We start from the raw sequence: 144,179 nt of genomic DNA on the forward strand, positions 1-144,179 counted from the left end.
TCCACGTGGAGGTGGCCATTGAAGACCGCCCATGCAAAATGGAGGTGGATTCCGGATCCTACCTCTCCATGGTCGCATAGCGGGAAATCAAGCGTTTGGTGCCAACCATACATCGGCGTGAACTGGAGAGCCAGAAACTCATCCTCAAGGACTACCAGGGGAACCACATCCCCGTGGTAGGAATCGGACATTTTAAAGTCACATTCAAGGGACACACCGAGATACTCCCCTTAACCGTCATAGAGAAGGACCGCCCTAGCCTCTTGGGACTACAATGGTTCGCGCCACTGGGAATAGAGGTGACCGGCACCAACCACATCGCCGAGACGGACTGGGAGGAGCAGCTCACAAGGGACTTCCAAGAGGTTTGCGACAGCAGCCTAGGTAAGTACCGAGGGGCCCCGATAACCTTCAACCTAGACCCTACCATTGCCCCAATCCACCTCAAACCCCGGCGAGTACCCTTTGCACTCAGGCCCAAGATCGACGAGCAACTAAATAAGCTCATCGAACAAGGAGTACTCGAGCCAACGGACCATGCCAGGTGGGAGACCCCTATAGTCACCCCAGTAAAACCAGATGGGTCAGTGAGAATTTGTGGTGACTATAAGGCCACCCTCAACCACACGCTGCAACAAAGCACTTACCCCGTCCCAGTGGTACAGCACCTTCTGCACTCACTGGGGGGAGGCAAGATTTTCGCCAAACTCGACCTGGCACAAGCTTATCAGCAACTGCTAGTCGACAAGGAAACCGCAGACGCGCAAACCATAGTCACCCACTGTGGGGCGTTCCGCTGCAAGAGGCTCCAGTTCAGAGTCAGCGTAGCCCTGGGGTTTTTCCAAAGTTTAATGGAGAGGCTACTCCAAGGCATCAAAGGGGTAGTGCCCTATTTTGACGACGTGTTGGTGTCAGCGGCCGACCAAAAACAACTGGAAAACCGCCTGAGGGAGCTTCAAAGGTTCAAAGATGCAGGGCTAAAAGTCAAGAAAGAGAAATGCCAGCTGTGCACAGAAAGAGTCGAGTTCCTAGGGTATCTCCTAGACCAACACGGGATCCACCCAACAGAGAAAAAAATCAGAGCCATCAAGGAAGCCCCTAGACCAAGAAATAAAACCAAATTGCAGGTGTTTCTGGGGTTGATTAACTTCTGTAATGTTTTCCTGCCCCAAAAGGCAACCGCAGCGGAACCGTTGCATAGGCTGCTCGACAAGACAGCCACCTGGAGCTGGGGAAGGCGAGAGAAAAACGCATTCAACCGAACAAAAGACCTGCTCACATCGGATGCTGTTCTCATCCAATACAGCGAGACACTACCCCTAACAGTAACATGCGATGCATCACCTTTGGGCGTCGGGGCCATCCTCAGCCACACCCTCGCCGATGAAAAAGAAGCACCCATTGCTTTCTTTTCAAGGACTCTCTCAAAACCGGAAAAGAATTACAGCCAGCTGGACAAGGAGGCCCTGGCAATCGTCGCGGCCGTAAAGAAGTTCCACGAGTACCTTTACGGAAGGACCTTCTCTGTCATCACAGACCACAAACCGCTGCTTGGGATCCTGGCAGGGGACAGGGCTACCTCGAACATCCTATCCCCGAGGATGACAAGGTGGTCCGAATTCCTCGCCGCCTACAATTACCGGCTATAACATCGCCTGGTAAGTCAATCTCGCATGCAGATGCATTGAGCTGCACCCCGTTACCCGACCTGGACGCTGACCCAGCACCCGCCATGTCCACCCTGAGTATAGAGAACTTACCCAACCTCCCCCTAACCGCGTCAGACATTGCCCAGGAAACCAATAAAGACAAACATCTGGCACGGGTTTTAAAATGGGTGGAGAAAGGGTTGCCTGAAAAGGATGATGATGAACAATTCAGAACCTTCTGGAGCCGCCAAACAGAACTCTTCACACAAAAGGGCTGTTTACTGTGGGGAGACAGAGTCATAATCCCAGAAAAACTACAGAAAACAGTCTTGGACATGCTGCATGAAGGGCACCCTGGCATCGTTAGAACAAAAGCCCTGGCCAGAAGTCACGCCTGGTGGCCAGGGATGGACAAAGAAATCGAAGCCTGGGTGGCATCGTGCAAACAATGCCAAGAATCCAGACCGAGCCCTCCCACCGCCCCAATCCTAGAATGGGAAACCCCCAGAGGGCCATGGTCCAGGATTCACATAGATTTCGCTGGACCCACCAAAGGACACACGTTCCTGGTGACGGTAGACGCTTACTCCAACTGGCTGGAGGTAAGCAACATGAGAACAACCACCACAGAAGCCGTCATCAAGGAACTCAGCAAATTATTCGCAACGCACGGCCTCCCAGATGTAATTGTATCTGACAATGGGCCCCAGTTCACCGCGCTACCCTTCGAAAGATTCCTGGTGGAACGGGGGATACGGCACGCGCTGACAGCACCGGCTCACCTGGCGGTGAATGGAAGGGTGGAAAAAATGGTTCAATTTACAAAAAAGACAATTCAAAAAATCGAAACCAGGGAAATACAGGACAAGATCAACAGGATGCTATTCATACAACACATAACCCCGAACACAACAATGAACAAAAGCCCGGCAGAGCTGCTCATGGGAAGAAAGCTACGATCACCACTCGACCGGCTGCACCCCACATACAACCCAGAAAAGCCCTCCGACTCCTCCAGCAAGCACCGGACGTTCACACCAGGCGACGCGGTATATGCGAAGAACTTCATAGGGGACCCACTCTGGATACCGGCAACGATAACCCAGGTAACGGGTCCCCGCTCATACCGGCTACTAACGAACGACGGACGAGCATGGAAACGACACATCAATCAGCTAAGATCGAGAACCACCACGGGAAATACAACCGACACGCAATCACACAGAAACAGAGAACCAGGAGCAGAGGGGGAACACCAAAAGACCAACCAAGAGGGGAGGGAAAACCCCGAGGAACAAAACAGACAACCCCATCAAAAAAGAAACCAGGAATACTCACCAACCGAAGCACCAGGAAACGACCCGCTCGAACCCTCGCCTGGAAGAAGCAGCCGAGCCAGCTCGACCAGCCCAGGAAGCCCGAGTGGGAGCAGCGAAGCCAGCAGCTCAACCAGCCCGGGTAGACCAGGAGGGAGCTGCGGCGAGAGGCCCGACTCACGCTTCCAGGCAGTTCCATCGACGAGGCGGAAAGTGACACAGACCCCGACCAAACCGGCCGGCGGCCAAGAGACAACTAACCTGTGCAGGTCCAATAGGCAAGTACGGAGCCCCACCTACTTACGGGACTACGTCACGTAGGACCAAACCAAGAGGGGAGGGGTGTTCTGTATGGACATTTGCATTCTTGGAAACCTGCACTCCTGATTGGCTAAACGCACAGCAACCGGATTGGTCGAGTGCGCAGCACTGATTGGCCGTCACGAAGCAACCGCGATTGGCCGAGCTGATCGCGGGTGATTCGAACGGATGTCATTGGCCGCGGCACCCGGCACCAGTTCAATATAAGCCGCCGCATGCTCAGCTGGCGGCAGATTCAAACCTGAAATAAAAAGAGCTTAAACTAGTCACTGCCTCACGTCTCTTTGTGATCGATCGGCCGATACAACAGATTGCCTGTTTCTTAAGGCTAAAAGTGACTAGACCAAGACCAAGACAGAACTAGGACTCACAATCTCCAGGTTTTCAGCCTGATGCCTTAATTACTATGCCAATGTCTGTCATATGTATGTTATCATAATATAAAACTTTTGTTAATGATCAGTGCAATTATTGCCATAATGTTTAAAGTTATCTGTTATGCCTGAAATTAGCCTGCTGAAAGTTAAGAATATGAAGTTGATACTAATAGTGGTTATTGCCTTGTGTGAGATAGGAATGGAGATTTTTGATGTATTGCCTAGTTATCAGATGACATGGCAACAGCTATGTTTCCAGACCAAAACCGACAGTGAATATTATCAAGCACAAACATAACTGACATGATTGAACCCACAGCTGAGGCTGGAATCTGTATAAAATCTACCTTGGGTGATGGTTTACCTTTGGGTAGCTATCCAAGGTGTAATCACACATATGATATTGCTACCAGTCATAAAGAATTGTCTAAGAAGATGGAACAACGATATCATCATTGTGTTGAACTGTATGGTAATTATTCACCTTCCTATATGAGATTTAGAGCTTTGGAGGAAGTATTATTTATAGCATAAATTGAATTGAGAAGTACTCCAATAAAGCTTTTGTTTCTGTGTGGCAATATAGCCCTTACAAAACTTCCATTTATATGAAGAGGTAGATGAATACTTTAAAGCTCCTAGAACTTTAAGTAGGGGTGCAAGATATGTTAGAGGAAAACCAATAGAGAAGAACAAGAATGTTTTCCTGGAACTAATGAGAGTGGCTTTGAATAGTTCCTCTTTTTGTCTAAAAGGGGAAACTGGTTTTGATATTATGTCTACTTGTTTTATAGGAATTCCAGAGCCAGGAAAGTTTTTATTTGCAGAGTCAAATGTCACCATATACCCTGACTGTTATACTTCGTATAATTTATCAAAGGTGATTACTTTATTTGGATCTTCAGTGAAGCCAACTAAATGGACAAATTGGAAGAAGCTGGTTATTGAAGTTAAAACAATCTTTCTAGCTTAAGATTGTGTAAAATATAAACACCCAGATAAGAAACAAGAAAAGACAATATATAATTATTTGCCTACTGAGGATGTTTTTCATTGTATAGAAGTAGAAGAAGTAGAGGCATTGGGACAAGTGTTATTTTTACATAGAGGATGGTTTATGTTTGTGGAGTTCATGCTTATGCATTTATACTGCTAATGCAATAGGCATTCCTTGTACAATAGGGCATTTGACTACAGTTATGGCTAAGAATATTAATAAGCAAACAGAATTATATTATGAAATAATGAATTCTAGTCTTGATCATGATAACAGATTTTTTAAAGAACCAATATCACATGATACAATACAAAAAGAAGGAAATGTACACAGAAATGTACAGGAACATGAAGATGCATCTAAATCTAAAGAACCTCACATTATTATATGTACATATTCAACAGTGCATTGGCCTGTAGCTAAGTGGGGTGCATCTGAATATTTTTAATAAACATGAGAAGATCTATAGAGGAAAAAGATCTGCCCTTAGTGATACTTATTCTGCAGATTGTAATGATGAAGTGGCAGTGTTATCTAATGTAAAAGCAGGGCTTTTAGGTATATTTTCTTGGGGGGCTATATATTGTGATAACCTTCAGTTGGAGCACTTAGCTTGTGCCCTGGCAAGAAGCATTAATGAAACTTCATCTGCTATTGCTGCTATGGATGATGAGATGGGTGAAATCTGGAAGTCTGTGTAACAGAACAGGGTTGCTATAGATATATCCTATTATGTTATGGGACACGGATGTGAGGAATTTGATGGTCTTCTTTGTTTCAATGTAACAGATCAAGCTCAATTTTTTGAATCTAAATTAAATAGCTTTACATAATATTACTACACATTTAACATAAGTTGAAGATAGCAGTACACTTAAGAGAATATGGTATGGATTGACTTTCTGGTTGCCCGATCTTACCTGGTTGAAAGATGTATTCATTGGTATCATTATAATCGTTATAATTGGTTTTATTTATTGTATCTGTATTCAATGTATGCCTGTATGTAAGTATTTTAAATATTGTTGTTGTAAGGTGACCAAATCAAAGAAAAAGGATATGGAAGGGAAGAGATTAAACCAACAACAAGTTTGGCTTATGTTAAGAGAGATAAATGATAATTTACAGTTCTAAGATGGTGAAAATAGGAGAGAAAATTGAGATATGTAAAAAATACGTATTAAAATACGTATTAAGGATTATACCTGTGAAAATAAGAAACATAAGTAATGCCATATTTATCCTATTATTGATCTATGGCAATATTGCTAGAATATTATATAATCATAAAAACAAGATTGTTTGTGTTCTGTAAAGATGTCAAACTTTTGGCTTAAACATGAAAATGTCAAACTTCTGGCAAAGAACATGTATAAAATCTTCAGCAGGTCACTTTGACCTGGTGGAATAGTATAATGTGCTATTGTATTGTATGCTAGAATTAAGAAAAGCTGATGTTCATAACAGGAAAAGATCGCCATGAGAAGGGAGTTTCCTAGATGTGAGATAAGTGGGTGGTGCTTAGTGGGAAAATACAAGTAGATCTAGGTGCTTCGCTAAATAAACATGTTTTTATGGTTCCTGGTCTTCTTGTCACTTTTTTGGTATTTATCACACTGAGTTTGTGATTAACAGGCTCCTAGATCTCTATGTTAGTCTTTTAGATAATTTGGATTATTATTGTAGATGGGGATTTAATGGAAGCAGAATATTAAGCTTACCACAAAAATTATATTTATACAAAAATGGTGTAAAATGTTGGAATGTTACTAAAATATTGACAGCTAAAATGGATAATTGCTGGGAAATGTAGTGAACAGCTTAGATAATTCTCTCACAACTGGTGGCAATGTTTTGTCTAGGACAGAATTTTGTTGGAGATGCTGAGACCCACCTCCTCCTATGAGCAAGCCAGCCTGCTGGGATAACATGGGCTGGGCCTATGTTCATGTGCGTCTATCACCTCCTGCACACATGTGTGCCCACCAGGATGGGATCAATGCAGAAACAATGCAGGCTGACCCCTTACCATTTCCAGGATGGCTGCATGGGCCAGATCAAATCAAATCAAATCAAACATTTGTTGTAAATGGACAACTTGTGTACAATGAAATTGAAATAAGCCTCCTTTGGTGCAGCTCCCTCCCAAAACACAAATACATCTCAATAACTCAGTAAATGAAAGAAATAGAATCCCTAAACCCAAATAAGTAATAACTAACACACATTCCCATATACCTATATGTATGTAATATATTATATTACACTGATATGAACATGTTGCACGTTGTGCTGTCCCTGTAAGTCTATTATATTAAACCTAATTGTGGTGTTATGTTGCATTCAGAAGTCTGACAGGCCATGTATAAAAGCTATTTTTCAGTCTATTCATTCGGCTGGCTATGCTTCTATATCTCCTGCCCGATGGTAGGAGGGTAAAGAAGTACTGACCAGGGTGTGAATCATCCCTGAGGATTTTCCTCACTCTGCTCAGACAGTGAGTCCTGGCAATTTCATCCAGTGGTGTCAGGGGACAGCCCATAATTTTTTGTGCTGTGCTCATCACCCTCTGTAATGCCTTTTTGTCCGCAGCTGTCTAGCCAGCATACCATTCCGTAACACAATATGTAAGGGCACTTTCTATTGTAGACCAGTAAAAGGAAGTCATCAGTTGTTGTTCCACCAGATATAGACGCAAGACCCAAAGGAAATGGAGTCTCTGTTGAGCCTTCCTGACCACCTGCATCATATTATTTTTCCAGATGAGATCTTGGCTAAGGTGGACTCCCAGAAATTTAAAAGAGGAGACCCTCTCCACACAGCCCCCCTTGATGTAGAGTGGGGGGTCTCTGCTTCTGGAAGTCTAACACCACCTCCTTTGTCATGTTGGTGTTTAAATGCAAGTTGTTTTCTGAGCACCATGTGGATAACTTTTGGACTTCTTCCCTATGTGCTAATTAACCTCCACCTATAATAAGACCTGGTATGGTGGTATCATCTGCAAACTTTATTATCATGTTAGATAGATCAGAAGATATGCAGTCATATGTATTCAATGAGTACAGGTAGGGACTGAGCACACAGCCCTGAGGACAGCCAGTGCTGAGCTTCAGGGAGGAGGATGTGAAAGACCCAGTTCTTACTGTTTGTGGCCGGTCCGTCAGAAAGTCTTTAATCCGATTACAGGTGAGAGAAGGAAAATTCAAGTCAGTCAACTTTTTTTTTTTAAAAAAAAAAACCAGTTTTATTAGTTTTTAAAGACAAACAAAGCAAACAAAACATAAAAACATCCAGCTTTCTTTCATAGATATACAAACAGTGTATCGGTTGGCTTACCAGTTTTTGTGCATTCATTTCATAGTCTCAATTACAGTTACATTACATAATAACTCATATTATCAATGAAATTATATACCCTAGTAGCACTATTAAACAATTATTTGACTATGATTTTATTCATTCATACTTTACGAGATAACTATAATTTACTTAATTTATTTTATAACAAATCATATAATCATACCAAATCTATCCTGAAAACATTTTATAGATATGATATCAAATAAAAAAGAAAAAAAATCTCTTTATATATTCATTATTATCTAAAATTCTAAATATTCTATTATTGTATATTATCATCCAACCATTGATAGAAAAGGTCCCAAATTTTATAAAATTGTTTATCCTCTTGTTCTCTAATTTCAAATGTCAATCTACTCATTTCAGCACATTCCAATATTTTCTTAATAATTTCTTCCCGCGATAGTATTTTCTCATTTTTCCAGTTTTTAGCAAATACAATCCTAGCTGCTGTTAATACATTTACAATCAGGTATTTCAAATCTTTATTATATGTATCAGGTAAGATTCCCAATAAAAAGATCTCTGGTTTCAAATCTATGTGTTTCTTTGTCATTTTTTCCAACCACATGCGAATTTTAGTCCAGTATTTTCTAGCGTCCTCGCAAGTCCACCACATATGGTAATATGAGCCAGGTATCTGATGACATTTCCAACATTTTTCGGATTTATTCTTGAACATTCTTGCTATTCTTGTCGGGGGAAAGTGCCACCTGTAAAACATCTTATACAAATTTTCTTTATATGCTGTTGACATAGTCATTTTATAATTTTAAGACCACAATTTTTGCCATTTCTCTAAATCAATCCCATATCCAAAATTCTTCCCCCAAGCAATCATAGTTTCTTTGACTTGTTCTTCCTCTAATTTAATTTCCAATAAATAACCGTATAGTTTTTTGATCCCCTTTTCATCAGTACCTGTCAAAATCTTATCTAAATCAGTCAATTTATCATAAAATCCCTCTGTTTTAAAATCTTCATCATACCTTGAATGTATTTGCACATATGAAAACCAATTTTTCTTTATACCTTGTTCCTCCTAGTTTTGCATTGATTTAAGTTCACCCTTTTCATCCAGTATTTCCCCATATCTAACTGTTTGTTCCTTCTTATAAATTATAGGATAGGAAAATGCTTCAATGGTCGATAACCAAACTGGAATTTTCAAATAACATTGTCTTTTGATCTTCTCCCAATTTAACCACAAAGACTCCCGTATATAATGTCTTCTAAAATAGCCCTGTGTTTTAGTTCCCTTATACCAAAGAAAAGCATGCCAGCCCAACAACAAATCATGACCTTCTAATGTCAACAACCTAGTTTTTCTTAGTGTTATCCATTCCTTGGCCCACATCAGATTTGCAGCTTGATAATACAACTCCTATTCAGGCAAACCAAAACCTCCTCTAATTCTGGCATCTTGTAAAAGTTTTAACTTTATTCTTGCTTTCTTACCTTGCCATATATACTTCAACACAATTTTATTTAACTCCTCAAAATAGTCTTTTCCAAGCCTGATTGGTATTGTTTGAAACAAGTATAAGATTCTGGGTGGGATATTCATCTTGATTGTTGAGATTCTCCCTATTAGTGATAATTGTAGATTTTCCCATTTCTTCAAGTCTAACGCTACCTGTTGTTTAAGTTTAATATAATTGTTCTCTTTTAATGAACTACATCTTGGTGTCAAATATATCCCCAAATACTTGACCTTGTTGGTGACTTGAATTTTCAATAGGTCTGCCAGTTCTTCTCTTTGTCTTAGTAACATATTCTTTGTCAAAATCTTTGTTTTATCTTTATTTATTTTCAAACCAGCCACCTCACCATATGTCTCTATCTTTTCCAATAATTTTGGAGCTATTTCTAAAGGGTCTTCCAAAATAAAGGCCAAATCATCCGCAAAGGCTTGTAATTTAAATTCTTCCTTTTTAATTTTCATTCCCTTTATGCTTTTATCATCTCTAATATTTCTATTCAACACTTCCAAAGTTAATACAAATAGCAAAGGTGATAGTGGGCATCCTTGTCTTGTACCTTTTCTTATATTGATGGGATCTGTGAATTCTCCTTCTATCATTACCTTTGCCGTTTGCTTATGGTATATGGCTTCTTTTGCTTGGATAAATTTTCTGGCAAAACCCATCTGTTCCAATAATAGTAACATAAATCTCCAATTCACATTATCAAATGCATTTTGGGCATCTAAGAATATCAAAGCCATTTGCTTTTCGGGATGTGCCTCATAATATTCCAAAGTGTCCAGGATTACTCTCATATTGTCTTTGATTTGTCTCTTTGGCAGAAATCCATTTTAATCTGGATGGATAAAGTTATTTAAGCATTTTTTAAGTCTTTCTGCCAAAATTGAAGCAAAGATTTTATAGTCTGCGTTTAGTAAAGAAATAGGTCTATAATTCTTAATTTGCAATGGATCAGCCTCTTCTTTTGGAATAAGTGTAATATAAGCTTCTGACCATGTTCTAGGTATCATCTTCTTCATTCATGACTTCTAGCAGTGGAATGCTCAATGATTCTTGTAATGTTTTATAAAATTCTGCCAGAAGCCCATCTGGACCTGGTGCTTTCCCATTATTTTGCTTCTTAAGTGCTTCAGTTAATTCCATCATTGTTATATTACTTTCTAACATTTTTTCAGTCTCTTTAGGTATCTTAGGTAGATTAGCATTCTGTAGATACTGTTTGACTTTTTCCTCATCAATACTCTTGCTTATATAGTTGCCCATAGAAGTCTCGAATAATTTCCTTTTTCTCTTTATTACCATAGCAAATCTGGCCTTGATCACCTATTAACCGTGATATTTTCCTTGATTCTTTCTCCTTTCTCAATTTGTATGCTAACCATCTACCTGGTTTATTTGCATCTTCAAAATAGTTCTGTTTAGCACTTCTAATTTTCTGTGCCAGTTCTTCTTTCTCTATTTGGCCCATTTTATGTTTGATTATATCCAATTTTAGTTTAATGTCTTTTTTCTGTGGCATTTTCTGTAGTTCTTTTTCAAGTCTTTTATACTCATCTTCTAAAACTTTAGTGGCTTGCCTTTTCCTGATATTCTTTTTTCTTATATAGTCTATTATCAAGCCTCTAGCATATGCCTTCATTGTGTCCCAGACATTCTGAATTGAAGTATCTTCTTTTTTATTTTCTCTAAAGAAAAAGGCCAATTCTTTCTCCATCCATTGTGTAAAATCTTTTTCCTTTAAAATAGTATTATTTAACGTCCCATCTCGATCTTGTTTTGTCCTTTCCATTTAATTGTCATTGGATTATGGTCTGCCCAAGTACTTATTTCAATGTTTGTTTCTTGAACATTAGATATTAGTTCTGTTGAGATCCATATCATATCTAATCTGGACCATGATAAATGTCTATTTGAATAAAAAGTATATTGCTTGGTTTTAACATTTCTTTCTCTCCATATATCTTTTAAGTTTAATTCATCTGTCATTTTAAAAAAGGATTTAGGGAGAGTCTTTCTGTTTTGCTTTGTTGTTGTTGCTGTATAGTCCAGTTTATTATCTACAATTCCATTAAAATCTCCCATCATAACTATATTGACATAGTCCAGTCCAATTATTTTCATGTGTAATTTTTTGTAGAATTCTTCTTGTTTATCATTCGAAGCATAAATTGCAAACAGGAGTGTTTTCATATTATTATCCATTATTTCCACCATTAATACTCTTCCATCTTCATCAGTATAAATCAATTTTGCTGGGATAGTCTCTTTAATGTATAAAACCACTCCTCTTTTCTTACATTGAGTCAAAGAAGTAAATATTTTCCCTAATTTTGGCTGTACCAGCAATTGTTCATATTGTTTTTTGATATGTACTTCCTGTAAGCAAATTATATCAAATTTTAATTTCTCTAATTTGTGAAAAATTTTCCTTCTTTTAACAGCTGAATTAAGTCCATTTATATTCATTGTAATCAGTTTATTCTCTTCCATGGTTATATCTTGTAATTAGGTTTGGCAGCTCTCATAGATCTTGGTTCATGTTGTTCTTTGATCTCCACCTGTCCACCTACTGAGCCTTCCTCTTTTTCAGTCCCCATTTGGTCCTCTTGGAATTCAATTAGTGAGACCTCTTTTTCTGCCTCTCCCTCTCTTCTTCCAAAAAATTCTGTGTAGAAAAGTTCTGCTTTCTCAATTGAATCAATTCTATGTCTCTGTTCTTGCCATGTAAACATTAGTCCTTCTGGAATCAACCATCTGTAATTCACCTCCTTTTTCAATAACATTTTAGTCAGGAATTGATATTCTCTTCTCATCTCTCTCACTCTTCTAGGTATTTGTTTTAAAACCACAATCTCCTTGCCTTTATATTTCAATGTTTTCTCTCTTGCCACTTGTAATATTTGTTTTAATGGATTTTTTTGTGCATCTGATGTGAACTTCTCTTGGTAAGTTGTTTCTCATCGCATATCTTGTAAAGACTCAGTATACCTCATCTACTCCATCCATCATCTTTTCCTCTGTTATTTCCAAGGCTTCAGCCAGAATTTCTATCATTATCGCAGCTAGGTTTTGTCCTTTTTCTTCCTCTATATTTTGAAATGTGAGATAGAATTCTGACCTGTCCATCTCCCACTTCAGCATCCCACTTTTATCTTGTTCAACCACTGTTAGTCTGCTGTGAATGTTTCCAATCTTCTTCTCTCTTTGTTTATCTTCTTCTTCAATTTTCTGGAATCTCTCATCATATTTCACCATCATTTGTTGAATATTTTCATCAGTCTTGCCTGTTCTTTGTTCAATATTCTCTGTTCTTTGTTCAATATTCTCTATTCCCTTTTCAATGGTATCTGATTTTGTTTTAATGTCTTTAATGGACAAATTAATGTCTTGGATTCCTTGCATAATCATCTGTAGAGTCACTTTTTCTTGTTTTTTATCTTGCTTTAACATTGTCTGAATTAAACGTTGACCTCCAGATGGTGGGGAGGTGGAAGTGGAAGTTGAAGCGCCAGAGGGTATGAGTTTCCTACTCATTTTCAACGTCGAAATCTTCAAATTCAAGTAGCCAATTATAATCCAAAATGGGGGGTAGAGGTGGTAAAAGATAAAAAGCCCAATAAAAGAAAAGGAAAATTCTTCAGGTTCTTCAACACCTTAATCCAATTATAAAATAGTCAGTTGTAATCCAAGATAAAAAATGGAAATAAGAAAAAGAAAAAAGCCCAATAATAATAATAAAAAGAATGAGGGAGAAAATATCTTCAGGTTCTTCACACCTTAATCCAATTGAGAGGTCTCAAAAGTGAAAAATAAAAAACAAAAAAAACCATTAAAATGAACCAAAAATATGAATGGCAAAAAAGAAAATCCCAATGGAAAAAGAAAAAGGAGAGATTCTGAGGCTTTCCCTTTAAAACAGAAGGCAAAAATAAAAGATTTTTTTTTCTTTTAAGGTGGAAAAAAAGGAAAGGAATACAGTAAAACTGGTAAGGAGGGGCGGCACAGCTAAAAATAAAATAAAAAAGAATACACTGCACTTTATTTAATTATCCAAGGCTCTTATTAAAAGTCTCTTCTCCACAAGCTTCAAAGCCAAACTTCAATTGTTGATAGAAGTCCAGAAGAACACCCGTAATAACACTCTCATGTTCTTCCCTCTATCTTATCAAGTTGCAATGTCCTTGAAAGAAGAATCTTTCACAGTTCTCTCAACTTCAAGTAAAATATTTTCAAGCCTCTAGTTGGCAGTGTTACAAAGTTTCTTTGTTCTCACTCCCCCACTCCTTTCCCAGATAGAACGTAATAGAAGTTTAAAAAAGGAAAGAAATATATATATATATTTGTTTTCTGAGGTTCTTGCGGGTATTTGTATGTGGATCTTTGGTTGTTCGGGTTTTCTCCCGCGTAAGATTCGAAGTATCTAGGCAACATTTCGATGAAGTCTCATTCATCATCTTCAGGCTTCTGTCTCCGGCTCTGTGCTTCTCAGAGTAATGTGAGATTGCAGCTGCTTCCTCCTTTTAACTGCCAGTGGGGTGGGACTTGATTGGGTGGGGGCTTGGCTGTGTTCTGATTGGGTGGGGTGTGTTCTCATTGGTAGGGGGTTTGGCTGTGTTCTGATTGGTTGGGGGTTAGCCGTGTTCTGATTGGTTGGAGGCGTGTTCTGTTCAGGTGGGGGCTTGGTTGTGCTCAGGTTAGTCTTAGTTGCTGGGGATTTGAGCTGGTGAGTTGTGATCTTGCTGTTTGGCTTCGAGTTCGTGGTCGTGCTGCATCTTCAGAATATATGTATATATATATATATATGTATATATATATATATATATATATATATATATATATATATATATATATATATAAAAATAAAAGATTACTAAAGGGAGCCTCTTATCTAAAAAATTAAAAATCAAAAAAGAGAAAAAAAATAAATATATATATGAAAAAAACCAGTCCAGTTAACAAAGCTAAATCACGATAGAAGTCCAGTAGAAAAAAAAGTAAAAAGCCAAGCCTCACTTTGACATTTCCATTTAAAAACCACCTCTTACTCAGTTCTGTCAAAACTTTTACAGATTTTCCTTTTTCTTAGGGTGTCCTTTAAGTCTCAGAATAATAGTAAAAAAAAAAGTTCTCACCCAACCAACACACTTTCTCTTTCAGTCTCTTCCATTCCGGAGCTGTCCCAACTTCAGCAGCTTAAAGGCTGCTTCTCCGCTGCTGGCAAAGGGCTTCTCCTGGATCAACCAGGGACTTTGCAATGTCCCTGGGATCCACAGGATGTGCCCTTCACTATCACCGTCTCTATGGGACAGTTTAGGTCCGTTTGGACCGACCAGGGGCTGAGATATCGGCTGCAATCTTGGAGCTTGATTGCAAACCATACCGTCACGACACCAGCTCCACCCACTCTGCTGTCAGTCAACTTTTCAATGACGATGTCTAGCAAAATGGTATTTCTCTAGATGACTCACTACAGAATGTAGGGTAGCTGCAATGGCATTGCCTGTCAACTGATTTCCTCTGTAGATGAACTGATATTGGTCAAAGTTTGATGGAAGGCATGACTTGAGAAGTTGAAGAACCAGTCTCTTGAAGCAATTCATCACTGCAGACATTAGTGCAATGAGTCTATAGTCATTCAGACTTTTATTGTGGTTTTCTTCAAGACTGGAATAATAGTGGTTTCTTTCAGACATGATGGAACACTGGCCATTTGTAGGGAGACATTAAAAATCCTTGTTAGGATCTCTGATAGTTTTAACCACCAGTTTTAACCAGCACAGGTTTTAACCACTATCCCGAGCAGCCCATCTGGATCTTCAGCTTTATTGGAATTCACAGCCTTCAGTATAGCTCTCACTTGGTGTTCATGCAAAGTGATTGGCTGGGAGTTGGAGGGCCAGCGGGCTGGGGCTACAGGGTCACTACATCATGGGCTGAATCCAGCCCATGGGCCTTGAATTTGACACCCTTGATTTATGCTATGCTGACCACAGTTCCTGATATTTAAGCGTTGTTTAAAGCTCAGTATCAATTTTGTTTTGTTTTTTTTAAAAAAATATGTTTCCAGTTATTCACAGTAAGATATGCTGGAAAATTCACTTCTATGACATTTGTAAATCCATTGCTTATTATTTGCATTTTAATTTTGTATTGCTTTGCTTTTTTCCATAATACATAAATATACAAAAATAAATAAAAGAAGGAAATATGTTTGAGGAATATGTCACTTTTAAAAAAATGTTTATGTATGTGATAAAAAGGAAGGAAGACGGAGTTGAGAAGTAATGAGTGATAAATGAGACAGACACAGCTTATAAAATAGACTGTCAACTGAGTATGTCTTACATTTCTCTAAATAAGTTTTAGCCAATTAGCCAGTGGAGATATATTCTTTATTTTTCCATATTTGGATGTTTTTTTTTAATTTTCAAGAATTCATTAAATATTATTTTTAAAATGGGGCTATACTTTGAAAGAAACAGAAACTTTTGTAAACACCCTTCCCTATTCCTATTTGGCACAGTTCTATGAAAAAAATCTCTTCTATAAAAGAAGCCACCTGTCCTTCTTTCCCCAGCAGATATATAGGATGGTAGATCCGTTCAGAAATCTGTCCTTAATAAAATCCAGTTCCACTTATGACCCTGAGAGATGATTAGTAAATTAGACTTTTAATTAGCCTTTTGCATAATTCATGAGAATTATCATGTGCTCATGATGTCAAGATGCAGATGTGCTAACATGCAACTATAATTTTCTCATCTAAATAGCTCCTTTGGTTAAACCTCTAATTTTTCCTCAAATGTATTGTACAGCTCCATTATCCTCTCCTTTAAAGAGGCAAAAGAATTTACATGCAGGGCCAATGCCAACTTGTGTCATTACATCTGTCTGTTTTTTAAAATTTGAATGTTGTCATTAAATCAAATTTCTGAGCAATAGAAGCTAATAGACTCATTTCATTTGAACAGGCTGTACACTGGATATTCTATTGTAGTTCAGATACAAAAAACTCCTATAAACATTTAAATGTTACTATATTTGCAAATCAAAAATATAATATTTTATGGTGCACTGTTATATAGCCTCATGGACACTATAAAAATAAAGAGTAACACTGAAGAAATAGATTCAGAAAAGCAGCAAGGCCTGGAAACAATTGAATATTAGGTATATATATATATATATATATATATATATATATATATAAAAGAGCCTCGGTGGCGCAGTGGTTAGAGTGCAGTACTGCAAGCTGCTCCTACTGCAGTTTGGCAGATCGAATACCACCAGGCTCAAGGTTGAACTCAGCCTTCCATCCTTCCAAGGTAGGTAAAATAAAGACCCAGATTGCTGGGGGCAATATGCTGACTCTGTAAACCACTTTGAGAGGGCTGTAAAGCACTATAAAGCAGTATATAAGTGCTATTGGTATAAATCTCTTTCTGGAGTTTATACCTACCGGGATAAAATTATTAGCATTGGAAATTCTTAAGAAGAGATTGGACAACAATTTGTCTGGAATGGTATAGAGTTTTCTGCTTGAGAGGGGGTTGGGCTAGAAGACCTCTGAAGTTCCTTTCTGTTATTCTGAGAAGTTTAAAACAGCGGTGTATTTTAATACATTTAAATCAAGTGTCAATAACACTGTATAGCTTTACAAATAATTGAATAATTGAGGAAAATGTTCTTAGGCATACATGTATATGAAATTGCTTTCTTTAGCATCAGAAAGACTGGGGTTTTTTAGTGGTAGGAATTCTAAATTTATTAGAATTGGTTAAAAGGCAAAAGACTTCAGCATGTAACTGATTAGAGTCTTGTCAATTTCAGTTAACAACCCACGCTGTCTAGAGGTTACCAATTAAGGTCACAGAGCAGAACCTGTTAACTTGGGGTTAAGCACTTACTAAGGAAGTGTGGTGGAGAAGAGCTGCTCAGGAAGAGATTCTCAAACAGCCAGATGTTAAGGCTATGCTGCTGGACATACCTTCCTTTTGCAGGATGTCTGGTAACCCTAATTTAGGCCAAACTTGTCTTATAACCATCAAATAAATCAAGTACTTGTCAGTGGGATAAAAACCAGACTTCTGAAACAAACCTCAAGGCATAGGATGGTTCATATAGATCCAGAGGGTTCTTTAGATCATTTGCAAAATCTCTGTTATAATTATAAATAAATAAATAATAAATAAATAAATCCATCATCTCGAACATCCTTGAAACACAGACAGTGCAATTGACACAAAAAACTGAGTCACATTTTCTGACCCTAAAAACATCTGAATCAAAGTATTCCAAACCAATTGAGAATTGTTAATCATTTTAAAAGGCAACATCATAGAATGCACCATACTGATGTGGGTATAACCCATTACACAGGTTATTGAAGATGACCTATACTATGCTATTAAAAGGTACTCTTCGCTATTAGTGCCATCTGCAATGTACAAATAATGCTGAGTCTGCAGACTCTAGACATTGCTAATGTATGTCTTCAGGCTAAATGTAACCTTATCCATGTTTGTGACATATTTCCATCCAGATTATCTAGATTAAGTTCCACTTGATTCACACTCTTGCACATTAAAATGCATCCAGACATCCAGAACATTTGAAATTAGTGCTGGGCTGACAAATATGCCTGAATGTATTATTCATGTCATTTGGATTTGCATATCTGTGATTCTTGGAATGATCTGCCATTTTGTGCATGCATATTGTATAAAGTACAAAATCTAGTACATAACCCTCAGGTATCTACAGATCTGTCTCATTTGATAGTTTGAATAAAAGACAGTCCATTATTTATTTATTTATTTATTTTTGTTTATTCATTCTTTAGGTGGAATAAAACAGAACTGAAGACTGAAAAATACAGGGTGGTGACAAGATGCAGTGCAGTACAAGGATTGACTTAATTTTACCTTTGGAGATTTTCTAATGTTCTGCAATATAAATCTTAGTTATGATAGCTCATTGTTGTATTACCTACTTATGTTATCTGCAGTTGAATCATGTGCTAAAACCCCTGTTAAGTATGTTATAGATCCCCTGAGACTTTTAAGTGGAAAAAGGGGATAGAACTGGATGGCATCTGCAATGCATATCATATTTCAGATTAAAATATTTGGGTCAGTACTGGCCAGGCTGGCAATGTTAAATCATAAGCTCCATCTCCTAGGCCTGAGATGAAAAGAACACTGGTAGCCAGTGTTCTGCTAGAAGCTCCAACCAGAGGTTTCTCTCTTGGCAATTAACAATATATTTATGTCATCCAGTAGTATGGCAAAATACTTTTTTCCCCAAAGAAGCAAAGCTGATGTTGTTAACATACTTAACGTTTCTATAATGCAGGAATTGTTCACTTTAAAGCAAGTATTGTTCTGAATATTTAGCTTCTAAATGAGATTAATGTAAGTGTTGTAATCGGCATTTTCTCCTTTCCTCCCACTTTATCTTTTTAAATCCTTCTTGACAGCAAGAAACTGCACAAAATTATCAATAGCACAGTGCATCCACTGTATTGGATTTATTTATTTATTTATGGCTAATACTTGGTGTCTCTTGTCCAGTAGAGCTATATTAGAAAACCTTTTGATGTGGTTATTTTAGCCCTATCATTCTATTGCAGTTTCTGTTCTATTTTGGCTGAAATGATAGGTATTAAATTAAGCTAAGCAATCATAGAGTAAGGGAAGAGTTTGATCATGAGTATTGTTTGACTAAGTAAAAGTTTAAGACTTTCAATTTATACCAATGAACATTCAGTCTATGATTCCTAGTTCAGCTCCAACCATTGTAATAATTTGTATATAAAGAAGCTCTCTAGGTTTATCATAGGTAATCAGGCATAGTGATTAAAACAGTTTTTAGTATTTTTAAAAACAGAAGAGAGAAATATGAAGAAAAGAATAAAACTCAGGTTAAGTAGTTGTGAGTGTGGGCGTGCTGAGCAACTCCTTGTCTTGTCAGCTTAAAAGATTTTCTGTTTGCAAGAGAAGACAGAATCATTAAAGAAGCCTTGAGTCTCTGCTCTCTCTTCTAAGCTCCTGACCTTGCTCTCCATTACAAATGACTTTGAACATTTTTACCAACTCTTAGCTCACTCTACATGAGCTACTGCCGTCCTTTCCATAGATGCAACATATCTACCTCTTGCATAGGAAAGGAGAAAAACAAGCCAGGAGAGAGTACATATTGGAAGAAGAAGGGACTGGAAAATGAAGACAAATAGTTCAAATACAAGTCTCACCCATTTTTATCCAAAAAAAAACGGGGGTGGGGGGGAGAATGTCATTTCTTCTGGTACTCTGATATTTTGCATTTAGTTGCAGACATTTTTTTATTTGTTTGTTTGGATTTTTAAGGCCTCCTGTCATGGCTTAATTCGCAAAGCTGTTCACAGCCAGACAAGAAGCAATGGCGGGAAGGAATGGAGTAGGATGCAAAGGAGAGGATAATGGAATGCAACTCCATGGTGAGACATACCAGTATTCAAAGTCATCAGCTGGGAAGTCCCCACACAAACTGGACACAATTGATTGGGTGGAATAAAGTGACAATAGGAGGCCAGGAAAGGGGGAATCATGACTACTTGCTTCCATCTTGAATAAGCACTGGATAAAATTTTAGATACCCTTCATGAAATAACTATTATATCTGCTTTCCAATACCTTAATAAATGTGAAAGTGATCCTCAGAATATGTTGTCTGATATGATGTAGACCTGTATAGGAGCTCAATGAGATTGCTTTTTCAACTTTAATTCATTAATGGATTGTATTGCTAATCAGGGATTTCTCTTATCCTGCAATTAGCTGCAGAAATTTTTTTAATTTGATTTAACACCCATATCATAGTACTCTTCCTGAATCATAAAGATATAAGAAAATGATTCTGGATCTTAACTACTTTTATCAGGCAGGAATTTCTCAATATAGTAAGACAATATCATTAATATAGCAAGACAAAAGTAAATCACTTCATCAAAACATTGTTGAATCATTGACAATAACCAGAGTACATCAATAATCCTATTTTCTGGAATAAAGGAACATTGTATTCCCAATTTGCGGGGATATAATATTTCAGGCTAAAACTCCAGGACAGCTGCAATATGACTCTTTGATCTGGCCAGTTCAAATGCCTCAAGCCTACTTCACACATACCTAATACAGCACAATTAGAAATTGGGTTGATATGGCTTTTATTGATTAGCATCTGACTTATTCTTTCCTTTAGCATCTCTCATCCATTCAACTGGCATAGAAATGCAAAATCTAAAATGGCTTTATATGGATCTTTACCCAATATCTTATCATCTCTGGAATTTGGTGAATGAATTATCAAGACAACTAAAACTGGCTGGGGAATTCTTGAAGTCCACAAATCTTCCTGCCAAGGAAGAAACACTGAATTAGAATGTGCCAGAAAGTTCAGCTTGATGGATTTTCATATATATTAAAACTCATAACTAAGGATCTGTTGGAGGTAATTTTCTTTTCCAACTTATAATCATACTCATCACAGCAATATTAGCCATCCCAAATGGTGAACAACCACATAGGAAGAATGACCAGGAATGATTAGTTCCCAGGTTTAAGGATTTCTGTTATTGCCTGTGAACAGAGGATCCATTGTAATTTCCAAGTTTGTAATTTCAATCCTTATTAATTATCACACTCTCTATAATGTTCTCCAATGTAGGCTGAATGGAGTTGCAAGGTTCTTCTCTCTGCCTAGCTGTATGACCCTTCACACAGTCCTAGAAAGGCAGGACATTTGATAATGATGCATCATCAAATCTCAGCTATCTCACAATTAATTATCATGAAATGTGTGAATCTCTGAAAGAATTCTTTGCTGTTCCCTAATATAGAGAAAAATGACATTCCTGTATAGTTAAGCTTCCCAGTGGCAAGCAATCTTTTCTTCTGACTTCTTGTCTTGTACCCACAGGGACTCTAATTTTATAACTTTTTAAAATGTATACAGTTTCACTGTAAACAATTGACAATTCTTTAAATCATCAATTTTATTGAATCATCAATTTTAAGATCTGACACATTCCTTCTCTGGATGAATGTAGGCATAGTTGCTGTTTTCACACAACATAATCTGCTACAACCCAGTAGTTTAATTCTAGAATGCCACATGAACCTAACACCAATATAACTTTAATTATTTGATTTGATTAATTTGTGATTGAAGATCAAAAGAAAAGCAATATTTTCATATTGGCTAATAAAACAAGATGAGAAAATGCCATATTAGAAGGCAGAAGGCAGTGATAAACATTAAATACTATAATCTTTTATGTAATCAGTCCATAGTCCAATCATCCAAGCTTGAGTATGAGTAAATTCATTATCTTCTAATAGCAGTTGCAATCTGAACAGGAATTGCCAACTTTCATGGAAATCCAAGTTAGTCTATTCACTGGGGAAAAATGTAGAATCTCAATTTCAAAACTGCATTTACTAAGGTAGAATTGTATTGACATGTAATGCTAAATAAGGGATAGGCAGCAAAACAAGATACACAAATCTGCTTTGATTGCCTTCTCTAAACATGAATTGAGAAGTTTTCATTAAGAGATATTCTTAAACCCTCCTTCCAATATGTTTGATGATAAAATATTAAAGTAACATATACCTTGCTAATATCTTGTAACCCATGGACAACTGAGGGAATGATGGATTTCTACCATGACTTTATTTGGCTCATGTATTAGAAGAGATTAAACTGAGTAGCTATAGTGTGACAAATATATGCTATACCTTTTTTACAAGATGGGGTAATCTCATTGGAAAAACTCCCTGTACTATATGACCTAACAATTCTTTTTAGCCAGTATTTTAGATGACAAATTCTGATGTAGTACTCCTTAGAAATATAGTAAAATTTCAGCTGAGAAAGTACATTCATCATGGCTTGATGAACACAAAGCATAGTCCTAATAAATTTTGACTGAGTTACTTCTAAGAGTTTTTATCTTTGTAAGTGCAAAGTTGCACTCCATAAAGCAGGAGATTCATAACTTAGTTCTAAATAATTTGACTGGCAAAGGAAGAAAACTGTTACTTAGGCACCCAGCATATCTAATTATAGCTGAGCTATAGTTTTTTTTTTTAAGTTTGCTGCTTCCAAGCAATAGTAGACTGAAAATGAATTCCTAGAATTTTAAAACCCTAATCTGATCAATTTAAGTGTCATTACATTGACATTTCCAGTTGTTGTGGCATGCTGTTTAGTACATAACCAACTTACTTTTCAAATAATCACTTTCTATGTTTTTCTGGAAAATTCTGGAAAAATGCTTTTAGGGCCTAAATGGTAGAAAAGAGGCACCATCAAAATAAAGAAGAATGAGTACATGATTATTGTCTAAGATTGGAGGCTGGAATTTAAACATTAAATAATAGGGAATTAAACTTGCTCCCATTTTATTTAAGAAAGGCCACTAATGGCAGCACATTTTATCTTTAAAGAAGTGTTCTGAAACATACTAATAATCCAGAGTAGTTATTTCTGAATGAACATGATAATTTCATTTCTCTGTGGATTAAATCAAAAGTTATCTTTTGGCAGATAAAGATAGATAATTTATTTTGGGTGGGTAAAATATTTTTCTGCCAATAGAATGCAAGATAATCAAAATGTGATTAACCAGGTTTATGTCTGATTTGTTCTTCAGTTAGCACCTCATCTTGAATCATCAGATTAACACATTTCACAAAAAGGTATTTACAGAAGTGGTATTCAGTAGGTTCTGACCAGTTCTGGAGAACCAGTAGCGGAAATTTTGAGTAGTTCAGAGAACCAGCAAATACTACCTCTGACTGGAGATTTTAGAGTATCCTTCCCCTGCCACGCCCACCAAGTCATGCCCACAGAACCAGTAGTAAAAATGTTTGAATCCCACCACTAGGTATTTAACATATGTTTGATGGGTTGGAAGTTAAGTGGATTGAAGACATCATTTTTTTAAATGGAATTTAAAAATTATTGGAATTTTTTTTTAAATAAAGTTTTATTGAGTTTTAACAAAACAAATAAAACATCTTATTTGAGTACAGCATGGTTCTGGGTTATCACATTTCCATACAGACACAATTTCATATGCATATTCATCTTATGTATTCAACTTCTATCTTATTACTCTTTTTCCAACTTCTCACTATTTTTCCCTTTACTTCGCTTAATTTTCTTTTATGGTTATCTCATTTTCTTCTTATTCAATTGTATTTCTTTTACCTAAATTTCTGTATCTTTTTATTCATTATACTTTGGTCTGTCTTGTTTACAATTTCATATGTTCTCTTCCAACATTCTTAAAAAACAAAATTCCCCTTATGATTGCCAATCGGAGTGTAACACCTTTAAGTCTTATTGTTATTATCATATGAAATCTCATTAAACATTGAATTTGTGCATTCCAAAATTATAACATTCAAATTTCTAATATCTATTTTATATCATGTAAATCTCATTATTCAGACTTTGCTTGGTACTTCCCCTTGAAAATATAAAAAGAAAAATTCTAAAAACATAGCAAAAACTATATATATATATATAAACATTAGTAAACAAAATAGTTAATCAAATTCATTCTAGTACTGGTATGAGCCTTGTAAATCTTTCACATTTCTTTTCAATATTTATCAATCTTTGAGAACAATTGAAATGTTTCCCTCCCTTCTTCATTATTACTTAACTGTTAATAAGCATACCATTGGATAGTCATACAGTTTTATCTTATAAATTATTTACTATTAATAAGAAAAATAATTATTCAAATTCATTCTAGTAACTGGTATAAATTTCCTTATAACGCTTTCACATTTCTTTTCAATATTTTATCAATCTTTAGAAACAATTGCAATGTTTCCCTCTCTTCTTTATTATTGCATTAAGACCATTACATAACAATACAGTTTTCTCTCATAGATTATTTACTTATTTCATTTCTAACTCATTACAGCAGGGGTGGGCAAACTACGGCCCAGGGGCCACATCCGGCCCGTTGGTCTTTTTAATCCGGCCCGCCGAAGATTGGTACAGAATTAAGGTTTGATGTGAATGATTGAATGATTGCATTCATTTGATTTTGACTTGTAATGACAGGCATTTCGACACCAGGTGGCGGCCCCTCTGTCAAATTTTAAAAGTCAATGAGGCCCCCGAGCCAAAAAGTTTGCCCACCCCTGCACAGTATTCTACTGTGCCCTTGCAGAATCCTCACTTTTAACTTAATTTAACCATTGTCTGTGTTTTCTAGCTGAGCAACCTTTAATCCTAGCATGTTTCCCCTTTTTATTTATTTCCTGTTTTTGTCCCTCATAAATTCTTTCCCTTTCTATCTTTCCCCCTTTTTTTCTCATCCCTTTTTTTTATACCCTTCTCTCTCTAATTTTCCCTTCTGTAGTTTTCTTTTCTGCTTCTCCTTCCTGTTATACTTCTTTTTCAGACTATTTTTCTTTTTGGCTGTTCCCTTTGATCTCAAACTTTTAACTCCTTTCCCCACTTTCCCCCTTATTACCACACTTTGCGTTATTTGATCATTGAAAATGTCTTCTTCTTTGTCCCACCCTTCTTCTTGCTCTTGAAGCTTTTCCTTTTGCTTTTCATAGTTCAGGATCTCCATTTCAAAAAATTCAAATATGAAGCCAAAGGATCTTCCTCCCCTTTCTGCATCTTCTTTCTGTTTTTTTAAGACTCAACTTCAATTCTTCCAGGAGTGATGGCATTTTAAACACTTTTGAACAACCACCCTATTGACTTTAAGTAAACACAGAAGAAGAAAAAGAAAAAACCAATGCCAAAAACTTTTTTTTAAAATCACCAAATGATCCCAGACTGTTCCTTCTTGTTTGTTTCCTTTACTTTTCCATGGGTTACTGTATCTTTTAATAAGATTTCAGTTTAACCCTCTTTATTTTTCCAGGTGGCACTCCATTTTTCCATTATTCCAAGTCCCACCCTTTTGCCTCCACTCTTCTCCTTTTTAGGGCTTTAAAATGACCAAGAAAAAATCTTTATTCTCCTTTTGACACTTAGATTTCAGCTTAAGGTTGTCTATTAGTGTCAAAATAGATTAATATAAATTTCTTTCCATACCATTTGTAAATTGTCAAAAGATCTTCTTTTGCTTAAAGATCTTCTTTTGCTTAAAGATCTTCTTTCAGAAGTATCCCTCTAGATACTTTTAGATTCAGGGTACCTTGCTTAGATGTTCTCTGTTGTTTAGCCCGGTCTGTCCTGCTTTCCTCTTTGTCTTCCTCTTGAACAATCTTATCCAGTCAGGTTCTTCTTTGAGGTGGCCATTTCTGACCACCGCTGCAACCCCCTTCGGGAAAGGGAGTTTAGACCAGCCAAGGAGGAAAGATGCGGCTCCCCTCCACTCGGCTAGCCATTTCTCCCCTCTTCACCACCTCTTCAGGGTGGCTTCAGCCCCAAATCCAAAGGATCAGGGCGCTCCAGCAGCGAGCACAGATCGAAACTGTACATGATCGCGGATTTCGGTCTGTTGCTGAAGAGACCCAAAACGGAATTGTTGTGGATCAATGTTACATGTTACACATCTGTAAATATGAATAAATAGGGAGGCCCAAATTGAAACCTTCCAATAAGGATTTGATTTGGCAACTTTACTATTGTTTGGCCATAAAATGAATCTAAGGTAGACTCTGAGTTATGGAGAGAAGGATGATCAAGAAGAAAATTATGAATTATTCCTGACAAACTTAGGTCATTTTTTGCAGGATTAAAGAGCTCATGTCAGACTTGTACCAACTTTGTCATTTAAAAAGAAAGAGCATTTTATTGCATTCATAGTGAAAGGAATACTTTTACTAAAGCCAAGTGGTTACAAAATAGGAAAAGCTAAATCTAAGGTTTGAGCATGGTTCACCTTCCCAGGTTCCACCCTCGCTACCACCCATCCCCACCCCAATTATCCAATTAGATTCAAACAATTTTTTTGGTAACAGTCATGATGCTTGGCTGGCTCGGTGATGGCCTGCATTATATTCCCATGGTTGTAAACTTGGGATCGGTTGGATGATGTCTTGCAGGTACTCAAATGGGTTTCAATTTCTTGTCTTCCCTCCCTACTTGCCAGTTCCTCCCTCCTCCCAAGGGTTCGTGGCAGTATGGAATCTGCGAAGCAGTGATGGGGCAACACTGACAACTCATGAAAAATAGTCAGCTTATACTTCAGGTAGAATTCAATTTCTACCCACAGAACCAGACTTTGGCACTGATTGTATAAAAGTGCCAAATATGTCATACCAGTTATTTCAAATTATCCAATTATAAAATCAGTTGCTTCTTTTCTGGAACAGACATCCTATCCTGAAAATAATTTTCATTATTACTCCTAGAGGCTATTTTTTGGTCAAAGATGACTTGGAGAACTTGGGTATGGATTTCTAATAAAATAGGAAACAAAGGTGCAAATATTTTCTAACTTCATCACCATCTCGTCCCCTCCAAAAATCTAGCATTTATAGAAGTGTATAATTCAATGTTATACAAATCCAAACAATTGTATTTACTATAAAACATGATTTATTAAACCTAGATTAGCTTGTTATGCTACTAATTCTTTTCACCCACAAATAAAATAAACAGTTAGTTTACCTCTTGATAATTGATTTGTTCAAAAACTTGAATGAATGAACTGTGAAGCCAAGTTTCATCTTGAAGCTTATTTTGTGGCAGTGATATTGAAACAATATTATGCTTTGCTTTTATGTTACTTGCATATAATTGGTGAATATATTTTATATTATTGGTCAAAGAGTTCTTTAGATTGGTTCCTAAGATGAATCTAGGAAAGGTTTGAGCAAAAGTTAGATTGGTATCAACTGACAGAGTTTCAAATGACTGGTAGTTTGTTAGCAAGGGCTTTAATTTTTGGTGAAACACACGTAAAAACTAGTCTTAATTTATTAAATAAAGCAATCTTTGGAAAAGATGTCTTTCTCAGGTAATGAATACAAATTCTTGAGGGTCTGTTCAAAAATGTTTTGTTTTTAACTTTTCTGAGGCAATGTTTTGAATTTGGCTCCTGCCAGTGAATCTCAGGATTTTAGCGGAAGCAAAGTAGATATCAATAAGCCTAAAAGCTGATCATCCCTTGAGAATACTCAAAAACCTGTTTTGACCTATTTGCTAAACATATAAAGAAGAATAGTATGCATTTTTACCTCAATGTTGGCACAACTTCATATTACTCATTGGAGCGTGTGTCAGGGTTCACCACATAGGTGAGTTCAATCAGTATTGCCTTCATGTAATTTCTCAGGATTTTCCATTTTGTGGAACTCTTCTATAGAATTGTAGCAGGCCCCTGCCCTCAGAAACATGAGAACCTCTAAGATTAGATTGACTCCAACCTATTGGCCTTTCATAAAGAGACTGGGATGTACTCCAGAGTCTTGATGGCCTATTAAGAGGGCTTTGGCAACTGTTTTGTCATTGTAGATGTTTACCTTTTGCTAATGTTATTTTTATTGTTTTAATATGTTGTTAGCTGCACAGATTAACATAGACAAGGTGGGAAGCCATATAAAGCAAATAAATCATTCTCTTTTCTCCCCTCTGAAGTTCATTCAGTATGTGAGGAAAATGTCTAAGGAAGGCTAGTTCATATTCACAATATTTTAGGTGAATTTTTATGGCTTCATTTTCAATGGTAAAGAATGGCCTACAAAGAGTACAGTACATTATTTATCTGCTCTTGTCCATGTGCCTAGTAGCATATCTGTATTTATTTATCGTACTCATTTTGTTTAAATTGCTTTATATAACATCCCATCTCACAAATGCAACTCTTGATGGTTGTCAAGAATTAAAGAATGCATACAAATACAAAACAAGAAATAAATTTTGCAACTAACTAAACATGTAAGAGCTCCTAAAAATGTGATATACCAGCAGCACAGGAGTAATTACCATCCTGGGCACCATGGGCACCTTCAGCCAAGTTTTTTTGAAAGGTTAGCTTTAGCAGAATCAAAGCCAGACAAATCCAAGACAATAAAGTTCCAGATAGCAGGTGCAATTACAAATACACACACACACACACACACACTTCCTAGATCTTGCTAGATAAAAAAACCTTGATTGATGGGACTTAGAGAATGCTCTTGCTGCCCAAGCTAATTGGATAAAAAGAAATAGCAGGAATAAGGGCATCTCTCAATTTTTTAGGAAAAGAGAGTAGATCTGAGTGTATCCAAGAGATAATTGATCCTTCACTAACATGTGAAGATCCTGGCTGACTTGTAAATGACTGTGTAGATTTTTCCAAGAAAGCCAGCTCTAAATCAGCTGCACATTAATCTGGATTTCCTGGAAAGATGGCCAGATGCTGTATTTTCAGAAGTCTTTTATCTATGCATGCTTGTGAGATATGAAGCAAACCAAAATGTCAGACATTGATCTGTTTCCATATTTGTCACTTAAGTGACTTTGATAATTCTGAAGACTATAGTTACCAGAGAAAAGACAAGAAGAAAGTAACGTTCTTCTGATAGTTCTTAATTCGGCAATTACTTATTTCTTATTTTAAATTAAGAAATTTTAAGAACAGGTTCTCCAAGCCACCTCCCAATATCAATGCCACATGATTACTGTTATAGTTGTATTTGCTCTTCAGCCCTACATACACTTTGATTTGAGCTGCCACAGTTAAGATAAAAATATATATTTTGTGATATTTTATTTGTATTTCAGAAAATCTGTATTTTGTATCTGGAGTCATAAACTACTCAAAATCATTTCTGATTGGGCAATATATGTCTCAATAAGTCAATAAGCAACTAAATAAATATTAGAGTAATATTATTTTAAAAAACAATTAAATAGGCATGAGAAGTTGAAATCTGAGTTATATTTCTGAAAATGATTACCTAGTCCTGTTATTCTCTCACAAATCTAACATTCCCATATAGTAAATTAGGAAATATCTGTAACTGGAGATCCAGTAAAATAGAATATCTTACAAATCCTGATAGATTTTATCTTTAAGAATCTCTTTTTTAAAAGCTACTTAATATTTTATTCCTAATTGAAATATTAAAATGTCACTGAAATTACTCTCTTTCATCTAAAAGATTTTTCGAGAAAGTTTCCTGCAGAAAATAGAAGTTGGCAGTGGAGAGGTGGTTGGGGGAATTGTCCTATTCTGCATACGTTTTACTAAGATTTTTTTATTTTTTTATTTGATTTATTTGATTTGATTTGTCAATTGCTTACAAAATAATAGGTATAAGTATAAACATGGTTATGAATACATGGATACAAAGAAGAAAAATAGGACAAGGATGGTAGGCATGTTGGTGCGCTTATGCACATCCCCTACAGACCTCTTAGGTAAGAGGTGAGGTCAATAGTAGCAGTCTAAGGTTAAAGTTTTTGGGGTTTGGGGAAGAAACCACAAAGTCAGGTAGAGTATTCCAGACATTAACCATGAGTTTGTATCTATTGTGTGCTCTAGTATTGTTATGGCTGAAGCTGAAGTATTCATTGACAGGTAGGACATATTGCCATAATGAGCAATATTATATTAGAAACACCTAGATTTTTCAGTTGGGGTGTTAAAATTTTGGAATCTATTTGCTATACCCTTAATTCAACCAAAGTCGTCTGTCCATGCATAACCGTTCACCATAAAATATTTGTAACAGGAAACAGCTATTACTATCTCTCTTCCTTCTGATAATTGATTCAGGGCATCAAAGCTCATATACAAAGAAAAGTACTTCAGGAATACCAATCAAAGAGTATCCTTGCACCTGGAAAAATACAGTCGCTTTTGCTTTCTCTATCCCAAAATTTGACAAGGGAAAATTTTCATTCAGACCCTTTAAAGATTCTGGATTAGCCTTTGGCCTTTGTTGTTTAAATAGAACAAAGACTGTATTAGGGAAGTGATTCTGAGCAAAAAAGCAAGTATTTACTTCCTTTGACATAACTAATTATGGAGAATTATATTCTGTTTTTCAGTGGAATGGCATTTTAATCTGAATTGTTGAGCATTATTTGTATGACTTAAATTTAACCTGTCTTTCATATGGTTGCCTTTACAACAATTAGCTTTCCATGAACATTTCAGAAATGGATGAAAGCATCTCATGAAGAGATTTATATGCCAGAAAGCTATCAAATAAAACCTTGGTGTGAAGAAAGAAAATATCCCAGAGGAGGAAGAACACAATCTTTATGATACTGACATTTTCAAACCTTCTATATTTAAAGATGTGAGCAGTGAAAATAGAATATGGTGGATTTTAATGACATCTTCCCTAATTGTCATGCAAAGTGAGTGCAGAAATTTTATGGCATATTTAAACATATACCAAGAGGAAGATATGCAAATTTAAACTGAATATAAATGACTCAGGATTCAAAGTGAGACATTGTGAAGCATCTTGTGGGGGAGGGGAAAGCAAGCATTTTGAAAACAGCCCTTTTAGAAAGCTGGTAACAGACTAACTTTATCATTAAGCTGGTAACATGTCCCTATGAAGAGATTATGTTGAACAAGTTGTCTTATAATAAATCAGGATGCTTATCATGCATAATTACTGTCAAAGAACTATACATGGCAAAGCTTATGAGTTTCCATCTGCCATAAAAGATTTGTGTTTTTGAACAGTTTGAAATACAAGAAGGTCTTATTGGAAAAAAGAAGGAAAACTTCTCTTCAGTGTAGACATTTGTTCTTTCCTTCTTTTAATGATTTTGCAATACGGAAATGCCATTAAAATAGAGGCGATTATCAGACATCTGGAATATAAGGAGTTAATCTCCTCCCAAAACTTTACTATGATTGTAACAATAGAATTAGTTTCTTGGGCACCCTGAAGCTACTGCAACTATAGAATCATGAAGCTGGAAGGGACCTTGAAGTTCTTCTAGGCCAACCTTTTACTAGCTCCCTATCCAAAGCGGGAGTCTTATACTATCCAAGTCAAATGGTTGCCCCTTCCCCTTTTTTTGAAACCTCCACTGAGGCATTCATAACCCCGAGAGGCAAGCTATTCCATTGATAAATTGTTCTCACTTTCAGAAAATTTCTCTTATGTTGGATCTCTCTTTAACAAGCTTTCACCCTTTACTTCTTGTCCTGCCCTCAGGTGCTTTGGAAAATAAGTCAATCCTCTCTTTGTAATAGCTCTTCAAGTACTGGAAGACAGCTACTGTGTCATCCCCAAACCTACTCTTTTATAGTCTAAACCAGGGGTGTCAAACTGTGGCCCACCAGCCAGACACTGGCCACGCCCATCCCCAGTTTAGCAAAGGGGAAAAAAGCACGATATGTGACACAACGACAATGTGACGCTGCAAGTCTGACACCCTGGTCTAGACATTCCTAGGTTCCTCAACTATTCATTACAGGATACAGCCCATGGATCTTTGGTGCTCTTCTCTGCACACTTTCTAGAGCCAGGTACCACCAACTCTATACCTATGCATTTGATTTTATCTACCTAAATGCAGGGCCTTACTTTTCTTACTACTGAACTGCCTCTTTTTGAAGCAGGCCCAATTCTCAGGTCTACCAAGATCCTTCTGAATCTTGAGTCTATCTTCCAAAGATCCTAAGCAAGGTCTCCCAAAGAGCCTAAGCAAGGTCTTACTGTAAAATAAGTTAGATACGTTATGATTCAGTTTTACTAAGGAGTTTCACTTGCTGAAGCTATAGGATGCAAATAATTATTGCCAAGTTTGTTTATTTATATTTCATATTTCTTATCCACCCATCTCCATTGTTGGAAACATTCCAATCTTGGACAGGGTGTTTGAGAAGCCAATACCTCACTGAGAAGTCACTATTGCATTTTCAGTTCAATTTGAAAAAAAAAACAGAAAAAAAATCATTTGGGAGATTTTATCAGTTCTTTATCCCCTCAGCCATATTTCTCAATATATTGAATTGGATGCTACAAATATTGTGTTGCAACAATTATTCTCTTACATGACTAATTTCAGAAAGACATGCTGCATATATTATAATGACCAATTGCCAGTTCTGCTTTGATGTTTCATTGTCCTCTACTTTCTCCCTTGGGTCTTTTAACTTTAACATGAATGTGTGGGTGAATTTTCCATATCAAATTGCTGGATTCTATGTTTAATGGACTGTAAATCTGTGAGACATATTATAATAATGTTTGCTTTGGTAATTTGAATTAATGCTTTTTATATCTATTATATTAATCTTTCCAAAAAAATGTAAGAGAATATCAAAACACATTTCTATTCTGTCTTTGTTATATGAATAAATCCACTGAAAACTTGTATAACAGCCTCTTTTTTTAGTTTAAAAATGGCCCCTGATATCAAACATCACAATCAAATAACACCCTTCACATATACCCTCAAATATTGTACAGCTACCCATAAAAACTAAAGAGAGAGAGAGAGAAAATGAGGAAATACCCAGAATAAGTAACTGACTATTTTTTGGAACAGTAGACGTTAATGCAAAAAACAAAAATGGTTATTGCAGAGATTGTAGATTGTAGATGTTTGTGTGCAATTTTCTGTTTTACTCCAACTGCCCTCTGTTAGAATTATGATCTGTTTGCATAAAATGATATTGGGAAATGAATTGCGCTGAACATTTGAAAATACTATATAAATATTTGGTGTTACATTTTTTTCTTTTTTTCATATAAATTTTATTGAATTTACAATTAAAAAAATAACATAACAACATTACATAAGAAACAGAGAGAGAAAAAGAAGAAAGAAAGAAGAGAAGAGAGAGAGAAAAAAAAAAAACGCTCGGTCTTGCGACCGAAAAGGAGAAGAAGAAGTATAAAAGAGAGAAAAACAAAAAACAAAAAAAACAAAGAGACGGAAGAAAAAAGAAAATACGTTAAAACCAGACTAATATTCTTTTTGACAGTCTACAAGATCCAATTCTCCTACCTTACTTTAAATATACACATCTTATCGCTATTTATGGATATTTATGCTTATTTATGCTCATTAAACAGTTTATCTCTGATATAACCAATTATACCATGCATTCCAATTATTATCAAATGCTGAAGACTCTTTATTTTTAAGAGCTATGGTTAAATTGTCCATTTCTGCGCAGTCACATATTTTCTGAATGACCAATTGATCTGTAGGTAAACGGGATGATTTCCAGCACTGGGCAAATGCTAATCTGGCCGCAGTTAGAATATGAATTATTATGTATTTCGTCTTTTTAGGAAAATGTTTATCAGAGATCCCTAGTAGGAAGAACTCTGGTTTGTATTCAATTTGATCTTTGGTTATCTCCTCCAGCCATTTTCTAATTTTTTGCCAGTATTTCTGGGCTTCTTTACAGGTCCACCACATATGAAAGTAGGTTCCCTCTATGTTTTTACATTTCCAACATTTTGGACTAGAGTTTGGGTTCATTTTCGCTAACCTCGAAGGGGGTAAGTGCCATCTATATAACATTTTATACATATTTTCTTTGTACGCCGTAGATTTCGTAATCTTAATGATTCTATTCCAGATCTTTTCCCATTCTGTTAATGTAATGCTTCTTCCAATATTCCTACTCCACATTATCATGTTCCCTTTCACTATCTCTTGCTCTAATTCTACCTCCAATAAATATTTATAAAATTTAGAAATATTCTTTTTATCTGATCCTAATAAGATTTTATCTAAGTGTTGTAATTTGCTATAAATTCCAAACTCTTTGATATCTTGTTTGTATCTACTATGGATTTGTATATATAACCACTGATCAATTTTAAATCCCTGTTCCTGTAAGTCCTGTCGAGTTCTTAGTTTCCCTAAAGGATCTAATAAATCTTTATATTTAGTCATTTTTGTTATATCCAAATTGTTGGGATGAACCATTGCCTCCATTGTTGAAAGCCAAATCGGAATTTTTAAATAATGTTTTTTACATATTTTTTTCCAATTAGTTAATAGTGAATCTCTAATAAGATGTCTATGAAAGTACGCCTGTTTAGTTTTCCCACATCCCATAGAAATGCGTGCCATCCTCTCTGAAGGTCGTGCCCTTCCAAGGCTAGAGTTCTTTTATTCCGTAAATTGACCCAGTCTTTTAACCATAGTAAGTTGGCTGCCCAATAATATAATTCCCAGTTTGGAAGCGCTAGCCCACCTCTACTTTTTGCATCTTGTAAGGCCTTAATACTGATTCTAGCTTTTTTCCCTTGCCAAATAAATTTAAGAGTTACCTTATTTATATCATCAAAAAAATTTTTGATAATTTTATTGGGATTGTCTGGAATAAGTAAAGGAGTTTTGGTAAAATGTTCATTTTGATTGTGGCAATCCTGCCCAGTAAAGAAAGCTGCAACTTATTCCAAGATTCTAGATCTTTCTTAATTTGCTGTAACAGTTTATCATAATTATTCTCTTTGAGTGATTTACTATGTGGTGTTAACCATATGCCTAAATATTTGACCTTTTTTGTTGCCTGTATCCCCATGGTTTTTTCTAATTCTTTCCTCTGGTTCTCTGTTAGATTTTTAGTCAGTAATTTCGTCTTATTTCTGTTGATCTTTAGTCCTGCTACTGAACCATATTGTTCTAGTTCTTTTATTAGATTATGTCCCTTCTCCATGGGATCCTCTAGGAAGAAAACCATATCGTCTGCAAACGCCTGTAATTTATATTCCTCTGCCTTGACCCTAACCCCTTGAATTTCAGGATTTTGTCTTATCCGCTTAACAATGATTCTAAAGCAAATATAAATAAGAGGGGTGAGAGAGGGCAACCCTGTCTAACGCCCTTTTCAATGCTTAGTGGGCCTGTTTGTTCACCATTAATTAGTATATTGGCTTGTTGGGTATTGTAAATTGTTGTGATAATATTCTCGAATTTAGTGCCCAGATTCATGTTATAGATTTTTGTATTAAGAAGTGCCAATGTAAGTTATCGAATGCTTTCTCCGCATCTAGAAACAAGAGTGTAAATTGTTTCTCTGGATGAGCTTCATAATATTCTAAGACGTCAATAACGGTTCTTAAATTGTTTTTAATTTGGCGGAATGGAAGGAAACCATTTTGGTCTTCATGAATGTATAAATTTAAAACTTGTTTTACTCTATTCGCAATAATTGAGGTAAATAATTTATAATCGGCATTTAAAAGTGAGATTGGTCTATAATTGTTGATATATCTGGCATCCACATCCTCCTTGGAATTAACGCAATCAACGCCTCCCTCCATGAGTCTGGCATTTTGGCAGCCGAAAGTACTTCATTAAACACTTCCAGCATCAGAGGCCCTACTAAATCTAATGTGGCTTTATATAATTCTACTGGAATCCCATCTGGACCAGGGATTTATTATTACATTGATTTTCCATTGCAGATTTTAACTCAGGCCATGTAATATCCTTATTTAGTAATTCTTTGTCTCCTTCCCCTATTGTTTTATCATTCGTATTCTCCAGATAAGTTCTTATTTTATCCTCATTGATTTCTTCTTTTTATATAATCTTTGGAAATAGTTTAATATAATATCCTTTTTCTTCTCAATCTCATGTTGTGGGATGCCTTTCTCATCTATTAATTGGTGTATCAATCTCTTTTCTTTTTCTTTTTAAGTTTATAAGATAGCCATCTTCCTGGTTTATTGGCGTGTTCAAAATAATTTTGTTTGGACCTTCTCAAGCTAACTTCTAATTTATCTTGTTCAATTAAATTCAGCTTATGTTTGGCTAGTATTAACTGATTTTGTAGTCCTTGGGTCTTAGGGTTTTTTGTAATTGTGTTTCTAAGTCTTGGATTTGTTGTTGTAACGCTGCGTTTTGTTGGGCATAAATTCTCTTGTTTCTCATAGCATTATAGGAAATTGTTGTGCCTCTTATAATTGCTTTCATAGTATCCCAAATGTTCTGTTTTGAAGTTGTTTCATTATTATTATCTTTTAGAAAATAATTTAGCTCCTCTTTCAGTTTATTAATATACTCTTCTTCGTTTACAATTTGGTTATTTAGTGTCCATCTTTTTTTTATTCGTCTCCTATCCCTCCAAATTAGCTGTATTGGGTTATGATCAGCCCATTCATTCGGTAGAATTTTGATTTCTTTTATTTCATTAGCCAAGTCCAAATCCATCCAAGCCATATCTATTCTGGTCCAAGTCTTATGTGGGTTAGAATAATATGTAAATTGTTTTCCTTCAAGATTCCGTTCCCTCCATAGATCTTTTAAATTTAACTCTCTCAACATTTCCTTACATGCTGCAGAGAGTTCCCTTTTCCCCTTCTTGTTTTTCCCCATATTACTATGGTCTTTCTGGTAGTCTGCAATGGAGTTAAAATCGCCAATCAAGCAAATGTTTCTTTTTTCAAAGCCTACTATTTTTGGTGAAGGTGTTTAAAAATTTCCCTGGTCATCATTTGGGGCATAGATTGCTACAAGTAAAAATGTGATGTGGTTTATCCAAACTTGTATAACCAGAGTTCTTCCTTCGGGATCCGACCAGATTAGTTCTGCCTTTACATCTTGTTTTACATAAATTGCAATTCCCTTTTTCTTGTGTTGGTCGGCGGTGCTGTAAAAAGTTTACCTAATTTTGGACAAATTAGATATCTTTCGTCATTCTTCGAAATATGTGTCTCTTGAAGACATATTATATCTGCGTTATGTTGAATAAGTTTTGAGAATATCCTTTTTCTTTTTAATAATGAATTTAATCCGTTTATATTGATGGAAGCAACTTCTTCCCCTCCACCATTTATCTACTTCTGCTTAGATTTTTGCCTAGTAATGATTCGGTTCTCTTGTTGTTGTTGTTGTGGGATTTGCTCTTCTCTCCCATGTTGTGGATTATCACTTCTTGAAATTGAAGAAAGTCGTTCCTTTTGGGTTCTGTGATAATATCGGACCTCCTGTGGTCTTGTTTTAGGTTCTTCTTTGGTTGGTTGACTATTCTTATCTGTGAGCTGTTGATGAAAAACTTGGGCCTGTTCTATCGATTCTATTTTGATTTTCCTCTCTTTCCATGTAATTAACATCCCTTCCGGGATTAACCATTTAAAATGGATTCCTTCTTTATTTAAATCATTAGCTAAAAATTTATAATCTTGTCTTATCATCCTCACTCTCTTTGGAATTTGTTTTAAAATCCTAATTTCTCTGCCCTTATATGATATTGTTTCCTCCTAGACATTTTCAAAATTAAATCCCTCAGACATCTCCTAGAGAAGCGGATATGAATTTCTCTTGGACAGTTGTTCGCCTGGCGTAGCTTGTGCTAACCCTATATACCTCATCAAACTCTTTAATTAGATCATCTTTTTCCTTTCCTAGCCATTCAGCCAATATTTCTGCCATCAAATGTTCCAATTCTTCATTTTTGGCTTCCGCCACATTCTGGAATCTTAAATACGCCATTGCTTTGTCCATCTCGAGGTGGATCAGAGAGTCTTCCGTTTCTCTAAGTACATTTTTAAATTCCTCATCCATCCTTTCAAAGTTAGACTCCATGCGTGTTGTTCTACTCTCTATATCTTTTATTTTCACTTCGTTTCTCTCCATGGCCTGCTGTAGAGACCCTATCTTACCCTCCACCTTCGCTATATCCGCTTTCATTTCAGCCTTCATTTTCCCCATCTCATCTTTCAATTCACTTATATCTGCTCTAGTTTCCTTGTGATTATTAATCATCATTTCTTGCATTTTAGATATAGCTTCCTGCAAGGCTAATATGGAAGTTTGTATATTAATATTGGGGACATTGGGCTGCTTTTCCCTATTAAAGACTCCTCGATAGTTTTTGAGATGTTGGTGGGGTGGCTGTCAACGTAGTCGATAGGGTCGGGATAGCCTTCTTTCCTGTTTTTAAGGCCATAGTTGTTGTGGATGTCATCTCTCTAAGTATTTGTTTTTGTTGATGCACAATATTAAATATATTATCCCAAATCACCATTCAGTATTTGGGTTCTGTATGAAAGACTATTCACGTATTTCAATTTTATATCTCACTCCACAGTCTTTTCCCTATATCATAAATAGAGATCTGCAACAATATTCTAGTCAATGTAATAAGAAAATTGGTCAACAATAGTACATCAATTAACACTTTAAGGAATTAATCTTAAATGTCGTAAGTAGTCTAAATAATTTATAAATAGATTATATCAACAAAGTTTATCCCTTTTTACTATTAATACTTACAACAGTAAACTCTTAACTCTTTGATAATAGTGTATCCTCCTCTTCCCCCAGTAAGTAGAATTATGTAAAGTGTTTAGGAGATACAATAGGGAGGCAAGGGGCAAGATAATAAGAGAAGGGGTAGAAGAGAGATTACCACAGCTTCAGAAAATCAACAAACAAACAACCACAAGGAAGTCATCTTAAAGAGAAAATAGTGCCAACTTAGTAAACTTAAGTAGTACCACGTAATAAAGAGAGCAAATTGGGTGAGCTAAAGTTCCATCTTCCAGCTAGAGGTTTCTTTTCAGCCTTCCAATCAGCAAATGGTGAAAAGTGCTGACTAATCTGCAGTCCCAAAACCGTCTTTACCAGCGTTCTGTTCGCCTCTGGCTTCTTCCTCTTGCTGCTGCTTCTTTCTTTGCTTTCCAACTTTTAAATCCACATACAAATCTTCCAAAGTCCAATATAATGCTCAATTTATCTTCTCCCCAATATTAAGTAGATGTAATAGTAATAGTCATGTTGTGCTCAGACCAGTTCCGGATCTCCAATCTCCAGGTTTTAGCAATCTCTCTTTTTCCCCAAAGCTTCCCCAATTGCTTTTCTGGCCGCTCTCCGCCCGACTTCCAAGAGGTGCTTATCACAACCAGGAGAGAAGAATTTATGCTATCATTCTTCTGTCATTCTACTCCCTTCAGACTTCAAAGAATCCAAGATATAAACCGTTTCTCTGTTCCTCTTACTGGATCTCGCAGGCTGTCACTGCTTTGCTTATTCACTCAAGTGGCAGACCGGATTGGAAGCCGCCATAAAATGACAGCTTACTCTTTAGCGCCGAGCTCGGGAGCTTCCCTCTTCACTGTTGGGGAGTTGCCTTCCCCCCTCTGCAGCTCGAGGATCTCCACGTTGACACGAACCTCTCCGGGGTTCATGTATCCCTGGGGGATCGCTCCTGACGCCAGAAAAGGTGTTCGAAGCCTGCACCAGACTTCTTCACCTCCGATCTCCTGTCCTCCCACTTGATTCTCCGTGTTACATTTTTTTCAATCCCTATCTCTTAAACTAGAGTCCCTAGTATTTAGTATTCATTTGATTTGTCAATTGCTTACAAGATAATAGATATAAGTATAAACATAGTTATGAATACATGGATACATATAAGAAAAATAAAAGAAACAATAGGACAGGGATGGTAGGCATGATTGGTGCGCTTATGCACGCCCCCTACAGACCTCTTAGGAAAGGAGTGAGGTCAATAGTAGACAGTTTAAGGTTAAACTTTTTGGGGTTTGGGGAAGAAACTACAGAGTCAGGTAGAATATTCCAAACATTGACCAGTCTGTTGCTGAAGTCGTATTTTCTGCAGTCAAGTTTGGTGCGGTTAACCTTGAGTTTGTACCTTTTGTGTGTTCTTGTATTGTTATGATTAAAGCTGAAGTATTCATTTGCAAGGTATTGCAATGTATGATTTTATATACTATATTTAGATTAGACCAAAGGTGGCGTAGTTCTAGTTTTCTAGGTCTAGAGTTTCAAGTCTGGTGGTATAAGGTATTCTGCGATGAGTAGAGGAGCAGAGAACTCTTCTTGTGAAATATTTCTGGACTTTCTCAATTGTGTTAATATCAGATACATGATATGGGTTTCAGACTGATGTGCTGTATTCGAGTATAGATCTAGCAAATGTTTTGTATGCTCCAGTTAGTAGTGAGATATTACCAGAGAAGAAGCTACATAGGATTAGATTAACAACTCTTAATGCCTTTTTGGCTATGTAGTTACAGTGGGCTCTAGCACTTAGATCATTAGAGATGAGTACTCCAAGGTCCTTTACAGAGCTTGGATCATCAACAATGTCTTGACTATTTAGCTTGTATTTTATTTTCTGATTTTTTCTGCCAATATGTAAGACAGCATTTATTTGTTGAGATTTGAAGTTGCCATTTGATTGACCATTCTGATACATAGTCAAGGTCTTTTTGGAGGTCAAGGTCTTTTAGTATTGACTGTGGTGTTGAATAGCTTTACATCATCAGCGAAGAGAATGCAGTTGCTCTTAATATGATCACAGAGAACATTTATGTAAAGTATGAAGAGAGTTGGTCCTAAAACAGCTGATATTCTGACAGTTCTGGGAAAGGCAAGTAGTCTGTCTTAATCCTATTTGCAATGTTCATTGAATTGCCCTTTACCGTTGTCACTGAAAGATGCATTCTTAGCTGGGCTGTTTTTCGATAGATATTTCTTTTCTTTCTTATTCAAAACCTACCAATGTCTTTACAATTCTGCTACCTGTAGCACAAGTCTGTTATTCCTCAAGAAACAATTAGATTTCGAGAGCTAGCAAAATAATTGATAGAAAGTGGGAAAATGCCAGAAAGAATTAAAAGTAACTTTAGAAATAGGCAGATAATGGATTTCCGGAACATGAGAATTGCTGGCAAAATTTCTAACCCAATCAACTTCTGAGAATTTAAAGCAGTTAATATGCAATATTTGACATCCTTTGCCAATTATGGTAATTTTACTGAAGTGCTAATCATGATTGTTTCTTTAGCAAGCTTTTTAAAAATATTGACGTTCTTTCCACGGGCGCTTCCTTTTCGGGGGGGGGGGATGTCACTTTTAGAAGAAAATAGCAACCAAGAGCAAAGCTCCTATTATCTACTCTCCCCGACTCCAGTCAAGCCCCTCTGGAACTGAACAGTCACTTTCATAGGCTCCTCTTGAAAGAAAATATGCAGACACTTACACCAACAGCAGTCATCAATATTTCTAAAAATGAGACACAACCCAGCATTTCTATGAGAGGAAAAATAGTATTTCCAAATTCTCTGGGAAAAAATGGCAAAGACTGTTGGTAGGAGAACCAATTCTTTGGGGAATAGAAAATATAGTGTGCAGACCGAACAGTTAATCTAGGGAGTTATGTTCTCTCCCTGGAGCAAAAATCAAAGATGTAACTGGGAACATTACTAAAATAATCAACCCTGTGGATTATTATTTTCTTCTCCTATACGTGGAGACTATTGACACAACAATGAATCCAAAAACAATAACAGGAAATTAGAAACAAGAAATTACAAAATTAGGTTCTAAAGGTCTTGAAGATAGCCTCCCCCCCGCCACTATTTTAGTTTAAAGCCTCTGATACGATGAGCCAGATTTCCTGAATAATTTTTTTTCCAGTTCTTGTGATGTTCACTCCATCCCTTGCCAGTTGCCATTTATGTAAGAAATGCAGAACATGGTCTGGGGAACCAAAGTTCTCTTGACCACACCAGTGTTTAAGCCAGTGGTTCATTTCTAAAATCCTTTGCTCCCACAATCGATGTTGGCCTTTTGTTGGAAGTATAGATGAAAATACCACTTGAGTGTGCTGTCATGGATTGCCTTAACTGTCCTCTTTCTTTCTTTCTCTCTTTCTTTCTCTCCCTTCCTCTTTCTTTCTTGCTCTTTCTTTCTCTCTCTCTCTCACTTTTTCTTTCTTTCTTTCTCTTTCTTTCTCTCCCTCTTTCTTTCTTTCTCTCTCTCTTCTTTCTGTCTTTCTTTCTTTCTTTTTCTTTCTTTTCTTTTCTTCTCTCTCTCTCTCTCTCTCTCTCTCTCTCTCTCTCTCACACACACACACACACACACACACACACACACACACACCTGGTCTGGGATGAACTGAATGATCTGGCAAGCTCCAGTCAGCAGCAGGTGGCAGGAAAAAGAAGAAGGGGAGTGGTGTGCGGCTGAAGTGGGGCATTGCCCTGACCTTCTTAAAGCACCTCCACATGCAATGGCAGCTGGAGCGGAGCATTGACCACCACCACTGCCCCAGTCCTCCCAAAGTTGCATACAGAGGTGGTGGCTGGAGCAGGGCTTTGAGTACACACACCCTGGTCCTCCCAAAGGTAAAGCAGCTCTGCATGCGGCAGCGACGATGGTGGCTGCAGAGAGGCCTAGAGCACACACCCCCCAGGCCTCCCAAAGTACCTCCATGTGCAGCAGCGGCCCTGGCTGCCTCCTGTAACAGTGACATTGCTGCAGTGCCTCCACCCACTTCCTTTCATTTTGCCCCCAGGAGAAGCAGGCAGAGGCAGCGGAGGCACTGCAGAAATGGCCCTGCTTTTGGGAGGCAGCCGGGTCTGCTGCCACCGCTGCATGTGGAGGTACTTTGGGAGGGCCAGGGGGCTGCTCAAAGCCCCATAGCTCACTGTGCTGCAGCTGCCATGTGGTGGGGAGAGGTGAGAGAGCACCGTGTGGTGGCTAAGCCAGCCAGCCGAGTCCAGGGAAGCGGGGGCAGGTAGGTAGTACCCAGCCAGCACCGCCAGCGGGAAGGGGTTGCGCTGGTGGGGAAGCCAGCCAGACAAGCCTGGGGGTGGGGGGCAGTTAAGTACACCGGGCAAGGCCCGGGGAGCCCTGGAAATGGCCGCAGGAGCTCCAGGAAGCCATGGAGATGGCCTCAGGAGCTCCAGGAAGCCCTGGAGATGGCCATAGGTGGACCAGGGAGTCCCAGAGATGGTCTGGGGATGCCTGGGGATCCCCAAAGATGGCTGAGGGAGGCCCAGAGACAAGTGGGGGAGGGGCTAGCATGACTCACAGGCTTATCTGTGAGCAGGCAGGAACCGTTTCCTGAACGGAGGGGGACTTGCAAGCTTTTTGCTCTGCCACAGCAAAGGCAGGCAGCAATGGCTGGCCTGGCGGGTGGGCAAAAGCAGGTTGCAGGCATGTCGCTCGTGTGCATGATGTTGCACATGTGTGATAGGGACTGACTGAGCAGGGAGAAGAGAAGCGGGCAGAGAGGGGTGGGGCCAGCTAGAGGACCGATTTACCGGGTCTCCGAACCACCAGGAACAGTAACAACTGGTTCTACAAAACTGGTGCGAACCGGTAGAATCCCACCCCTGCCCATAGCTTAGTTTTCATAAAGAGATTTAGAGGGAAGAAATGATTAGCAGTTGCAAAAAAAAGTCAGAATAGGCTGCAGGTGAAGAGGGATTAAAGAGTGTCTCCTCCCCCACCCCCAGCCTCCAGCTTTTATTCGGAGGCTGGTAAACACAGGTAAAAATGAACAGTTTGCTTTTAGGGGCAGGCTGCACAGCAGTGGGGTACATTAGCAGATTTTTATAGAAGGAGCTTGCCTGGGATGTCACCTGTTGATTCTAGGGTGACACTTGAGGGTCATGTGAGTTTGTGTGCATGTAGATATATTATTCTTGTGAACATACAGTTCTGCTGGGAGACATAATTTAATTAACTCTGTTTGCAGACCTTATCCTTTTGATATATGGATTAGGTCTCAATAACTTATTTGGGGGTTTAAGGAAGTTTGCTAATTGGATTAATTTAGAGAAACTGAATCTTAGACCATTGTGGAGTCTATTAATATTTTAAGGGAAGATGGAAACAGTATAAACAATAAAATATATTTGGCTAGAAAACTTCTCACAAGATATGCATACACACAGCCATAAAAGGCTTTGTAAGATTTCTAATGACTAGCCAGTACATGGCTTGCTGAGAACTACCAGGAGTTGTAGTTCACAAGTTTTAAAGTTGCCAAGGTTGGGCACCAAAGGTGGGATTCAGCAAGTTCTGACCAGTTCTGGAGAACCAGTAGCCAAAATTTTGATTAGTTCGGAGAACCGGCAAATACCACCTCTGACTGGCCCCGCCCCCATCTATTCTCTGCCTCCCGAGACCCAGCTGTTCTGCTGCATCTTGTTAGGAATTACTAGTCACCTAACAGTTGAGTTGGAAATATATAAACCAGGATAGAAATTTAATACTGTCTCTTTAAGGGAAAGCTAAAATTGCAATTGGGTGTGGTCGTTCAAACGACCATAAGACGGAGCCAGAAACCTGGTTTCCTAGTTGTTAGTTCTGTTGTTGCTAGTTGCTAATTGTTCTTATGTTGATGTTCTTTGGTTCTTGCATTTTCCCTATTGACTGTTGCTGATCGTCATTCTTCTTGGATTGCTGTGAGTCTATTCACTGAATTGTTTATGATACTGGACTTTGATTTTGGATTATCCCTGGATTGAAAACTGACTGCTTTAACTGTGTATGATTTGGACTGTTTGTTGAACTTTGCTTAACCGTTTACTGGAAGTAAAACCTACATTTTACTATTCAGTGTATCTGTGTGCTGGTCATGTGTTATTCAACATCACTCTCACTACGTTTCCCTGTGTGCACTCATTCTCCTAACCGGGAATTACCTCAACAGGTCTTCTTTTGTTTCCCTGCACAGAAGAATGGAGCTGGAAAGCAGGTTAGTGGGAAGGGGAGGGATTGGAGATTTTGTGGTATTCTTCCCCTGGGGTGGAGTGGGAATGGAGATTTTATAGTATCCTTCCACCAAGCCACACCCACCAAGCCACACCATGCCCACCAAGTGACAACCACAGAACTGGTAGTAAAAAATTTGGAATCCCACCACTATTGGGCACCCTGTTGAGCATGATGGTTACATAAGTAGCACAAGGAATACCTCTGAATTCTTGCAAAGCCATTTTTGAAGTGAGTTGCAGTCTACAAATGATCTTCAGGGTTTGACCTGAAGCAGATCAAAACAAATCAAAGGAAATGTTTCAGACTTTTTTAATAGGCTTATTATGTAAACCTAAATATATACAGTACATCTTAAATTAAAATCAATACAGTCTTTAGATCTATATATCTTTCATCAAACCTCAATACATTTTATTCCCATGTCTCATAGTTCTTAGTTGTTTGAGTATAAAAAATAGAATTACTAGAAACAGAATTCCTTCATCTACACATAAACGTAAATACAACAATTGATATAATTGAAAGGAGGGAGTGTCCAAGTGAAGCAGCAGCTATTTAAAATGTACTTAATTTTACATTGGTAAATGGGCATGCATGGAATTGTCATTTAAACAATGTTGATGTGCTTTGGAGGGGAATATGGATTTGTGTTTTGCATTGAATGAAGCAATGGTGACAGCTGGCCTGTCCAGACATGTCATTGTGAAACTTCAAGGACAGCAGCCATTAATTGAATGGCTGATTACAGTAATTATTTTATAGCAGTATACAGTATTTAAGAAGACATACACTGAGGTTAGAACTACTTCCAAAATAAGTATTCCTTGTTAGGTAACCCATTGTCTTCTTATGCCTAAACAAATTTAAATTTTCTCTGTATTTACTTTCTCCCTCCTTCCCTTCCTTCCACTCCCTCCCTCTCTCTGTCTCTCTCCCTCCCTCCCACTCCGTGCATGTGTATATATGTATAGATCTGCATCCATGAAAAAAAAATATTTTCACTGCTATGGGTGTGGTCAATCTGGGATCAGGGTTCTGTCCAGTATTTTAGCCATTCCTAGCACTGCTCTCTTTCTGGATGGAGAACTCTGATGTTGTTCCTGGAATCTGTTGGAGCCAATCTCCCAGTTTAGGAATCATATCCCCAGATGCTCCTATTACCATTGTGGTCAGTTTAGATTTTATAATCCACGTCATCTCTAGTTCTTCCTTAGATACTGCTCCACCTCTTAATTTTCAGAGCAATATTATAAGAATTGGAGATAAGCACAAGCCAAACTAAATGAGAAAGGGACTGGTAATTTGATAAAGCCCACCTCTCAGATCAGAGGACTAGCTAGCAGAACTTAGCTTTTCTAGGATCTTGGAGTTGAACAGCAGAAGGCCAACATTCATAGGTAGTTAAAACATTAGAGAGAAAAAAAATTACACTTGGGATATGTACTGAGAATAAGAATATTTAGGTCAATTCAAGTTTCCCATTTAATTTATTGACCTGTCTTAGGAACATTGTTAACTACACCAAGCAAGAGAAATTTTCATTCTATTTCATTCATTCTCATTACGCTCATATCTAATCCGAAAATAAATGTGAGCTTAATACATATCAGATATATTGAAGAGCTGGTTCATATATTCCACTGTTCATCGTGAGAGTCATTAACTCAGAACTGAACATATTTCTGGTGGCCAGAGAGTTACAGTTTTATTTTCTTCAGTCAAGAGCCTATACTAAGTAAGACCAAGACTAAAAGCAGATAGGACCGAGGAAAAATATGTTTTTAGATCTCACTTTCCTCAAAATCTAAAATAAATATGCACTTCCCAAAATTAAATTATTATATTAATTTTTCAGTCCATTAGCTTTCTAGCATATCAAATTTAAGAATAAATTAACTGCTGCATTAATTTTGATTACATAACAAGAAAGGAATCTAGAATGGCAAACTGATGATGATGATGATGATGATGATGATGATGATACAAAATGAGGTTGCCCATGTGATGATATTTGATCTTTGCTCTGTCAATTCTCTACTATATTTATAAATAATTTCCATTGCATATCCATAAGGCTTGAGCTGATGTGAGCTGATGCAAATTTTCAGTCTGTGATCTTTGATCTGTGACAGTTTATTAGCATATTTATATTGTCATTTGACATTGCAAGGGTGAATGTGCCCAAGGTTATGCTAAGCTAAATGAGGCTAAACTTAATGTATTCATTTGCAATAAACTACAGACTAATGCATGTTTTTATACTTCGAACAAAACCATTCCTTTTTTAAAGTATTACTGATTTTGCATATGATAAACTATTCCTAATATTCTGAGCAAGGACTTGATCATCAAAGAGAAAGGCTGAAGAACTATTGGGCTTAATGAGCATTGCCCTTGTGTTGTGTTTCTAAAATTTAAGGAAGGCTAATACTATGAATCTTCAACATAGCAAAATATTCATACTGAAAGAATATAAAATATCAACCTATCACATTACAATTTTCAAGCTGGGTGATAATTGAGCATACTCTAGTTTTTCTTGGAATGTATCTGCATTAAATTAGAATAGAAGGCATGAAACGAAAGTGCAGATTAAAAACATTTATGATTTCAGTACAGAAAGTAAACTTATAATTTGCAAATTTTTATGTTAACTCTTCTAAAATTGTAATCTTTGAAGAGTAAATGTACAATTAATATCTTAATAGTTAATAATTTAACATTAATAATACATATTTAGAAGTACTGTTAGATGTTGGGGAAGTGCCTTTCAGTCTGTGTTGATTCCTGGTAACTATCTGAATGAGTTTCTGCAATTTTCAGAAGTGATTTGCATTGCCTCCTTCCCCAGACTAAGACAAAAAGATTGGCTGGTTTTGTGCCCAAAGCAGGACTAGAACTTGTGGTGAACAGATTTCTAACCTAATATCTTAATGACTACACCAAACTAGGTCTATTGATGTATTTTAAAGGTACATAAATTAGTCAATGTATTTTTTTCACAGAACAACATTAATTGAAATAGCATTAAAAAAATTCCCCCAGTTACTGTTTTTCTGTTGTTTAAGGAATCAGAATAGAACTGGAATTAGATCCTGCTCAAGAAGGAGGCCCTATATCATTTCAGACAAGTGACTGTCCAGTCTCTTCTTTAAAATCTCTAGTGATGAAGCACCCACAACTTCTGAGGGGAAGCTGTTCCACTGGTCAATTATCCTCACTGTTAAGAAGTTTCTCTTTAATTCTAGATTGCTTCTCTCCTTGACTAGTTTTCATCCTTTGTTTCTTGCATTGTCGTCTGGTTTATTCATTAAACCACAAAGAAGAGGGGTTCAGTTTCCAAAGCACCAGACGACAATACACCTAAGATATCAAAATAGATTAGGGTGCTTAACAAATTAAAATTACTCCCCCCCTCCCTCCCTCCCTCCCCCTCTCTCTCCCTCCCTTCCCTTCTGTCCTTTTTTTGCATACATTAGAATGCCCAAAGTGCCATCACTGACAAATGTGCCATCACTGGGCATCATTGAACTTTGAACTACTGATCTGATTTTTTGTGAAAGATCATCAGGTGATTCCTCAGCTGTATCAGCAGATTCTCCACTCTGCATACTTTGTCTCATTATGGGTTACATTTCAATTTGTTTAGCTTCTTCCATTGTTTCATTTAATTCTCTATATAGTTTCTCTAAAAATAAAAGAAAGAATAACTTATCTGAACATTCAGGATTTTTATTGAGTAACTGATTATGTTTCTTTTTAATGCACAATGGTCCTTCAAAGGAAAAATATTAGGACTGCATCAATGCCTTTTATGCATTATTTACGCATGGAGGCCAGGATAAATTATTTCTGCTGAATTTTCCAAATTTTGGGAGTTAATTTTTTAGTTCAGCCTTTAAAATAAAGTTATAATAGAATAAAAAATTTATTGCTTGATGATGTTAGACCAAAATAGATGTGATTGGAAAGATTTAAAGTTGCAACTTTTAAAATATGTAACTGTGGGCTTCTGCATTTGAAGAACTGGAGAACAACTTCATTCTTTCAACTTGTAAACCATCAATCCCAAAACACCCCCACTTGAAAAAAAAGTATATAGATATGTATAGTATACACTATTTATCTCCCAACATCCTGAGAAATATGGGAGGAGTAGCACTTTGGTTAAAAACAACAATAATAATCTCAGGGAAAAAGTCAAACACTGGCTCACAATTTTGTATTGCTCAAATCAAGTTTCACAGTATAAATCACCCATTTAAATAAGTAAAGTTTAAGCAAGGGAGAAAGACCCATTGAAAAAGCTGTTAGAGAAACCTGCTATGATTAACAAACTGAATGGAAGTAAAGTATTTGGATCATCATTTGTCTGTTTGACAGGAATGCTTCTATCCAGTTATGTAGTTGTCCAGAGATACCATAAGATTTTAGTTTTAGGAGTAGTTTGTCATGTAACACTGAATCAAAGGCTTTACAGAAGTCTATGTACATTGCATCTATTGCTTTGCCCTGATCAAGTTGTGTAGTCCATATGTTTTTGTAGTGTTTATTAGAGACTAGGTTGTTTATCTCCACTTAGAGGATAATGGATTGGTTAATTGATTCCATGACTTTACAGGTGACGCAGCATAAAGAGATTGGTCTGTAATTTTCAACTAGGCTGGGGTCTCCCTTTTTGAAGATGGGGATGACCGTGGATAGCAACCATAATTTTGGCAAGGAGCTGGTCCTGAAGGATTTTTCAAAGATTATGCTTAGAGGTTTGGCTATGGCAGTGGATAGCTTTTTTAAGAAGTAGGCACATATTCCATCCGGTCCAATAGATTGGGATGGTTTTAGATTGCGCAGTGCTTTTTCAACAATGTCTTCTGTAAAACAGGTCAATAAAACAAACAAACAAATATTAAAATATTTTTTTTAAATAAAAATGCAGAAATTGTAATTCCAGTTACTCAGTAAAGGTCATCAAAACTGGAAGGCATGGGGGGGATGAGAAGAGAGAATGGAAAAAGATTGCTGTGAAATAAATGCCCATGATTTAGTTTAATGAAGGATATAGAAACCATTCAAAGCAAGAATCAAGGTTTGGTAAGGCAGTTAGTTTCCCACAGAACCTGGAATCACCTATACTTCAGAAATTAGAATTTGTTCCAGGAACACACAAGCTCATCAGAGTGACTGAACAATAAATTCATGTTTGGATTTTTGCAATTGCCTATGCTTAAAGATACCCCAGAAAGTTAAGCTAATTCATAATATTACCTGGAAGAAGGCTGTGAGATTATTCAGGTTCAAAAGCCCCAAAATGCTTAAAGCAATGTTCCTCAACTTTAAGAAATATGAATCAATTCCCAGAATTCCTGACCCAGCAGGGCAAGGTAAAGACACTCTTTAGACTACTAGCCTAAGGCCGAGGATTGATTTCTGAGACTTTATAAGCTATTCTGGGAAACTTTTCCAGAGAAATGAAATATTTTAGGATATATTAAAAAGGCATAATATTTCCTCTAAAATAGAAGTAGAAACTCGGAGATGCAGAAACTCAGCCTCCCATCTTTGCTAATGGGCCCTTAAGGCCTGGCCTAATCTATTTTACATAACAAAGATCTACCTCCTTCAGGTAGACCCATAATAGGAATCCCAAAGCCCTTTCATTACATTATCATCCAGCAAGGCTCAAGCAAGCCTGGGACTCAGGACAGCCTACAGAGTTGTCCCTGCATGGCCCCATGGGAGCCTGACAACCAATCAGAATACAGGCTGAAATTCAAATCCCAACGGAAGGATAAAACCCAGGGACTCTCAGCATCTTTTCCCTTTTTCACTCAGGAGTTCCAAGGAATGTGATCCTGCCCACCATTAAACCATCTTTCTGAACAACCTTCATGTTTCCATTGTCCTTTTCCCCACTTGGAACTGAACCCAGAAGAACATTTCTTCCAACGCTAGCTTGCTTGCTTGCTTACTTACTTACTTACTTACTTACTTACTTACTTACTTACTTACTTACTTTTATAAAATGTAGGGGGTCAATGGAAGCCAATCTCATTAGGAAGACTGGTTTTTATTTTTCCCATCAAAGAAAAAGCTTCATCTCTGATGTAGCAAAATTTTGACTAGCATCATGCTGAATGTGATGTGCCTTCAAGAGAAAACCAAGATTGAGCTAAGGATTACTGGGTATAGTATGTTATGATTCAAAAAACATTATGTCAGACAAACCTTATTGTAGTCTTTGACAAAATGACTAAATTAATGGGCTAGTGAAATGCTATGAATATAGTATGAATATAGCATACTTCAGTAAGGCATTTGACAAAGTGGATCCAGCTGCTTCTTGGTAAGATAGAAAACTGTGGAATAAACAGCATTCCCATCAGATGGATTTGTAACTGGCTGATCAATCACACTCAGCATGTATTCCTTAATGGAGCCAACCTCTACAGGGTGGAAATCATGCAGTGAGGTACTCCAAAGTTTTATCTTTGGCCCAAAATTCTTCAACATCCTCATAAACTATTTAGATGAGGGAATAGAAGGGAAACTCATCAAATTTGCAAACAACAGCAAGCTGGTGGGAATAATCAATCCTCCAAAAGATAGGCTCAACATCCAGGAGGATCTTGACAAACTTGAACATTGGGCCCTACCTAACAAAATACATTTTACGTTTGAGAAAAATAAAGTTTTACACTTAGGCAAGAAAAACCAGATGCACAGGTATAAAATAGGTGGTAGTTCACAACAGTAACTCTGAGGGGGATGTCGGGGTCCTAATAGACAAGCACTTAAGAGCAAGTAGTGTGCTGCAACTGACAAAAAAACCCTAATGAAGTCCTAGGCTGTATCAACAGAGGAATAGTATCAAGAACCCATGAAGTGATAGAAGTGTATTATACTGCAGTGGTAAGACTGTATTTGGAATACTGCATCCAGTTTTGGTTACCACGTTACAAAAAAAGATATTGAGACTCTACTCTAGAAAGAGTGCAGACAAGAGCAATAAAGATGATTAAGGGGCTGGAGGCTAAAACCTACAGCGAAATATTGTAGCAACTAGATAGGTCTAATCTAGTGAAGAGAAGGATTGTGACATGATAGCAATCTTCTAATATTTAAAGGATTATTACAGAGAAGGGGGGAAATCAACCTATTCTCCAAAGCACCCAGGGCAGGACAAGTAACAGATGGAAACTTATCGATCTAGAACTAAGGAGGAATTGCCCATCAGTGAGAACAATTAACCAATTGACCAGCTTGCCTTCAGAAGTTGCTGGTGCTCCATTACTGGAAATTTTAAAGAAAAGATTGGACAGTTCTTTGTCTGGAATCATATAGGTTCTCCTAGGACCTAGGAGAACTAGGAGACCTAAAAGGTCTTTCATCTTATTTAAGTATTTGTATAAGTTTGTAAGTCATTGGTCAATACATTAGCAGAAATACAATTATTTTAATATATTATCAAATGATACTCATTTTTATGTCACTTAATACATTAATATCATGTTATGCAATTAATAATTTAACATTTTATTTCATAATTTGATTTTAAATTGTTAATATCTTTTTAAAGTTCTAGTTCTTAAACATACAGGAAGTATTTTAATCTCCTCTCTGATTTCTCCCAACTTATTAAAAATATTCTATGTATTGTTATCTGTGTTCTCTCATAATCCTCTCATCAAACAACATACAGAGTAATACTGACCCTAATAAATATGGTAACATGTTCATTGTGATTATTTATGAAGGTAGGTATACTTAAATAATTAGTGTGGGACACCAGAGTAGTGTAGAGATTTTGAATGTGGGACATTTTGCTGATATCAAGAATAAATCTTAAAGGGAAAAATTCAATGTGAAAATAAAGAGAGGAAGGTGAAGAAACCAGCATACCAATAGATTGACTGAAGAAAGAGAAAGTTGATGTTGTTTAGGCAAGCCTATTGGAAGGTAGATTAATCTCAAAACAAAATGAACAGAAAATGGGCAGAAAAAAAATGTGAATGCTACAGTGAAAAGAAACTGAGTGGAGAAAATATTTCAACATAGGAAACAGTGCTATAATAGGACTGTTAACATATTTCAAAAAAGCTGGTTTGCAATGTGCTAAAAGAAGTACAAAGCTCTTTTTTAATTAGAAAATCTTTTTCCTATGGCTGTGTCCAAAGCTGTTCCCTGTTTTCTTTGATTGCACATCCATGCATAGCTACTACACATGACTGGGAAAATTTGTAACAAACATTTAATAATTTTAACTGTTAAAAGAAATTTTAGGATAAAAGGATTTGAGGGATTCTTCATCATCATCAGAAACACCAAGTACTGGGGCTTCCGGTGATGTTTCCATTGAAGATGGATCAGAGTCCGCAATCCTGCGTGACTTTGATCCATGCTGTACCTGTTGAAGGGTCCCAAACAGGACCAGAGCCACCCTGTAGGGGTGATGAAAAATGGGGAGACTGCCTGATGAGTTGAGGAGAGCCACATCTCCCTCCTTGGTTAAGAACACTCCCTCCAAAGACAAGCTGTAGCGGCAGTCTTTAATGGCAGTGACAAAGATGGGAAACTATCCGGGAACTAAGTTTGTGCTGTAGTAGTGAGTGGTGAATGCATGTGGACCAGACAATATACTCAGGATTTTAAAAAGTAACCCCAGAAAACTGAAAGAAAGAGCCGTCATTAAAGATTGTAGAAGCAGCGATTCAAAAGAAAGAGGAAAATTGGCAAAGGTAAAGAAATTGGATTTGAAAAAGATTTAAACAGAAGTGATATTACTCAGAGAAGGTTTTTTGACTATCACAGATTGAGAAACCAAATTGAATGATTATACAGAAATTGGCATTTAATTAGGCATTGATTAAAAATGCTGGAATTGACTATAACTAAAAGAAATAACAGCTAATGATTGTAAATTAGTGGAGTTAATACAAGCTTTAAAAAAGCAGAAACTAAAAGGTGGAAAGTGAAAATTGATGTAAGATCGCCACCTAATGGTAAAGGAAAATTCTTTTTTGACCCTATAGAAAATTTTTGGTCTAACTAAGGTGTGAATTTGAAATAAAATAAAAGGCTTTAATACAATAATAACCCTGGAAAGTGGAATATTAAAATACTACAGTAAAAGAATACGTGAAGATACTATTTTGGGACTGATTGGTGGATTTGGGATTGCCTGATAAACAGCTAGAAGGACTAATATTGGAATATAAAGAATAATGGACATTGTTGGTAAAGTTTAAAGTTAAAGGACACTGGTGTTAATAAACTAACAGGACAATTTGATTGGATATAAACATTAAAGAAGATAAAGAGGAAATAAAGCAAAATGAAAGAATTCTGCAAGGAACTTAGATTGGAATTGGAAAGCATGAGGGGAATGATAAAAGAAAGCTTAGAACTATGGAGCATTATGGCAGAAAAATTAGAAATGGTAATGCAGATCACAGAAGAACAAAGAAAGCCCAAGGGGGAGGAGTCAAACAAAGAGGAAGCCAGCTCAAAAGAACAAAGAGAACAACGGACATTTCAAAAGAACAAAAAAGGAATTAAATCTAAGACTTTAATGATTGATGTGACAAATAGGGGGAGAAAGGTTTTACAGATTAAACAAAAGAAAAAGAAATTACAGAAGAGGAAATTACAGTGGAAAAACCAGGAGAGGGAGTGGGTTAAAACAAACAACCGGGAGAGGAAACTAAGGAGAATAATAAGGCGGAAAGGGGGATTCAAGAGGAAGGACTGAAAAATGTCAGAAAAGGGAAAGCAAGCTAAGATTAGAAGAAATTATGTAGCCAAGAGATCAAGAGATGGTTGAAGATATGGAGAAGTGGGGTTCCACATGGAAATGTACTTTGGTATTTCAGAATATAGATATATAGGTTAGGGAGCTTTGATACTAAAGGTTTACTGGGAATTATTGTTAAAAATAAGCAAATAAATTTAATTGGAATAGAAATGGAAATAAGAATTTATTACATGAATGCTATTTAAGACACAATTATGTGGTGAGGAAAATGAATGTAGAGTAAGAGAATCAAAAATGATTATATTGTTATTGATTTTATATAAAGGATTAAATGGGAATGAAATAGAAAATATCATTTGTCATATAAATGTAATTGGAAGAATAAAGAGTTGAAAATTAAAAAATGATCATAATGTTAAATAAGATTTTAAAATGAACTACTATATAATAATTAGTAAGATAATGAAGAAAATGAATACAGAGCATGGAAATCAAAAACTATAATATTGTTACTAATATTTACAATCGGTTTGTTATATCAATGCTTTTGGAATAAATATAAGATTTATTATGTAATAGAGAAAGAATACCATGTGGAACCTGATTAGGGGAAAAAGAAATAAAAACATATATAATAGTAAATAGGAGATCATTGTGGTTAATATAGGATGTAGTAACTAAAAATGGCTATATTGATATGTGTTTTTTTCTATTTTTTAATTTGTTACATATTGGGTTTAATGGAATAAAAAGGGGAAATATACAAACTAAAAATAGGTACCACTATAGAATTGACAATGAAAGGGGATAAATACTGGATAATATATTTTAGGATGAATTTTTTTGTCTGGAAATGATGAACGAAATAACATGATGAAAATGATAAAAACATAAGAAAGCTGAAAATGTAATTATGATTATGTATGTATGTATGTATGTCAAAACCTGGAATCGCATTGTTCACTCAAAGAGATGTTTAAAGAATAATAAATAAATAAATAAATTTGGGGGGGAAAAAGAAACACCAAGTTCTGAACCTTTCAAAATCATAGAAGGACCAATTATAAAGCACTGTCATTAAACAAATGGTCATAAGTTGACAACTATCTTTATTATATCATATCCTTGCTAATAAATAAAATTATTATTTCTTGTGAATTAATAAATTCAGTTGTGCAGTCTGGTTTATTTTATGTTTTGCTCTTGCATCATTATGCTCTTTAGTGTGGTGGGGTTTTTTGTGTGTGTGATCAATTGCAATTCTAAAATCCTTATCACAAACACTATTGATAAAGCAGCTAACTTCCCTATGGTATTTATCACCACAGATTATGTAAGTTCTCCATTTTATGTAGATTTCTTTAACAGTTTTATTCTATCTCCTGAGCTGTCTCCTTCAGTTTTGTTTTATTACAATTATTTCAGTCATTCATAACTTTGTTTAGCTGAAAATCCATGCTTAGAAGAAATTGCCTTAGAGATATAGAGACAGTTGCTATTATATATTTTTTGTTTCTTTGAAAGAATTTCAGGAAAACAATCTATGCATCCTTCTCTTTACTATATTGCAAACTCTGACTATACAGCTTTGTGTAGCTCTTTTTCACCCTTTCTGAAAAAGTGATTTCTTTCTTACATTAGATTCCAATAAATCAATGGAGCCTATAGCAATTTTGGACTATCAGAATTATCTTTCATTTTGATTTTTCAGATCCATTGTTTATATTTTTCATTCTTTGAAATATTTAATTATGACATATTATAAGTTACATTTGATTCAAATAAATATCTTGATTCAAACAATCATTATTAGATAAATATGTAATTATGTTTTTATTAATATATTTTTAGAAATGCTTTTAAAATGAATTGTTAATTTAAATATTTAAAATATGAAAATTATATTATAAATTAAAACTAAAATAGCATCACCTTGTTTATTTGCATACATACACATACTTTTCAAGTCAATAGTTTGGCAAGCTGAATTTTTATTTTGCAACAATTTAAAAGGCTGGTATATTGTATGACTTTAAATTACTAGTAGCTGCAGTTATTAAAAGTTGCTGTTGGAAGATAAAATTCATTACATGGCATTTCATCCACAAACATACTTTTTATTTGATATTAGGAGAAATAACACAAACAAAATACATCATAATGGGGAAAATGAAGAATCCAGCTGAGTGTTTTTCACTCCTGCATGAAAAGTACTAACTCCTCTTCTGTTTGTTTCTGTAATACCTTGTCATCAAACTGATAATTGGCAAAACCAAAACTATTCATTGTGGCTCTTAGGTGGTATCATAATAGAAGGATGTGCATTCTTTCACGAGGCCTGCTTGTACTGTGCTATTTCAGGCCATAGGAAGCCCCCTCCCCTAAAAGAATGAAATATTTTGAGGAATATTTAAAAAGCAAGATATTATATTTCCCCAAAGGGAGAAATACAGAAGCATGTTCTTAAACCAGTCCCAGTCTCCCTGCCCCCAAGCAGAAACTGAGGAGGCAACTTTTAGAAATGCAGATTTGGTAATCCATCCAAGACAGGGGATTTTGAAACTCCTTGGCAGAATGGTAGGATTAGAAAGCAGCCCTTCACCCAAGATCCAGCATAGAACATAAGTCATTAGCCACAATAGGAATTGCCCAATATCCTTTCAGAACACAAGCCCCTTCATTGCACCACCCCCAGAGCAGTCCAAACTTCAAAGTCATAGAAACTTGCTCAGATAAACAATAAGCCAGACGTTGACCAGATTAGCTCAGATCTAGGATTTGCATTTTCTCTTTTGCCTATAGAGCCAATTATGACCCCTACATAACAAGTAGGGGTGAAAGCCAGATCTGCCCAGTTACTTTCCAGGGCCTCTCTCCCCATTATCTGTTTAGTGTCCAATGGATTTCAAACAAATGGCAAAAGTCCTATTTTTTGGCAAGCTCAGGGATGCTCTGCATTCCATTTCCATGCTTGTGGCCTTGGGGTCAGCCAGCTGATGTCTTTGCCAGGCATTCAATGTAGTTTTGGTTTCTGTTTTTTTTCCCCCTTCCATGTGTAGGCACTTCCCTGGGATTCATGGCAGTCTGGCATTGGTGAAGCAGAGATGAAATGGAGGAGAGATGGCAGCACTGACAGAATTGTGTAATGAGTAGCAACAACTATTATCATCTGTGCTCAAAATAGTAGCATCTCACAGCTGCTTTTTGATTAAAATTCAGAAATAAAAATCTGTCAGAGTTTCATCACACAATATGCCTATAATATAGTTCACCTACTAATTTGCATTTTTAAAATATGTGCTGGCTTTTTCATGCACATTTTAATGTAATCTGTCAGTTGGTAAGGATATATATCTTATAGTATTGGCCACAACTTGTTAAATGTGCACTGGGTGGATAAATTGGCTTAAAACTATGAAGAATCATTAAGAGCATTTGCCAAAGAAAGGAGATTGGAAGAAGAGATCACCAATGTGTCACCTATGCCACATTGTCCAAAGCTGGTTTTTATGATTTGCATTATATAACATTCACCCACAATATCTGCAGTCACTTGAAGAGGTCATTACTTGGCTGTTGGTTACTAATAATGAATTAATAGTTACAAACTTCTGCCACTTTTAAAATTGTGTTTCTCCATGCATTATGGCTGTTTGCCTTTTAATTCTGGCATGCTTCTTTGCTTCTCACCTTTCCTGATTACACGTAATTTATTTTATGCATTTATTTTAATCCCATCTTTGTTATTTTTATGAATAACTCAAGGTGGCAAACATACCTAATACTCTTTCCCCCTCCTATTTTCTTTACCACAACAATCCTGTGAGGTGGTCTAAGCTGAGAAAGAGTGACTGGCCCAAAGTCACCCAGCTTTCATGCCAAAGTTGAGACTAGAACTCACAGTCTTCTGGTGACTAACCTGATGCCTTAACCATTGGAGCATCCTGGCTCTAAAGACTGCCTAAAGGGATTGAATTTTCCTCCATCTTCTGCCATCCCAGCCCAACATATCCAAATGCCTTCTGGGGCCTCCCTTTAGCATTTTCTTTCCTTAGCTGTACAGCATTTTTTTCACATGTGCATTTCAAATTTATTTGCAGCTATCCACAATCCATCTTATATCTTCTCTTGGGAATCCATCATTATTTCTTCAGTTGTCAATGCTCAGAATTTACACATTACCAGAACTGCATTCACAAAGACTATGGCAGCATATTATCAGTATCCAGGCAACTCATAAAATATTAAATAAATTGGGTACAGGGAAAATATCTTCCTTTCTATATCCTAAGCACCAAATAGTTTCCTGGAGTTATTTCTCTGGAGTAATTTATCTGAAGTTATTTGTCTATTTGCAACTATATTGAGGGGTAGTGAATTTTTCCCTCACATGAGCAGAATAAGATGTTAGAACCATACCTATTGAATGTATAAAGTCTGTATGAATAAACCAGGTCATTATTTTAAAAAATTTAAAAAAAATCAAGTGATTCTAGATCACATGAATTTGTTGGTTCCAGTAAGATTATTGTTTAAGAACATGCCTATTTGCCAAATCTGGGAGTGGGTATGTCTTGAGTTCACCCCTCTTCTCTCTTTCCCCTTTTCTCTTCTCTCTTTGCTGTTGATATTTTGCTTAGTTGTATTCAACTTTCTTATTTTTAACTGTAAGACCAAAACTGTATGCAGTTGGGTAGTCCTTAAATGTAATAAAATAAATAAAATAAACATGTAGTGGGAATAGCTTATTGACAAATCCCAGCTTGCTCCTCTGGGATCTGACATGTTCATCTACAGCCTCTCTTCCTCCTTCTCCTCCTCCCACTCCTCCTTTGGGGATGAATCCTCCATGGGAATTATAATATTCAGATTACGAGGAGACCATAACTACTGCCCTTCTAATTAACTTTCCTTCCAAGTTTATTCATAGTTCATGAAATCATCAAATGAAGGAAAGTAGTAAGAAGTAAATCTTGGATGCCATAGGAATGGGACGAGAATTAATTACAGCCCCTGGAATGCTTTGGATATGCAATAATTAAAGTGACTTTAATGAAATGTGCATGCAAAGGCAACTTCTTTGTCCTCTTTATTATGCACAAATAGTATTTTACACATCCTGTAACAGTCCATGCTTTATTTAAAAGACCATAGTATAGAGATATCTATACCGCTTTTGCTGTGGATTTTATACTTCTTAACAGGAAGAAAGATAGGGAATTACACTGGTCCATCAAAGAGAAATGCTAGTGCATAAAGACACTAGCAAGACTTCATGGACCCAAGAGTCTATGCTTTTTTTAAGAGATATGGTGATTTCATCATATTTGCCCAGACGATTATTATATGCCTATGCACTTAAAAGCAAAGCAAGTCTGGAAGACTGAGAGTTTATAATTCCATTTCCAACTCATTTTGAACTTCCAGAAACAAAAAAAAATAGATAACTTCTCTTACTATTCACAAATGTGTCACATCTGGTTAGCAAGTTATATCTACAAATGTACACACCATAATTTGATAATTACACCACAATCTCAATCTGGTATGCTTTCAACCATTTCTTGGCCAAAATTTGCAAATAAAGGGAAGACAACAAATTTAAGACTACCTCTTTCCTCTAAAAGCTTATGACTGGTAGAAATATGAAGTTTGCTGTGAACAGACTGGCAGAAATGTGACATATTTCCCATAGCTTTTCAGGCCAATGAAAGATTATCCTGTTGAATTTTTTCTTCTACATTACTGAATAAATAAGGGAGATCAACAGGAAAGTGTGACTAAAACCATGAGCCAAATAATAAGTGTTACAAAATGCAAAGAAAAGATGAGGATTGGATTTACCAGATTTGAAACCGATAAAAATAATTGTTATGCCTAGAATATTGTTTTTGTTCAGACAATACTTTTTTGACAACTGATACCATTTAAATAATGGCAAAAAGGTATATCTAAATTTTCAAGAGGAAAAAACCCAGAACTTAAATATAAATCATTACAAAATGCAAACTAAACAGCAGAACTAGACTTTGAAATATTTTGCAGTTTATTGTTTGGCTTGGATGAAAGAATGGGTGTTGCTGAGAAATAAAAGACTTAAAATTCAAAGAGCACAATATGAGGTTTGGATGGCATGTATAACTTATGGTACAGTAAAGTTAAAATTAATTTCTATTTTTAAAATAATTTTATTAGACATGCCACATTGAGAATTAGAATAGGTTTAAGCTCTGGCTGTCTGCAAATTTCTGCTCAAGGAGGTACTTCAAATGTATGTTGGAAATGTGAATAACATGAATGGATATTGTATCATATTTACATCTCTCATGCAATAAAACTAAAAACAATGAAATCAACTGCATACAGAATTTTAAAAATTAAGTCAGAACTTTTCTTTTTAGGACTGATGGATATATAGTCAGAAAAGAGTCTTGGAAAATTATTTCAAGATATGATTACTGCCATCAGATTATTACATGCACAAAGATTGAAAGATTCAGCATAACCCACCTTAGAGAAATGGTTGGTAAAATTGATAGAATTTGCTAAGATGGTCAATTGACTTCTTGAATTAGAGACAAGTCATTACATTGACATTTGTCAATGGATGGAAATGCTTTATAAGCTTCTTGTAAAAAAAGAAAATTGTTTTGATAACTAAAAGGAATAACAGATAACAGATTAACTGAGTTGGAAGGGACCTTGTAGGTCATCTAGTCCAACCCCCCCACCCAAGCAGGAGACCTCACACCATTTCTGAGAAATGGCAGCCCAGTCTCTTCTTGAAAGTTTCCAGTGAAGAAACTCCCACAGCTTCTGAAGGCAAGCTGTTCCATTGGTTGATTGTTCTCACTGTCAGAAAATTTCTCCTTAATCAGTGGAAAGAAAGAAAGGAAATATTACTTTCATTGTCCCTTGATAATTTTTTTTAATTGAAGGCTTATCGGCTAATTTCCACTCCGGAGCAAATGACATTTTAAAGAAAAGTTATATATTTTTGGCACATGCTAGATCAGCGGTCACCAACCGATGGGCCACAGCCCACTGGTGGGCCACAAGAAAATTTTGGTGGGCCACAGCATGCTGAGATGGGGAGGCAGAGCAATCTGCAGTCTCCTGTGTCATGGCTGCTGCCTCCTGCCTCAGCACATCAAGGAGACCGAGCAGCAGTGGGAAGAGCGTGGACCTCCTGAGCCGCAGGAAGCAGCTGCCCTCAGGTGAAGATGTTGCAAGAAGGAGCCTTGACCCCCTCTTCCTCCTCCCCAGAAGCGCTCACATGCTCAGCAGGAAGGAGGCAGCTTGTCGGGGGCCAGAGGGGTGGTGAGTGCACATGAGTGCTTCTGGCGAGGAGGAAGAGAAGCTTCTGGGGAGGTCGAGCCTCCCCCTTGCAACATCTTCCCTTGAGGGCATCACTGGCAGCCACTCAACCTCCTCATTGTGCAGATCCTTTCCCCTCATCCCCACCCTTTCACTAATGCCGTGCAAATGTGAGTAGCATTTGTTCTCCAATCTCCAAGTTAGAGGAGCGACATTCAAACATGGCTGCTAGCAGCCCCCTGCGGCTTCCTCACTGCCTTTGGAACCAATTTCAAAGTCTGGGAGAGGACTTCTCCAAGGCAAGAACAGGTCAGGGCTCACTGGCATCCAAATTGGTTCCCAGCCAGCCTGGAGCAGCATTCAAATGAGGGGAGTGGGAGACTTATAATCAAAACCATGATTATAAGCCTTCCCCTCCTTCCCTCCCCTCGTTTGAAGCCTTCGAAGCAGTGGTGAAATTTGAATACCTCGCACCAGGTGGTAGGGACTGTTAAGTCTGGGCGGTGGGTCCCAAGGAGAGACGAGACTCGTAATAGTGAATAACAGCTCTTTATTAAGCAACCAGATACTGAGATAAAAATCCTAGCCAGGGCTGCTCTTTTTATAGAGCTGGCCGCGGCTAGGCAGCCAATGACAGGTTTTTGAGCTTGCCGTGCTTGGTGTTAGCCAATCGGGGCAAGCTGTATATGAGCCAATCAGAGTGTCCCATAACGACCAATCATGGCCCGGCTTTTCCGGACCAATAGGAATGCAGGCCTTCAAGCCTGCTAGTACAGAACAGGGATGGTTCAGTTCGCTGAACTGAACAATCATCCCTGGTTGGCCCCATCCACGCCCACCTGGTCACACCCATGTCAGCAACAGGGGTGGTACCAACAGAGGGAGGGAGGGAGGGAGGAAGAGAGAGAGAGAGAGAGAGAGAGAGAGAGAGAGAGAGAAGCAAAAATCCCTGCAAAGTTGATACCCCGATGTATCAAAGGTTGCAATTCAGGAAAGAAAAGTCTCTCATTGCCCCTTTCCCTGGCAGCCCTTCTCTAACCTGGTGATCTTCAGGATTTGGGGAGGGGATGAGGGGGGCATGTGAAGGACTGCAACTTTTGATGAACTTTCCTCCAAGAGTTTCTCCCTTCCGCAACTTCTGCAAGTGCCAGCGGAATCAATGAAGCTCGCCTCACAGGGCCAGTTCCTTACGAATTTCCCCATCTCCTCTTCACTCCCCAGATGGCTGAGAAGGTGCTCAAAACAACCTGGAGCTTTTCCCACCTTATTTTGCTTTTTCAGCTTACATTCCGCAGCAAAGTCAAGACGACCAACCATGTCAGATTCCCACCTCCCCCCACTCCCAGGGATTGCGAGGGAGAGATTAGATTAGATTAGATTCAACTTTATTGTCATTGCACATGAACACAGGCAACAAAATGCAGTTAGCATCTAACCAGAAGTGCAAAAATAGCAATGAAGTATAAATATATATATATAGATATACAAAATATATAACTATATATGGATATACAGAATATCTATGAATATACAGAATATATATTTCTATGGAAGAAATATATATGACTGTGCAGAGTCTTTATGAACATATTGAATATAAGTATAATGCACAGAGAGTGTATACAAGATATATTATGTATTGTCAGGGGAAGTATCAGTGTGTGTGGCGGGGGTAGACGAGCTGAAGAGTTCAGTAAGGAGACCGCCATGTGCTAGAAGCTGTTCCTTAGCCTGCTGGTCTTGGATTGCAGGCACCTGAAACTCTTCCCAGATGGAAGAAGGGTAAACAGTTTATGGGCTGGATGGGAGGAGTCCTTAATGATGCTGTGGGCTTTTCGCAGACATCGTTTCCTCTGAATGTCCACAATGGCAGGAAGTGGGATCTCTATAATGTGTTGGGTGGTTTTCACCATCCTCTGTAATGCCTTCTTTTCTTTAATGGTGCAATTTCCATACCAGACTGAGATACAGCTGGTTAGGATAGAATTTGGTAGAATTTATTTATTTATTTATTTAGTCAAACAATTATTAGATAACAGATATAAGTATAAACGGTTATAAATACATGAAATGGATACAAATAAGGGGAAAAAAGAAACAATAGGACAGGGACAGTAGGCACTTTTTGGTGCACTTATGCACACCCACTACAGATCTCTTAGGAAAGGGGTGAGGTCACTAGTAGACAGTCTAATGTTGAAGATTCTCCTCCCTGTACTCTGAATCATCATTATCATTGATGAGTCTGATCATAGTGGTGTTGTCTGCGAACTTGATAATGGTGTTAGAGCCATGCACAAGCCTGCAGTCATAGGTGAAAAGAGAGAACAGGAAGGGCCTCAGCACACAGGTCTGGGGAACGCCAGTACTTGGTGTGATGGTGGATGAGGTGGAGTTATTCAACTTGACATGTTGTGGTCTGTTTGTCAAGAAGTCCAGTATCCAACTGCAGAGAGTAGTATTGATGCCAATACTCAATGGACAATACTCAACTTAAACAGGATTTTCCAATAACATTGTGGCCATACTACCAGGATCTGTGGGCCCTCAGCCTATCTCAAAGACTATGAATATTGAGTGGACTGAGGGGAAGAACTATCTTAGGGGAAAAGGGTGCTATGTATTGAATATACATAGTTGTGTTAAGCCCTGCTAAAGTGAAACTAACTTTTAGATGACCCTAACTGTTAACTCCAACTGTTTTGGAGGGAAACTGCCACACTTAAATTGCTTTCAACTGTACATTGTTTTGTGGAAAGGGAACTTCATGAGGACAGTGGTGACACCCAAGCAGAAAAAAAAGCCCAAAGGCAACACCAGGCCAGCCATAAAACAAACTTGCATAGGAAAAGAGATTTAATAAAAGGTATTGAAAGAAGCCCCCTAGGCAAAAAGCCAAGTAATTAAGAAAACTAGGGAAACAAAAAGAAGTCCCTTACAAACAAAAGGCCATGCCAAATCAGCAAAACAAATAAGACAAAAGACCGATAGCAGACAGGAGATTGCCACTAAACAAATATAAGAAATGAAACTAATAATCCAATCAAACCACCCCGCAGAGTTTACCCTCTGACGGAAACCCCCGATAGGATTTCACTCACACACAAGAGGAAAGGTATAAAAATCAGGAGTTTATTACACAAATCTGGCTAGCCCCGGGAACGCAGACTTCTTGCTATCTCTTGCCTTCCTGAAAATTAAAGCAAACTTGCTTTCAAATAGCTGTCTCTGTCTGTGTCCTTACTCTGAATGCACTCCCAGCAGGAAAAAAGAACCCTTGGAAGAAAGGCATTTGCAAGCCTTTCAACAATTGGCGACCACGAAGGTTTTCCAGCCAACCCTGCCACCGGACCGGGCCCGCAGATCCAAACCCAGCCGGCATGGACCTTCTTTGTCCAGGAAAACATCCATGGACCCAGCCGGAAGGCATAAGGGTAGTAAAGGGAGTCAGTCACTGAGCTTTTTCTGCTCAACAGCTACTTGAAAGCAGGTGAGTACCACTTCAAATTTATAATCTTACTAGGGAGTGGAGTGGAAGCGTGAATGTACCAGGTGTGTGATTGTGGGTTTTCTCTGCTGAAACAGTGGGACATCACCTCCTCTGTGATTGCCAGCCGCACCCCAGCCAGCTGCTAGCTCCAACAAGCCGTGACCGGCTGGATTTGGGAGCGCAAGGGGTAATCACAGAGTGTGAGTTCTCCTGAAGGACATAAGAAAAACCGAGTTGGCTGAGAAAGGAACTGTTGTTGGGAAATAAATAGAAAGCAGAATAAATAGTCCCAGTGCATCCTGCAAGTAAAGCCCTGTGCATTTAGAAGGGGCCCGTACCGGCTGCTGGCAAACAAAATTGGAAATAGTTTGCCTTACAAAGCAGAGCAGGTCCTTCCGGATCCCCACCTTTAAGGGAGATCTGAAAACTGACCGGCGGTGTGTAGGAAGGGGCCCGTGCCGTGCTGCTAGGGGGCAGACGGTCCTCAAGATCCCGTTTTTTAGGGGGTCTTAAAACTGACTGGCGGAGTTTCCCTAAGAGAAAGGGGCCCGTACTCCGTGTGTGGGAAACCGGAGTCCTTTCCAGACCTTTTTGTCTGAAAACTGACAGGCGGAGCCCGGCTAAACCAAAGTAATCCCCACATCAGGTAGGGAATATGGGAAGTTGTAGCTCGAGGGCAATGGAAGAGACCCCCTTGGATAAATTACTTGAATAGAAAGGAAGTGAAAAGAGTTTGTAAAAGTGAGCTAGCAAAAGTGGGCTTTATTGCGAGATGACATGGGTAGACAAATTTGTCCTGATAGTGGTACTTTAGATTATAAAACCCTGAAAGCACTTAGAACATGCATTAAGCCCAGCCAAATACCCTATTGGTACTGCTGGGCTGAAATTTTTAGGACCAAAGATCTGACTGAGAAAAATAAAAAAGAAAGAAAAGCCTGAAACCCATTTCAGGGAAGGGAATACTGAGGCACAGATTATGGCTCCCCCTTTAAGCAAGCCAGTGCCAGGCAGAAATAGGGGACAACTAGAGTATGTTTTTACCCACACTCCCTTCTCTGCCTCTGACCTAGTCATCTGGAAAAAGGATACCCCAGCTTTCAGGGCTGATCCTCAAACAGTTATTAAAACCCTGAAATCTATCATAGACAGCTATAATCCATCCTGGGGTGACATGACTCTGCTGTTATAAATCTTTCTAATGAAAGACGAACTATTAAAACTGTTTGGAAGAAAAAAAAACAAACCAGTCCAAATAGCCAAACCACCAACTATCCCTGGTCAGGCAGCCCCACGCCACATCGCAGGGCCAATACATCGCCCTGACTGGGATTATAATGATACCAATCAATGGGACAAATACACTAGAAGCTCTAGAGGAAATAAGAAAAAAAAAACCTTTTAAACTAGTCTGAATTTCAAAAGAAACAACACAAAGGGAAAAGGAAAACCCTGATGCCTTTTGGGTCCACTTGTCAGAAGCAGCTACTGCATATGCCCACCTAGACCTTAGCTGCCCGAAGGACCAAAGGATTTTAGCTTCAGCCTTGGTGGATCAGTCCACCTTAGATATTAAAGAACATTTCCACCGCTTCATCTCTAACTGGCCAACCTTAGACATAGCAGAGTTGCACAGGATTGCTAACTTTGTCTACGATCAAAGAGACAAGCTGAAAGAGGAAGAGAAAGATAGAAAGAGATGAGTATAAAGACAGGAAGACTTAAAAATGTTTGCTGTAATGAAACATGATGCCAGACAAATGCCAGGTAAAACCCCCTATAATTCAAAGAAATGCTAGCATTGCGATAAAGCAGGATGGTCGCAAGGCAAATGTCAGCATTGTTATAGGTGCAGACAGGAAGGTCATTTCAGCAAGCAATGTAGGCAATACCCACCCCCTGCAACCGGTATCACCCCCACCTAGGAACATGAGGCCAGCCAATAATCCAGCCCATTACACCGAGCAACAAAGTTTCAGTCATCAGGCACCACCCAGCGCTCCCTTTCCTCCAAAAAAAATAATAACAGTAGACATCAATGGGAGCAAAGGAGAGAACAAGACTTACCCCCTTCTTGACTAGAGCATGATAATGAAAGCACTGAATTCATGGCTACCTTTAACAGGCTGGCTATCCCCCTAAAAAATGGCCCAGAAGGGGAACCCATTGTAACCATTCTTATAGGAGGAAAGAAATACAATTGCTTAGTTGATACCGGAGCCACCTCTTTTATTAATTACTGAACCACCATATAGAGCTTCAGTGGCTGAAAGGGCCTCAGGATAACATAATGGGAGGGGGAGGACTAATCCCTGTAGAATTTACTCACAACGTACCAGTAGAACTAGGACCTTTCACAGTAGACCATGCATTTACTATTTGCCCCCAGTCCCCACTGTCTCTACTAGAAAGGGATCTCCTATGTAAAATGGGAGCTACCATAACATGTGGAAAACAGGGGCTGCAATTGGAAATCCCAGGAAAAGGCACACGCAAGAAAATCATGCTGATAACCAGCAACACAGGACTCCATGAAGATTTAAAAAGCCTGCCACCCTCCTTATGGGGCTGGGATACATCACAAGTGGGACTACTTAAAGGAGACACACCTCTCCTGGCCACAAGAGCTCCCAATTGCCCTTTTTTTATTTCAGAACCAGACCAAGACAAGATATAGGTATTTCCCCCCCCCTTTTTTTTTTGAGATCCTTTTTGGTCACCCCCCCCTTTTTTGAGATCCTTTTTGGTCACCCCCTTTTTGAGATCCTTTTTGGTCACCCCACCTTTGAGATCCTTTTTGGTCACCACCACCCCCATACCCTACTAGGATCCTCATTCTCAGCCTAAATCCTCATTCCCTTTGCTTAGATAGGGGGGATAGGGTTCTCTCTTCTTATCTTACAGCCCTGCAAAAAGAGACTACAGACCCTCTGGACCCAGAGTGCACTGACACAGACCTTACCCCTGGAAGAAGCCCTGCATCCATATGAGCCAGGAGATTGGGTGTGGATCAAGTTCTTCACCAGAACCTCCCCTCTACAACCCAGGTGGAAAGGACCCTACCAAGTTTTACTGACTACACACTGCCATAAATGTTTGCAGAATGAGACTTTTGGCTATGCAAAGCCGGCAGTCATAGACCATAGCCAAACTCCACCACAATCAATCCCACCCATCAAACTCAAGAAAGATCGGGACACAGATCAATGGACGCTTGCAGCACTCTTCAACACTGTTGAACCACACCACTGTGAGGAACCAAATGCAAAGGTTGCATTACACAAAACTGGACTCTCAGGTGCTGAGTTATAAACTATTTTTTTTATTTTTTGTTCTCACCTTCTCCATTTTTCCCCTTTTTTTAAAATCTTTTTTCATCGTGTTTTTTTTTAACAGAAAGGACTTTACTCATAATTTTTTGATACTTGACCTTTTACATTTTTTACATTGCTATTAAAAAAAAAAGAGAGGGGGGAGGAAGGAAGAAAAGGAATCTAACAATGGGGAAAACGAAATGCAATATATTCTATGTATTATTATCTGTAATAATTGTAACATTTGTAACACAAGAAACTGCGCTCCTGGAACCAAAGCTTATGCCAGAGAAAGGAAAACATATGGGAATGTTTAGCAAGAGAACTTTTGCTTAGCAGGAGGGAAATCATAATGTCACTGGGTGCAGCACACCTAGGGTCACAGAATACACCAGTCTTAGCAACACAGAACTAAAATGCAACTATACAGAGACCATATCATTTTCATATAGTTACCTGAAGCTCCCACCAGGATGGTTTTTTCCTTTGTGGCTTAAAAGCCTACTCATACCTTCCTGCAAATGCCACAAATGGCCCCTGCACCTTGGGAAGGTTAACCATGCTTATGCCATCCATACAGAGACCACACAGGAGAGCCTTCCAAACCCTAGACTCAGACTGTGATTCCAAAGTCTCCCTTCCCACAAAAACAGAATACATCTCATTGGCGATATCCTTGGTAGGGGTACCTGGATTGGCAGTGCAAAATTCTAAAAATTTGAATAGACTAGCATGTACCCTGGCAAAAAGCTTGAATTCGACCTCCCATGCCCTGGATGCCCTTAACAGAGAACTGAGGGAGGTCAGAGAAGCCACTCTGGAGAATAGGGCAGCAATAGACTTCCTTCTCTTGAAGCGTAACTATGGCTGCGAAACGTTCGAAGGGATGTGTTGCTTCAATCTGAACGAAACCTCAGAACTTGTAGGGAGGGACATCCACCACCTGAAAGAGCTATCTCAGAATATTGGTCAGGAGCAATCATTTCTGGACTTTTCATGGCTCTTCTCATGGATGCCAGATTTCCATTGGCTCAAAATCCTTATAACAACCACAGTCACCATTTGTGTCTTTGGAGCCCTCATGTGTTGCCCCTGTCGATGCATACCACCCTGCCTTAGCTGCCTAAAGGCCTGTAAGAGAAAATTAAAGGGGAGACAGGCAGCTATGATAATGATCCAGATTGATCACAAATAACAAGTATACCCAGACATTCAATCAGAGACCACCCTTTAAAAAAAAAAAATGAAGGATTGTGGAAAGGGAACTTCATGAGGACAGTGGTGACACCCAAGCAGAAAAAAAAGCCCAAAGGCAACACCAGGCCAGCCATAAAACAAACTTGCATAGGAAAAGAGATTTAATAAAAGGTATTGAAAGAAGCCCCCTAGGCAAAAAGCCAAGTAATTAAGAAAACTAGGGAAACAAAAAGAAGTCCCTTACAAACAAAAGGCCATGCCAAATCAGCAAAACAAATAAGACAAAAGACCGATAGCAGACAGGAGATTGCCACTAAACAAATATAAGAAATGAAACTAATAATCCAATCAAATCACCCCGCAGAGTTTACCCTCTGACGGAAACCCCCCCTGATAGGATTTCACTCACACACAAGAGGAAAGGTATAAAATCAGGAGTTTATTACACAAAGCTGGCTAGCCCCGGGAGCACGCAGACTTCTTGCTATCTCTTGCCTTCCTGAAAATTAAAGCAAACTTGCTTTCAAATAGCTGTCTCTGTCTGTGTCCTTACTCTGAAAGCACTCCCAGCAGGAAAAAGAACCCTTGGAAGAAAGGCATTTGCAAGCCTTTCAACAGTTTATAATACATGGAGGCACAGTGAATTTAAAATAACAGCAAACTAGAGGACCTCCAAGACTTCCAACTCTGTTGTTCTGTTCTGTTATTCTGCTTCTGGTAGCAATCACCTTTAAACCCCCTCATGGCATGGGTCCAGACTATTTACAGAACCATCTCATTCCATTGAAATTGGCCTTTTTCACCAGGGTTGGCAGAGGAGGCATGCTGTAGGCCTCATCAGCCCCAATAATTCCGGCTGCTGGGATTACAGGAGAAGGATCTTTCTGGCATTGTATCTGCCCTATGAAACATTCTCCCCCCCCACTGTGAGGTCAACCCTAACCCTCCTGACCTTCTAGGAACAGGGGTCCCCAACCTATCAGACGTCAGGGACCATTAAATTCATAATTTTAAATCCTGTGGACCACTAATATGAATCCAGCGCACTGCTTGATGAAGCACCTGGAATCCCAGTGATGGGATGGGGTCCTTCAGGCACTTAGCTTGACTGCCTATTTCTGAAACCTTAAACACTCAAAGAGCCATTTGGACCTATTTCCCACAGAAAACAAAACCCTAGGATTTCTCAACTTTATCTCTGTCTGTGTATCTCTCTCTTTCTCACTCTCCATCTCTCTCTCATATCTCTCTCTCAGTATCTCTTTCTCTCATCTCTCTCATCTCTCTCTCTCTCATCTCTTTCTCTGTGTATCTCTCTCTGTCTTTCTCTCCCATCTCTCTCTCATCTTTCTCTCTCTCTCTCTCAGCTGGGCCAGCCAGTGTTTTGGTGAGGAAATAAAGTCATGCATCTCCCAGTCGCACAACACCAACAAGAGCCAGAAAAAAACGCCTGTGAGACCCAGCAAGAAATGAAGCTTCACTCCCATCCTGCAATAGGGAGCAAATCTCCCTATGGAGCAAATCTCCCTATGGAGCAAATCTGCCAAAGCAGGGGGAAATAAAAAGCCATGGGTTGCTGACACACATTACTTCAGTCTGCTTGCGCAACCTCCCCACCCCCTCTTGCCACAATAGCACCATTATCTTGTTCTGGGCAGTGAGGAATGCACTGCTCCTTGCACCTTACATCTCCTGCAAAGTTGCAAGTTGCACATTTCTCCCGTTATGGTGGAGATTTCCAGCCCCACCATAAGCTGCCTGGCTGGTCCTATAATCTAGAGCTTGTCAGAGCTCTAGGACTGGCCCATTGATCATCCCGGAGCAGCTCCTCTACCCAGGTGCACCGCAGACCACCAAAGATTTCTTGCGGACTACCAGTAGTTTGCGGACCACCAGTTGGGGATCTCTGTTCTGGAAGAGCCAAAAGACCTAAAGTTAGCTTGGACTCCAATGGGGAAGTACCAAGTGGAGATGATTAATCAAATAACAACAAATCAATTTCCCCCATGCCCCCCCTCCACATCTTTTAATTGGGTCATAGTGTTTTAGAGTTCGTATTATTTATCTTTTTAGTTTGTATAATTTTTATTTTTTATGACAGTAAGCTGCCCAGAGTTACCTTGAGTTAAGATGGGCAGCCTATACATTTTATACATTTATAAAATTCGAATCAGGAGTTCCATGATCAAATGCTTAGTGCCTCAGTGCTTGTTTTTGTTGCTGTTCATCTCCCCTCTTCTTTTTATTTCTTTTTTTCATTACCTCAAATGATCAGTGCATGATATTCAGTTTTTTACTGGCCTTGGCTAAAACTGCTTTATTTCTGAACCATCAAATTTGGTTCAGCAGACACAGAGTTAAAAGGAGAATTTAGTTGAGTTTCCCCATGAAGAAATGGAGGACTGTGTCTATCAAACCATAGACAAATGTTCCAGCACTTAAGCAAAACTTTGTTTATATTGCATGCCTCTCAACAGGAATTAAGAACTGTGGAAACAATTCATGCAAGTAGCTGCAATCTCCTCTGGTTTTTCTTGAGTGGATATGACAAGCACACCTGCTGGGGGAGCCTAAAAATAAAAGGACAATCTCTCACCATTAATAAAACATATGAGATTGTCAAATCACTGGTTGAGTTGACTCCCAGGGATCCAGTATAATGGTTAATGTTGTCGATGATGGGAGTATTTTAGCCAGAGGTAATTTTTGTGGAGGCCATGTTTGCGTGTAAACCTTTACTTAAAGCAACATAGGCTGGCAGGGCTCATCTTCACACTAGTGTGAATGTAAAAGAGAAAAGCATGAACCGCATAAGATATTACATCACTCATGCCCATCAGCCTTGGTCATGGACTAATGTTTTATTGAAGTGAACTCCTCAGAGGAAAGCTAAAAATTCACTTTACACCCTCAGAGGAATGTCTGTTTTGGTTGCAGAGAATGGCTCCCAGTCAGAAAATGATAAAACATCATAATAATCTAATTGAGATATGTTTTGAAATTCCGTCCCTGAGGCCAAGTTCTGGGAGGATAAAGAAAGCAGAGATCAAGGGCCAGGAGCCACAGGAGGATCGGAGCCTGCTAGGCAAAGCATTCCAGAGAAGCAAACGCTCAACCGTGAATTCTCCCTCTTGAAAGTGAAGAGGGGGGCAGGGGAAATATAGCTTTATATATTTATAGTTAGTGATTTATAAATGCTGCAAATAAATAATGAATGAATACTTGATGTTAGTGTCTTTAACGTGAAAGGATCGTCATTTGATCACATTATATATTTTTTCTGCTTTTATATTCAGCCTTCTGTAGAGGCAATTGAAATAACACTGATCCAATCAATATAACTCTGCTTTCAACCATTTGCACTGGTCTTCGGAAATTCTGTCTTCTTTCTCCTTCTGATCCATCATTCTGTTCTAAGATCTAGTTTGTCAGATACTTATTCTAAGGATTTTTGGGGGAAAAATAGTTTTGTTCCTTGGATTTAGGACCAATAGAGGAAAGTCTCTATCCATTTCTAACTACAATATTACATTGCTCTGTTTTCTACATTTTCAGCAGAGAAATATTGTACCTGGCCAACTTTGTCTGATCTCAGAAGCTAAGATAACCCATCAGCAGATTAGAAACTAATTTCTATTCCAAAATCCAAAGGACATAGGCTAAACTGGAAGTAAAAACAATGTCAAAAATTGTCCAAATTGATGCTGGGACACATCCACATCACTAGGCTCACATTCATCTTGAAGAGTTTTCCTCACCACCACCACCACCACCACCTTTTTTTTTTCAAATTTTCTTCTCATAAGTTCTGATCCTATAGCAACATAGAGGACAGTTGATCAGAGAGTCAGCATAAACCTGCAGAACAGGATGTCTTCCTAATTACTCTGCTGGCAAACTACTGATTCTAACATATGTTGAACTTCAGGTAATGCTATGTTTTTGGTCTTGCAGCCATAGTTACTACTGCTTCTTAAGCCACAAAGAGGACCACATTCCACCAAATAGTCATCTCCAGCTATGTATGGTCACCTTATGTTTTTCTTAACAGCTCACTGTGGTGCCACACCCTTCTGAAAGTTGCAGTTCCAAAGGATAACCAAGGGACTTGGTGTAGACAAACAAGACAGTTTAGTTCAGCATTCAATATCATCATTCCAGACATTCTTTTAACTAAACTAAACCAGCTAGTGGTACCTGAACACACTTGTAAGTGGATCATAAGCTTCACAACAGACAGGAAGCAGCAGGTAAAGCTAGGCAGAATCACATCTAATACCTGTACAATTAGCACAGCCCCCCCCCCCAAAGGCTGTGTGCTCTCTCTACTTCTCTTTTCCTTATACACCAATGACTGCATCTCAAACAATCCATCTGTTAAACTACTGAAGTTTGCAGATGATACAACAGTGATTGGTCTCATTCAAGACAACAATGAATCCACATACAGAAGGGTGATTGAACATCTAGCCTCATGGTGCGACCAGAACAATCTGGAACTGAACACACTCAAAACAGTAGAAATGATGGTAGACTTTAGGAGAAACCCTCCCATATTACTATCTCTTACAATACTAGACAACACAGTATCAACAGTAGAGACTTTCAATCATATCACAAGACCTAAAATGGACACCTAACATCAAAAACGTCATCAAAAAAGCATAACAAAGAATGTTCTTTCTGTGCCAGAAAGCTCAAATTGCCCAAGAAGCTGCTGATCCAGTTCTACAGAGGAATTATTGAGTCAGTCATCTACACCTCAGTAACTGTCTGGTTTGGTTCTGCAACTCAACAAGACAGACACAGACTTCAGAGAGTTATTAGGACTGCAGAAAAAACTACCAACATGCTTCAATCGAGGACCTGTATATTGCATGAGTCAAAAAGAGGGCTATGAAAATATTTACAGACCTCTCTCATCCCGGACATAAACTGTTTCAACTCCTATCCTCAAAACAACACTATAGAGCACTGCACACCAGAACAACAAGAAATAATTTTTCCTGAATGCCATCGCTCTGCTAAACAAATAATTTTCTCAACACTGTCCAACTACTTACTAAGTTTGCATTTCTATTACTATTATTAATGTTCTCGTCATTCCTATCACCCATCTCCTCCCACTTGTGACTGTATGACTGTAACTTTATGACTTGTATCTTTACAATTTATATTGACTGTTTCCTAGTATGATTTGATTGCTGATTGTACCCTATGACTATCATGATTCTTTATGATTCCTTATGATTCTTGATGAATGTATCTTTTCTTTTTATGTACACTGAGAGCATATGCACCAAGACCTTGTGTGTCTAATCACACTTGGCCAATAAAGAATTCATTCATTCATTCGTTATTTCTCCTTTTATCTCCAAGGCCTCATTGTGGACAATTTTATTCATCACCCCTCTAACTTTTGATTTTTACAGCATTCGAGATAAGCCTCCATTACTACCAGTATGTCTTAGTCTCATTGAAGCTATTGAGTCTTCCTATCATGTCAGGATGGTCGTTCTCTGGGACCGAATGTTGGTTTAACTAGCTAATAATTTAATACAGTTGTGAACTATATTTAAAGCTTTCTGTACAGAGTACAGGAAACTTGTTCCAAACAAACTTAAAGGCCAATGTAATCAGGTGCCATTTAATTTTAAAAATTAAATTAAAGTAAGTTTTGTGAGTTCTAGCCCTGCCTTAGGCATGAAAGCCACTAAGTGTCTTTGGATTAGTCATTTTTTCTTTCAACTTATTCACTTCACAGGGTTGTTGTTACAGGGAAAATAGGAGGAAGAAGGATCCTTATACAGTATATGTTTGCCTTGACTTACTTATAAAGTAATAAAGACAGGATAAAAAACTAATAAATTCATATATAAATAAATAACCTTTCAGACCATACTTGCTGTTCATATTCTTGCATAAGTCTCCTCCAATACCCTTCTTTGATAAAAACAGTTAAAGAGCTTCCCCAGCTCTTTCTTGAATAAAAAAGGATTAACATGTTTTTTAAATCAGTTAAAGATTTTTTTCCTAATGAAACCTGTTCAAAGTTATAATTAGTTGGCAGGCCTTTGAACAAATTTCAGAACCCAGAGAGAGAAAGCTCACAACTTTAAAACAAAATGATTTAAATAAACTGTGTCCAGTCTCTTTAATTCCCAGCAGCTAAAGTCACTCATTTTGCTTTGTGTGGCTTATTCAACAGGTTCTTACTCTTTGTAATTAATCTGGAATAGAGGAGAAAGTCATGTATTAAATGCACACAGAGAACAGCAATTCAGGCATCAAATAGCTATAAGAAAAAAGACCAGTGGGAGAAAATAAAAAGCAAATAAATAGCACATCAATGTTTTTTATTAGAGTTGAGTAAATATCACTTGGAGTATCTGCAAACAAACAGAGCTAGGCAGTTTGTCTGAAGTAAGCCTCTTCTAATAATAGCTGCCATTTTAATACCCCCACCAAATTACTGAAGGGCTAAAAGAAATTAGGTAAAGTTGATATATAACATTTATATGGACTATTCAGAATGGGAGCGTGTGCTGGTCTTTTAAAAAAAACAACTTACATTTCTTTTTTAGGCTGTCTGAAACAATGTGCTATTATGATAGAAATAATTTATATTGTAAAATATACTTTTATAATAATTATTACTATAATAATAAAATAATTATATTAATAATTATTATAACATTATTGTATTAATAAATATTTACTTAATACTCCTAGTTTTGTGACATTCAAAGTTACAGTAGCACTAAAAAAGGTGAATCATGACCATAGTTCAAATTTACGCCGTTGGAACATCCTCATGGTCACATAGTTCAAAATTCAAATGGTTGGCAACTAGTTCATATTTATGACGTTTGCAGTGTCCCGGGGTCATGTGATCATCTTTTGCAACCTTCTGACAAGCAAAGTCAATGGGAAGCCGGATTCACTTAACAATCTGTCAGCGTTCCAGAAAAACCAACTCCAACTCCAAACCTCCGAGACAGGCATTTTGTCAAAGTTCTATTTTATTAGAGTTGTCATATGTCATATCTGGGAAAACCTGAATCTGAGAGTTCCGGGTTTTCCCTCAGTAACTGAAAATCAAAGATCCATCCCCCTGCACCCCTCAGTCCATCACATGGCCCAATCACCATCCGTCCCAGCTTGAGACATCCTTTAACCGCTCCTTGTCCAGGTGCAGGATTACATGACCTTGACTGCAAAGAAGAATGGTATTATGTCTAACTACATACATTCTAAAAACTCCCCCCTCCCAATTTCCCAGGCACAGGAATGTGGCAGCATGGAAACCTCTGGTGCTAATATGGCTTCCAAAGCTGACAGGCACCACCAGCCCTGAAGAAAAGTCGTGTCCTGAAAAATAAAATTAACAAAGCAAAACAAGGGGTTAATGGGTTGTACAATAACCCCATCTTGGCCCCTCTAGGAGGACCCTTTGGCTTTTCTGGAAATTTATCATGGAATTACTTAACTAAATGTGAATGTGAATTGCTTTCACATCTCAACTTTTTACCCAACTATCCCCTTTCCAATGCACTAAATACTGTAGACGTCCTCTATGTAACCTAGAATCAAGGATTTTCTTTACTTCAAAATGAGTTTCACTTTGCACTACCACAGGTTTGCGGGGAGCAGCTTAAGGAGGTCTTAATCTGGAAGTGACAGCTGGTTTTAACAGGGGTGTATTTTGCCTAATGGGGTGTATTTTGCCTAATATGTGTGGGAGGTTAAGTTGAACAGTAACTGGATTAATTACTTTCACTATTGGTAAGGGACCAAAATATTTGGGTCCTAACTTTTTGCTAGGTAACCTCAACCTAAGATATTTAGTTGACAGGTACACTCGATCTCCCACTCAAAAAGGTGGCTGAAGGGATTTATGTCTGCCTGCCTGCATTTTATATTCTTCAGCAGCTTCCATTAGGGCTTGCTTGGTGTTTTCACATCCCTTTTTAAAAGAGTCCATCCATTCCATTAGGGACATGGATGTTGGTGGTTCCCAGGGGTGGGATTCAAATTTTTTAACAACTGGTTCTGTGGGTGTGGCTTAGTTGGTGGGCATGGCTTGGTGGTTATGTTATTGGCTGGGCGTGGCCAACTCAATATCACTCACATCGAAGCACGCATCTCCTTGCCTGGCTTCTCATGACTGTGGGGATTCTGCAACAGTCATAAGTGAGAAAAATGGTCATAAGTCACTTTTTTCAGTGCCATTGTAACTTTGAATGGTTACTCCGCACAAGCAAAGTACCAGCAAAGGAGGGGGAAAAAACTCCAGAGAAGTTCCTGAAACAGGAAGTCTAGTCCTGCCAAGAATGTAATAAGGGTTAACCAAGAGGCAGTTTCTGTAAGCAATACCAGAATGTTTCCTTCCTGCCTTCCTTACAGAATTAGGCCAGTAATTTCTTCTAACAACCAGTTCTCCGAACTGCTTAGAATGTTAACAACCAGTTCTAGTGAATAGGTGCGAACCTGTAGAATCCCATCCCTGGTGGTTCCCTAGGCAATTCGGGCAAGGGAATAAAGTCCATGCCAGTAGTGACTTGGAAAGGAGTTAGTCCTGTACTACTATGTACAGCATTATTATAAGCCACTTCAGTGAATGGCAATAAGTCCACCCAGTTTTCTTGCTGGTAATTTACATAACATCTAATATATTGTTCCACCATGACGTTCATACATTCCTCTGATCCATTTGTAGCCAGATGAAAAGCAGAGCTAAGCTCTTGGGAAGATCCAATGGACTAAGAACTCCCTCCAGAACTGATATTATTCACCCCGACACTCCATGAAGTCAATAGATATGCTTTACGAACAATTTTGCTAGCTTTTTGGCAGAAAGCAGACCTTTACAAACAGTGAAGTGGGCTTGTTTGGAGAACCCGTTATAACAGTCCAAATTACTGTATTTCCCCCACTCTCTGGAAGTTCAAAAATAAAATCCATTGCAATTTCTTCCCAGAGTTTTGTAGGTTCCACCACCTATTGGAGAAATCCAGGTGGTTTCCCAGGTCTTTTTTTCATCGTGACACAAATTGAACAACTTTTTACATAGTCCTCTACATCAGTCTTCATTATTGGTCACCAAAACTGCTGCCTAGCCAGATGGAGGATTTTCAGAAATCCAAAGTGACCCCCCTAGATGAGAACCATGACTTCATTTTAATATCATTTGCCTCAAACTACTGGGTACATAAAGTTTGTTCCCATTCTAGGCCAACCACCCCTTAAGGTTTTATCAGATTGATTCTCTGCAAACCACGGATTGGTTAAAAGTACTGTTTTTAGATCTGCTGTGGCTTGGGCTCAAGTGGTGTCTTGGCCAGCCGGCTGGGCTTCTGAGATCATGGCATGTACTAACTATCTCTTACCATTGACTGTCAAATTGAGGCTTTCTGGATAAAGCATCAGCTAATCAGTTCTCTCTGCCTGGAATGTATTTTAGGTTCAAATTAAAGCACTTAAAGTATTGAGCCCAGTGAATTCACTTAGGAGAAAGTTTCCAGGGAGTTTTCAGAGCCTCAGGGTTTTTGTGATCAGTCCATACTTCAAATAGCTCCTTTACTCCTTTAAGGAAATGCCTCCAAGACAGAGGAGCCCATCATACAGCAAAAACCTCCTTTTCCCAAACTGCCCATCTGCATTCCATGTCTGTTAATTTTTTAGATACATAGGTACAGGGCAACAGCTGGCCATGGGGGTCCCTTTGAAGAAGAACGGCAGCCACTGTCACATCACTGGCATCAGCTTGGATTACAAGTGTCTTATTTGGATCTGGATGTTGAAGAATGGGCTCCTCTGCAAATAAGGGCTTTGGTTTTTTCAAAAGCTTTTTGACAGCTTTTGTCAATAGCTCTGAAGCTGCTTGCGAGTGCGAGGGAATTGCCAATCTATAAATATTTTTTATTGTGGCCATTAGGTGTTTATTCAGGTATTTATAGTTCATATATGACTGATTTGAAGCAGATAAAGTCTTTTTCTGGGGAAATTCACTGATTTTTCCCTATCTTTCCTTACCCTCACTACCACATTGACAATAGCTTTGAGGTGAAACTAACCAGAAGGGAAACTGTGGCAGTCAAGTACAATCTACCTATAATATCTGATTTTAAAAGGGGAGGAAAGAAACATGGTACAATTTCATTGGCTATGTATTTTGAGCTTGTCAGTTGTAGCTCTGAATAGAGTTGCTTATTAAGTTTCTTTCTGTTCTCCAGATGGCACTTAATTACCCTCTGATGGCTGAAACGTTGAATTGTGGTGGACTTTTTTAAGCTCTTCCACATATGTACACAACAGGAAGAATCATGATCCAGGCAGGATAGTTTTTTTTTATTTTTAAATGTCAGAAGAATGTTGTCCAATCTTCCTCCGTTTTTCTCCTGCTTTCTGCTCCATGATTTAGCAATATTTTGGTGGACTGAGGTATCACCAATATGCTGATGATACTCAGCTGTATGTCTCAGCTTATGGTGAGTTAAGTGTTGCTATGTTCTTCCTCTTGCTGTGGCTAGAGACTCTTAGGGGCTGGATGAGGAGCAATGGGTTAAAACTAAATCCTTGCAAGACTGAGTGGCTCTGGATTTGGGGTTTGTTGGCTCAGGGAGAATTGCCACCTTTGGTCTTGATGGGGTGGCATTACCCCAAATAGACCCTATGTGTAATCTAGGGGTTTTCCTGGACTCATGATTCCTGCTCGAAGAGCAGGTAGCAGTCGTGGCCAGGAGGGCCTTTGCACGACTGTGGGTTGTACTCTAGTTATGCCCTTTCCTGGATCAGCGGGCCCTATTCATAGTCACTCATGCCCTGGTTACTTCCTGTCTTGATTATTGCAATGCGCTCTACATGGGGCTGCCTTGAAGAACATCCGGAAGCTCCAGTTGGTGCAAAATGCAGTGGCCCACATGGTTTTATGCAGACCTCGGTGTGCACATGTATCACCTCTCCTGCAGGAGTTGCAGTGGCTGCCAATTTGCTTCCAAGTGCAATTCAAGGGGCTGGTTGTCACCTTTAAAGCCCTTCATGGCTTGGGTCCAGTTATCTGAGGAAACATCTCTTGCCAGTGACATCTACCCAACCCATTAGAGCAAGGAGGCAGGGAATGCTGCAGGTCCCAACCCTGAGGGAGATACACCTGGTGGGATCTAGAAGAAGGGCCTTCTCTGTGGTAGCTCCATCTCTCTGGAACATCATTCCCCCAGAGATTAGAATGCCCCCCTCGTTAATACTATCCCGAAAGGTACTGAAGACCTGGTTTTGCCAGCGGGCCTGGGGAACCCAGAGAGGGGTGGAGCCCATCAGGTGGCTAGTGTGATCTGCTGTCGTCGGGGAGGGGTGGGTGGGAGTTGTTTTGTGTTTTTGTTTTGTTTTTTTTTGTTTTCCCAAATTTTGTTCTATTGTACTTTACTAATTTATTTGATTCTTTTTGTCAGTTCTTATTGTTTTTGTTTTTATTTTTTGTTTTAAATATGATTTTACATTGTGTAAGCCACCTGGAGTCGCCATGGATCAATAGGCGGCAATATAAATCAAACAAATAAATAAATAAAGGATTCTATAAGGGATATATTAACAACCAGCTTTGTGCTATACACCAGTTCCATCTTTCCTGGATCAGGAGGTTCTACTCCTGCCCCCCTCATCCCCCAAGTGGATTTCTGTAATCACTCTATATAAGCTGCTCTGAAGAGCAGCTTCAGAAGCTGTAAGTCCTCACCATTGGTGGATTTGTGCTGTCCTAGATCAGTTTATGTTACACCTCTGCTTCCTTAGCTTCCCAAGTTTCCTTCAGGTTTAATCCCAAATGCTGATAACAACCTATAAAGCCCCAGGAAACACAGCACTCAATTATTTCATGGATTATAGCTTTTTTCCTTATTACATCTACCCACCCCATAAGATCCACTAGAAGAAGTGTGTGTTACAAGTCCCATTTAGTCAGCATTGTCTTTTGACAGGACCTACAAGGACTGCCTTTTCTGCCCTTTGAAATATTATTCCCCTGGAGGTTGGATCAGTTCTGTCCCTACCAGTTTTTCAGAAAGCCCTGAAAACATGATTCTGCCATTGTGCCTAGGGATTGGTGGTGGTTCAGAGGCTTCTAAATAGTTCTATACTGACTGTGATGTACCAGTTGTACTATCCCACTTGTTATGTTTTATTGATTTTATGTGGTTTTATATGCTTTTGTTTTATTCATTTTTTTGCTTATTGGGTTTTTTTTAAACTGTGTGCTCCCCATAACTATTATGGTTATAAAAGTTGGACATTCAATAAGCAAAACAAGAACAAAATCAGTTCATTTGAGCTGTGGTGCTGGAGGAGGTTCTTGCAATTCCTTGTACCACAAAAGTGATTAACAAGCAAGTACAATGCATAATACCAGATATGTCACTAGAAGGCAAAATCATGAAACCGTCTCTCACTTACTTTGGCATGTCATGACCGGAAATTCACTAGGGAAAGCAATTATGTTTGAAAGAGTTAGCAATAAAAGGAACAGGCCGTCAAAGAACACAATGGCTGGAGCCCATCAAAGCTGGCACCAGCCAGAGCATAGAAAAACTCAATGAAATAGTGCAAGATCAGAAGAGGTGGAGAGACCTACCCCTTAGAATCACCAAGTTGCAGACTCAATTGAAAATATAGCACTATCATCATCAATCATTAAATCCCCAACCTGGCTTTTGGTTATTTATTGGAAGGAAAAAGAATTCAATAAATTTTAGGATTTACAGTTGGATTTAAACATTTATCAATAATACACAATTGTAATAAGTGGAGTTTCAGGATCTGTATGATTTTCTATCCTATGAGAGAAAAACACACTCTTAATATCTCTTTTTAGTAACTTCATGACTTTCTCTTTATATTTGTATGAAAACGCTATAAGGTATTGTGTATTCATTTTTACATACTTTTTGTTCACAAATGAGTACAAATATATAGGAAGAGTAAACTAATTTTTGTGTAATGATTCCAGCAAAAATTTTAGAATCATCTTTTAGAATATCAGTACAACATTGATCTATTGAGGATGTTATATTGGCCAATTCATCATCTGTCAGACCTGCCCTTTTACTGTTGGCTGCAGTCAAGTCAGGCTAGCTCTGAATTTTTCCACGCTCAAAAGATACAGAAAAGTTTATCTGCAGCCCATCCCTCCTCCCATGACCAGCCCATATCTAGCCAATCAGAGCTCACCAAAATGTTTTGTGAATGCTGAGCTGTTTGGGGGTAATCCACATTTTCTCAGGGTGCCTGGCCTTGGGACACTGTTACAAACTGGATCCAGGCTGCTCTGGTTTTTACCACGTGTCATCCTCCCCCACCATCTCTATTTCCCATCATGTACACACAGCTTTACTGCCCCCACCTCCTTATAGCATTTGATGCCTGTGAGGTGCCAAGCTGAACCAGGCAGAGCTGGCATCATCAGTAATAAAACTAAGGATATTATGTGACCAATACAACTGTGGATGGATTTGTGTTCTAATGTGCATTTATATCACAGTTTTTTCTTTTTGTATTTTGCAAATAAATATTCAATTGACACAATTAAATTAGCATTGTTAAACTATGCTGTTAAAAAAAATGGATAAATATTTGTTGAAAGAGAAATTGAACAGTATGACAAAGCAATGAGAAATGTGTCTTTTTTAGCTTTGATGGATGCATAATGTGCCTCATAATACCATGACATGCACTTGAAAGGGAACAGAAGATGAGGAAGCTCATTGTTCAAAAACAATTGATGCACCTGAGGAAGCACACAAAGCAGAAATTGTGGCAGCAAAAACTGTAATGGACTATGAATAGAAATTCAGTTATTATGTCAAATTCATGTTCACAAACAATATTATACAAATGTGCTAAAAATGAAATATAAATCCTAAACAAGGCAACTTGAATTCAATAATGTAAGAATAGAATATTGATTACATGGTGAAATGTTCCAGGAATATTGAAAATAACATTAATAGGTATGATATTAACAACTCTAGTGTTTATTATACAATTCATCTGTTCTTATAAAAATACTCTTTAAAAAAATAGGGTGCCAGAATAGATCTATTTCATCCAATGCATTTAATACCACTAAAGAATCAATTATAAAGAAAGAAAGTAAAAGGACTAAAATTCAAATTCAGATGAATTTTTTCCTGTATGGCAACAGAAAAAGACACAAGTTAAATATAAGGTGTTACAAAATGCAAAGAAAAGATGAGGTTGGGTATACCTGTTCCAAAATTGGATTTTCCAACTTGCTTTTTGATTTGGTTGAAGGAATACATGGGTATTGCTGAGAATAACAGAATAATAACAGAATAATAGAGTTGAAAGGGACCTTGGAGGTCTTCTAGTCCTAATCCTGAGATGTAAAGAACTACAATTATTAAACTTTTTGATAAGTAATATTGGATTGACATATACTGTTTTTGTATTTGAATAAGAATGGGACTTATTAAATTAAGACAAGATGCTCCATCAGAGGGAAATGAGTGAGATTTCAAGAGAAATGGCGTTGATGTATTGAAGTATTAGGGTTATTATGGAAAAGAATGACACAGAGATAAAGAATCTAATGCAAGGCATATATGGGAAAATAGAAAACTGATAATGAATAAAGATCAAAGAGTCCAGGAAAGAGGAGATAACTGAAAGAACGGAAGAAAGATAGAATGGACAAACCATCAAACAAAGCAAGAAGATGAGAAGGAGAATACGATAAAGACAATAATGACTGAGGAAAAGAAAACCAAGGGAAAAGTGCTTTAAGATATTTAAAAATGGAATTAGATAACCTGGAATATTTTTTTGAAAGCAGATAGGGGTTTGGGTGGATACTCTGGAGACCTGTCAGCTTCGCAGGATAGAAATGGGAGAAATATTCAGCCTGAATTGTGAAGATACAAATATTGATACAGGCAAAGATCCAAAAGAGGAATATGGGAGGCAAGCCAAAAAACAAATAAGAATTGAAGTATTAAAACAAATGAGAGATAACGGATAGAACACTGTAAGAATTTGATATAGAATTGTGTACAGAACGAGGGAAAAGGGAAAAGAATGAGGTATAGGGGAAAGGGGAAAAAAGAAAGAAAAGCATTGACTTTCAACTTTTAACCCAGCAGAATTATATATTAACATCATAGCTTCATCTTTTTATGCTTATACACTTAATATACAAATTACAGAGTAACAGAAAGGGACTTTGAAGATATAGCAAGTAGGAGTCCCTATACCAGTGATGGCTAACCTTTTCGGCACCAAGTGCCCAAAGCGTGCACATGTGCATGCATTCCGAAAATGCAATATGTGCACATTCCTGTGCATGCGCCCCACCCCTCATGCATGTGCCCCACTCCCAGGCATCCACCCTGTCCCCATACATGTGCGATAGAGACCTGAAGACCAGCTGGCTGGCAGGAGGCATGTGTGTACATGTGTGGCAGAGCTGTGCTGAGGCAACGACTCACATTCCCACAGAGAGGGCTCTGTGTGTCACCTCTGGCCCGCATGCCATAGGTTCGCCATCACAGCCCTATACCATTCCAGACAGATAGCTGTCCAATCTCTTCTTAAAAACTTCCAGTGATGAAGCAGCCTCAAATTCTGGAGGCAAGCTGTTTCTTCTCAGCGTGAGGACACATTTCTTTAAATCTAGTTGGAATTCTCTTTAATAATCTTCCATCAGTTACTTCTTGACCTGTCTTCAGGTGCTTTGGGGAATAGGGTGACAGTCTTCCCTGTGACAGTCCTTTAAATACTAGAAGACAGCTATCATGTCACCCCAGTTCTTCTCTTCATTAGACTAGACATACCTAAGCTCACAACTCTTCATCATATGGTTTTGCCCTAATAAACTTTGTGGCTCTTTGCTGCACTCTTTCTAGAGTTTCAACATCTGTCTGGCATTGTGGTGACCATAATTGGATGTAGTAGTCCAAATGTGGTTTTTCCAGTGCATTATAAAGTGGTACTAATACTTTACGTGATCTTGATACTATTTATTTGTTCAATCAATCCTAGATCTTGTTAGCTGCAGCACACTGCTGGATCATACTTAACTGGTGATCCATTAGGACAATATTTACTAGCCATTTCTATAACAACAAACTTATCTAATCAGCAAAACTCAGCATTTCATTTTTTTTCTATCTCAAGCACAAAATCCAGAAGCAATTTCCAAGGTTGAATATATCTTTTCCTTAATTTTTAAGCTAGTTAATTTAGCTATCTGCAAGTTCCATCAATTTTTCCAATTGTTCATCTATGATGGGAATTAGAGTATTTTTCCATTTTTGGTGGGTAAAGCGTTCTTGCTGATGTCAACATATGTAACAATAAAGTTCAAGGTTTTTTTCAGGTTTTTTGTTCATTTTCTTAAGCCAAAAAAAAGGTGCCTGATTTAATTTTTAGAGTAGAATAGAATAGGATAGAATTCTTTATTGGCCAAGTGTGATTGGACACATACGGAAATTTGTCTTGATGCATGTGCTCTCAGTGTATATGAAAGAAAAGATACATTCATCAAGAGTCATGAATCATAAGGTACAATACTTAGCAATAGTCATAGGGTACAATAAACAATCAAATCATACTAGGAAATAGTCAATAAAAATCATTAGGATACAAGCAACAAAGTTACAGTCAAGTGGGAGGAGATGGGTGAAAGGAAGGATGGGGAGGGATTAATAGTAATAGTAATGCAAACTTAGTAAATAGTTGGACAATGTTGAGGGAATTATTTGTTTACCAGAGTGGTGGTGTTTGGGAAAACTGTTCTTGTGTCTAGTTGTTCTGGTGTGCAGTGCTCTATAGTGTAGTTTTGAAGGTAGGAATTGAAACAGTTTATGTCCGGGATGTGAGGGATCTGTAAATATTTGCCCAGTCTTCTTTTTGACTCATGCAGTATACAGGTCCTCAATGGAAGGCAGATTGGTAGTAATTGTTGTTGTTTTTTGCAGTCCTAATTACTCTCTGTGTCTGTCTTGTTGGTTGCAGAACCAAACCAAGACAGTTATAGAGGTGCAGATGACAGACTCAACAATTCCTCTGTAGAACTGGATCAGCAGCTCCTTGGGCAGTTTGAGCTTTCTGGCACAGAAAGAATATTCTTTGTTGTGCTTTTTTATGACATTTTTGATGTTAGGTGTCCATTTTAGGTCTTGAGATATGATATGACCTAGAAATTTGAAGGTCTCTAGTGTTGATACTGTGTTGTCTGATATTGTAAGAGGTGGTAGTATAGGAGGGTTTCTCCTAAAGTCTACTACCATTTCTATAGTTTTGAGTGAGTTCAGTTCCAGATTGTTCTGGTCAAACCACGAGGCAAGTTGTACAACCTCCCGTCTCTACGCGTTTTTTTCATTGTCTCAAATGAGACCAATCATCTTGTATCATCTTCAAATTTCAATAGTTTAACAAATGGATCTTTGAGATGCAGTCATTGGTATATAGGGAGAAGAAAAGTGGAGGGGGTGGCTGTGCTAATTGTACAGGTATCAGATGTGATTCTGCCTAGCTTCACCTGCTGCTTCCTGTCTGTTAGGAAGCTTATGATCCACTTACAAGTGTATTCAGGCACCATTAGCTGGTTTAGTTTAGTTAGGAGAATGTCTGGATTTTTTTGTATTCACTTTAAGAATTTTTGAATTAAAATAGGAATCTTACCCAACACTTCTTTGTTTTAACACAAGTCCACCAACGATGGTTTAAAAGTTCCTTCTTTAGATTTACATTCCCCTCATCTGCAATCCTTTTGCACATCTTTGACTATTTATCAGGTGTTACATACTAGGCATACATAATGTTATATATATTTTAGATGATTTATTTTATTTATATTTCATGTTTCTTGATTGCCCATCTCCCTTGGAGAGGGATTCTCTTAATTTAATGCTAAATTGTAAAGCCTTCATCCACAAATTTTCCTATTGTTCAAGCATTATATTATAGCCAAAATCCTTGTGAAGCTTGTATAATGCTAAATCAGCTTTAAAACTTTCCAACAGAAACCCAGCAAAAGCAAAATAAATTCAAAAATTAAATGAAATAACCTTCTAACAATTCTCCAATTTCTAACAGGAATGTAACAATTTATGCTGATATTGATCTTTTAATGAAGGGTACACAAACCATTTTGACATCCTATACTTTCAACAATTATTTAAAGAAAAGCACATATAATTAATTTGCTGCTACACTGTTTTTTAAATTATGATCCAATCGCTTTTATTTTAATACACTGGGGAGGGAGTTTCATTTGTTTCTTTTTTAAAGAGGAACTTTTTCCAAGTAACTTTTGAACAATAAAGACAATTACATGTTTATTACTTATATACTGTACAATTTCTTCATGGTATTTCAAGTCTTTCTTTGATATTTCTTTAAATAACTTACAAAAGCAGGAGGTAGTTTGCTAATTGAAAGATAAATATAGTTAAATAAGACAATAGTTTGCAAATGTTACATTTATTCTTCAATATACTTCATAATGTGCTGCAAGGTCTAAATACATTTTGCACCATCTGCCTCAATCTGTTATCAGATTTCTCCCACCACTTTCTAAATTTCATAGTGTGAAAAATATTCAAGGACAGGTGGAATGAGACGACAGCATTGCCAGCCATATGGTTTGGCAAAGCAGAAGTATACAAGACAAGATTTTTGAGGAACCACCCCCACCCCCAGCAACTTTTCCTTATAGATAGAAAACTTTCTGGTCTAAACACTATAAGATCTAAAATTGAAAGTATACCCTATTTCAGAAACTATGAGACAAAAGGAAACAGCCATATTGCTAAAGCATAATTGCCTGAATTATTTTGATTAGATAAGTACTGTTTTAGGTTTTTTTTTTAAAGTACTTTGCAGAGCACTTTTGATTATGTGCTATCACATTGGTTTCAACACTTAGTGATCACCTAGACTATTTTCTATGATGACCTGTTTCTAACCTGGTCTTTCAGGTCTCCCAACAGCGTAGTCATTGCCATTATAATCCAGCCAATTCATTTCCTCTTCCTCTCTTTCCTTTCAGTTCTCCCATCATTAGAGCCTTCTACTGAGAACTAGGCCTAAGTGTTCAAAGTAGGATAATTTGAGAAGTCTAAATTGATTGGTTCTATGATTTATTTGTTCATTTTCTGTTATTTCATTTGTTCATCATTCATTCATGACCATTCTCTTTCTGTCCTGTTTCTTCAACTATAAAAGTGTTACAGAGAAAAATCATTTCCTGCATCATTCTGATTTTTGTTATAGCATCAAAATGAAGCTGATGTTGAGTATGAGTGTGGATTGCAGTAATGTCCTGTAGAATTCAGCTTGCATGGTGTATCATTTTTTTATATAGAAAGGAAGGGCAAGAAGAACAGCATCTATTCCTGTCAAGTAAACATCCAAATGTTACAAAGAGAATTGTGTACTGTTTAAAGACCAATTCTGCACTGCAGCTTAAGTCCAAGACTGCTCCTCAATATTGCTTAAAACAAGCTTCAAAATTGTAATGGATTAACAACTGGGTCAGGTGGGTGATTATTCTGGACTAGGATCCTTTGAAGTCCTGGTTTGCTGCTCTTTACTTTACATATCCATGCAGGTTCCTATATGAATTGAGCAACCAAGACCTGCCTTTTCCTTTAGGGATTATTCTCTCTTCTGAGTTTTTGTTTGTTTGTGCTTGTTTGTTTTAATTTTCTAGATGCTTCTATCATGGATGCCTTCCTACTGAGCCAAGGTGGTGCAGTGTTTAGATGTAGTATTTCTGTTCTGACCCAGCCTTCACAAGTCCCACTCAACAGCCTACTTGTGAGGAAAAAACCCTTACTTAGAAAGGCAGGAATTCATGACATTCACTGACAAAGCTCCAGGTCACACCTCCATAGGTGATTCACAAGCCAAGATATTCACAGGGAGCCTCCATTAGCACCAATCCCAACACAAAGAATCCTAACTGACCTGGTTAGTGGCAAGGAAATTGTTATGTCTTTAGGACTGGTTGGAGTCCCCAACCAGGTCCGTTGTTTGAGCGGGAGCACCAGCAGCTCCCATTGGTTGGCTCCGTTTGACAGTCGGCTATAAAAGCCGGCTGTCGAGCAGAGCCAGCCGTTGTTCGCTTGCAGTCTGCCTTGTTAGCTGGCAGATGCGACAACCCTTTATTCCCTGAATAAAGACTGTTACTTGTATGCTCTGGTCTAAGCCTCATCTGTTCCATCGCTCTACAACACTGGCGACGAGGGTGGGATATGACCGCAGGCTAGCCAGAAGCACTCGCATTCAAAAGAGCTGAAATCGCTCTAGCGAAGCCTCGGCGCTGAACCGCAGCCACCTCGCTTTCAGAGAGCTCAAGCTCAAACCGCTGCGATATGAGCTGAAAGTCACGGCGCTGAAGCCTCAGCCGCCCACGCTCACAGAAGAGCGCGAAATTCAAACTGCTGCCGTTTGAATTTAGTCACTCAAGCGAAGTATGGCACTGTAGCCACAGTCGCCGACGCTCCCCAGAGAGCGCGAAATCCAAACTGCTGTCACTAAGCTGAAGTCAGTTACGGCGCTGTTAGCCGCAGCCGCCAACGAGCGCAGAGAGCGCGAAATACAGGCTGCCCTCACAAGAGCTGAAGTCACTGAGTGAGTCTAGGGCGCTGTAGCCGCAGCCGCCAGCTCTCACGATAAGCGCAAGCCCTAGGGGCACGACCACCCAGAGAGATAGTTCAGTCTGCCAACGACACCGAGGATCCCAAGATGAATGCCAATCCGGCATTTCAACCATTCAAACCCAACGAGGAGACGTGGGACTCCTACAAGAATCGCTTCAGCCATTACATCGATGCCATTGGTTTAGCTGACGCCACGGAGCATAGGAAGAAATCGTACTTCCTTAGCTACTGCGGGGCTGCAGTCTTCGACACTGCCACGGCACTTTTCGCACCACGTGACATCAGAAGCGTTCCGTGGAACGAACTACAAGAAACACTTTCAAACCACTACACCCCTAAACCTTCCCAGATTGCAAGATGCTACGCGTTCAGGATGAGGAAGCAAGCCGAGGGGGAGTCCATCAACCAGTACATGGCCACCTTGAGGACAGCAGCTCTACAATGCGAATTTAAGAATTATTTAGACGACATGCTTCTCGACCAACTCGTCTGTGGGGTAAGAGATCTGAGGCTCCAAAGACGTCTACTGGCCAGGAAAGATTTAAATCTTTCCCAAGCAGTAGATGAAGCCCTAGCTGCTGAACTCTCCACCCAGTCAGCAGCTGAGATTCAGGGCACCACACCCAAGCCTGGTACTTCCACCATCCACTTGGAAGAGGTGATGACCGAAGCTGACCCCACAGAATTTTCAGACATCCATCGCCTCAAGCAGTTGAAACAACCACAGGTAGGAGTGAGGCAGAGAAACAGCAGTGGCCCACAACAGATCCCTTTGTGCCTAACCTGCGGAGGTGCCCACTCCCGGGCATCTTGCAGGTTCAGAAACACCAGCTGCCTAAACTGCCACAAGAAAGGTCACCTTGCAAGAGTCTGCCAGGCAGCACGCGCTTTTCCTCAGAAACTTTCTTCATCTCCCGGCCTCCAAAGGCAAGTAGAAGACTGTTATACTTGCTACCACACAAACCACACTACCCAAACGCCAAATAAAATTAAACTTTCTGTTTCCCTAGAAGGTAAACCTTGCAGCATGGAGGTAGACACGGGCTCAGCACTCTCAATCATCTCCTGGGATACGCTGAAGGAGATTCAACCCAGACTGACCAGGAAGCAGCTACAAAAGTGCCACCTCACCCCGAGAGACTACCAAGGCAAGAACATCCCTGTCCTCGGGAAAGGCAAGTTCCTTGTTAAATTCCGAACCTTCAAAGGCCATTTGCCTTTAGTGGTGGTTAATGGTGCCCTCCCTAGTCTTTTGGGGTTAGATTGGTTCCCCTCTCTTGGCCTTAGTGTAACAGGGATTCATGCTGTTTCAACTTCGGATATAGACACATTATTCTCAGACTATTCCGACGTCTTTAGCAGCGAGCTGGGTTGCTATAATGGCACACCCATCTCTTTCTCCGTAGACCCCCAGGCAGTTCCCGTCCGCCTAAAATCTCGCAGAGTACTTTTCGCTATCCGCCCCAAATTGGATGTTGAACTAGACAAACTTCTCAAACAAGGGGTAATAGAACCCACAGATTTCGCCAAATGGGAGACCCCCATAGTCACCCCACTAAAAAAGGATGGTAGTCTGAGAATTTGTGCTGACTATAAGACGACCCTCAACCGTTATCTTCAGGTTAGCGCATATCCTGTTCCAGTCATCCAGCACCTGTTGCACACATTCGAACCCGGCACCATTTTTGCCAAGCTGGACATGTCACAGGCATACCAGCAGTTCCCTGTCGACAGCCACACAGCAGATTTACAAACCATAGTAACACATAGAGGGGCATTCAGGTGTAAACGTCTCCAATTCGGCGTTAGCGTGGCCCCAGGTATTTTTCAGTCACTAATGGAGAGAATTCTCCAAGGTCTTCCAGGAGTAGTTCCCTATTTTGACGATATTTTGGTCTCAGCTATGGATAGGCCCCAACTCCTCCAGAGGGTCAGGGCAGTATTAGAGAAGTTTAGACAGCATGGTCTCAAGCTCAAGCGGGAGAAGTGCACCATCGCCACTAGACAGGTGGACTTTCTAGGATATAGGTTAGACACCTCAGGCATCCACCCAGTGGAGTCAAAAGTAAAGGCCATCCACGAGGCACCCACACCTACCAACAAAATGGAGCTACAAGCCTTCCTGGGGTTATTAAATTTCTACGCTTCGTTCCTACCCCACAAAGCATCAGTCGCTGAACCTTTGCACAGGTTATTAGATAAAGACACTCCGTGGCACTGGGGACCCATAGAATCCCATGCATTTAAAGCAGTCAAATCTCTACTCACCTCAGAAGCCGTTTTAATGCAGTTCGACCAACGCCTTCCCTTGGTTCTAGCCGCTGACGCATCCCCTTTTGGGATAGGAGCTGTCCTAAGTCACAGACTCCCCAATGGCTCGAGGCACCAATTGCCTTTTTCTCCAGGACTTTCTCCATGACTGAAAGAAACTACAGCCAGATTGATAAAGAGGCCCTGGCTGCAATAGCGGCAGTTAAAAAATTCCACAATTTCTCTTCGGCCACCATTTCGAACTCATTACTGATCACAAGCCGCTTTTGGGACTTTTATCGGGGGACAGGCAAACTCCACAGGTACTGTCCCCCAGGATGACAAGATGGACCTTGTTCCTGGCGGCCTACTCGTTCAAATTGGTCTATCGCCCAGGTAAGACTTTAAGCCACGCAGATGCTCTCAGCCGCTGCCCCTTGCCGACCCCAGTCGAGGACCCCGCTCCGGTGCACACAATCTTCGAAGTCAACGAACTCAAGCTGCCAGTGACTGCAGATGACATCGCAGCACACTCCAAAAAAGATAAAATACTCGCCCAGGTTCTGGACTGGGTGGGGAGGGGGTGGCCGGAAACAAAGTATTCAGTTGACTTTACCCCATTTAAAACACGTCAACAGGAATTATCAAAACTCCAGGGATGTCTGCTGTGGGGTACCAGAGTCGTCATCCCAACCACTCTTCGCGTGCCTATATTGAAGGTGCTGCACGAGGGCCATCTGGGCATCGTGCAAATGAAGGCATTTGCTCGCAGTTACGTATGGTGGCCCGGGATGGACGATCAGATCGCCAAGTGGGTAAGCTCGTGCCAACCCTGTCAAGAGTCCAGGGCAGCCCCACCAGCCGCCGCACCCACCAAGTGGGAGAGCGCCAATGCCCCATGGTCACGGTTACACATCGACCTGGCCGGGCCTGTGCATGGCAAAACGTTCTTAGTGGTTGTGGACTCTTATTCTAAGTGGATAGATGTGGCCTTACTTCCCAAAACCACCACGCAGGCAGTTGTTAAAGCCCTGACCCGGCTTTTCATAACTCATGGGCTCCCGGACATGCTGGTCTCCGACAATGGCCCACAGTTCACATCCTGTGAATTTAGTATGTATGTCACGAATCTGGGCATCAGACACGTCCTCATGGCCCCTTTTCACCCTGCTAGCAATGGGATGGCGGAGAGAGCTGTCAGGTCAGCTAAGGAGGTACTAGCCAGATTCGGTCAGGAAAACTGGCATTCCAAGTTGTCTCGTTTTCTCCTCAGCCAGCATACAACACCATGCACAAGCACTAATAAATCCCCGGCCGAACTTTTAATGGGGAGACGCTTAAGGACTACCCTAGACAGACTGCACCCCCATTACTGTCCTGACACCCCGTTAGGGTCTGACAACCAGGTCAGAGACTTTGCCTTGCAGGACTCAGTTTTTGCAAGGAACTACACAGGAGATCCGTTGTGGGTGCCAGGGCAGATCGTGGCCGTCACGGGTCCAAGATCCTATCGGGTCCAACTGGAGGATGGTCGCGTGTGGCGGAGACACCTGGACCAACTAAGGAGGCGGCGGAACAGTCTGACCAACGCTGAACCGAATCCACCGGCCAGCCCTCAAGTTCCCGTCCAAGTTCCAGAAGGAAGCTCCCTGAGGGACCAAACATTCCCAATTGAACAGAGTGAGCCGAGAGTGGATCCAGACTGCCAACCCAAATCTCCACCTCGTCCACCCAGCAGGATCACCAGTCATCCGGACCGAGACGGTTTTCCGAGCCAGCCCGAACGAGGGGAGTCATTCCATTCCCAAGATCCTCGCCACGCCAAGTTGATACCCCGGCGACCTCGGAGCCTTGTTCCATGGACTCGATGCCCACCAGCAGTTTCCTGAACCACGACGTTCCTGTCGCAGCGAAATCCACCCACGTATCTCAAAGACTATGCATGTTCCCAGCTGGGGGAGGAGTGTTATGTCTTTAGGACTGGTTGGAGTCCCCAACCAGGTCCGTTGTTTGAGCGGGAGCACCAGCAGCTCCCATTGGTTGGCTCCGTTTGACAGTCGGCTATAAAAGCCGGCTGTCGAGCAGAGCCAGCCGTTGTTCGCTTGCAGTCTGCCTTGTTAGCTGGCAGATGCGACAACCCTTTATTCCCTGAATAAAGACTGTTACTTGTATGCTCTGGTCTAAGCCTCATCTGTTCCATCGCTCTACAACAGAAATCCTGGCAAGAAATCCACCAGAGGGAATTCTTCTGGAGCATGAACGGATGTCTCTGAAACCCACATCTCCCACACCCCTCCTCCTTATATCTCAGCTAGGGAAGCATTTGTTAACATCTCCTTCTTTTCCTAGATAGCTGGCTCTCAGTCCTGCATTGGTCTCTCTGTACTTCTCTGCATCTGGGACAGGGCCCATCTTTTTCCTTGTTCATCTCAGGCCCCAAAAACAGCTATCTCTCTGAGCATGAGTAGCCATCTACTTATGGGCCCTATTCTGCATCTGGCTCTGAAACCTCCTGTTCCTCAGCGCCTTCCACTGGCTCCGCTGGAACCTAGGCACTCCCTCCACCTCCTCCACCTCATCTGACTTGACTGCCATCTCCGCTGGCAGTTGATGAACCACAATAATTGCAAGCTAATTCTGCCAACTGCCAGCAGTTTGATCCTGACTGGCTCAAGGCTGACTCAGCCTTCCATCCTTCAAGGTCAATAAAATGAAGAGCCAGATTGTTGGGAGCAATATTCTGTAAGCTGCTTAGAGAGGGCTGTAAAGCACTATGAAGCAGTATATAAATCTAAGTGTATTGCTATTACTATTCATATCTTGGATCTCAACATCTTTTTTGGGTGATCAAAATGATGTAACATCTAAGCAAGGTCTCACCAGATTGGTGTAAACTACTATCATTTATCATTGCTCTGATTGTATCTCTCTGTTGATGCAGCCTAGGACTGCATTGGGGTGTTTCTGGCAGTTACTGTTAACACACTGCTAATTTATACTTAAGTGATGGTACACTAGGATACCTAGATGAGGTGAACCAAGTACCATCTATTCTATATCTGTGTTTGGATTTTTTCCTGCCTAACTGCAGATCTTATTTTTCTCACTATTGAACTGCATCTTGTTAGATAACACCCATGCTCAAGTCTGTCAAGATCTTTCTGGCTCTTGAGCAATAGTGGGCTTCCAAATTTTTTTACTACCGGTTTAGTGGGCATGGCTTGGTAGGCATGGAAGGGGAAGGATACTGTAAAATTTCCATTCCCACCCCACTCCTGGGGAAAAGTTCCTGCAAAATCCCTATTCCCTCCCCACCCCACCCTACTAACCTGCTTTCCAGCTCCATTCTCCTGTGCAGGACAACAAAAGAAGACCAGACAATCAACTGGGACACAGGAGTCAGAGAATAGATGGGGGTGGGGCCAGTCAGAGGTGGTATTTGCCAGATCTCTGAACTACTCAAAATTTCCACTACCAGTTCTCCAGAACTAATCAGAACCTGCTGAATACCACCTCTGATCTTGAGTCTATTTTCTAAAGTATTGGCTATCTCCCCAGCAAATTTGTCTGCAAATCTGATTAATAACCCTTCTATTTCCTCATCTAAATCATTTATAAAGTTATTGAACAATACTGCACCCAAGACTGAACTTTGAGATACCTATACTGCATGTTTCCCTCCATATAGATGTAGTTCCATTGTGGATTACGCACTGACTATGGTGGTCAACCAACTGCAAAACCATCTAGTGTGAGACTGTTGTCTACTGCATCAAATGCCTTGCTGAAGTCCAAGTATATTCTATCCGTAGTATTTCACTAATCCATTAACTTAATTATTTTATCATAAAAGACAATAAGGTTTATCTAGCATGATGTGCTTTTAAGAAACCCATGCTGGCTTCTAGTAATCATCATTTGTTTCCAGATATTCATAAATTCTACACTTGATTATCTTTTTCAGGACTTTCCCAGGTATTGATGTCAACCTATAATTTTCTAAATCCATTTTTCCCTCTTTTTGTAGATTGGAACTACATTAGTTATGTTCTAATAAGCTGCTATTTCATTTGTGCTAGCTATATGAGTTTTGAAAAATTATATTAATTGATTCTTAAATTATATCTCCTAATTCATTCAAAACCCTCAGATGTAAACCATCTGGCCCAGGTGATTTGTACTCATCTAGGACACGTAGGTGTTTTCTTACTAATTTCTTGTCTATTTGACATCTATACTTATTCTGTCTCCCTCACTGCTGCTTTTGATAGGTTGGACTGTTTCTTCCTTTTGTCTAAAAGAAGTCATTAAGCAGTTCTGTTTTGTCCCTGCTGCCCATCATCTTTTTGGCATTTGCTCCCATTAGTGGATCTATCTTTCCCCTGACTCTCTTCTTGTCTTTTACATATTGAAATATTATTATTATTATTATTATTATTATTATTATTATTATTATTATTATTATTATTATTATTATTATTATTTGCTAGTTTTAGCTCATTCTGCCTTACATATTCCTCCTTACATATTCAAGTTTTTGTTGTTATTCTACTTTAGTTATCTGTCCCTCTGTCCATTTTTATATTATATTTTTTTATCCCTCAATTTGTCAGAGAGCTCTTGATGCAACTTTGTTGGTCTCGTCAGATGTCTTTCTCTGTGGTATTGTTTTTGCTTGAACCTTCTTTATTTCATTTTTTCAGAATTTCCTAAGCACCTTGAACTATTTTTCCTTTAATAATAAAACAGACCCCTTTTTTCTTTCCCCATCAATGCTCTGATGCAATCAAAGTTGCATCTTTCATTTCTTTTGTAGCTCCACCTTATAGCAATGAAGAACTGAAAGTTCAACTTTATAAAAACAATATAGCAACATTCCTACATGGCAATATAAAGATTAACAAAGAAAAGAAAGGAAATTGAAATTTTGCAGAATTCTTGCCAGGGAATAGGAAAGCAAGAAGGATATGTTTCACATAATCTGGGCAAAAACAAGGATGCCTACTAAGAGATGTAACAGTTGAATTGAGAATAGGCTTACAGACACCTTAAAATGATAACATCAAATCAGAGAAAATCTGTCTGAAACAGCTCTATCTTCAATGATTTTCAAAATCTTAAGAAAGAGGGGGCCATTTTAATCTCCATAGTATTAGCATAAGAGAAAAGCAGCCCTTCTCCCTTAATGCCCTCCCCACAATTTCCTGAAAATTGAGGAATTTGTCATCATCATTTGTTCTGATCATTTGGGGCAGCAATTCAAGTCAAGAAACAAACCCTGATCCATGCAAAAAAAAAAAAAAAACCCAAGTGCTGGCTGGTTCAGTCTGTGAAAAAAGCCACTCTTCATCCTCGCCCCAATGCCCTATTTATATAGCAACCACTGCTGTATAGGCTGGAGATTGCACTGTGCGTTTATTGGATGAAAGTACATAATCTGTCAGTAAAAGACATTTACCTTGGAAATAAATTATAACTAAGAATCATTACTGTCCTGAGGAAACTCTGAAGATAAGCAAAATTGAAAATATTTTCCCTGTACAGAAGCGGTATCTATATCATCTGTATATTTTCATTTCTCTATCAAGGAGGTGAACTGATTAACTTTAGCAATAATGTCTCCAAGAACAATATCATTTCTCTAAAGCATTATGGCATCATAGTAAAACAAAGGAGATTAGAAGCTTGTAGTAATTCCTTAGAAAATGAAAATTATAATAAACATGTCTGAGGTGTATTGATAAACAATTCTATCCAATGATTCCCACAGCAGGGATTTTTCAAGGACATTTTCATCAGGGCAGATTAAAGGATGAGAGTCACAAATGGAAAGAGAAAGAGAGCTTAACAAGAAAGCTAAAAAACCTAAGCTGTTGATCATGAAGTCCCAGTTCAAAAGTTACCTTTGGCTCTGCATTTTCCATGCAGCATTAATAGCATCCTGCTTTCCAAGGTTTTGTAACATGCATTGAGATATGCATTGTAAAATGTGCAGCATTGTATAAATATTAGATAGACACTTTTTATAATTAGAAAACAGATTAGAGAAAATGTATTCCATTTTCTCACACAGTTTTTCGCTTTCCAATAAATGGATATAACTACTTCTATGAAATTATTCTCTTTCATTCTCTGTCCCCAATCTCTCTCTCTCTCTCTCTCTCTCACACACACACACACACACACACACACACACACACACAAATATATTAATTCATTATTAGATCTGTTAAACAAACTACAAAATATTCATTAATAACACTCTATTTTGCGTGGACAAGCACTGGTTTCCTTCAGAAGGTAAATTAGAATTTCCAAAAAACTTTTACAAAGGAAGTAAAAAAAAAATTTTTTTTAGAGGATTGGCTTGCAATTATTTAGTGGATATCAAGGTGAAACCAAGCGGCTAGTACATCTCTATCATGTCAGTTATCTTTTTATTTTTTCTAGCTTCTATAAATTGAATGTTGAGAAGGAAAATTATTACATGTTCTCTCAACTCTATCTAGTTTATTCAGGCTGAATCCTGAATCTTACTTAGATGTAACCAGTATTAAATTCAGTAGGATTTATTTCTAGTAGAAAAAATAGTTATCTGCTATACATGAGGTAGAAGCTAAAAAGATTGCAAGAAGTAAACAGTTCCAGATCTTTTGACCTTTTAATAGGCTTATCGAAAACTGCCATATTATAAAATAAAAGTATTCAGCAGAAGGTGAATTTTAAAATGTAATAGGGGAAGGGGAGTTAAATCAAGGTCTTAAAAACTATTTAGCTTCTTAATCATAATATTCTATTTCAAATTCACATCATCTAGAAAGATAGTTAAAGATGATGATTCAATTCCAAGTTTTCTTTAACTCATTCACTTTTTAATCTAACTTTCAATAATTACTATGAAAGGACACATACTTTTTTTGCGGATGATGCTAATGTGTTGTTTCATAGAACCCAATGATTTACAGTTGAAGTTAAATAGATTGCATGATTCAACAAGAAATATGGAACTTTACATTTATTATCAAACACCAAAGTAATTATTTTTGACAGAGAAATGAAATGAACTTTTCCAAGGTATAAATAAATAATTAAAGGAATGTGCTATTCTTGTTAGAATATTTACTAAAGTTGAGAAAATGGATGGAGAAATTTTAAGATATGCAAATACTGATAGAAAATTAATGAGTACTATGTCACCTGTTGTGAGAAATGAAAGTATGTCCAAACCACCTAAATGGTTATATGTAAGTTAATACTTCTGGAGCTTCTACCTACTTTGTTATATGGAAGTTACAATGGTTATGACAAAAGGCATAAATGAAATTTAATCCAGAGAGAACAAGCTATTTAAATTGTTTATATAGTAAATCAGGAACTCATAGTTCAAGAATAAATGAATGATGAATGAATATGGACTGAATATAAAAAATGATTGAGCAGTATGAAAGAAGTGTATCAAGTGGTTTGATCAAGTAGAGAGAATGAATAAAATAAAAACTAAATTCTCATATATTCATAAAATTCAAAAAAGATTGAATAGGTTGAGAAGGCAAAAATGATAGTATTGTTAAATAGAGTTGATGTGCTCCCCTAAAATAAAGAGGAAGGGGACTTAAATAATAAAAAAGTGATACATCAAGTAATGTGTAAACATTGTGGAAGCAAGAATAATTTTTAAGAAAAATAAGTAGAAAATTATCTGGTCTAAAATAGATTTAGCTATATTTCCTTCTCTTTTCTCATATCTTTAATTTGTTCACCTTATTATTTCTTTATCCCTCTCTGTTCTTTGAATAGTACTGCTTACCCTGAAGAGGAATGGTATAATGGATGTGTACATATTTGTATTTGGTTCTACCCCTGGTATACAGATATGGCTGGTGAATAGCTGAAATAGGAGCTTCTCTGCCATCAAAATGTCAGAAATAGGAAATCCTAGCACCATCATTGTTTGTTGTTAAATGGGTAGTAAAGGTGATATTTTATTGCACACAGCCTTCATTTCAAACTTTTCAGCTCTTTATGGCATTTTTAGTTCATTCTAATACCTGGGGTATTTGCAATTGGGCACTGTGGGAGTACCAAATGAAGATTTCCATAAAAAGGCAGATATATATGCCATTCTCTATTATCCCCATACAGACATGCACACACATGTGCATGCACACACAAACACACATATACATGGAGAGAAGGAGAGAGAGATTATGAAGAAGATATAGATAGAAAATTTTCTCTATATCTCAGTACCTGGTAATCTTTATCCAGCACATAAGATTTACTTTAGTGCTGGTCTCCATGGATACAGCAAAGGACAGAGGTCATAGATTTGCAAAGTATTTCCTCAAGTAATTGCTCAATTTTCATAGCTCACTAGAAATCCTTGGTGAACAAGGCAGTTATGTCCCCTTGGGCTATTCATCATAGGTATTTTCCAACTCATTCATTTTAAAATGACCTGAGCAAGGACTTTGTAAATGAGAATCTATCACATTTCCTTAAAAATTGATAAGGAGGAAAGAAATGTGAAGGTGACAGGCAAATACACACACACTGGCTTTTATGTCCACAAATTCTGCCACAAAGTCATTTGTATGAAAAAGAATGGAATTGGGCTATGGGTCACCTCAGAAGTATCCTATAAATGGCAAGCTGGGAAATTTGTAATTTTTGAAGTTGATCCCAAAAGCAAACAAAATGAAATGGAGGGAACATTAGCCATCTGGCCATCTTTCTTAAACATCTATGTATCTCTATTTTTTAATGAGATCTACATCTGATGTAGACATTTGACACGCTCACATTATAAGCCTACATTCTTTCAAGAGTGCAGCTAAGTAGGCAAGAAAGTTTAGCTCTTCTGTAATTATCAGAATTAGCATTTTCCCCCCACACACCTGGGTTTCTCTACTACAGAAAATGCTTCATCTGCTTTTTCATTGGAGAGACTAATTGATAGCCAGCTATGGCTTTCACCTTCTATCTTGTTGCTAGCTCAGCAATAGCTATCCTTCTAAAGCACAATTAGCAACATTGGGAACGCAAAAGGCATAGATTGTACTGTCTTTTAAATGACTAATTTCTGTGCTCTATGATCTCCTATTCTTAAGGAAAAAAGATAACACAGGGCATGGGATTTTGTTAAAATAAGTATAGAAGAAATTTTACCATATATAGTGGACATGAAAAAATACTCAAAAGTATTAGAAAGATACACAAAGTATTGTATCATCTAAAGAATTTTAGAAACTAAATTTGAAATTGAATCACAATTTTTTAACCAAGTATAATTGCAGAATACAGTAAAAGAAACTCAATAATTTAGTGAGATGCATGCTGATGGCTGTGAGAATAAACTTCGCTCAAATGAATATAAGTATAAATTTATAAATTTATATAAGGTATGTATCATATACTTGAGAATGTATGGCAAAATTGAATGCTAGGATGACCACACCTTGTCCAATGTTTTAATGATGTAATCAATAAAATGTTTAATTTAAAAGAGAGAGAGAGGGAGAGAATAAACTTTGCTCAAATACAATATCAACCATATCTGATGGGGAAGTTAAACTTGGAGAATATGTATTAATGATGAAATTAATAAGTATATCCACAACAAAAGTTTAAGCAAATTTAAGCAAAAATTGTTCCCATATGCACAATTCATCACACAGCAAGGCAAAACCAACACTGTATAGTCTCTAAGGGGGTCTAAATGGTTTAAATCAGTGGTGGGATCCAAAAAAATTACTACTGGTTCTGTGGGCAAAGCTTGGTAGGCATGGCAGGGGAAGAATACTGTAAAATCTTCAGTCAGAGATGGTATTTGCTGGTTCAAAATTTCTGCTACCGGTTCTCCAGAACTGGTCAGAACCTGCTGAATACCACCTCTGGTTTAAATACTGCACATTAAAGAAAAGGGAAGTTAGAAATTAAGTGTCTGTCTACTTTTTCCAACAGCTCCTTTTTGTCTTTGTATTTCTTCTAACATTTATAAATAAAAATAAATAACATACACTACACTTAACTTGGGGAAAAATAAAATAAACATATGGTAAACAATTGAAAGGGGAATTGATTTTATGATCCGTGCTTGCTTTTTTTCATTGTTCTCCAGGACTTCAAAACTTTTAATAAAGTTATAGATTTGATATACATGAGATTGGAGTTTCAATAGTTCAACCTATTTATTTGGTCAGTAAACTTAGTTGATTTGATTTAAGATACTAAACCTAAATTAAGACTATAGCAAAGGAATTTCTCTTCCACAATGTCCACAGGACACCAAATTACATGCCTAAAACTTTTTCTAAAGTGCTCCTTTAAGTTATCCTTACCTACTGGCAATTTCATTACAATATTTGTGTATCTTTCCTGACAGCAAAATGGTTGTAATTTGCCACTGACTTTTTTGTTTTTTTTTATTTTCAGTCTACCCTACAATGCTAGCATTCTTTGTAGGTCTCTCATGTAAATACTAAGCAAGCCAAACCCTGTCTAGCTTCTGAGACAAAATTAGTCTTAACAATGTGAAAAAGTTAACAGATAACAAATAACAGATAATCAGAATTGGAAGGGACCTTGTAGGTCATCTAGTCCAAACCCCCACCCAAGCGGGAGACCCTACACCATTTCTGACAAATGGCAGTCCAATCTCTTCTTGAAAGTCTCAAGTGATGGCGCTCCCACAACTTCCGAGGGCAAGCTGTTCCATTGGTTGATTGTTCTCACTGTCAGAAAGTTTCTCCTTATTTCCAGGTTAAATCTCTCCTTGTTCAGTTTCCATCCATTATTCCTTGTCTGGCCTACAGGCGCTTTAGAAAATAGCTTGACTCCTTCCTCCCTGTGGCAGCCCCTCAAATATTGGAAGACTGCTATCATGTCTCCCCTGGTCCTTCTCTTTACTAGACTAGCCAAGCCAAGTTCCTGCAACCGTTCATTGTATGTTTTAACCTCCAGTCCCCTAGTCATTCTGGTTGCTCTTCTATGTACTTTTTCTAGAGTCTCAACATCTTTTTTATAATGTGGTGACCAAAACTGGATGCAGTACTCTAGGTGTGTAGCACCCATCCCGCTCCTAAAAGAATGATATATTCTAGGAAATATTAAAAACGCAGAATATTATATTTTCCTGGATGAGAAAAGGAGAAACATGTTTTTAAAGACAAAGCAGCTCCCTGCAGTTCCCTACCCTTCAGCTCCTAGGTGATGGAATTAAGACATGGCCCTCAAGATATGATAGGATTAGTCCTCTACCCATCTAACAGCAGGGCTCACTGCATCGCAAAATCACATCAGTTCACAGTTCAACCAGACTATTTCAGACAAATTCCTAGGATTTGCACATGACCCTTACAGCAATCAATAGGATACCTGCTGTTACATAGGACCAGGAAGCTCTAGGGCATGGCCCAAGAGAGGATATAAATGTATCTCTTTCTCCACTCCATGTGGTCAGTTCCCCAGAATCATACATGCTTGGTGGCTCTGCTTCACCATTAAACCATCCTTCCAAGCAGTTTAAATGAGATTGGAATAAAATACAATAATGTAAGTTATAGATAAAATATGATAAAATTATATCAGTGTCACCCCTACAATCTACCCCAATCAGTCCCAAATATGCCAATCTCAACCAAACCATTTTGTTTAAATGGTTGTGTTTTATGCTATATTAAATATTATTTTCAGATTCTGGCAGCACATAAGGCAAGTTGTTTTGATATGGGGATCCCAATGGGTCATTTGTTTGATATACAGATCAAGGTACGTGTCCTACCCTCTTATACAGGTAACAGTCAAATAGGATGTGAGCCAGGTCTTCTATCTCTGCTGCTCTGCAAATGCAGAGACGTCCATTATAGAGTAAAAATACTAGGTTTTGTTCAGCCAACCATAAACTATCAAAATAAAATTGAAATCATGGATTAGCAATCTTAAAAAGGTTACTTTTTTCCCTCAAATGTTCGAACAAATTGATTTTATCAGTTAATCACAGCACTGTTTGATCATAACTAAAGCTATGTGAATAAGGTCATCAAGTTGCTGCAAAGGTTATATGTTTTTTATAATTACAGTTACAAATTTATGTTACCTTTCTAACATGATTTTGTCAGACAAATATAAAAAGATACATAGCTATAGCTTAACTTAGATGAATAAATCCATTCAGTCATATTGAAATCAACCTCATTTTATTTTATTTATATACTATATATACACAAAATGTTCAAGGGACTTAATACACAAAATCCTCTATTCCTATTTATTTTCTTTTTTAAATATTTTATTTTATTTGGAAAGTTAAAATACAAAATACAAAAAAAAAGATTTTTTTTTCAAAAAAGAAAAAAAGACAACATAAAAATGTGCATTAAAAGGGACAAAGGACAAAAGAACATGTGAATATATTATTGCCCCCTTGGTTGAATACTGATAAATATATTGCAACAATGTTAGTTTTTTCCCCTTCTGAAACAAGCCCATAATTTATAAACTTCTATATCAGACATTTGCAGCCAGGGTGTGAAACAGACTGCTTCCCCCCGCTGCACCTCCTTCCCTCTTCATCAAATTGCTAATCCGGATTTCCTCTTTAAAAGGACAGTAACTTTGGACTTTCAATAAGTAGGGAAGTATTGTTATAACTGAACATCACCAAAGTTCGTGATATCATAAGCAACTCAAATACAACTAACATCTCTCCTGAAGATTTCATTGAAATAACCAAAGATGGCCATGGGTACAAATACAATGACAGCTCTGTGGCCCCAAGATTTTGTAGAGTTGTATGCAAAAATGAATCCAGCAAACGCATATTCATTCATACAATAAATGCCATTGCAAAAACCAATCCCAACCACAAAAAATTCACTCAAGACCAGACTTATCCATACTGCAAAGAATCCGCTCCTGTGAACTCTGCACAGAACTCAAAAACTGTCTAGACAATGGAGAAAAGGAACTATACATTGACTACAGAGCTGATTGCATCAAAAGAAAGTCACACAACCCACAACTCCGCAACCAACCCCACCTCATCCAATCTAACGTCACTCAAAATTAGGCATGCACACCCCTAACTACCTCTATTCCAACTACAAATGCAAGCTACTCAATGCAAGAAGCCTTGTAAATAAAATACTTGAATTTTCTCCTCTTACTAAATACAGCTAAATTCGACATCCTACACTGCTCAAAAAAAATAAAGGAAACACAAAAATAAGACATCCTAGATCTGAATGAATGAAATATTCTTATTAAATACTTCGTTCATTACATAGTTGAGTGTGCTGACAACAAAATCACACAAAAATTATCAATGGAAATCAAATTTAGCAACCCATGGAGGTCTGGATTTGGAGTTACACTCAAAATTAAAGTGGAAAAAAAACACTGCAGGCTGATCCAACTTTGATGTAATGTCCTTAAAGCAAGTCAAAATGAGGCTCAGTAGTGTGTGTGGCTTCCACATGCCTATATGACCTCCCTACAACACCTGGGCATGCTCCTGATGAGATGGCGGATGGTCTCCTGAGGAATCTCCTCCCACACCTGGACTAAAGCATCCCCCAACTCGTGGACAATCTGTGGTGCAACGTGGTGTTGGTGGATGGATGTCCCAGATGTGCTCAATTGGATTCAGGTCTGGGGAACAGGCAGGCCAGTCCATAGCATCAATGCCTTCATCTTGCAGGAACTGCTGACACAGTCCACCCACATGAGATCTAGCATTGTCTTGCATTAGGAAGAACCCAGAGCCAACCGCACCAGCATATGGTCTCATAAGGGGTCTGAGGATCTCATCTCGGTACCTAAGGGCAGTCAGGCTATCTCTGGCAAGCACATGGAGGGCTGTGCGGCCCCCTAAAGAAATGCCACCCCACACCATTACTGACCCCCTGCCAAACTGGTCATGCTGGAGGATGTTGCAGGCAGCAGAATGTTCTCCACAGTGTCTCCAGACCCTGTCACGTCTGTCACATGTGCTCAGTGTGAACCTGCTTTCATCTGTGAAGAGCACAGGGCACCAGTAACGAATTTGCCAATCTTGGTGTTCTCTGGCAAATGCCAAACGTCCTGCACGGTGTTGGGTTGTAAGCACAACCCCCACTTGTGGATGTCGGGCCCTCATACCACCCTCATGGAGTCTGTTTCTGACCGTTTGAGCAGCCACATGCACATTTGTGGCCCGCTGGAGGTCATTTTGCAGGGCTCTGGCAGTGCTCTTCCTGTCCCTCCTTGCACAAAGGTGGAGGTAGCAGTCCTGATGCTCTGTTGTTGCCCTCCTACAGCTTCCTCCACATCTCCTGATGTACTGGCCTGTCTCCTGGTAGCACCTCCATGCTCTGGACACTGTGCTGACAGACACAACAAACCTTCTTGCCACAGCTCGCATTGATGTGCCATCCTGGATGAGCTGCACTACCTGAGCCCCTTGTGTCGGTTGTAGATTCCCATTCATGCTACCACTAGAGTGAAAGCACCACCAGCATTCAAAAGTGACCAAACCATCAGCCAGAAAGCATAGGAACTGAGAAGTGGTCTGTGGTCACCACCTGCAGAACCACTCCTTTATTGGGGATGTCTTGCTAACTATCTATGCTTTCCACCTGTTGTCTATTCCATTTGCACAACAGCATGTGAAATTGATTGTCAATCAGTGTTGCTAAATAAGTGGACAGTTTCATTTCACAGAAATGTGATTGAATAGGGGTTACATTGTGTTGTTTAAGTGTTCCCTTTATTTTTTTGAGCAGTGTATTTGTCTGTGAAACATGGCTCAAAGCATCTCTCCCTGACTCCATCACCACAGTAAGAGACTATCATGTTTACTGATCAGATCATGAAATCTGTAGAGGAGATGGTGTCTCTATCTTCTATAAAAAGTCCCCACATCTAAAAAACATCCAAGTTACCCAGGACCTTGCTATTCCTGAGACCATCATCTGTGAACTGTCCTTAAATATCACATTTTGGTTCTTACTATGTTACAGAGTCCCTGATTATGACATCGAACATGCAAATAAGCTAAATACACTACTAACATGGGCAGCATCCTGCCCACACACTTTTATCTTTCTTGGTGACTTCAATCTACCCCATATTAACTGGACCCTTAACAAATGTACAACTGAATCACACATGCAACCTTCTACAATGCAGTAACAAATCTGGGACTAGAACAACTGGTAACCAACAACACTAGACTTAACAACTGCCTCAATCTCATCTTCTGCAATAGTTTGAATTCAATTTACAGAATGCAAATTAAAGAACCCTTTTCCAACAGTGACCACAACATGATTGACTTTTGTCTCAACATACATCCACACAAAAATCATCACAGTGACAAAATCCCCAATTATAACTTCAAAAAAGGCAACTATGATCTTATAAATAACAATCTCTCATCCCTTGATTGGCAATTTCTATTCTCTGGATGCAATGCTGTAGAAGACCATTACAACATATTTTTACTTGAAGTCAAAAGAGTCATCAAACTATATGTACCATTAACAACTCCCAAAACCAGAAAAAAACAAATTACCCAAAACAATAAGGAAGCTTCAATCCAAAAAGAAATCACTTTGGCAGAAAAACAAATCTGGTCACGTTGCCAACTTCAAAAGCTGATACAAAAATTTATGCCACCAGATAAAAACTGAATGCACCAATTATCACATTAAACAAGAAGAAAACCTTCTATGCACCAATTCCCCCCACGCGTTCTACAATTTTGTAAACAACAAACTAAAAAACTCAAGGTCCATCCCACCCCTGAATGGACCTAATGGTAAAGACTGCAATGACGACACTATTAGAGCCAACCTCTTTAACACATTCTTTGGCTCAGTATTTGTAAACACCAATGGATCATGCCTAGTATTTCCTAGTCGAACCACAGACAACTACAATGATCTAATATATATTGATTTTACAGAAGACAAGGTTGAAAAAGCACTACACAATCTAAAACCATCTCTATCTATTGGACCAGATGGAATATGTGCCTACTTCTTAAAAACCTACCCACTGCCATAGCCGAACCTCAAAGCATAATCTTCGAAAAATCTTTCAGGATCAGCTCCTTGCCAAAACTATGGTCACAAGCCACAGTCATGCCCATCTTCAAAAACGGAGTCCCCAACCTAGTTGAAAATTACAGACCAATCTCTTTATGCTGTGTCACCTGTAAAGTCATGGAATCAATTATTAATCAATCAATCAACCTCCACTTAGAAACAAACAACCTACTCTCTAATAAACAATTTGGTTTTAGGAAAAAACTATCATGTAATCTGCAACTCTTACACTGCAAAAACATATGGACTACACAACTTGATCAAGGCAAAGCAATAGATGCAATCTACATAGACTTCTGTAAAGCCTTTGATTAAGTGGTACACGAAAAAAATTACTCCTAAAACTAAAATCTTACAGTATCTCTAGACACCTGCATAGAAGCATTCCTGTCAAGCAGACAACAAATGATCAAAATTGGGAGCGTCCTATCAAATTCTGTACCTGTCAACAGTGGTGTCCCCCAAGGCAGTGTTCTAGGACCAACTCTTTTCATACTCTACATAAATGACCTCTGTGATCATATCAAGAGCAACTGCATTCTCTTCACTGATGATGTAAAGCTATTCAACACCACAGACAATACTGCTACCTTTCAAAAAGACCTTGACTATGTATCAGAATGGTCAAACAAATGGCAACTTCAAATCTCAACAAATAAATGCTCTGTTGCATATTGGCAAAAAGAAAATATCAGAAAATAAAATACAGGCTGAATAGTCAAGACCTTGTTGATGATCCAAACTCTGTCAAGGATCTTGGAGTACTCATCTCAAATGACCTAAGTGCTAGAGCCCACTTTAACGACATAGCCAAACCTAATCATACATAGCTTTTTCTCTAGTAATATTACACTAATAACTAGAGCATACAAAATATTTGCTAGACCAATACTTGAATACAGCTCATCAGTCTGGAACCCACATTACGTATCTGATATTAACACAGTTGAGAAAGTCCAGAAATATTTCACAAGAAGAGTTCTCCACTCCTCTACTTGTTGCAGAATACCTTATGCCGCCAGACTTGAAATTCTAGACCTAGACAACCTAGAACTACGCCACCATCGGTCCAATCTAAGTATAGTATATAAAATCATACATTGCAACGTCCTACCAGTCAATGAATACTTCAGCTTCAACCATAACAACACAAGAGCAAACAATAGATACAAACTCAAGGTTAATTGCACCAAACTTGATTGCAGGAAGTATGACTTCAGCAACAGAGTGGTCAATGTCTGGAATACTCTACCTGACTCTGTGGTTTTTTTCCCCAAACCCCAAAAACTTTAACCTTAGACTGTCGACTATTGACCTCACCCCTTTCCTAAGAGATATGTAGGGGGCATGCATAAGCACACCAATGTGCCTACCATCCCTGTCCTATTGTTTCTTTTATATATTTTTTATTTTTCTTATATGTATCCATTTATTCATAACTATGTTTTTACTTATACGTATTATCTTGTAAGCAATTGACAAATAAATAAATATCTATTTACAACCAACTTGTCCTGTTCTCTGTCTACTATATTAAAAACAAAGTAGTTAACCAGTAAATCAACAGGAAAGGTAAATCTCAAAGCTTTCTGTTAACAATCTATTGTTGTATTTAACTCATGGAAAGTCTACAATAACTTCTTATGTGCCACAAATCAACACAATCATTACTTCTGATCCATCCAGGATCAAATATCCTTGTTTGATTCTTAATAATATAAGTTTTCCCTTAAAATTTCAGTTGGGAGCTTTCCCAATAATTTTATCTCAACTTCCAGGATTCCAAACTTCTGCTATAAATATATCCACTTCATTCATTGTTCAGCAAAGTGTCACTCGCAAAATACAGAATATCTTGTCAGTTATTATCTGGTTAGATATAATAAATCCATTTTCCAAAATGGATTCATCTTCCCAGGAAAGTCAGTCCAAATTGTTTTCCACTTGGGTATAATAAGTCCATTCTCAAATCTCCGTCAATCTTCTTAAGATAGGCCAGTTCATCATTCATCCAATCTGTCAATTCTAAGGCTATAAAATCCAGACCCCTTTCAGCCTTCTACAACAAGCTGCCTGCTTTTGAGCCAAACTGCTTCTTCTTCAGATGTGTCAACAGTGAGTTAGATTCCAATCCGTCCTATTTTAATTCTGGCTTGACTGCTGTCATTTGTATCTCAGGGTCCTCTTGAAGTTGATTTGAAATCCTGGTAATTTTATCAAGCTTTTTACAATATTTTCAATTTCAATTTGTAGAATTAAAAAGCATTTTTCCAGAAATTCTTTTATTATCCATTCACAGACTCTCTGGTGTCTGAGCTTATGCAACCAAAAAAAACAATTCCTTTCAATGACAGAGATGTTAAATGCACTGTAACAAAATGGCTGCAGAAAATACTGAAATAATATTTCTCACAATGAAGACATGAAGAAAAAGAAAAGAGAAAATTCTATCAAAAATTTAAAAAAATCAAGATCCTGTAGTGAGAATCCAATGTAGATGTAGATCCAATCTAGTCAATTTCACTACCCAGGAAATCATCATTGGCTTCCATAAGGAGAAAGTGAAAGTAATTTGCAGCCAGGAAAAAAAATCTTCCATATTTAGTTGAAGAAAATTTACATTAGTCTGTAGTACCAAAAACTCAGGAAGAGTCTGATTGCACCTTTTAACAAATTTCATTCACATACTTAGTTAACTACAGTACATTTTATTGAACAAATTCAATAAAATATCTTAGTTCAAGAAACCACTACCAGAGTCCTTTCTTCTGAAAATCTCACCAGTAATAGTGAAAGCAATATAACCCCCTCTCCACTAGGAAGATCCTGCCCATGTCCAGCTATTTGTGAATTCTACAAAACTGTGTTTCCATTTATTGAGCATGGGACTTTTTATATTGTATATCTGATTTTATATCTACTAGGCCAGTTTTCCCCAATCCACATGGCTTCCAAGTGCCTGGAAACATGGCTGCTGGTAAGAATTCTGGGAATTTAACTCAACACATTCAACAAAATGAAATATATGGATGTTGTGTCATATCCTAGAGATGGATTGCAGCTGAAGAGTATACCTAGTTTTGCCTTGGCATAACTTGGGAGGTGAGAGAAATCATTCTAGAAAATGATTTCTGTTGTTGCTATGCTTTTACAAAGTATATTGTTCTTCTTGAGCTCCCCCTTCACATACTTGCCCTCTTTGTATTTTGCATGTCTTTACAGATTCATTCATGTCAAAGTGTTGAAGACAAATTAATTAGATGACAGTCTGACAATATTTAGTGATTTTACAGCACCCATAAAGCTGACCTTTTTGTAATAACCTTTCTTCAGAGATGCAGCCTGGAATATATTGATTACATGTACTCATAATACTGTCATGCCAAGAAAGTTCCAAAATTGAACAAAATGTCAACTACAGGGGATGCATGGTATGAAAATAGATGTTGCTATCAGCTACATTGTCTTGAACTTGCAGGTGATCTGATATCTTTGATTCTCGTTACTTTTTCCTGTTGTCCTCCCTTTCTGTTGCTGAACAAGGTCACTACTGAGGTTATTTGCCCATGGGGAATTTTTGATATAGAGCACATACCAATTGTTTCTTGAAGATTGTCTTTTCCATCAAGGTGAGCTTGGCCTGGAGTGCTGATAGACTTATTATGAAGTGCATTGCAAAGGAACTTGGAGTTCAGCTTTTGGCCCAAGCACATTTACTGCATTCCTTGTCAGAATATATAACTCTTTCTAGGACTTTGACTTCAGCTGTGGCAGCTGCTCCTTCTTTCTCTAGGGCAAGCCGTCTAGGTTCGCCTCTAACAGGGTTTTCTGAATTTCCAGGGAAGCCTCTTGCTACACTCTTTCAGTCTCTAATCGTGATGTCTCTTTTTTCCTTTCCATTTCTGGCTGTTGGTTCTGCATGCAATATTTGATGATTTCTCAATTTTCTTCGGTTGTCCAAGTTTTGCACTTTTGTTTCAGTTGCTTTGCAGTTGCACCCTGGTTTCCGTTTTTTTAAATGTTTTTTTTTATTTTTAACAGCAAACATAAAAATAAAACAACAAATAAAATCTTCTTCCAATTATACAGTGTGTTGGTCGGTACATATTTCTTATGCACAATATCTATAGTCTTTTCCTCTTAGATTTAGATTTACATTCATATTACATTAATTAACTTCCCATGTCATATTATATTATTATTACATCATCATTAGACTTTGATTTCAAATCCACATTATCCTTTAGAGCAAATCTCTGTTCTTACTAATTTTAATTCATATTATAATTCAACCCAAAATAATCAATTATAACGTATCATTACTACTGTATTATTCTTCAGTTTCCTACTTTTCTATCTAGCCATTAGTAAAATAAATCCCATATCTTTTTTTAAAAAAACAAACTTTATTGATTACAAAACCAAAATATCAAACAAACACAACAAACAGAAGAAGAAGAAAAAAGAAATAGAAAAAAAAAGAAAATGATTAAAAACTAACAATTCTACTATCGACAGTCTATGGTTCCTTGTTTGTTATCAATATTGGTGATTCATTTACAAATATATCTTATTGCAAATATATATTTACTACCTTTTTTACATTTTACATTGTTTACTAATATATTTTCTATTTTTGTTCTATCCAGTCATATTAGCATTCCCAGCTTCTATAATATTCTGATGTTTCTTTTTCCTTAAGTGCTAAGGTTAACTTGTCCATCTCTGCACAGGCTGTTATCTTCTGTATAACCATCTCCTTTGTTGGAATATCTGCTTGTTTCCAACACTGTGCAAAGATTATTCTGGCTGCAATAAGAATATGCAGTATTATATATTTGACATTTTTAGGAATTTGTCTATTAAATATCCCCAATAGGAAGAATTCTGGTTTTAATTCAATTTGCTCCACTGTTATTTCTTCTAACCATTTTTTTTATTCTGTGCCAGTATCTTTGGGCTTCAGTGCAGGACCATCACATATGAAAAAATGTTCCCTGTTTCTTTTTACATTTCCAGCAATTCGGATTCATGTTAGGAGACATTTTCGCTATTCTCAAGGGTGAAAGATGCCATCTATAAAACATTTTATAGACATTTTCTTTATATGCTACTGATCTTGTAATTTTATTATTCCTTGTCCAAACTTTTTCCCATTCTAATAATGTAATGCTACGTCTTATGTTTCTGCTCCAAGCTATCATGTTGCCTTTGACTACTTCTTCTCCTAATTCCATCTCTAGTAAATAATTATAAAATTTACTTATATTTTTTTTATCTGGACCTAATAAAATTTTATCTAATTGTTGTGCCTTAATATAAATTCCAAAATTTTTATTGTCCTGTCTATATCTATTTTGAATTTTCAAGTAAGCCCACCAGTCTACTTGTAGCCCCTTTTCTTGGAGATCTTGCCATGATTTTAAAGTTCCTTGCGCATCAAGAAGGTCTTTGTATTTTATCATTTTATTAAGATCTAGATTATTTGGATGTATCATTGCCTCCATCGTTGAGATCCAGATTGGGATTTTTAAATAATGTTTTTTTTTAATTTTGTTCCAATTAGCCAATAAGGAATCTCTAATTATATGTCTGTGGAAATACTTCTGCTTAATTTTCCCAATATCCCATAAAAATGCATGCCATCCCCTCTGTAAATCATGGCCTTCTAAAAATAAGATCCTTTTATTTGACAGATTTACCCATTCTTTCAACCAGAGTAAGGAGGCTGCACTATAGTATAATTCCCAATTTGGGAGTGCCATACCTCCCCTACTCTTCATATCTTGCATTGCCTTTAGGTTTATCCTTGGTTTTTTCCCTTGCCAGATAAATTTGGTAATTATCTGGTTAAGTTCCACTAAGTAATTTTTATGTATTTTTATTGGTATTGTTTGGAATAAGTAAATAAATTTGGGCAGAATATTCATTTTTATAGTGGCAATCCTCCCTAATAAGGAAATTTGCAATTTATCCCATATCTCTAAATCTTTTTTAACTTGCTGTAATAATTTATTATAATTATTTTCCATTAGAGTTTTGCATTGAGCCATCAACCAAATTCCTAAGTATTTAACTTTTTTTACTATTTGTAATCCCATTATCCTTTCCAATTTTAGTTTTTGTTTTTCTGTTAAATTTTTAGTTATTAATTTCATTTTTTCCCTATTAATTTTAAGTCCTGCAACTCCCCCAAATTGATCTAACTCTTTCAGTAATTCTTGACCTGTTTCAATTGGTTCCTCTATGAAAAATACCATATCATCCTCAAATGATTGGAGTTTATATTTTTCTTGTTTACTTTTTAGTCCTTTTATTCCTGGATTCTGTCTAATTCGTGTAAGCAATGTTTCCAAAGATAATATGAAGAGCAGGGGGGATAATGGACATCCCTGCCTGAGTCCTTTCTCTATTTTTATTGAGTGCCTGTACTCTCCATTAATTATAATATTCTCCTTTTGTGAATCATAAATTGTAGTCACGATGTTTTCAAATTTAGTGCCTAGATTCATATTGTAAATTTGTTGAATTAGGAATTGCCAATTTAGATTGTCAAAGGCCTTCTGTGCATCCAAGAATACAAGGGCTATTTGTTTTTCCAGATGGGCTTCATAGTATTCCAAAACATTTAATACTATCCTTAAATTATTCCTAATTTGTCTATTAGGAAGAAATCCATTTTGATCTTTATGTATATATTCATTCAATATTTTTTTCAATCTATTTGCTATAATTGTAGTAAATATTTTATAATCAGTATTTAACAGAGAAATTGGTCTATAATTTTGTATATGTCATAAATCTGAATCTTCTTTCTGAATCAACGATATCAATGTCTCCTTCCATGAATCCGGCATTCTTGCTGCGAGTAGGACCTCATTATATACTTCCACCATGAAAGGTCTTATTTGTTCTCCTATTTTTTTATAAAGTTCCCCTGGTATCCCATCGGGTCCTGGGGTTTTATTGTTCTTTTGGTTTTCTATTGCTGCTTTTAACTCAGACCACGTAATATCTCTAATTAACATTTCCTTCATCTCCTCCTTAATTATTTTATCTTTAGTAATACCCAAATAGTTTCTTATCATATCCCCATTTACCTCCTTCTTTTTATAAAGATCTTCAAAAAATTTACATGCAATTTCTTTTTTCTGTTCTATCCCTTGTTGGGCATTCCTGTTCTCATCTATTAATTGGTAGATCAATCTTTTTTGTTTTTCTTTTAAAGTTTATAGGCCAACTACCTCCCTGGTTTATTGGCCTGTTCAAAAAATATCTGTCTGGCTGTATTTAACTTTGAGACCATTTCTTCTTGTTTGATAAATCCCATATCTTATAGTACTCTTTTTCTTCTTGCTCTCTAATTGCTAATGTTAATCTACTAATTTCTGCACATCCCATTATTTTCTTAATCACTTCCTCCTCTATCGGAATTTTTCTCATTTTTCCAATTTTGAGCAAATACAATTCTAGCGGCAGTTAAAACATTAATAATCAAGCATGTCAATTCTCCGTTGTAACTTTCAGGTAAAATTCCCAATAAAAATGTCTCTGGTTTTAAGTCCATATGCTGATTTGTCATTTTCTTTTCCAGCCATGTGTGTATTTTAGTCCAATATCTTTTAGCTTCTGCATATGTCCATCACATATGGTAATATGATCCAGGTATCTTATGACATTTCCAACACTGCCGATTTATCTTTGAACTTTGCTATTCTTGCTGGGTCTATATGCCATCTTATACAAATTCTCTTTATATGCTGACATTGTTAATTTATAATTTATATCCATAATTTCTGCCATTTTTCTAAATTTATCCTATAGCCAAAATTCCCACCCCCATGCAATCATCGTTTCTTTGACTTGTTCTTCTTCTAACTTCACTCCTAATAAATAAGCATATAATTTTTTAATCATCCTCTTATCAGCGCCTGTTAAGATTTTATCCAATTCAGAAGGTTCTTTATTGAATCATTCTTTCTTACTGTCTTTATCATATCTAGAATGTATTTGCACATATGAGTACCAGTTCATGTTTATTCCTTGTTCATCTAACTCTTGCTTTTCATTTAAGATTTCACTGTATCTGACTATATGTTCCATTTTAAAAACAATTGAATACACAAATGCCTCTATTGTTGATACACAGACTGGTATTTTCATATAATGTTGTTTCCTTATTTTCTCTCATGTTAACAATAACACATCTCAGATATAGTGTCTCCTAAAATACCCATGTACTTTGCTTTCCTTATACCATAGAAATGCATGCCACCCCAATTGTAATCATGATCTTCCAATGTCTAGTATTTCTCAGCCATTCTTTCACTCACATCAGTATTGCTGCCTGGTAGTATACTTCCCAATTGGGTAGACCAAAACATCCTTTCATTCTAGCCTCCTGTAAAAGTTTAAATTTAATTCTTGCCTTCTTTCTCTGCCATATATATTTCAACATTATTTTGTTTAAATCCTCAAAATATTCTTTCCCTAATTTAATTGGAATTGTCTAAAATAAATATAATATCCTTGTTGGTAATTCATCTTGATTGTAGATATTCTCCCTATTAGAGATAATTGTAAGTTTTTCCATTTTTCCAAGTCTGTCGCAATCTGTTGACTGAGTTTATAATAATTATCTTCCTTTACTGTTCCCCACCCTGCTGTCAGCTGTATTCCCAAATATTTCACTTTGTTTGTAATCATTTTTGTAATCATTTTATTCTGTCTGTCTGTCAATTCTTTCTTAGTTTTATCTTTATTTATTTTTAATCCTGCCACTTGTCCATACTCTGCAATCTTTTCTATCAATTTAGGTGCTGTTTCCAGTGGGTCTTCCAATATAAAGACTAGATAATCTGCAAATGCTTATAGTTTGTATTCCTCCTTTTTTATTTTCATTCCCTTTACTTCTTTGTTTTGCCTAATATTTCTATTTAATACTTCCAAAATCAATACAAACAACAGTGGTGACAGAGGGCATCCTTGTCTAGTTTCTTTTTTAATCTTAATATTATCTGTCAAATCTCCATTTATCATTACTTTTATGGATTGTTTAAGATATATTGCCTCAGTTGCCTTAATCTTTCTCCAAAACACATCTCTTCCATTTGCAATAACATAAATTGCCAATTTACATTGTCAAAAGTGTTTTTGCACATCTAAAAACACCAAGGTAATTTGCTTCTCTGGATGTGCTTCATAGTATTCCAATGTATTCAGGATTATTTTCATGTTATCTTTTATTTGCCTCTTGGACAGAAATCCATTTTAATCAGTTTGTATAAAGTGATTCAGATATCCTTTAAGTCTTTCTGCCATTACTGAGGCAAATATTTTATAGTCTGCATTCAGCAAGGTTATAGGTCTACAATTTTTTTATTTATCAGTATCTTCTTTTGGTATAAGAGTTATATAAGCCTCTGTCCATGAGTTTGGTATTTTGGTTTTTGACAAAACCTCATTCATTACTTCAAGCTTTGTTATATTTAAAGTCTTATTAAACTCAGCTGGTAGTCCATCTGGACCCAGTGCTTTTCCAGTATTTTATCTAATCGCCTCTGTCAGTTCAATCATTGTTATTTTCCTTTCTAGCATTGTCTTAGTTTCCTCAGGTATTTGGGATACTTTAACTTTTTGCTTCTTTGTTTAAATTTTCCTTCTTTGATGTTCTCTTGATCATATAGTTTCTCATATTTCTGTACAATTTCTATTTTTTCTTCATTTCCATTACATATTATTCCGTATTCATCTTTTAATTGTATTATATTTTTTGATTCTCTCTTCTTTTTCAGTTTATATGCTAGCCATCTGCCTGGTTTATTTGCATTTTTGAAGAAGTTCTGTTTAACTCTTCAAATTTTTTGTGCTTGTTCTTCTTTTTCCATCAACCCCATTTTATGTTTAATTATTTCCATTTGAGTTTTAATATCTTTCTTTTGTGGATTTCTTTGTAGTTCTTTTCCCAATTTTTTATAACCTTCCTCTAGTATTTGTTGTTTTTGTCTTTTTTTGATGTTCCTTTTTCTCACGTAGTTTATGATTAGGCCTCTAGTATAGGTCTTCATCATGTCCCATACATTTTGTAGTGAAGTATCCTCTTTTTTATTTTCTTTAAAGAAGAAAGTCTATTCTTTTTCCATATTTTGTGTAAATTCGTTTTCTTTCAAAATTGAATTATTCAAAGTCCATCTTAATCTTTTCTTTTGTCCCTGCCATTTGACCCATATTGGATTATGGTCCACCCAAATACTTGTTTCTATATTTACTTCTTGTATATTAGGAATTAGCTCCATTGACATCCAAATCATATCTTTGACCACGATAAATGTCTATTAGAGTAGAATGTATATTGTCTATTCTTAGTATTCATTTCTTTCCAGACATCTCACATTCTTGTACCATCTTGAAAAAAGATTTTGGGAGTGTCTTTCTATTTTGTTTGTTAGCTTTCTATGTTTTATAGTCCATTTTTATGTCCACTGTTGCATTAAAATCTCCCAAGATACAAATATTATCATATTCCAAATCTATTATTTTCTCGTGCATTGTTTTATAAAATTCTTGTTTTTCATTTGGTGCATAAATTACTACTAGAAGCATCTTTAAGTTATTATCAATTACTTCCATCATCAATTTTCTTCCTTCTTCATCTGTAAAGATTAGTTTAGCTTTAATTGTATTCTGAATATATAATACACTCCTCTTTTATTTTGTTGTGCCAATGAGAAATATAAATTACCAATTCTAGGGTGATTCAGTACTTGGACATGTTTTTTGATATGAACTTCTTGCAAGCAGACTATATCTAATTTGAATTTTTCTAATTTATGGAATTTCTTTTCCATTTATGTTTATTGTAATCAATTTCTTTTTTTTCATTGTTTATACTTTATAGGTAGGGTTTGCTGCTCTCATTGTTCTTTGCTCTCTTGGTTCTTTGAGTTCCACCCTTCCACCTACTGTTCCTTCTTCCTGTATTTTTTCATCTCTTTTTTCCTTATCTTTTCCTTATCTCTTATCTCGACCATCTCCTTTTGAGATTTGTCTATTTCCTCCTCCCATCTCTCTTCTTCTTTCATAAAATAATTGTGCTGTCTCTATTGAGTCCAATCTATATCTTTGCTCTTGCCAAGTAAATATTAGGCCTTCTGGGATCAGCCATCTATAGTTCATTTCCTTTTTGATTAGAATTTCCATCAATAATTGATATTCTCTTCTCGGATCTCTCACTTTTCTTGGTACTTTTTTCAGGACTATAATCTCCTTTCCTTTGTATTTCAGTGGGACATCTTTTGCTCTCTGCAGTATTTGCATTTTGATTGCTTTTTTTTTAGTAAATCTCACATGGACTTCTCTAGGTAGTTTATTTTTTCATAGCATATCTTGTAAACGCTTGGAATACTTCATCTATTCCATCCAGCACTTTTTCTTTAGGTATCTCCAAGGCTCTTGCCAGTACTTCTATCATTATTTCTGCAAGATTTTCTCCCTTTTCTTCTTCAATATTCTGAAATCTTAGATAAAAATCAGCTCTGTCCATCTTCCAGGCAAGCATTTCTCTTCCCTTGTCCTGTTCAACCACTGTCAGCCTGTTATCAATTTCTCCATTTTTTTAATCTGCCTGCCCTTTTCTTCTAGTTTTTGAAATCTCTCTTCATTATCCATCATTATTTGTTGTATGTTCTCTATTTTCTCATCTGTTTTCTCTGTTCTCTCTTCTATTCTTTCCATATGTTTCCCTTGTTCTTGTATTGTTTGCATTATCATTTGTAGTCCCACTCCTTTCCAGGGGTGGGATAGGACAGGGTTAACTATCGGTTTGGTGATCTACGAGGTTTGGTGATTTATGATGTGCCTCCCTGCACACTGGGAGCGCGCACCTGTAAATCATCATCAGCACGCTGCATGCAGAGAAGCCCTCTTTTCCAGCTTTTCTAACTGCAGCTGTGCCTTGTTCAGCAGCTGAAGTTGAAAAATCAGGAAATAAAGGACAGGTAAGAGCCCGGGTGGGCAAAAACATCAGCAGACATAGAACCGGTTCTATGTCTGCTGCTCTTCAGAGCTAGTTCTACAGAGGTGGACAGAACTGGTAGAAACCCACGCCAGCTCCTTTCCCTTTTCCTTCTCCCTCTCTTTTCTTTCTCTTGCTGTAGAGAGTTTGGGCTTAGAGAGGAGGGTGTCTTCTTCATCTTGGATTAGTTGCAATCCCAATCAAAGGTTTCTGCATGCAACACCAGGAACAATCTTTGGGTTCTTCTTTACTCTAATCCAATTATCAAAGATAAGGAGAAAATAGTAAAAAGTTGCAAAAAAAATAAAAATAAAATTCAAAAAAAGAGAAGGTAATAAAAAAGGAGAGAGAAAAAGGAAGACCAATTTCATCCAAATAAACCAACAAAAAAGAAAAGAGACTAAAATGTAAAAATATGAAGAAAAAAGAAAAAGGAAAAAATATCCACCAATACTCTTAAAAGGGAAAAAGAAAAAAATTAAAAATGTAAAAAAGAAAAAAAAAGATTATATTCCATCAATGAGGCTGAAGTCAGGCTAATAGCTTTAAAAAAACAAAGAAAAGGAAAAAAGTAGGCCAAGAATACTGGCCACCAACCAGTATAAAAAAAGTAAAACATTCAATTGTAGCTTAAAAATGAGTCACAAAGTATATTACCACCACCATACACTGTTCAAGGCACAATATCTAAATTTCAACCATTTTCAGCAAAACATAATCCAAGGTCACAGCAATCTTGTCTCTTTCAACTTCATTCTCCAGCTGTTAAATTGCACCTGCATAAACATTTATTCAGTGCTTTACTCTCTATCTTAATATAAACAACCTGTGACTAGGAAAACATTCCAACTGATTTAACTTCAATTCCTTCAAAATAAAAAAAAAAAAGAATTTTAAGGCCTCTAGGTGGCAGTTTTTTAAAATTACTTGATTGTCAGTACTTTGTTAAACTGTGACAAACCAAAAGAAAAAAAAATCTAAGAAGCTTCTAAACAAAAGATTCCGCTTTAAGGAGAAAAAAGAAAATCAACAAAAAAGAAAAAATACAAAGTCTGTCTTTAAAATTAATTCTAAAAATTGTCTTAATCTAATAAAATCCAGTCCAGTTAAAAAAAAAAACTAAGTCCTTGTAAAAAATTTAATAACTCCAATTAATTTGACAACCAGGTTCAATTTTGCCACTTGTTCTTCTGTCTTCTATTTTCTAAAATGTTTCCTCTCCTTAGGGTGTTCTCACTTTTATCAGAATTTTTTTTTTTAAGCCTCACTCAAAACCAACACTCTTTCTTCTTCTCTTCCATTCCGGAGCTTTCCCAACCTTTCAGCAGCTTCAGTGGCTGCTTCCTTCTACAGCTGAATTGGAAGGCTTTACCTGGATCAACCAGGGACTTTGTGGTGTCCCTGGAATCAGCAGGCTGTGCTCTCCTCGACCATCATCTCTATGGGAGAATTTGGGTCCAGATGGACCTTTCAGCTGCGGCAGTATCGACACCAATCCCGGAGCCCCGGAATCACTCGTCATATTGTCGTGACATCAGCCCTGCCCTCCATACCCTGGTTCCCTCACAGTAACAACTGAGTCCTGTAGCAGCTTTTTTAACAGGTGTCCAGGAGCCATAGCATCTGATGCGGTCCTTTTTGACCTGGGCGGCAACCGATCTGATGTGGAATTTTGCTGATTTCTTATCATCATTAGTGATGGTAGGTGCCTGGGTTGGTTCATGGTGGGTAAGCTACTAGTGATCCAAATACAGTAATCCCATAAGTATAGAAACTACACCGGATAATTCTCAAGGCCCAGTCACAGCAGCCTAACTGTCTGTTTGGTGGTGGAAAGGCAGGATCAGTTGTTATTATTGTTGTTGTTGTTGTTGTTGTTATTATTATCATTATCATTATCATTATCATCCTCCAATAAAACAGACCATGTGCATAGATGTAGATACTTTATTAAAGAATAGGATGTGGCGAAATAGAAATACTGTGTTGGGGGGAATGTGTTTTAATCCTTGGATGAACATCTTTCTTGTGCTTCTGCCTCCTCCAAATACTAAAGGAAAATGGAGTCTGGCTTCTCACAGTGTGCACTTATTTTGAGAGTGCAAGCTGATGGGTAAAAGGATTGGGTAGTTTACTATTTCTATATAACCCGGTACTATCATTTCTTGTGATCTTGATATTATCCCTCTGTAGATGCAGCCTACAAATTCATTGGCTTTGTGGGCAGCTGCAACATAGTGCTGTCTCATATTTAAATAGTGGTCAATTAGGATAGCTAGATCTCACTCACAATTACTATTGTTGAACCAAGTACCACCTATTCAAACCTGTACATTTTTCTTGCCTAAACACAGGATTTTTCTCATCACTGAACTGCATCTTGATAGATAGGCCCAAGGCTCAAGTCTGTCAGATCTTTCTGAATCTTGGGACTATCTTCCAAAATATTGGCAATTCCCCCAGCTTGGTATCATCTGCACATTTGATGATTTCCCCTTCTATCCCCTCATCTGGATTATTTGTGAAGCACTGGGTGTAAAACATAACATTGAGGTACCACCACTGCATGTTTCGCTCCATGCAGATATAGTTCCATTGAGGACTACATGCTGAGTGCAGTTGGTCAGTCAACTGTGAATCCATCTAGTAGTAGTACTGTTCCATATTGTTCTATCTTATCAAGAAATAAGCTGTGGTCAAATGCCAATTAAAATCCACATAAACTATATCCACAGAATTTTCCTGATCACTGAATTAATCACTCTTTTCAAAAAAAGGCAATAAGATGTGTTGCTCTGTCAAAAAAAGCAAATAAGATTTGTCTGTCATAATCTGTTTTTAACAAATCCATGCTGTCTTCTTGCTATCACTTTGTTCATTTCTGTATGATCACAAAATCTGCTGCTTGATTATCATTTCCAGGATTTTTCCAGGTATAGATATCAATTAGATTGGTTTATAGTTTCCTGGATCCACCTTTTCTCCTTCTTGAAGATTGGAATCATATCTGCGGGGGGAAATTTTTCAGAATATTTTTGCAAGTGTTTTATTAATAACAGAGAAACTTCCCACAATTTACCAGCTAGCCCGTTCAATAAACCTGCTCCTCTGACAGAACCTTTCCCAGAATTGGGAAAGCAATATAAGTATGTATCACCCTTACTTTTGTTTTACTTCTAACTTGCCAGTGCAAGTTTGGCAGAAGTCTATGTTTGACCCCATGGATTGGTCTTTTGCTTGTTTGGTTACTCTGCAAATATTCTATACACTATATTCCCTAGTAATTATTCCCTCTTAGTTTCCTCAGCATACAATTAGTCAGTCCAAAATCATTGGGTGTCAAATGGCATACAGTATGATAATAATAAATACTGGACTACACTGAGATTCAGCTGCAAATTCCTGTGTTCTATACAGTCAGGATACTCAAAACGTTTATATTGCAGTAATAAAAAGATTCTTTCCAAGTTATTTTCCTTTATAGATGTGAAACAGATATAATATTCTTTGGATGTTTGGAGTGACTCATATTGTCAAAAATCTAAATGTATTAAGATAATGTTAATTCTATTATACTCTCCAAATGGAAAAAAATCAAAAGCAGGACTGAATTTTATATAATAATTACAATTGTATTTCCAATTAAATGATAGAAGAAAGAACTGAATATTCACACTTTTGTAGTCTAGAAAATTACTTTCTTCAACATTCATCCTCCTGCTACATTATAAACAGTACACAATTCCTTTCAAAAGGTTGTGAGAACAAGAAGCCACCACTAGTGTACTAAATCTTGTCAAAACTAAACTACTTCTTTGACAAGTGGTTTCAAAAGAACTGAGAGCAATAACTCCCACTAAGGGGAACCATTGGCTTCCTAGTATTGGTGACTCTGCAATTAATGTCATAGTTGGTGATAGCATGGTGGATATAGCACAACAAATTTCCCCACATATACCAGAGTAACTCTGTGTCCCACACAGAAGCTAGAGAATATATACCCAATCATGTCTTGTTTTTTTTTTCAGCTACTATGGTAGGTCCTTTAATGGGGAAAGATGAATTTTGCTCCTGGCAATTTCATATTCTTTGCTCCTGACAAGGACTTGCTTATCAGAAGTGCAAAAGATTCATGGATCATTTTCTTATCAATCCTTTGAAATTCCAATTCTATGTACTTCCAGTGAGTTTTGGGGGATGGTTGTAGTCAGTGTTTGACTATGATCTTGTTTTCTGTATTTTCCCTCCTGTCTTGAGCTGAGCACATTTCCTATATGGGGAAATATTACTGGGAATACACTCTATTTGGTATATAAGATTATGCTAGAAGATATTTTAGCACCTGTTGTAATATGTAATATGATTCAAGAAAGAACAAGAATTCCAATATTATTGTTGCAACAGAGCTCTGGACAACCAGTAATCAACTTGTGAGGTAAGTCAGAGATATCAAACTCGTGGCCCGCAGGCTAGATGCATCATGTGCTGACCACGCCCACCCCCATTTTAGCAAAGGGAGGCGATAATGTGGCAACTCGAGTTTGACACCCCTGCATTAAGTATTCACAGCAACTTTCGTCTCAGTTCTAGACAAAAATGGAATAAGCTCTTAAGTGGAAAGCTTATTGGAAAGCATTTTAGAAAAAGGAAAAGCTTCTCTCTTATGACGCAATCTATCAAATTATTTTAAGTGTCAGTCACAATAAATCCATCTTTGGTGATAAATCTTTGGCAAGCAGCCATAAGCTTCTTTCAATATTGGTTTGAGGAATTCATTCTTTTCTTATGTTTGCAGAAAGCAAAGAAATTAACTCAGTGCATTTCTACTGTGCAAAATTCCAATAAATACTCTCTCTTAAAAATTTGCTTTCTTCACGTAAATAAAACTACCTATTCCTTACTTTCATCAACAAAAGTGATATATTGTACTTCAGCTACTGAAATTCCTACTAAAATGAAGTATTGCTATTTTTGCCACAATAGCAATTTTCTTCAATCCCATTGGATAAATAGCTATATTTCAAAATCTCACCCAGTACCATTTCCATCAGACCTAAGTGTTCTTTCATTCTATCCAAAAGAGGCACAATGGTGGAATCAAAAGTTATTTAATTACAACATATCTTCTATAGATGATAGTATTAATTCTTTAATAAATGCCATGCTCTTCTCTCTCCCTGTAATATAGAATTAAGAATAATATGCATGGGAAATGCTGAAAGGAGTACAATTATACCTAACCTTTTTCAAAGACAACTTTCCTGCTAAGAGTCTGCTCTTCCAAAGGATGTTCCATGATAGGTAAAAGATATGTGTTATGGGATCATTATACAACTTACTGACTTTTCAAGTCTACTCTTTCCATGCAAAGCATCTATCCAAAACCAAAACTTCTTCAGAAGCTAGAAAGTAATCATCGCCATGCACAATTGGGAACAAATGTTTTTTACAAAAGCAAATTTAAATGCAGAATATGAAATTAAGAAATTAATAACGTAAATGTGATTTAAAGTACTTAATTTCTTAAGACTATAATGAGATTTGAGTGATTTACTTAAAAGGTAGTCAATGGAAAATATTAGAATGCAAGTAATATTAAAATAGTTATGCTTTCCTAACATTGAATAAGATTGAGAATCAGGCTACAAAGTCTTCTGAAAATGGCTTCCATTCTTCTTCAAATAAGTGAAGGAGGTATTAATTATTGGATCTGTAATTAAAAGGAAACTACTTACAAAACCCTATTCATATCTGTCCCCCAAGGTCATTTTACTTACTACTTCAGACTACTCCAGTGAAGGAGGATCAGTTCACCTCTTCTCCTACAAGTCTGTAAACATAAACCATAATTGATTGGTCTCAAACACATCAGTCCTTAATGAATCATTAATTAGATTGTCTGCAGCCATACAGTGATCATTTTAGTATTTGGCTTTTTTAGTCACTGCACTCTTTGATGTAAAAAGAGGGAGTGTGATCTCAGACCCAGGAGCAAGAAAAAGTTTGCTAGAAAATAAAATAGCCTTAGCATAAAACTTAGAGAAATCATCGTGAATGTCAATAGTTATAAAAGTTTTTCTCAGCATTGAAATTGACAAAATTGATAGTCATAAAACCATCAATAATTGTAATAGAATTTATGAAAATTGAAACATCAACTGTCCATTTGAGGAAGAATATTTTAAAAGCATTGCAAAAACTAAATAATGAATAAGAGTCAATGATTTGATCATACCCTCCCAACTCTATTTCAGAATTGTTACAATAAGACACCAATTAAACTGATACAAAGAAATCAAATCCATATGTGCTTATCTGAAAATAAATTTCTCAGGGTTTACTTAGAGATATGTAGGTTTAGGACTGCAGTCATAATGTATGACCAAATATAATATACAATAAAATGCTGTTATATAACTCACTGATGGTTCAAGTCAGGGACATCATTGACTTCCAAATGTTAGTCATGGTCATTCAATGGAAGCCTTATACCTTCCAACATGTGTAATGTGTGCAATACACTTAAAAATATTTGGCTGTGATTGCCCAGTTGTGCCTGCCATTTTGAGACCAATGGCTGTCACTGAAAATCCTAATTCAAGGAAGGTATATAAAGCATATATAAAACAGAAAGAAAAAGAAATTTTATAGACAAAATCACAGACACTATAAATGATCAGATAGAGTCACAATGCGCTTGGGCAGTATGCTAACCTCTAGATCTGACCATACAGTTAATGCAATAGAGACTAATTCTAATACTAGGGCTAAAATGAGCTCTTTGAGGAATTGTCTTCCAAGCGCCAATCTAAGACAACAAAGATTGCCTGAAGACATGTAGCTTATAAGAAATTATTCTTCTTACAGTGACCCTAAAGAAAAATGTGTTTGATGTGGTGTTACATGGCTTAGAAGATATTGAATTGTTATAAGAATGACCCTGATATTACTCAGAAGTAAAGCCGGATTGGAGTTTTATGGTTGTTCCTCGTGTCTGCCTCAATGTGCATTCTTCAAGTACTTGAGCAGGCATATATAACAGAGCTTACATTGTCCTGTCTATACATATTTTCTTTGGACAATTGAAGCAGACATTACATCTGAGCTGCTAACAACAGAAATGTCACCAAACGCTCTCTTGAAAATGCAGTGGGCAGGTTTTGACTTGTGTGAATGGTTTATTTTGGAGAGAGGAGCCCTTTTAAATCCCTAACAGGTCAAAGGTATGGAAATGCTGAGTCAACTATATATCTCTCAAAGTATTTCAAAACACAGGCCTACCAATCTTCAGGAAACCCAAGTGAAAGGAAGAATGGTAAAGCATTTTCCTAAAATAGTCTAGATACCAGGTTAGTGGGACATTGGGGTGAGTTTTCAAACTGCTCTCCAGGTAATTGACCTTCAGTTGAGCAAGTTTTGAAGAATTATGGAACAATCAAAAAATCCAAATAAATAAATGTTACCAATAATAGATTTTGGATTTTCACCACCACCCTGTTGCTGGTTCTTCCACTTGAGCGTTTATTCCTCAATTTGCCAGAAGCAGTTTCCAAAGGGTCTATATTCATTACATGCATCTGTTTTCAATAACACATGCTGAACCCACGAAGCAATGTCAGATTACAAAAAACAGTCACCAGCAAGTGTTCCCTTCTGTCATTGGTGCTTCATTCTTCATTTGTGTGGGGCAATAATCGATCAATATAGAAGAATGACAGCCCTGGTCTTCTGCTCTGGCAGGAAATCTCAAAATAATTGTGAACTGATGCTATGGAGACTGTGAAACCATTGGAAGTGGGGAGGGTACAGAAGCCTAGAGTGCTCTTTGGCAGGAATTCTCAACAATGGGAAAGAAGATGCCTCACATCTCATAAAATTCATGCCTCAAATCATCAAAAATAAGTTTTACAGTTTCAAACCTTGAACAACCAAGACAAAGCTTAATTATCTTTGCAATCTGAGCACAGTTCCAGCATGGAAATAAAAGGATTCATTATCAATGGGGAGACAACAACAAGATCCAAACTGAATCTCAGCGTTCTTGCTTTAGTCCTGTCCTGTATAAATCCTGCCTCTTTAAAAGTGTTTAAGATTGGCAACATCTGAATAAGAGAGGCAAATCTCCATGCCTTGCCATCATCTGAAAGGTGACACTGGATGATAGGCAGTATTATTTCTTGCACTTGCACTGAGAAGTTTATGCTTTTCCTTTCCTTATGATTTGGATATAATAAGCAAATGTGACTCTGCATGCTTTTCCTTTAAAATGAAGAAGGCTTCTAATTGAGCCTTATTAGAATGTCAATATACTTCCAATATACCTAGTACTTGTGTTTTTCTGAACAGAAAAAAACAGCTTTTTAATACACAGGTGCACAATATATAATTTTTAACTATAACCTTTTACAGCTGGATTTAAAAAAATGGCAAACTGATCAGAGCAATCTCTTGATAAATTATCTCCTTCACTAAGCTCAATGGCATGATCAATTTGGCATTGGGAAGGGATGAGCAGGATGACAGGAATTAATGAAATGCCCTGAGAATTTCTGAGGAGATTGCTGTGCATTCTGGACAATAAGATGAATTTAAACATGTTAATGAGGAATCATATAGGCCTACACCATTGACAAAAAGAATGGAGATTCACCAAGACCTTTGGCATGCCTTGTCAAAGCCTATGATTTATAGATAATCAAATGTTTTTTCTGACAGTTGCATATGGTAAACTACTGAGAAAACATCTTATTTCTCATCATCTAAGGTTTAGTATGACATATAATGGCTCAAGGTGATTTAATTAATATTCTTTTATTTATAGGATAAACATCTGTGATACGTATATAGATAGGTAGATAGATATGTTGCATTTGTCTGTAAAATTGTGTCTCAGAAAAAAGCTAAGAAGAATTTCAGGAGAAACAAAAAAAAATCGTCTAGTTTAGTCAATTTTTAAAAGATGAATTTAACTATGTTTGAATCAGCTAGTTACTTTGAGACTCAGCTCCAGATTAATTGTTTTTGTGTTATTTATTATTAAATGGTTTTAGCATTTTTTATATTTTGGCTCCTACTTCTGGTGTTTTACGAAGTACTTTGTTTATTCTAGTTTGTCAACTGTTTCCAACCTTTCTTCTCTTGAAAAGATTGTGAAGCAAGTGATGGCCTTCCAAAAGCAATGACACTTAGAGGAAGCAGGTTATTTGGACCCTTGGCAATCAGAAACAAGACTGGAATACAGCACAAAATCTGCATTGGTCAAATGAAGTGCATTTGAAAGGAACAATATCAGGAATGCAATCCTTCTATGTCTCCTTGATCTCGATGCAACTGTTGGCCCTGGAAAGCTTTGAAATACGTATGTCTTGCAGGAGAGGAAGAAAACTGGTTAGCTAGGGCACAGTATTTGTACCTGGTGGTCCTTATTTTAATTTTTTTATCATTAGAAGTATAACAGGCTTGGGGGGATATTTTGGACAGGTACTCCTCCACTTATAATTGGGACTGAATGTCTGTCATTAGGTGAGGTAGCTGTTAAATAAATTGTGCCCAATTTTGTGGCCCTTTTTGCTGCAGTTGTAAACCAAATCACCAGGTTTGTTAAGATTAAGAGTCATGGCTTAGTTAAGCAAATCCAGTTTCCCTACATCGACTGTGCTGGTTGGAAGTTGGCTGGGAAGGGTCACCATAACATGATCCCAGGATCCTGCAACCATTGTAAATATATGCTAGTTATTAAGTGCCCAATTTTGGGTCATCTGATTGCAGGGATGCCATGACGGACATCAGTGCAAGGATCAGTCATAAGTCACACATCTACTCATACTCCTTTTTATTTTTTAAATAATTTTTATTCTTTAAAAACCAAAAATACAAAACTCTCATTTCCATTAACAGTGTTTGTGTCATTGTATATACGTGTTTCTCATTTTGTAACTATGCATCAATTTCTATCTTTATTCTTCACCCATTCATACCACCTATCCCATATCGCATAATATTCTCAATCATCCTTGCCTTTTAATCCCATAGTGAATTTGTCTAGCTCTGCACAGTCCATTACTTTTTGAATTAAAGCTTCATCTGGTGGTATTTTGTCACTCTTTTAGCTTTGTGCAAAGGTGATTCTTGCTGCCATTAAGATGTGTACAATAAGGTATCGTTTATCTTTGCTCAAATTCCCTTTAATCATACCTAATAGACATGTTTCTGGTTCCAATTTCAAACTATAATTTGTAATCTCAAAGAGCCATCTCTGTATGTTCTTCCAATATTTTTAACCTTTGTACATTGCCACCACATATGGAAAACCGTTCCTTTTTTTTGTTTGCACTTCCAGCATTCTGCTTAACTCACCACAGGCTGAGACATACAGCTGAATATCATCAGCATATCAGTGGTACCTCAGTCCATGGTGGCGGATAAATTCACCCAGTGGCTTCATATAAATGTTGAACAGGAACGGAGAAAGTCCCAATCCTAAGAAACCCCCGTAAAGCAGTGGGTGAGAGCTGGATCTCTCCCCTCCTATCAACATTGGCTGAGAGTGGCCACAAAGGAAGGAAGTGAACCAGGATAGCACAGGGCCTCCACTCCCATCCCTCAAATCAGATCAATGTTTTTAAAGTAACACTTAACTGTGCTTTATTTCTGATATTTTATGATGTTAATTAACAACTTCTGGACCTAGATGACTAATGATCTGACAATATAAGGCAAGGTTTAGAGAACTATTTATATGAAGTTATTAAAAAGTTGCTGGTGCCAAAAGAAATCACATATGAAATATTAAAAGGGCAGAATATAGCTATATTTACAAAATAGTTATATCCTACATTGCAACTTTGCCCTCCCCCTGCCATTCCTCCTGATACTCATGAATGATGTATCTACTACGTTTGTCTCTCTGTCTCTCTCTCTCTCTCTCTGTCTCTGTCTCTCTCTGTCTCTCTGTCTCTGTCTCTGTCTCTCTCTCTCTCTCTCTCTCTCTCTCTTTCTCTTTTTTTTTACAGCAAATAAGTTTAAAGACACATTTATAGAGATGAACAAATGTAAATCCCAGAAGATACCAGAATTATAGACTAGATTGTAAAGCTATAAAAGAACCAACCTAAAAAGGCAGTAACAAACAATAGCCACTTCTGTGCTATTTCAAAGAAAGTTATGTAGTTATCAGAAGTCAAACTTACCTAAAAATCATCATGTGTATTTATAGCAAAGTAAAAGCACCTAATTTTCTTTCCACTATAATGGTTGACATCCAGTTGACATCACGGCAAGAATGACTGAAAAATAGCTGAGCTCTGCCGAGCTCTATGAAATGCAGCCAGCAACTGCTTGCCAGGGGACGCTACAGGGTTAAGCCACCCTGGAGGGGTGGTGAAGAAAATAAAGGTGCTTTGTCGACCATGAGGAAATTGCACTTTCCTCATTGATCTGAAGAAACCGGGACACTAGGATTTCTATTTCTAACCCCCCTGTCATTCAGCTGTTTTTGACTTTTACACTCTGTTGAACATTGGAATTGGAAGCAAGGGAGCCCTCTACTGGAGGAAGAAGATTACTGCAACATGTAAAACTCAGGAAAGTGATGAAAAGAGTGAAAGTAAATAACACCTGGAAGGCTACTTGACCTCGACTTTATCTTAGTAGGTGATTTGGATACTGGGAAATATTTACTGAGCTTTTTGAAGATCCATAAGGCAAATTAAATACTAAAACTTTATTGGAACTGTGCATTGAAAAGTGGATTTGAAAGATTTGAAGAAACCTGGTGGATGAAGTTGGATTTGGGTTATTAACATCATGTGACAGATTATCCTATGAAGCAAAACAAGAAAAGTGATAGAAGGGGGGAGAAAAAGAAGAAAACATAAATAAGACTTTAAAATTTGGACAATTGGGAAGGGGTAAACTGGGAAAGTATACATTTATAGTTTTTAAGGACTAGAAATTTAGGAAACTTAAAGTAATAATTTTGGGATTGACCAAATTTTATTAATAATTGATTTTTCTTGGAGTTTTCAGATATTGGGATACTGGAATATTAGAAGTATATTAAGTTTGTACAAAATGACTCAGCAGGACACAGTAAAGTTCTATGAAGTAATGTTAGAAATAGTGACCAAGTATTATAAGGAGATGATGGAAATATTTAAAGATAAAGATGTGAAAACAGAAGGCCCTTGACAAACAGTGGGAAAAGATGAATATAATACACAGAAGACAGGAAAGAATTTAGAAGGAGTGGTGGAGGAGATAAAACAAAATAAACTAAAATAAACTATAAAAATAAGTTACAAGCAGATAAAAACACTGAAAAGACAGCAACAATAAATATTAAAAATCAAATGGATAATCCCTTAGGGGCTTATAATAGAATAAAGGTGGGGGGGAGGAAAATTTTCCAAAAATAATGAAAGGTTATGGATGGATATTCAAAAGAAGCAGCAGAAGGAAATAAAGGGTAAGGCAGAGGGAACAACCAGTTTATGCAAAAATGTTAGAAAGTCATATATGGTTCCAAGAGAGAAATATAAAAGAATCACCAAAAAAAATCAATAAATGATGAAATTCTAAAAAGACCGAGAGATAATGGATAGACACATAATATCTTGCAATATAGTAATTATATTAAAAAAAACCAATAGAAATAAGTGGAAAGATTAAATTGGGAAAATAGTAGCACATATATAGATATATAATAGAATTTATTATGACCATAAATATATTAAGATTAGGAGGTAGAAGACTAGGACTAGGTATATTTAAATGTATTGTTATGATTAACAGGGTACAAAAAGTATACTGGAGTTGTTTTCACGGACAATAAATTCAGGCGACTTAGGCAGAAGTGGTATTCAGCAGGTTCTGACCAGTTCTGGAGAACCGGTAGCAGAAATGCCACCTCTGACTGGCCCTGCCCCCATCTATTCTCTATTTACTGAGTCCCAGCTGATTGGCTGGATCTTCTTTTGTTGCCCTGCACAGGAGAACGGAGCTGGAAAGCAGGTGAGTGGGATGGGGAAGGAACGGGGATTTGCAGTATCCTTTCCCTGCCATGCCCACAGAACTGGTAGTAAAAAAATTTGAATCCCACCACTGACTTAGAGATATAATCTTGGGACTGATTAAATCTTATTAAGAATTGGGGTTTTTTTTATGTTTACAGAAAATTTAGATATTGAAAATGTGGTGGAACAATGACTGTCCTTAAATATCACATTTCGATTCTTACTATGTTACAGAGCCCCTGATTATGATCTAAGTGCTAGAGCCCACTGTAACTACATAGCCAAAAAGGCATTAAGAGTTGTTAACCTAATCTTACATAGTTTTTTCTCTGGTAATATTACACTACTAACTAGAGCATACAAAACATTTGCTAGACCAATACTCGAATACAGCTCATCAGTCTGGAACCCACATTACGTATCTGATATTAACACAGTTGAGAAAGTCCAGAAATATTTCACAAGAAGAGTTCTCCACTCCTCTACTCGTTGCAGAATACCTTATGCCACCAGACTTGAAATTCTAGACCTAGACAACCTAGAACTACGCCACGGTCCAATCTAAGTATAGTATATAAAATCATACATTGCAATGTCCTACCAGTCAATGAATACTTCAGCTTCAACCATAACAATACAAGAGCAAACAATAGATACAAACTCAAGGTTAATCACACCAAACTTGATTGCAGGAAATACGACTTCAGCAACAGAGTGGTCAATGTCTGGAATGCTTTACCTGACTCTGTGGTTTCTTCCCCAAACCCCAAAAACTTTAACCTTAGACTATCTACCACTGACCTCACCCCTTTCCTAAGAGGTTTGTAGGGGGCGTGCATAAGTGCACCAACATGCCTACCGTTCCTGTCCTATTGTTTCTTATATGTATCCATTTATTCATAACTATGTTTATACTTATACCTATTGTAAGCAATTGACAAATTAAATAAAATAAAAATAAGAAATAAATAAAAATATAAAAATAAAGGCTGTGTTCTTTATTTTATTTTTAAAGACATTTTCCTTCAGGATTATCCCCTTGAATGATGTAAAATTGTATCACATAGACCAATGTCAGTGTATATTACCCTAGTAATAGAATATATGCTACTTACTGCTGACTTGTCTAGCAAGATGTAGACTAATGACCACATAACCTGATCCCAAGTCCAGACATATCCTGCATAGCAAGTACCTTTTTTCTAAATCTTTCCAAGCCTTAAGCTACTTAAATAGACCTATGTGGGAGGGTTCTAGGCATGACGAATAGGCAACCTGTATTTCTTATTTCAGCCACAGTAATAAATACTGTTTATTTATGTTAATAGTATGCTTAGTGAAAGTAATACTAAAATTTATTCAGCTTAAAAATAACCAAGAACTTAAGGCTCAGCATTTTCTTAGTAATTTACAACTTTAAAAGGATAAATTCTATTATTCTTTGTCAGAGCTCCAACTACCTAAGTGCAGATTGTTATCAAATGACAAGAGGATTGAATTTATTGCTGCAGTCATTAGTGCAGATAGATTTTGTTTATAACAACCCAAAGGGAATACTAAGCCTGTTTTGGATGTGCTAGAATCAATCTCTCTCAGGAACTGTGCTGCCCAAATGCTGTTATCTCAAGAAAGATATCTTCTAAAAAGAAGTGAGAGATCTATGCAGCCTTCATTCATGTCTGTCCACAAATAGAGCATTCATTAGTATTAAGTAAAGTTAAAAGTTCCCCTCACACATACGTGCTAGTCATTTCCAGCTCTAGGGTGCAGTGTTCGTCTCCGTTACAAAGCCAAAGAGCTAGCACTGTCCAAAGACGTTTCTGTGGTCATGTGGCTGGCATGACTAAATGCCAAAGGTGTACGGAATGCTGTTGCCTTCCCACCAAAGTGGTCTCTATTTTTCTACTTGCATTTTCACATGCTTTTGAACTGCTAGGTTGGCAGAAGCTGGGACAAGTAACAGAAGCTAATTCCCTTATGCAGTGCTAGGGATTCAAACCACCAAACTGACAACCTTCCTGATCGACAAGCTCAGCGTCTTAGCCACTGAGCCACTGTGTCCCTATAGCAGTATTAACACATTAATAACATGATATTAGACCCTCAATTAACATGTTGGAAATGACTAATAATAATAATAAATAATTGCATGAAGGCAAACCATTCAGCATGTCAGCACCAACAGCAAATGCCACCTCTGTAATGAGAAAGATGAAACAGTTGATCATTTAATCAGTGGGTGCAGCAAAATTTCACAAACTGACTGCCTAGAACGCCATAACCGAGTTGCTAAAATCATTCACTGGAAACTATGTCAAAAGTTTGGATTTGAGTATAGTAATAATTACTGGGAACATCAGGTTGAGAAGGTTCTGGAGAATGAAAAAGTCAAGATCTTATGGGACTTCAGAATTCAGACTGACAGGCACTTGGCCCACAACACACCTGACATAACAATAGTTGAAAAGAAAACATTGCAATACCTGGTGATGCACAAATTGAAGGCATGCAGCAAGAAAAAATCATAAAGTATCAGGACTTAGAAATTGAAGTTGAGTGACTTTGGAAAAAGAAATCATGTGTTATCCCAATTGTAATTGGAGCTCTTGGAGCAATACCTAAAGAGCTACCTTGCTATTTGGAAATTCTGAATTTATCAGACTTGAATACCCAAATTCTACCAAAAACCACCCTACTTGGAACAGCTTGTATCCTCTGACGCTACCTTAACAGTTCCTAGGTCCTTGGTTAGGACTCGAGCTGTTGAGGTACCAACCAGCCCCAAAGGCTGTGAATCTCACTAAAGATTAACCAATAATAATAATAAAAAAAAACAGAGAAAGAAGGAACCTTGGTAGTCTTCTACTCCAATCCCCTGCTCAAGTAGGAGATCCCACACTGTTCCAACAAGTGACTGCCCAGTCTCTTCTTAAAAGCCTCCAGTGATGGAGCACCCACAACTTCTAACAGCAGCATTCCACTGGTTAATTGTTCTCACTGTTGGGAAGTTTCTCTTTAATTCTAGGTTGCTTCTCTGCTTGATTAGTTTCCATCCATTGTTTCTTGTCTTGCCTTCCTGTGCTTTGAACAGGGTGTGTGTGAGGGGTGTGTGTGCTGACAACACACACACCCCTCATCTTTGTGGAAGCACCTCAAATATTGGAACATTGCTATATGTCACCCCCTAGTTCTTGTTTTCACTTGACTGGACATAACCAATTCCTGCAAATGTTCTTCATATTCATAAACTGTGAAAAAATGTAAAGGAAAAGAAAGTTCATTAAAAAAATTCCAACACAATCAGTGATGAAACTCTGGATATACAAAAGCAAGAAGTGATGCAGGAAGAGAATAAAATGCAAGTTATGGAAATCCCAGGAATAATTTTACCTTATTATCTCTTATGTGTGCCAATAGAAATTTATATCTGCAGAATAACAGAATAACAGAGTTGGAAGAGACCATGTAGATTTCCCAAATCCTTGCTCAAGGCAGGAGACCCTGGCCTATACCATTTCAGACAAATAGTTGTGCAATTACTACTTAAAAACCTCCAGTGTTGAAGTACCTACAAGTTCTGGAAGCAAGTTGTTCCTCTGGTTATTTGTTCTACTGGTTAGCAAATTTCTTTTTAGTTAAATGTTGATTCTCTCCTTGATAAACTTCCATCCATTGCTTCTTATCTTGCCTTCTTATGCTTGGGAGAATAGGTTAACCCCCTCTCCTTTGTGGCAGGAGATATTGGAACACTGCTATCATATCATTCCTAGTCCTTCTTTTCATTAAATTAGACATACCCAATTCCTGCAGCTCTTCTTGTTTTAGCATTCAGTTCCCTATTTAACTTCGTTGCTCTTCTCTGCATTATTTCTAGAATCTCAACATCTTTTTTATATGATGACCAAACCTCGATGCAATATTCCAAGTGTGGTCTTACCAAAGCATTATAAAGCGGTAATAACATTTCACATGATCTTGATTCTGTCCCTCCATTAATGCAGCCTAGGACTGCATTGGCTTTTTTGGCAGCTGCAGCAGACTGCTGGCTCATATTTAAGTGGTTGTCTATTAGAATTCCTAGATCCCCCTCATAGTTACTGCTATTGAGCCAGTTATCACCTATTCTTGCTTAAGTGTAAAATCTTACTTTTCTCTTCAAACAACAAATGTAGAGACTACTAGGGAAGGATTTCATGAATGAAAATCCTCAAGGGAAAAACAACCTAAGAACCTTGGGAAAATTTTAAAAGTGTGATTATAAAAGCCCAGTCTAGCACAATCAAACTGAAGAAAAATAAGAGATCCCAGAAGAAATAAGCATGGGTGCACAAAGAATTATCTAATAAACTGAAAGACAAAAGAGAGAAGTATAAAAAGTGGAAAGAATGGCACATAACTAAAACAGAATATCAGCATATATCAGAAGCTGCAAAGATGAAGTCAGTCGGTTCCTATCCCAAATCCCTAATTCTGAATTAATGTATATTACATTAAGGTGTATTGGGTACTACCTTTCATTTTTCCTTCCGCCTTTTGCTACTCCTCTCCTCCTGCCTGTGTTTTCTTTTGCTGTCAGAGATAGATATGATACTTAGTTTATAACTTACCAATCATACCAGCCCTTTTAAAGTGTGGTTATTAGTAATAGTTGAAAATCATACCTCTAGCCATTAAAATCAAGCTGAAAACTATTGCTGCAGTCAATGTATGGCACCAACAACACTAACTATCATCACTACAATATTTTTTTAAACTCAGAATGTGACAATCATTTACTTTCCCATGAAAAGTAAATACTTAATACTTCCCCTTTCTACTTCTTACCACATAGAAAGGATTCAATCTATCCCAATAATCAGAAACTATCCAGTCTCTCCCCCCATCCCATTATATTATAAGTATTTCAATCATCTTTCTCAAAAATACTTAATTTCCCCAAAACCCCTAATGTAATTGCCTTTCTTGCTGATTTTTTTGTATTATATAAGTGGCGACAACTTAAATTCCTTATAAAACAGAGTTGCTATATGTTGATTTCCACTTAACATTGCATCAGTGATAATTAGAGACTGCATCAAGAAATGCTCTTGTGGAATCATACTGAAAACTTGCAATTCTCAGGAATCCTGAGGTGATTATCTCTTAATAATGCCTATAAATATTTTCCTCCAGAAGCAAGCCCAAATGTGGGACAATTCATATTTATTTATTTTTCATATTTGTATAGCCAGACAAGGTGGCCAGTAGGCCTTACAGATTTTAATCTCAGAGGACGGTTGTTTTTTTTAAATTAATATATAAGCAAATCTTAGAAAAGTTTGAATTATCAGGAAAGTCTGCTTATTTTTGTCCCACATTCACTAAAACAGGGATAGGGAATGTTATGTCCTTGGAACTCTAGGAGTTCTCACTTAGGTCCATTCACTTTGCAGGGGCGTTTTTCCCCCTCACTCATTGGTTGGTTCTCCCCAGCAGCCAGCTATAAAAGCAGGCTGCGGGGTCCAACCAGTCGCTGATCGCTGCGAGCCAGTTCCAGGCTTGGCAAGCACGGTCAGTCCTTTATTGCTATAATAAAGTATTGTTGCACTCATGCTCTGGTTCAGCCTCTCATTTCGCAAACCTAACACTGGCGACGAAGGTGGGATGGCTACCAGAAGCACCATGCAACCGCTGAGTCACTAGCCGCCGATCCGCAGCCAGAGAGAGCGATCGGCCGGCGATAAGAGCAACGCTGATCCGCAGCCAGAGAGAGCGGTCAGCAAGCAACGAGAGCGAACGCTGATCCGCCGACAGAGAAAGCGGTCAGCAAGCAACGAGAAGCGAACGCTGATCCGCAACCAGAGAAAGCGGTCAGCAGAACGATAGTTAGAAGCGTCTGTAGCCGCTTGTTAGCCCAGCTACAGGAAAAGTGAAGCGCTGCGAGCCGCAGCCGCTCGTTGTTAAGGCGCGAAATTCAAACGGCTGTCATTTGAATTTCAAACCTAAAAGGTACAGCGCGGTGCTGTAAGTCAAGTCACGGACGCCCACGAAGGCGCGAATTTCAAAACGCTGCCAACGGTTGACAGCCTAACCTCGTGCTTGCCCAGAGAGAGAGAGAGGATTGTGACAAAGCCTCCTCAGAGCTGAAATCACTTGCCTGCCACAGGCACTAGAAACTTTGCTGCTGCCCCAGAGAGATTTTTTCCCACAGATTGTACAACCGATCTCATCACTATGAATTCCAATCCAGTCTTCCCAGTGTTCAAACCGGATGAGGAGAAGTGGGAATCATACAAGAACCGCTTTAACCATTACATCGACGCAATTGGGCTGGCTGATGCTGGGGAGCACCGGAAAAAAATCATATTTCCTGATCTACTGGGGAGCCATCGTTTTTGACACTGCCACAGCTCTCGTGCCTCCACGTGAGTTAAAAAACGTTCCATGGTCTGAATGTTAGAAATCCTTACTAACCACTATTCTCCCAGACCTTCACAGATTGCCAGGCGATTCACCTTCCGTATGAGGAAGCAATCAGACAAAGAGACCATCAACCAGTACATGGCAGCCCTCAGGACAGCAGCACTCCATTGTGGGTTTGGAACCTACCTGGAGGACATGCTCCTCGATCAACTAGTCTGCGGGGTCAAGGATCTACACCTCCAAAGGCGCCTACTCGCTAAGAAGGACCTCAACCTCGCACAAGCCGTCGAGGAGGCCCTGGCAGCAGAACTGGCAGCACACTCAGCCACCGAAATCCATGGCCCAACTTCCAAGCTAACAACAGTTCCAGTCCACTCCGAGGAGGTAGTAGCAGAGGAAGCCCTTAGTGATGAAAACGACATCCACCGCCTCACCAACGCCAGGCATCCGCAGGTAGGAGCCAAGCAAGAAAACACCGGTCCACCCAAGCACATCACCCTGTGCCTAGCCTGTGGTGGATCTCATCCGAGGGCCACCTGCAAATTCAAAGGAGCCACCTGCAACACCTGCCACAAAAGGGGCACATCGCGAGAGTCTGCCAAGCCTCTCAAAACTCAGCACAAAGGCACCCCCCTTCTCACACTCTGGACCTCAGAGGCAAGTATTGAACTGTCGCACTCACCACCATGCCAAGCACACTTGCCATACCATTAGTAAAATCTCTCTCTCCATTTTGTTAGAAGGTAAACCGTGCCGCATGGAGGTTGACACAGGGTCAGCGCTCTCAATTATCTCGTGGAGCACCCTCAAGAGGCTACAGCCCAGCCTATCAACAAGCCGGCTCCAGAAGTGCCAGTTTAGCCTGAAGGACTACCAGGGGAAGGTCATTCCTGTAATCGGCAGAGGCAAGTTCCTTGTCAATTTTAAAGCTTTCAAGGTCACCTACCTCTAGTGGTAGTTAACGGCAATATCCCCACATTATTGGGGCTCGATTGGTTTCCCCATCTCGGCCTAGGGCTAACAGGAGTCCATGCTGTCTCGACCTCTGACACTGACTCCTTATTCGCTGATTACTCAGATGTATTCAGCGATGAGCTGGGGTGTTATAACGCGGTACCCCTATCTCATTCTCAGTCGACCCCAGGCAGTCCCAATCAGGCTAAAACCGCGTGAGTCCCATTCGCTATTCGGCCAAAACTAGATGCAGAATTGGATAAACTATTAAAACAAGGGGTCATTGAGCCAACAGATTTCGCCAAATGGGAGACGCCCATTGTCACTCCCCTCAAAAAGACGGTAGCCTGAGAATTTGCTCGGACTACAAGACCACAATTAATAAGTTTTTACAAGTTAGCGCTTACCCAGTGCCCGTCATTCAGCATTTATTGCACACTTTTGAACCTGGCAGCATTTTTGCCAAATTGGACATGTCTCAAGCGTATCAACAGTTCCCTGTTGACAGCCAAACAGCGGAACTCCAGACCATTGTCACCCACAGGGTGCTTTCCGGTGCAAGCGTCTCCAATTTGGCGTAAGTGTTGCCCCAGGCATTTTTCAATCCCTCATGGAGCGGATTTTGCAGGGCCTCCCTGGTGTAGTACCCTACTTCGACGACATCTTAGTCTCGGCCAGGGACAGACCCCAACTCTTCCAGAGAGTTCGAGCAGTGTTAGAGAGGTTCAGACAGCATGGCCTCAAATTAAAAAAGAAAAATGTGCCATTGCCACTAGACAGGTGGACTTTCTGGGTTATAAAATTGACGCCTCAGGCATTCACCCCCTGGAGTCCAAGGTTAAGGCAATTCACGAGGCACCCACTCCAACCTCCAAAACTGAGCTGCAGGCCTTCTTGGGGCTATTGAACTTTTACGCGTCCTTCCTGCCCCATAAAGCATCAGTGGCAGAACCCCTACACAGACTGTTGGATAAAAAATCACCTTGGCACTGGGGTCACAAAGAAGACTCTGCTTTTCGGCCGTCAAATCACTACTCACGTCAGAGGCGGTACTTATTCAGTTCGACCCCAACCTTCCATTAGTGCTAGCAGCAGATGCATCCCCTTTTGGAATCGGGGCAGTATTAAGTCACAGGCTCCCCAATGGCTCCGAGGCTCCCATTGCTTTTTCTCCAGGACGCTCTCTGCAACAGAGCGAAATTATAGCCAGATCGATAAAGAAGCTCTAGCAGCTGTTGCAGCAGTGAAGAAATTTCACGAATTTCTCTTTGGCCATTTTTTCGAGCTGGTCACGGATCACAAGCCTCTCCTGGGTCTACTAGCTGGGAACAAACAGACCCCTCAAGTCCTTTCTCCTAGAATGACGAGATGGACCCTTTTCCTAGCGGCCTACTCGTATAGACTCATACACCGCCCAGGTAAAACATTGTCCCACGCTGACGCTCTCAGCCGCTGCCCCTTGCCGGCTCCAGCTGAAGACCCTGCTCCAGTCCATGCTATTTTTGAGGTCACCCAATTGGACCTCCCCATCACTGCCCTTGACATTGCTGCTAAAACCAAGGCAGACAAAACACTCGCCCAGGTACTGGACTGGGTGAGGAGGGGTGGCCGGGTGGTGATGTTGAAAACAAATTTACACCTTTCAAGACCCGCCTGCAGGAGTTATCCAGTTTGCAGGGCTGTCTGCTGTGGGGCACTCGAGTGGTCATCCCGACCTCACTGCGTACCCGAGTTCTGGAGGCGTTGCATGAGGGGCACCCTGGCATCGTCAGAATGAAGGCATTAGCACGCAGCTACGTATGGTGGCCGGGCCTCGACGAGGACATCATCAGATGGGTAAGCTCCTGCAACCCCTGCCAGGAATCCCGTCCAGCTCCTCCTATTGCCACCCCTACTAAGTGGGAAAGCGCCAGCGCTCCGTGGTCCAGAATTCACATCGACCTAGCCGGCCCATTGCATGGGAAAATGTTCCTAGTGGTCGTGGACTCCTACTCTAAATGGATTGATGTGGCGCAGCTATCCACGACCACCACACTAGCAATTACCAAGGTATTAACTCGCCTGTTTGTAACACACGGGCTGCCTGACTCCATTGTTTCCGACAATGGCCCACAGTTCGCATCAGCCGAGTTCAGCCGTTTCGCTGCCAACCTGGGCATCCGCCACATTTTCATGGCCCCATTTCATCCTGCCAGTAACGGATTGGCTGAAAGAGCCGTCAGGACCACTAAAGAAGCCCTGGCGAGGTTCAGCAAGGATGACTGGCACCACAAACTATCGTGTTTCCTGATGAGCCAGCACTCAACTCTGTGTTCAGTCACCAATAAGTCCCCAGCTGAGCTCCTGATGGGCAGGCGCCTGAGGACTGTATTGGACAGACTTCACCCACATTACTGCCCTGACTCTCCCCTCGCTTCCACATCGGGGGTTAGACATTTTATCTTACAGGAACCCGTATTCGCGAGGAACTTCGCTGGAGACCCTCTGTGGATCCCGGGCGAGATCGTGGCCATCACTGGACCCAGGTCATATCGAGTCAGACTGGAGGACGGCCGAGTATGGAGAAGGCACCTGGACCAGCTGCATAGGCGTCACAGCACCCTCGCCAGCAGTGACCCAGAATTGCAGACCAGAGCGAGGCCTCAGCATCAACCCCACATCAGCATCAGTCCCGGTGACCAGCTTACGCCAGCAGCCATTCCGGGGAATCCGAACACGGACAGCGGCATCCAGATGGCTGACCAGTCCGAACCAGTC

The sequence above is a fragment of the Pseudonaja textilis genome, chromosome Z (genome assembly GCF_049901715.1).
Source record: "Pseudonaja textilis isolate UNSWEBS1 chromosome Z, rPseTex1.2, whole genome shotgun sequence".
Taxonomy (NCBI): domain Eukaryota; kingdom Metazoa; phylum Chordata; class Lepidosauria; order Squamata; family Elapidae; genus Pseudonaja; species Pseudonaja textilis.